Raw genomic sequence first — 144,179 nt, forward strand, 5'->3', positions numbered from 1 at the left:
GGTTCTATAATAAATAAGCCTTTTACCATCATAGCCACAATTCTTTCCATCCAACTCACCTTTGTAGGTCCATGCATTCATCAATCACTTTTCTTCCAACACTCTTACCATCGACCATCTTCCTATGAAAGAGAAATGTTGTAATGGTGGAAATGTCCATCCATACTCTTCTTGTTCACCTTAAAATGATTGGTGAGTACATTACCTTTTGCCTGCAGCATGCCTTGCCATAGAGTGTCGAACAATCTTCTTCGTATCCAATTCGCTTTGATTGGAAACAACATTAAGACGCACTAGTGGCGGAAGAGGCGAAATTCCAAGACGCCCATTTTCCTTCTGTTCTTTCCATTTTAGCTCACTCCTCTCCTATGACATTCATCAACTTCCTCACAAAAGTTGGAATACGTTAGCCCTTGAGTAAACTTTATCAACTTGAGTCATAGGATAACGCCACAAAATTGAATATTCCTCCACCACGGGTACCATATAGGCTTTTCCAAACGTAAAGCAATCAGATACAAGATTCCAATCTTGAGTGATGGCCGAAACAAATTCTCGTCTATTCCCAAGTCAAGCAAGTCTGCAAGTCCCCATGGTTGTTGTAGAACAACCGCTGGCTTCGCTACCCCATTGATCCCATATTTCCTTTAACTCATGCTGATTATCCTGTGATACGAATGTAGTCGGCGACTCGACACATATCCCATGGCTAGACTATTTTCTTTTACTAAGCGAGTTTGCTCTGACCATATATGGACGTTAGTGTTGTCTTCCACTCTATCAAGAAGTCCGTTCTCCATAATAAAACTCTCTAACTTAAAAACTGACCGAAAATCGATACCTTTTAAATGCGAAATGATATGCAACAAAAGAAAGGAGATAGTTAGTATCACATGATAACAATAAACTCAAAGATAACCTGCAAAGGTAATAATTACGGTATAATTCTATCTAGGTTGAGCTCTTACGGTCCTTCTATATGTGGTTTAGTTCTAAAGTTGAGGTACTGAACCAGTGATTCCTCGATCCTCACCCATTATAGGCTCATTTGAATCGAGTTCGATTCGGGGACACATTTCCTATGGCTACAGAGATGAAAATCTCACGAAACCATAGGTACGGATGTATCCGAAAGTGATCCACTATCCTGCACGGAGGCGAAAACCTCACGAAGGCATAGCTTCTCACTCCCACTTAAGGGTGTGACCACAACGGTCATGCAAATGCAATGCGTATTAGAATATAGCAACACATGCAATAGCACAAACACATGTAATGCAAAGAAGATTAAATTTTAAAATTTTTAATTTTCGACATTAAGACAAGAGATAATCAATTACACGGCTTGACTCTCTTATTAGTCCCCAGTGGAGTCGCCAAGCTGTCGAAACCATTTTCAAATCGAGTTTTGGAAAATGGGAATCGACTTTAAGAAAAATGAAAACGGGAGTCGCCACTAATCTTTTTAGGTGTGATTGGATCACCTTATAAAATGTTTTGTTTTAAAATCATTAGTTTTGGTCTACGAAAATCAGAAAATGGGTTCGGGAGCCGGTTACGTACGAGGAAGGGTTAGCACCCTCGTAACGCCCAAAAATTGGTACCTAATTGATTATCAAGTGTCTTTAATGTCGGAAATTCAAAAATTTTAAGATGCAATCCTCTTTAGAATATTTTGATTTTGAAAATTGAGATTCACTCGTATCAAAATATTGACACTAAGTTAGCCCCCCTTTTTGAAATCCCTATCTCGAAACGACAAAATGCCACATCCAATAAGTTAGGACACAACGCTTTGAAATTCCAAGATAGTTGCTCGTATTTTGAAAACCTTAAAAAAAAATTAGAAGGGTACTTGACTATTCGAACTCAACGAGAAAAGTTGCAACCTAATAAGTTAGGGCACTACTTTTTGAAGCTTCAAACACCTAGCATTGCCTTTTATTTTGAAAACTTTGAAGTCTCGTTTTTAAAAGCGATGCATGAAGGAGCACATTAACATAATAAAACATAACATACAAGATAACATATTATAGAAATAGGTAAATAAAAGCATAATAACAATAACATAAATGCCATACATTAATTAATATATATATATATATAAGAAATACAAAATATGGCAAATTTTAAATAAGTAAAATATACATAAAAAACAACATATATTAAAGAAGAATAGATAAAATATATAAACATGTAATTCAACATATATTTAAACATATTAATAAACGAGAAAATGATGCATGATGTATGATTGTATAAAAACAAAACAAGACAAACAAATACAATAATATATAAAAATAATAATAATAATAATAATAATAATATAGTAACATATGTTATCAAGCAATCAACACTTTATAAAATCATGAAAATAGCATTTAATACATGGACAATTTATAATATAAAAAATATAAAAGGTTTAATAAAATAAAGTGATTAATTTGGATATATACGTGTATATAATTAAAATACAATTTAGAAATGGGTGATAATAATATATTATAGATAAACTTTAATTTTAAGATAAAATAATAAAAAATATGTTATTGTATTATATCTAATAATATAAACATTTAATAATACATAAAAATATAATATTTAATAGTGAATTTTAAAATAGATAATATATGATAGTATATAAAATAATAATAAATGAAATAATTTATAATATATAATATAAAAATGTAAGTTTTAAAATAATGTATAATATAAATAAATAAATATATAAGATATATAAGTTAAAATATAATATATAATAATAATTTACAAATTTTGAAAATATAAATAATATAATAAATAATATATATAATAAATTAAAAATAAGTTTAAAAGTATATAAAAAGGGTGAAATTAAAAAGGTTGAAAAACTAAGATAGACGAAGAATAAAATAAGAACAAACCAGAGAGAGTAAGAACGCAAGAGGGAGAGAAATTTGAGTGAATGCTCTCAAGAATTCTTATTGCTTCCCAAAACTCAAGTTTCTTTACAATGAAGGGAGAGGCCTCTATTTATAGTTGAGCCTCCCCAAATCCAACGGTACAGATCAATTACATCAACGGTTAAGATTAAAGGATATCTACAAATTAAATCTCCAAGATTACAAAATCATATCTTCTAAGATTGTATATCATATCTAAGATTGCAATCATATCTAAGATTGTATCATATCTAAGATTGCATATCATTGAAGATTATATTTCCATATGAGTCAAGCTTGTAGATGGACCTTAAATCTTTTCAAGTAATGGGTCATTCTGATCGGGCCAAATTATATTTGTAATTCTGGGCTGAACTTGGACTTCGTTTTTTTTTTGGGGTTTTTTAAATACTGAAATGGGCCGGGCAAAATTGAGTGTCTACATGAACATGTTGGACTGCTTGTTACTGATTCTGATTTGTAATCATGCATGTGACCTCATGGAAAATCTGATATGGTCTTGAGGTTTGACACGTCTGTTTTACAAAACATGCACTCCCATACTTATTGATTCTGTTATTGAGAGATGGAATAACTTACATGCTCATTACTCTGATTCTGTATAAGCATGTCATGACACATTGCATGGGACTTGGGTTGATGTAAAGGAGTAAGTTTCTAGTAGTTTAATAATCTACATTATCTGGTGGTTTATCCAAACTTCTATTCCGACAGTTCGACTGGACTAAAATGGCTTGACCACATTCGATTTGGAAGTTTTAACTGCGAAATACTGGTGGCACTATCCACTATTACCTGTTGGTGCGATCTAGCTGGATGATTTTTGGGTAACGCTATTTCTGTGTGTAGCGGAGTTAGGTAGGATGTTTTGATAAATATGCATTCTGATCTGATTGAAAAATTCTACATTTACATAAACATTTGTGTTTTATTTTACTCCATCTCGTTTTGTTTTGTTCAGCATTGCTCTGCTCTATTCCATTTTGTTCTGTTCTGCTCTATTCGGTTTTGTTCTGTTTGAATTGTGTTGTTTTGCACCTTTCTATTTTTCTTTTTTCTACTGTACTACCTCCGTTGAAATCTCTGTTATACTTTAGATCTGTTTTGTACTGTTTAGACAACTGTTATCAAATGCTTGCATTACTACGATTTATATATTACACTCTGCTTATTTATATTTGATTCTGGTTATGCGCGATGCTTGGTGACTCACCCTTTTATCTTACTTTTATCTATCAGGAAAACATCCTATTTAGGATCGGATGGCGGGCAGTAGCTCAGATTGTTTTACACTGAGATAACTACAATTTAATCCTTTGGATTTGTCATATGTTTTGGACTTGTCTTATTTTTCTTTTTATAATCTTGTCAGTATCTACTAAGTTTAAAACGAAACTACAAAATTGTCTAAATCAACTAAAATAAATTTATGGTTTTTAAAGTTAAAACTCTGAAAAGAAGTACATTTTTACTACGTTGGTGTAACTCATCCTGATTCAGCTTAAACTTCTAGGTCAGATTTGGGGTGTTACATGTCGCAACCCTCACAACAATTGACATCTTCTTTGATGTTTGACCTGAGGCATCTCTTTACACAAACTCAAATCAATCATTAGACTCCCAACGATATAGTTTTTCCAGTTTGGGTAAACTATCATTAACACTAAAACATAAAAATCGATAAAAAGCATTAGAAACTCGTAAACTACTTAGGAACAAGCTCATTAAATAGTCCAGAAAGCCTCATTTGACATATCAAATTACAACTTATAATGTTGCAACTTTGTCCTCAGACAACTCAATTTATTCAGCTTTGGGGATGTGGCCGATGTTGCGACATTCCTAGTTCAATGTTACAACCACGAAGTTTGGTGTCACGATCTTGAGTAAATGCACACAAAGTGTTTGAGTAAATGCTCTCAAACATATTTTTAACTCAAGAATCTAATACAATGAGATAATTACAAATGAGATGGGAATAACTTTATTTATAGTTGTGCTCCTTCAGATCCAATGGTACAGATCGAATTACTTCACCGGTTAAGATTAATTCCCATCTACAATAAGAGAATCATAAGGGATTTAAATTTTATACAACTTTATCTTTTAGGGTTTACAATAATTATCCTAGTAAAAATACAATTTACTGAGTGTTTACAATTTAATCAAAACTCAAGTAGATGGGCCATCAGTCTTTTCCAAGCAATGGATCAATCATGCAATGCCAAATGAGCCCAATAAATAAGAGGGATTAAAGTGTGCTTTGATTCCACAGCCTCCGACACAAGGAACAACTTGATGCCCACACATTTATTGTAATCAACAATCTAAAAACACCGAGATATCCCAACTAAATAGGTAATATGTTCATCTTCGACACTTTTTTTTTTAGGCCTTACTATCACAATATTTGTCATTAACATTCATCACTCCCTTTAACTCGGACCATTCTCAAAAACTACCTTCAACCTCTTATTCTCAAAAATCATCATTAACATTTGCACTGCCGACAGAATGAGGAAAGAGATATGGATGTTTCCATTAAAACTAACCTGATTATACTAAAACCAACCTCCCTAATTTTGAAATAACCCTCCCAACACTGAAGCCGATCTTCCTAGCAAATATTGTGATATTCATGGCACTTAAATTAACCTTACACTCTAATCCCAATTCACTTAGCCGAAGATGACAACCATTAGACCCCATTCTCTTCAACATTTTGTAACGCACCAATAACTTTGGTGTTACTAAATATATAAAATGTTGTTAATATGAAGACAAAATTTTCTGAGAGAATAAATTAATATTGCTCATGAAGGTTAGTGAAATTAATTAGACACCAAAAAAAGGCATTAAAAGTAATCAAAATTATAAATTGCAAATTTTGGGTATGGATTAAATTAAAATTGGATAAGCAATTTAAAAGATTAGATGGGTAAATTATCCAAATTAGCAAGTTAGGCAAGACCATAAGAGAATAAAATATATGAGAAACTCAAGGGATATTAAACCATGGGAAATGAAAATTTACCTTACTAGGAATAGTCCCGCACGATGTGCAAGTTATTTTTTAAATATAAAAAATTATTTAATGTTGTAAATTTAATTTAATTCAATAAAATTAGAGTTATATTTTTATATTTTTCTTTGATTGTAATTAAATAAATTAATATTTGATAAAAATAAATTTATATTTAATTAATAAAAATGAAGAATTCTTTAAATGTAGCACAAAGTGCATTATAATTATTAACTACTAGTTATTATTAAATGATCATTGTTTGAACAAGAAATTATTTTAGCCCTCCATTTAATTTATCGTCTTTTGAGCCCTTAAAATTATGTTGTTTAACAAATCACCCCAAAATAGATGAAAAAGTTAAATCGATGTGGCATCTGCGTGAATTGCCATGTAGATGCCACTTAAGCAATTAATTAATTTTAAAATGAAAAAATATTTTAAAAATGAAATTTATTAAAATTATTTAGAAAATATAATATTTTAAGAAAATATTTTTTAAATTTTTAAAAAATTAATTAATTACTAATGTGGCATACATGTGGCAATCCACACGTATGACACGCCACTAAAGTTAACGAACGTTAATTATAACATAAATTCTATTGATTTATCACATTATATCCAATAACATGATCATTTCATCATTATTTTATAATATAATATCCTATCTAGGGTTTATACGAGCTTGCGGAAGCTCTTTTTATGACCTAGGTTATTGGAGTATTAAACTGAAAAGTTTCAAAACATTTCGAGTTGGAGTCCCAACTTCAGGGGTGTGATGTCACAACCTTCAATGTAATACCCCTAACCCATATCCGTTGCCAGAATAGGGTTACGGAGTTTTACCGAAATTTACAATTCAAAACTATATATATAAAAAAATAATTCAAAATTCATTCATAACAAAACAAATCAATGACATACATATTGTCCCTTAACAACCCTCAAGGCCCTAAAAACACATTAGAAACGAATCGGGACTAAATTGGAAACATATGGGTTTTTTAGGAGAAATATGTAAATTTTCAAACTACAGGGGTCACACGGCCATGTGACCAAGTAGTATGACTCACACGGTTGAGACACACACCCGTGTAACAACCTAAACCTAGCCTAAAAGTTTAGACCGAATCCCGGATGTCACATTGATCAGCGAAGTGATCGTAGGTAAATTTTTACAAAGCAAGTTGTCACGTCAAATCGAAACATTTAATTGTTTAAAATTCAGTCAGTAAAATTACAGTTAAGTTTAATATATATAGCCGGAATAAAAAAATGAATAAAAACTTAAAACGAAACTTGTACCATAGTTTTATAAAACCTTACAGTTCAAAAACCGAATAACAAAGTAGCAACTGAAAACACAAACTGGTAATTTATTTTCCACTGAGACTGTCTGAGACCTTCGCATACCAAGTGTAGTGTCAGAATTCGGAAATGTACCTGAAAGGAGAAAAACTAAGGGGGTGAGCTACTAGTCCAAACGAACAACAACAAACTTACAGAAAAGGACTTCAAATGACAAATCAGTAGCATATTATATTTACAGGTATATGCAGAAAAAGATAGAGCACACCAATCTCACACAGAACACTTAACACAAGTGTTGTTCAGACAAACAGAATACAAACAAATCATCTTACACCCAGAACTCTCAAACAGATGCGCATACAATGCAGTCGAGTAATGAAACCCATCCAACCAACACACCTCTCTGTCCTTCGATCACACCCTACAAGAGCTGTTTAAGCTCATCCAACCAAAACACACCACATAGGACCTCGTAGGCCCATCCAACCCTACACACCATATATGTGGTCTAAGCCATTCAGATATTAATATGCAGTAGAGTTGGCGTGTGAGCTGTACAGTGTAATGCGGTAGTCCGCTGTACAGACATGTGTAGTTTAAACTGCTAGATCAGATAATAATATACAGCAAAGCTGACGCACATGCAGTATAGTGCGATAAATCACTGTACGAATAAGTTGCAGTAAAACTGCCAGATCAAGTTAGAATCAGTCTCCTTTCTCTTCGCAATCCCACCCAAAACTTTACTTTATGCAAGTGCATGTATGCATACAACCACACAAAACAGTGACATTTTATCAGACAGTCAGACAGAGCAGATATGCACACACACCTAATTACTTGGGTTCGAAATCAGATTCAATCACAAACAACACATGATCAAAGCACATGGTCACAGATAATGAGACTTAAACACCCTCTCTAAAGCTTAGCCAAGGGCCGGAATACACAGACACATTTTCAGATAAAAAACACACACAAGCTAAAATTTGGTGTCTTAGGACCATACGGCCATGTGCTCTAGCCGTGTGGAAATGCCTAGGCCGTGTGGGAGGTCAAAGGCCCATATGAGGAAGGGCACATGGCCGTGTGGATGAGGCACACGCCAGTGTGAAGAGAGGCACACGTCCGCGTGGACCAGGAACATGGCCGTAGGGACAGGCCGTGTAACTCACTGTCCAATTGAACTAAAATAGAGTACAGGGCATACACGACCGTGTAAGGATCTCACACGCTCATGTGCCTGCCAGACACGGCCGTGTGTGCAAAATACACGCCCGTGTGGAATCACTAAATCCCCAGATTAGCCACACGGCCATGTGGCATCAAATCACTCAAACCATAATTCCCAAACACACACGCTCGTGTATCCAGGGGACACAACTGTGTGAAAAATGACAAAAATTCCCAAATCAGCCACACGACCGTGTGACACCAAATTTTGCCTGAAAACCCTAATTCCTAAAAGCACATGGCACATGCCCGTGTGGCCACCCGTGTAGTCATGAAACCACCCCAAAATTGGCTGGAAACTCAATTTTACAACCTTAAAATGAACCCCAAACCTTGACAACCCAAAAGTATATCAATATTACACCCAAATTTCATCTCACTTGACTCTGATTCGAAAAAAATTTCAAATTGAGTTAGGATTATAAAATAATACTCGTGAACTCAAAATTTTTTTCACTCGATCGAACATTGAGTTAATTAATAATTAATTATAGATATATACAAGTCATGTTAATAATTCTTATATATATATTTGCAACGTGTTCATATAATTTATTGCTTCAGGTTGAGTTTAATTATTTTATTGAGTTTTTTATCTCAGTTCGTCTCATTTTATTTATTTAAGATATTAAAATTTAATAAAGTAATTAAATAATTTTAATGGAGATTTAATTTTTTTAAAATTTACTTAATAAATATGATTTTTAAAAGATGCATTTAAAGTTATTGTTTTGCTTGCTGACTTAATTTACAATCCACATTCAAAAGTTAAAATATAAAATATTTAAATAATTATTAAGTAATAAATTTTTTAAAATTAAATCTCTATTAGTTTTAAATTATGTTAGTAAATTTTTTTATTTATTTATGGTGTGTTTGAAAATTTTGATTCATATGATTGATTTAACAATTAGTTTAAAACAATTAATCCAAATAATTGTGAATCAATTTAAGTACAATAAATTTAATTTTCATTACTAATAAAAATTGATTAATTAATTATTATTTAATAAAAATTGAATTTTAAATTATTTTTACTATTAATCAAATAATTAAAAAAATGAGAGGGAATACCTCTATTTATAGTTGAGCTCCTTCAGATCTAACAGTACAGATTGAATTACCTCAACGGTTAATATTAAACTCATCTACAAGAGACTCATAAGAGATTTAAACTCTATACATTTTTATCCTTTAGGGTTTACAATAACTATCCTAATAAAAATACAATTTACCAAGTGTTTACATTTTACTCAGAATTCAAGTAGATGAGCCTTCAGTTTCTTCTAAGCAATGTGTCAATCATACCGTGCCAAATGACCCCAGTAAATAAGAGAGATTAAAGTGTGCCTTGATTCCGCACCTTGTGACACAAGGAGCAACTTGATGTCCACACATTTATTGTAATTAACAACCTTAAAATCCGGAGATATTCCAACTAAATAAGTAATATGTTCATCTTCGAGCCATTCTCAAAAACTAACCTCAACCTCTTATTCTAAAATATCATCATTATCATTTGCACTGCCCACAGAATGAGGAAAGAGCTATGGATCTCGCCATTAAAACTAACTTGATTCCCAAATTTGAAATAACCCTCCTAACAGTGAAACCAATCTTCCTAGCAAATATTGTGATAGCATGGCACTTAAATTAACCCTACACTCCAATCCCAATTCAGTTAGCCCTTCAGCTATCACACCTACTCCACTGGAGTTGGTCTTACTATGACAACCATTAGACTCCATTCTCTTTCACATCTTGTAACACACCAATAATTTCGCTGTTATTAAATATATAAAATATTAGTAATATAAATATAAAACTTTCTGTAAGAATAAATTAATATTGCTCATTAAGGCATTAAAAAGTGATAAAATTATAAATTGCAAATTTCGGGTATGGATTAAATTGAAATTCGATAAGTAATTGAAAAGATTAGACGGGTAAAATTTTCAAACTAGCAAGTTAGGCAATACCATAAGGGAATAAAACATATGAGGACCTCAAGGGATATTAAACCATGAGAAATGGAAATTTTTCTTACTAGGAATACTCCCGCACGATGTGCGATTTATTTATTTTTTTAAAATGTAAAAATTTTATTTAATGTTTGTAAATTTAATTTAATTCAATAAAATTAGAATTATATTTTATATTTTCTTTGATTGTAATTAAATGAATCATATATTTGATAAAAAATAAATTTATATTTAATTAACAAAAACGTGGAATTCTTTAAACGTAGCATAAAGTGCATTATAATTATTAACTACTAATTATTATTAAATGATCGGTATTTAAAAATAAATATTTTAGCCCTCAGTTTAATTTATCACTTTTTGAGCCTTTAAAATTATGTTATTTGTCAAATTATCTAAAATAGACGAAAAATTAAATTTTATTAACTTTTATTAACTTTGCTCATGTGGCATACGCGTTAATTGCCATGTAGATGCCGCTTAAGCAATTAATTAATTTAAAAAAAATTAAAATGATAAAAAATATTTTAAAAATAAAAATTATTAAAACTATTTTAAAAATATAATATTAAAAGGATTTTTAAAAAGATTAATTAATTGCTAAGATGTGCTACACGCTGCCATCCACATGTATGACATGCCGTCAAAGTTAACGTTTGTTAACTTTTCCATCTATTTTTGTGGTGAATTGACAAAAAATGTGTAACACCCCATTCTCGACCCGATCACTGGGTCTAAGCTACAGGATATCACATTCATTGCTGGAGTAACTACAATTAATCTTAACTTAATTTCTATTGATTTATCACATTATATCCACTGACATGATCATTACATCTTTATTTTATAATATAATATCCTATCTGGGGTTTATATGAGCTTACGAAAACTCTTTTCATAACCTAGGTTATTGGAGTACTAAACTGCAAAGTTTCAAAACATTTCGAGTTGGAGTCACAACTTCAGGGGTGCGATGTCACAACCTTCAAAATAGGTTGGCTTCACAACTTAAGGACTAAAATGTGAAGTTTCCAAACTTTATCGAATTGGCGTCGTGAATCAACAAGGGATGTTGCAATGTTGAAAGCTAGTCTCATGACATCCATAGGGTGGTGTCGCAACTCTGTAGGTAGAGTATAACAATTCTAATCCTATTTGGTTTCAATCTATCATTTAACAAAATAAGCATAACCCCATGACATCAACAATATATATGTTCAATTTCATGATTCAACCCAAATAGGCCTTAGCTATGCATAAACTATTACATTATCATTCATCCATTACTCCAGTACACAAAATGGACCATTTGCAACCTAGTAATTGGTTCAACCCTAGGTACATCTCATTTATCCAAAAACAAAGAACTATACAAACTTTATAGAGTCGAGGATTGCTGATTGGATGCTGAATCAAGTCTTGGGACTTAGAGATCCACCTAAACTTGTGCATGGAAAAAACAAACCATATGCTGAGCGATAAAGCTCAGTGATACTTTCATGATTCAAGTCAATGAAACATTAACAAGTGAACACAATCAATTCAAGTCTATTTTAACTAATTCACATACTATTTAGGTTCCATGAACACAAGACGTGAACATATATAGCAAATTTGCACACCAGTTCACTAAACATTTGCGCTTAAACTTACCATATCATACCATTCAAGATTAGGATACCAACATTTTCATTTTATAGCATACCAAATTAAAGCATAATCTAATACACCAATTCATATGATTATTCCATACCATGCTTTCTAATACTTATATAATCACTTTCCATTTCGTTCAAATCTTACTTATTGATTTCATATCATCATCAATGTGCATATACATAGATATAAATATTCATCAATTTAAATGCTCAATTTCATTCATCATTTCAATCACTCTCGGGCCTATTGGCTCGTTCATATTCAAATCAGCCCCTAAGGCTCGTTTAAATTGAATCACATGGTCTTTCACATGCTGTCATTTTTCAACATATCAAATGTATACACGCATATTATTTCAATCACATTTACCTCATTTATCATGTTACCATTTCATGTTTTTATAACCCTATTAACCAAACATGGAATTAGAAAAAAATACATGGTTCTAATACTTTGTCACCTTGGGTTGCCCAACAACGATGACTCTAAAACATGTACATACTATCACCATGGGTTGCCAAACAAAGTTGGTTTACATAATCTGATTATTCTGTCATCTCGGGTTGCTCGAAAACGATGACTATATATGTACATTCTACTACCCCAAGTTGCCCGGCAACGATGGTCTCAAATAATTAAACGTGACCTTATGGCATGCCAACTATATCTGACCCTGTCCTTACAACTAAGAGGGTAATCACTATTTCGTTTACATTATATAACCAATTTGTATATCATCATTACCAGTTCACATATAAAACCAATACCACATAGCATAGTTTAAACCATTTTCATTTAACATATTATGTTCCAATTGAATTCTGCTACTTTTTATTTTGTTCAATTCAGTCCATTATCTCGATATTCAATATCAATTACAACAAATCAATTCATATGACCATTATATACTCACCTCGGTACTCAATCATGCAATTAACATGAATACACAAACAATTAAATTGATCTCAAATCATAAAAGTACAAATCGAAATCTCACGTCACTCGTCGACAACTCTCACTTTTCGTTTCCCCCTCGACTGCTCGATCTCATCTTTAGCTTCGTACGATAATACGATCAATAAACAATATTAATTTTTATCCAATTCACATTTAAATACAAAGTCAAACATATTTTGTATTTTATTCAATTTAGTCTCTAAACTCGGGATATGCATATCTTTTGGTATTTAGCATTGGATTAAAATCTGATTTTGCATTCTTTCATTAGCACAATTTCATAAAAACCTTTTAATTTATTCAATTTGGCCTCTAATATTACAAAATTAACAACCAAACTTATTAATATTTACACATAATCTAAACTTAATTCCTATCAATTTCAAGCTTAATTCATCAATTTCTCAATAATGAAAACTTGCTAAAATTTCAACAATTGAACAAATTGAGACATGGGTTAGCTAAATCAAGTTCCCATAATCATAAATATATAACAAAACAAAAAAAAAAATGACTTAGGGGCTTACATGCAATAATGGTCGAATGCACAAAAAGGATTTAAAGCTTTCTCCATTGTCTAGAAATGGTGGATCGTGAGAATTTAAAGAAGAATTTGTTTTTTCTTGTAACACCCCTAACCCATATCCGTCGCTGAAAAAGGGTTACGAAATGTTCCTGTAAAATCGAAACTAAAAACATTCAATTGCAAACATTTCATAATTCATAGCAATTTCTTTCAAACAGATGCATATTATCCTTATTCGAGCTCTCAGGGCCAAAGAAACACATTAGAATCAATTTGGGGCTAATTCAGAAACATTTGGAACCTTAAGGAAAAAGATGAAATTTTTTATAGTGCAAGGGTCACATGGCTGTATGGACATTCGAAGTAGGGACACATGGTTGTATCCCAGCTTGTGTTCATGCCCGTATAACTCTTTGACTTGGGTCACACGGCCAAGCCACACACCCGTGTGCCAGGCTGTGTGCCAGGCCGTGTAACTGCCTGACTTGGATGCCTTACAAACCTACAGGGAACACATGGCCGAGACACACGCCCGTGTCTTAGGCCATGTGGACATTAAATTGGCCAAATTTAAGCCATTTCCATGCCCAACTCCAATATGTACCTAAAAGCATTTTGTTCCCACATTATAAACCTTAAAACAAACTAATTCATTCATGAAATAATCCATTCAATGTACCAAAAATTCATCCAACCAATATGCCCACAAGGCACTTCAATTTCAAACAACCAACAATTCATTTAAACATGCCAAAGACTTATCAAAATTAAACATCATAAATTATTATAAACTAAGCTAATTCATATAACATACTTGAAGTATTCAAGCATCATCATTTGGCATTAAAATATTTATACATTTTCTACTTATATATGTTCCAAAAGGTTTACCTAATTATGCACACCAATTCAACTATCTTTTACTAGCAACAAGCATAACATATTAACTTTCAATATTTACATCCATACAAAATAACTAAGTACTAAAGACCCTTCCTAATACATATCATTTAAACCAACTAGCAAGAACCAAAGTGACTACCGAGATGTTGATGATAGTTCCAATCAAAGCAACAATTCCAAAGGTCCTACAAGAATAAATCAAACTAATAAGCATAAAAAAGCTTAGTAAGTTCGGTAATAGCTTCGTTTACTAATTAACCAAAAGCGATTAAATTGATGTAAATTTTCAATACATCAGCACAAAGCCTACTAGGCTTGGAGCCTGAATAACACTGGCACAAAGCCTGCTAGGCCCGAAGCCTGAATAATACCGGCACAAGGCCCGAATATCACCGACACATAGCCTGTTAGGCATATAGCTCGAATATCACCAGAAAAAGGCTGCTAGGCACATAGCTCGAATATCACTGGCACACAGCCTACTAGGCACATAGCCCGAATATCATCGACACAAAGCCTGCTAGGTACATAGCTCGAATATCATTACATTTCTATTTCTTTAAACATAACTAAGTGAAATTCATGATTTAACCAATAATGAAAAAGCATGAAATATTTAATAAAATTAATAGTAACCATATAACGAACTTACCTGGACTGAATCATAGAAATTGCAGAAGTCCAGGGACTATTCTACTAGTTTTCCTTTTCCATGACTATCTACAGAATCTTGATCTATAATGTAAAATTCTTCAATTATTAGTATATATTTTATTTCAAATCCATTTTATAATTAATACCCTTTTATTTTTTGAATTTACACAATTACCCAAACTTTTACAATTTTTGCAATTTAGTCCCTTAACTCGAAATTTATCAAATTAACCTATTTTCTCAAGGAAATATTTTATTCAAATATAATAGGCCCTCAAACAGCCCCTAATAAACATCAAATTCACTATCAAACCCTAATATTTTGACATTTTCACAAGTTAATCCTAAAAATCTAAATTTAACAAGAATCTCTTTACATCAAATAGCATAACCAAAGCTCCAAATACATGGTATTCATCAAAGAAAAAATTCAATATTCATCAATGGAAACTTCCAAAACTTTTAACTGAATAAAAAGTAAAGGTATGGGCTTGCTGGACCTAGTTGCAGCGATATCAAAAACATAAAAATTATAAGAAATGGGTGAGAATTGAACTCACTTGCATAAAGATGAAGAAGAAGAACTTAAAGCTTCCTCCTATGGTGGTTTCAACCAATGTTGAAGAAAAATGAATAGGAAAACTTTAAATTTTCAATTTGTTTTGTTTTAATTTCAACTAATTTATAATTTTGCCATTATAATTACATTATTTTGCCCTCTCACTATATTATTTAGGGCTTAATTATCACTTAAGTCGTTCCTCAACTATTAATTAAACCATTTCATCACCTAATTGCTTTAATTTGCAAGTTTTGCACCTTTTACAATTTAGTTCTTTTTCTTTAATTAACTAACTAAACATTAGTATTTCTTAACCAAATTTTAATACGACTCTAATGACTCTATAAATATTCTAAAAATAATATTTACAGTCAATACAATGAAATATATGTGGTCCCAAAACCACTGTATCGTCACCACTGAAAATCGAGCTGTTACATTTCTCATCCTTTTCCACTAAGTTTAGGATTTATACTATGATTAATATTGTTTAATCTTAATTAATTAATTTAATCATAGTTGACTTTATTTTAATTATCTATTAATTAAGCTTAATGACATCCACCATCATCATCCACTATTTAATATTTAATATTACTTTATTTATCATTTTGGTCCCTTAGATAATTGTTAACTAGGTCCCTAGCCTTTTCTTAATTAAAATTCTATAGTGATTAAACTTTTGCAATTTAGTTTTGAGCCTTAATTAACTACTTTTTAACTAAATTACTTAACCAAAATTCAATATATTTTTATATTAGCTTCAGAATATTCCTATTTTATATTTACAAACTCAATTTTCGAAAATGGGATTCCGAAACCGTATTTTTTGATATCACTAGAATTTGGGTTGTTACATAATGCAAGTTCAAAGGTTAAAAGAGGAGAAAAAATAAATTGAGGTTTAAAATTACTTTTTTGTGAAGTTAAAAGCCCAAAAACGTCATTATACCTTTAATCTAATTTGCTTCATTTCTTCTTCGGGATAAATCCCAAAACTATACATAAACTAATGTTTAATGTGAAATTATATACATAAACTTTGATTTTATGCAATTTTATACATAGAATTTTGATTTGATTTTATTATTGTAAATTATTAACATAATTATTGATATAACATCATTTTATACTTATATATTGCATAATAAATAATTATATTTATCCAATATAAAAATAAATTGATGTATAGATTTCTTTAAATGTTTATGATTAAATCAAAATTAATTATTCAAGTATACATTTAAACCACAATTAGAGTTTCACGTGTATAATTACACTAAGTTAAAGTTCATGTATACAATTGCACATTAAATCAAAGTTCATGTATAATTTTGAGATTCATCCTTTTTTTCTTCTTTCTATGATTTAATTACCTCTAATTTTTGAAGTTTCGAGCATTAACTACACACATGATCTCATTAACTTAGCATCTAAGTTGATCTGAAAATTGGTGCTCACATTTCATGTTTGCGTATTTGTTATGTTTAAATCTCCAACGAATCGAAATTCAACAATAAAGGGTGGAAAAAAGCTTTAGGTGCTGCAATTTATAAAAGGTATATTTAAATGGAAAGATTTTGGTTGGAAGAGCATGAAAAATAATTAAAACATAAAAAACTTTCTTCTGATTTCCAAAATTGAGTATGAAAATTCACCTTTGCAAAATATATTTCAATAAACACAATTAACATAAGAATGGTTAGAGAATAGTCAAAGGATATTTGAAGAATTGCAGTGTACAAGGGATGAAAAGTTGAAATGTGCAGTGTCTTTGTTAAAAGGTGAGGCTTACCAATGGTGGACCAGTGTCATGAATATTCATCTAGCAGAGAAAATTAATTGGAATTTCTTTGTGTCTGAGTTTAGAGAGAAATATGTGAGTCAACTTTATCTTGAGAAGAAGAAAAGATAATTTATGGATTTGAAATAGAAAAACATGTCTGTTGATGAATACGAACGTGAATTTATCAGATTGAGTAAATATGCCAAGGAATTAGTAGCAAATGAAATGGATATATGCAGGAGATTTGAGTAGAGATTGAAAGATGAAATTTATGTTCCTCTTATACTATTACATCTACAAGGTTGGTGTAGACTAAGGCAGCGTTGTAGAACGATACAGGGGATCAACATTTCCCTTCTATCATTCAAGTCTATATCAATGGTTAGCTCCCTCAAATTCATAAATAGATTGAGGTCTTCCATTGGATCATTAGCTTTATAATTAATGGGTGTCTGCACGGGCCAACCAAAATAATTTATTAAGTCATCCTGTTCGTTTTATAGTTCATAGAGACTATTTTTTTTAGGATTCATGATTGTCGCTGTCAGTAATATCATCTTCAATGTTCGAATTTGAATTGTCCCCTTAAAAATATGAGAAAGGATTGTATGAAACAGTGACGCCACGTCATCTGCATCCCTTTCCAATAGTTTTATGCCACGTCAGTATTCTTATCCTGAATTTCAGGATTTTATCCTGAAAAAAATTAAATCCAAATTAAAATACTGAAATTTAGGATAAACTCCTAAAATTCAGGATAAGAATATTGATGTGGCATAAAACTATTGGAAAGGAATACAAATGACGTGGCGTCACTGTTTCATACAATCCTTTCCCTAAAAATATAATGTATTTTGCAATTACATCCAACATTTTTTGGTTATCTATATCTAGCTATTCATCTCTTTAACACCCAAACATTTATATATAACACTGTAAAGCACAACTATAGATTTCCTTAAAAGAACCAGTTTACCTAATAGCACAAGAACAAATCAAGCATTTATAGAGTAGGAAATTATATAATTTGATAACTAATTTACATATTAAAAACAAAACATGCATGAATATATACACGATAAAATATAAATTTGGGTGTCAATAAAATTTGTATAATTTAAAACTACTAATGCATTAATAGAGCAATCATTTATACAAGAGGATAATATAAAAATTTAAATAAAAGGTGTATAATTCAAAAGTTACTTATTAACATAAATTACATGCATGGTAAAAGATATATAATTTGAAAACCAATTTACATATTAAAATGAATACAAAATAAGTATTTATAATAAAATACAAATTTAGGTATAGCAAAAGGTGTATGATTTCAATAACCAAAGAAAAATAAGCATTTATAAAACACGATGGAGTATAAATTTAGGCATCGCTAAAAGATATATAATTTGAAAACCAATTTACATATTAAAATGAATACAAAATAAGTATTTATAATAAAATACAAATTTAGGTATAGCAAAAGGTGTATGATTTCAATAACCAAAGAAAAATAAGCATTTATAAAACACGATGGAGTATAAATTTAGGCATCGCTAAAAGATATATAATTCAAAAACCATTTTAATTAATAATAAAAAAATAACCATTTATAATAAAATATAGGTTTAAATATAATAAAAGATGTATGATTCGATAACGAAGAAATCTCAATAAGTTATGTTACTTCAGGAAAAAGATGAAACCGAAAAAATATAACTATTGACAACAATTTTACTTATAATGTTGCTATTGAAATAGCAAAAGAAAATGAGGATCCTGAGTCTAAATCTATTGAGGAATGTAGAAATAGAAAAGATTGGCCAAAATGGAAAGACGCAATTCAAACAGAATTAAATTCACTTTCTAAACGTGAGGTTTCTGGACCTATAGTCCAAACACCTAAATATGTAAAGCCGGTAGGATATAAATGGATATTTGTACGAAAACGAAATGAGAAAAATGAAGTCGCAACATATAAATCACGACTTGTAGCACAAGGATTTTCACAAAGGCCCGACATTGATTATGAAGAGACATATTCTCCTGTGGTGGATGCAATCACGTTTAGATGCCTTATTAGTCTGGTACTATGTGAAAAACTTGACATGCGACTAATGGATGTTGTTACAGCCTATTTGTATGGTACACTTGATAGTGAAATTTATATGAAAATCCCTGAAGGATTTAAAATCCCTAAAGGATATAGAGTTTCCCGGGAAAATTGCTCAATCAGATTAAAGAAAAGTTTATATGGATTAAAACAATCTGGGCGTATGTGGTACAATTGTCTTAGTGAATATTTGTTAAAAGAAGGTTATAAAAACGATCCAATCTACCCATGTGTTTTAATAAAAAGGTCTGAATCAAAATTTGTGATAATTGATATTTATGTTGATAATTTAAATATTATTGGAACTCCTGAAGAGCTTCAAAATGCAGTAAATTATTTAAAGAAAGAATTTAAGATGAAAGATCTTGGAAAAACAAAGTTTTGCCTTGGCCTGTAGATCGAGCATTTAAAAGATGGAATTAATGTCCATCAGTCAACTTATATGAAAAAGATCTTAAATATATTTTATATGGATAAAGCACATCCATTGAGTACCCAGATGGTTGTACAATCGTTAGATGTGAATAAAGATCAATTTCGTCCTTGTGAGAATGATGAAGAGTTTCTTAGTCCTGAAGTACCATATCTAAGTGCCATAGGAGCATTGATGTATCTTGCAAACAACATAAGACCTGATATAGCTTTTACTGTAAACTTGTTAGCAAGATTTAGTTCTTCTCCAACACGTAGACTTTAAAATGTAATTAAACATGTATTTAGATATCTTAGAGGGACCATTGATAGGGGGTTATTTTATTCAAGTGATTCAAAATCCCTATTAGTTCGTTATGCTGATGCTGGATATTTATCGGATCCACATAAAGGTCAATCTCAAATGGGATATTTATTTACATATGGAGGTACTACCATATCATGGCGTTCGACAAAGCAAACATTAGCGGCTACCTCTTAAAATCATGCTGAAATAATTGCAATGCATGAGGCAAGCCGAGAGTATGTTTGGCTAAGGTTATTAACCCAACATATCTAGAAGATATATAATTTGCCTTTATAGGAAAATATGCCAACTATCATATACGAAGATAATGTAGGATGTATAGCTCAATTAAAGGGTGGTTATATCAAAGGTGATAGATCGAAATATATTTCACCAAAATTATTCTTCACTCATGATCTTGAGAAGAAAGCTGACATAGAAGTTCAAAAAATTCGTTCTAGTGATAATTTAGCAGATCTTTTTACTAAGGCATTACCAACTTCAACATTTTAAAGACTACGAAACAAGATTGGAATGCGTCGACTCAAAGATATAATGTGATGTCGCCATTAGAGGGAGTCCAAAACATGTTGTACTCTTTTCCTTTAACCAAGGTTTTGTCCCACTGGGTTTTCTTGGTAAAGATTTTTAACGAGACAACTTGTAATAGGAGATTGTGTACTCTTTTTCCTTCATTAGGTTTTAATCCCATAGGGTTTTTCCTAATAAAGGTTTTTAATGAGGCACAGTTGTCTCTAATGAACATCCAAGGGTGAGTGTTATAAATATTACTTTATTATGGATGTCCATGTAACGCCCCAATTTTGGGAATTCTGTGAATGTTGGCAAAATTTCATGCTTTAATTTTGTCATTTGTGAGTGAAATTATGAAATAGGACCTATGTGAAAATGTTTGAAAATGCTATAGGCTAAATTGAAGTGGCCAAATAAATAGGAGTGCAAAATAGGAGGATTTGCATGACAAACCTCTCATTTTACATGAAGTGGTCAGCCATCATGTTGTTGTAGACAAAATATACACTTGATATCCATAATTTATGGTACAAATTGATACAAATTGATAATAGGTTAGGTAAATGTTCCATGATAATGGGTTAGGTAAATGTTTCATGATAATGGGTTAGGTAAATGTTTCATGATAAGAATTTCATGTCTTTTGTATTAAAGAATTAAATGGATGAAATATGAAGTTTTATTAAAAGAAAAAGGGGTGAAAAGAACAAAGCTTTGTCCATCTTTGTTCATCACAGCTGAAAGTTAGAGAAGAGAAAGGAGAGGAGAAAGCTCTTGAGTATTCGGTCATTAGGAGGAGGAAAATTGAAGGTAAGTTCTTGGTACCTTGCTTCTATCTTGATGTTCATGAGTTCTTCTTGATTCTACCTTAACTCTTGAAGCATATTTTGGTTTTTAGTTGTGTTGTGAGCATTTAGTCATGAATTAAAATGAAGGAAATGGTTGTTGTTTCATGTTCTTTTGATGAAAAAAATGGAAGATATGTGAAGTTGAGCCAAACAAATGAGCATGCATGTGCCTTAGATGTTAAAGGGAAAAATCAGCTAACATGTTGTGCTTTAAAATGATGAAATGGAGATTATTCTTAAGTAAAATCATAGATATGTGATGATTGATTGGTGATATACATGTTTAAATAACATGCATGCAAGGTATGTGTGAAAGAGTGATTTGGTAATAAATCTGCTTGGGACAGCAGCAGTAACGTGACTTTGGAAAATCACCATAAATTGTGGGAGATGAATTAGAAGTTGAATAAATTATGTAATTAAATCTTATTGAGTCTAGTTTCTAATGAAATAAACAAGAACATATTTTGAATTCTGTACAATGAGAAATTTGATTCGTAATGAAGAGTGGTCAGATTAGTCAAATAGTGAAACATGGGAAACTTTGAGAAAAATATGGTATTGATTGGCTAAACCAAAAATTCTGAAAATTTTATGGATAGAATATATATGAGTCTATTTTCAGGAAAATTAACGGAACTTGATTTGGAGTTTCGTAGCTCCAGTTATAAATAATTTAGTGACTGTTGCTCAGGAAGACAGCTTGCAGTGAAATTATGATTATGTGGTAAACATTGACAAAAATTTGTTAATGAGTTGCTTATTGATTTCTTATAAGCTTACTATGATCTGTAGGTGTGGTTGGCGAATATTGTAAGGGGTTAATACGTAGTTTGTATTTGAATAGTTAGATTAACGTGTTAGTAATCCAATTGTAGGCGGTTCGTGTGTGGATCTCACAAGATATCGTCGCAAATGTGTGTAACTAACACCCTCTTTCTTAGTCTAGATCGGCAAAAGTCGAAAATTCAAATGCCGAAAACACGTATTTTGTAGATTTGCGAGTGTGCGAATGCTCGTGAGGTAAATCGATTAATGTTTTGGTAAACCGCAAAATTTGACCGCAAAGTGCATGATTTACGTGCCCTCGATATTTTTGGGCTTAATGGGCCAAAATTGGAATGATGGGCCAACGCCCAATTCAGTAAGAACCCTCAGAGTGATTACATTAGTACGTGAAAGGTAGGAATATGCATGAAAAACCCTAAAATAGATAAATTACTGAAATACCTTTAAAAGTGGAAAATTTACGCTTTTACCCCTAGTAGATAAATTACCAAAATACCCTAGGGTTAAATTGACCTAAATGCATGTTTGATTTGTTGTTATTTATGCATGCTATGTTGTTATTATCGATGCATGGGATTGGGATATTGACGGAGGAAGTACTGAAAGTGGCTTGTCCACGTCTTGGAGGCTTTGCCTCAATTTATCGATAACTGAGCAAAGAAGGTCAAGAATGTGGAGTGTTAAATGGGTGGGTTGAGCTATTCCCCACATGGAGTGTATGGTGGTATGGGTGGAGTGTAGTGGTTGGTGGTTGAGTAGTCTCCCAAATGGGCTTGCATATGTTATTGATGTTGCATGTATTTTGAAATGGGCCTATGGGCCATCATGTTATCTATATAAGGGCTAAGGCCCGCTTTATTGTAAATCGAAAGGGCTCGCCCAAGACCATGTTACTGAATGGGCTTAGGCCCAATAGGCTTGAGCTGACTTGGGCTTTAAATGAGTTTTCCTTACACACTGAGTTTCCCAAACTCACCCTTTTATTTTCATCCACGCAGAAATCCCCAACCATAGTGGGCTTGGAGTCGTGAGGGAATTGGAGTGGCCACCGCTTCGAAAGTTTGATTTTCTTCGGTGAACTGGACATCCTTTTATTTACGTTTAAAGTTTTGGGCTTTTAAATGTAATAAGGCCGCTTAATTATTTTTGATGGTTTTAATATGTATTACTAAGATAGGTAATACTTATTTTAACTGTTGAAATTGGATAGCTTTAGGCGCTTTTCAAAAATAACAATTGATTTCAAAATAACACGACAACAAGCAAAGCTTCCGCAATGAAAGTATTTTCCAAAATTAATCACTTTTCCTAAAAATGACTTAATCAAATCGGTTTCCTAGAAATATCCATGACGTTAAGGTGTGGCAATGGCGGTATGCATGTCTAGGATTGGATCCGAAGGGAGCTTGGTACTTAAGCAGTCCGATGGACTCACCACCTCTTTTCCGGTTTCCTACCTGGTGCACAGCTTCCATTCACTTTAACCTTTAATGAATTAATCTTTTGAACATCAAGTACGGTTTTCTGGACTTAGAATGGAAATTTTTTTTTTACGTTTTTGATGTGGCATGCCGGATCCGGCCATAACTTCTGGGCCGGGTTTGGGGTGCTACAGTCCATAACTCTCAAAGTTGTAACCTTCATTGTAGCAACCCCCAATGGATTTATGAGGGTTTTATATAGTAATTAAACCTCTATTTATTCTTTGTAACTTAAGGGATTGTATTATGTTAGAAGGTCTATAAATAGAGGCATGTACAAGGCTTGTAAAGATGCACAATAAATGAAATAAAAAGTTCTCTTGTTTATCTTCTATTGTATTACTTCTTTGTATTGATATTTTCTCTTTAGTTTGTTCTTTTCTTTCATTATTTCATTACAGTTTATAATTTTTTTCATGTATTAATATTTTTAATTTAATTAAAAATACTTTTTGTTAAAAGATATATTTTAATAAAATTGCATGTATATTTATTTGATTTTTAAATGATTTTGAAGTTAAAAAAGAAAGGAGAAAATTTTCAAAAAATCTTTAAATTCTATTCATTTAACATTTAATCCTGATCAGTGTGCCATATGACACTCTATCATGGGTCAATATGTGTCAAAATTTAACGCTGTTAAATCATAGTACCAAAATGTTTAATAAAATAAAAATAACAAATCAAACAAATCAAAAGTACAAATACCACATTGACAATTTCGTTAAAGTACAAGAGTAAAGGTTGCCATTATCCCATTAAAACTAACTTTCAAATTGGAGTATCTCATTCTAGCAAAAAAAGAAACATGAAATCACACCAAAAATCATCTTTGAGAAACCAATGATAAATTCCCCATCCTGTTCAAAATCCTTAACTAATCCAAAAATCCTTGACATAAAGAAAAACAAAACAAAAAACTAGTTTAGGGTTGAGACCCATCTTCCAAAACTACCATCAAATTGGGGTGGCGGTTTAAGAAGAATGGAGACATCAATGGAGGATCTAGGCAGTGAAAGTAAACCAAGAGTTGCCTCACCTCCTTCTCTAGAGCAGTCATGGTTACACCAAATCTCTATTCTCTTCAACTTGGCACCTTTCGTAATCAGATGCCTTGGGAATTCCATTTCCCCATCTTTCCCTTTGAATCCCTTAATGGATACTTGTTTTAGTGTGAATGTAATACAATCGCACAACCCTCTTTTCTCCCATAGCTTTGTCTCTGGATATGGCAGTCGGTTGTTTACACTACTGTAATCCCTTGTTGCTTCCTCTATTTCACTTCTACTTTCCTGAATATAATGCATAAATCAAGGATCATCACCTGTTCATATCATTTCCACCAATACAGGATGATCTAAATCTAAATATATATATATATATATATATATATATATATATATATTTATTACCTCTATGTTGATTTCAAGTTGGTGTAGACTAAGGCAGCGTTGTAGAACGATACAGAGGATCAACATTTCCTTCTATCGTTCAAGTCCAAATCAATGGTAAGCTCCTCAAATTCATAAACAGATTCAGGTCTTCCATTGGATCATTAGCTTTATAATTAACAGGTGTCTGCACGGCCAACCAAAATAATTTATCAAGTCATCATGTTTGTTTTGCAGTTTATAGAGACTAATTTTTCAAGATTCATGATTGTTACTCTCAAAATATCATCTTCAAGGTTCAATTTGAATTCTCCCTTAAAAATATAATACATTTTACAATTACATCCAACATTTTCGATTATTTATATCTAACTATTCATCTCTTTAACACCCAAACATTTATATATAACACTGTAAAGTACCACTATAGATTTCCTTAAAAGAAACCAATTTATCTAATAGCACAAAAACAAATCAAGCATTATAGAGGACGAAAAATTATATCATTTAATAACCAATTTACGTATTAAAAACAAAACATGCATGAATATAAACATGATAAAATATAAATTTAAGTATCGCAAAATATGTATAATTTAAAAACTACTAATGCATTAATAGAACAATCATTTATACAACACTAAAAATAAAAATTAAATAAAAGGTGTAGAATTCAAAAGTTACTTATTGACATAAATTACATGTTATGATTCCGATAACGAAAGCAAAATAAGTATTTATAAAACACGATGAAATATAAACTTTAAGTATCGTTAAAAGATATATAATTTGAAAATTGTTTTACTTATTAAAACGAAATGAATAAGCATTTATAATAAAATAGAGGTTTAGGTATAGCGGAAGGTGTATGGTTCCGATAACCAAAGAAAAATAAGTATTTATATAACACTCTCAAAAATATCATCTCCAAGGTTCGAATTTGAATTCCCCCCTTAAAAATATAATGCGTTTTACAATTACATCCAACATTTTTCGGTTATTTATATCTAGTTATTCATCTCTTTAACATCAAACATTTATATATAACACTGTGAAGTACAACTATAGATTTCCTTAAAAGAACCAATTTACCTGATAGCACAAGAACAAATCAAGCATTTATAGAGTAAGAAATTACATAATTTGATAAGCAATTTACGTATTAAAAACAAAACATGCATGAATATGTACACGATAAAATATAAATTTAGATATCAATAAAATATGTATAATTTAAAAACTACTAATGCATTAATAGAGCAATCATTTATACAACACGATAAAAAAAATTTAAATAAAAGGTGTATAATTCAAAAGTTACTTATTAACATAAATTACATGTATAGTAAAAGATATATAATTTGAAAACCAATTTACATATTAAAATAAATACAAAATAAGTTTCTATAATAAAATACTGATTTAGGTATGGCAAAAAGTGTATGATTTCAATAACCAAAGAAACATAAGCATTTATAAAACATGATGGAGTGTAAATTTAGGCATCGCTAAAAGGTATATAATTCGAAACCATTTTACTTAATAATAAAGACAAAATAATCATTTATAATAAAATATAGGTTTAAGTATAATAAAAGATGTATGATTCCGATAACGAAAGTAAAATAAGTATTTATAAAACACGATGGAATATAAACTTTAAGTATCGATCGTTAAAAGATATATATAATTCGAAAACCGTTTTACTTATTAAAATAGAAACAAAATAAGCATTTATAATAAAATAGAGGTTTAGGTATGGCGGAAGGTGTATGATTCCGATAACCAAAGAAAAATAAGTATTTATATAACACTCATAGAATATAAACTTTAAGTATCGTTAAGAGATATCTAATTTGAAAACCTATTTACTTATTAAAACAAAAACAAAATATATAGAGGTTTAGGTATAGTGAAGGTGTACGAATATTCCGATAACCAAAGAAAAATAAGCATTTATATAACATCCATGAAACATATCGTTAAAAGATATATAATTCAAAAATTGTTTGTACTTATTAAAACAAAAATAAATTACGCATTTATAATAAAATAGAGGTATAGGTATGGTGAAAGGCATATGGTTCTGATAACCAAAGCAAAATAAACATTTATAGTACACAATGAAATATAAACTTTAAGTATTGTTAAAAGATTTATAATTCAAAACCATTTTACTTACTAAAACAAAAACAAAATAAGCATTTATAATAAAATAGAGGTTTAGATATAGTAAAAGGCATATGATTCGGATAATCGAAGCAAAATAAACAATTATATAACACTAATAAAATATAAACTTTAAGCATAGTTGAAAGATGGATAATTTGAAAACCAATTTAGGTATTAAAACAAAAACAAAATGCTTACTTTGTATCTAACCATAAACAAAATAAGCATATGTAAGTATAATGAAAGGTGTATAATTATGAAAATAAGTATTTATGTAAACTTTAAGCATCGCATAATTCGAAAACTTATCTACTTATTAAAACAAAACAAAATGCTTACTTTGTATCTAACCAGAAAATAAAAGAGGTAGTGAAATTAAATGCTTACCAAGAGATGAGTGCAATACTCTAGAATTTCAGCAATCTTGGTGATATTGTCTGAATTTTTAGTTATGGGCTTGCGAGTTGCAGTAAAAACCCTAAGATTTGGAGCATGGATAACCAAATTTTTGGCTTGAAATTTCATAGAATGAAGCACCAAAACACCAAGAGATTGGGTAGATAAATAAATGCCCTGCGAACGCAATGATACCAGCTCCACAGTCTTAACCGTTTGGCTAAAGATCCGAACCTGTTTTAACCTGAAGGGGGAATAACAAACGCTCAAATATTCCAAAAGATCACAGCTAGAAACGATTGCTTCAAGGGTTTCAGTGCTAATAGCGCAGTGATAAAGTTTCAAGGTTTTGAGGTTATGGCAATGGTGAAAAGGGGAATCGGATCGGATACTGTAATGTGTGAACTCAAGTGATTGCAGAGTTTCACATGAAAAAATCCCAGACGGTAAATTCAGACCCCGTCCAGAATGGCTTCTTCTATAAAACTCTTGTTGAAAATCATCGCAACGGAAAGCCAATTCTTGCACTTTCTTCTCGGATGTAAGATATTTAATCCACTTCTCAAGATCACCGTTTCTGCAACTACTTAAAAGATGAACGATTCTGCAACTAATCAAGTTACGCTTATGAGATAACAATACATTTTCGATATTCTTAACAACTCGGAAATCTCTTCCTCGGATCATCAACATCATCACCATATAATTTCCTCACTCCTTTTGGATCGAAATCTAAACGGGAAGCATACCTCCATAAATCCTTCCATCGTTTTGATAAAATAGTTGTTCTTATTGCTTCAATGGCTGGTAAGTCTGATATAATCCTAGCCAAAACTTCGTTGTGAAGGTTGCTGATGAAATCATTCGTCGCCATTGTTTCACAATTTGATTTCTTGCAAGAGCTCTAATGAAAAAAATACTCCACAATGGAACCTACATATATCCTCTTTTTAAACCTAAATTTTGATAATGGCTTGTTTTATATGGAAAGGGTATTTTAGAGTCGACCAAAGAAAAAGTAACTCGACTTCATGTTTATCTCGTGTTCCATTCTTGTCTTTTACTTAGTTTTATAAAATATATATTTTATTAAATGATTTCAACCTTAAAAAAAGAACAGAAAAATTCTTAAATTCTATTTATTTAATTTTTTTTCTTGGTCCACATGGCACTCTTTCAATAGTGCATATGGCAATATTCAACACTCTTAAATTGGAGTACCAAAATATTTGACAAAACAAAAATACAAGTCTCAAACCGAGCAAATTAAAAGTTCAAGTACAAGAGTAAAGCTTGCTATCATCCCATTAAAACTAACTTTCAAACTGGAGCTTCTCATTCTGATACCATGATAGAAGGTAATCTAAACTAAACACTTTATGAATGAACAAAATTGAATTGCTTTTGTAAATTCAATCCTTAACTATTCTGTATATCAAGACTATTATTTATAGAAGAGAGCTTAGTAACTGCTCTGCTGAACTGACTAACCACTTGGATAACAAACCACAACTACTGATATTAATCAAATACTCTATCACATTCCAACGATATATAAACATAAAATCACACCTAAAGTCATCTTCGAAAACCAATGATAAATTCCCCATCCCATGCAAAATCCTTGGCAAAAGAAAAAAAAAAAAAAAACTATTCTAGGGTTGAGACCCATCTTCCAAAACTACCAACAAATTGGGTGGCGGTTTAAGAAGAATGGAGACATCAATGGAGGATCTAGGCAGTGAAAGTAAACCAAGAGTTGCCTTACCTCCTTCACTGGACCAGTCATGGTTGCACCAAATCTCTAATCTCTCCAACTTGGCACATTTCGTAATCAGATGCCTTGGGAATTCCATTTCCCCATCTTTCCCGTTGAATCCCTTAATGGATACATGTCTTAGTGTGAATGTAATACAATCGCACAGCTCCCTTTGCTCCCATAGCTTTGTCTCTGGATATGGCAGTCGGTTGTTTACACTACTGTAATTCCTTGTTGCTTCCTCTATTTCACTTCTGCTTTCCTGAATATAATGCATAAATCAAGGATCATCACATGTTCATAACATTTCCACCACTACAGGATGATCTATATTACCTTTATGTTGATTTCAAGTTGGTGTAGACTAAGGCAGCGTTGTAGAACGATACAGAGGATCAACATTTCCCTTCTATCGTTCAAGTCTAAATCAATGGTTAGCTCCCTCAAATTCTTAAACAGATTTGGGTCTTCCATTGGATCATTAGCTTTATAATTTACAGGTGTCTGCACAGGCTAACCAAAATAATTTTAACCATCACGTTAATTTTGTAATTCATAGAAACTAATTTTTTCAATTCATGAATCTAATTTCTCTCATTAAAATATAATGTATTTTACAGTTACACCCAACACTTATCCTAATAGCACAAAAATAAACCAAACATTTATTTAATACAATATTATATAACTTGATAACCAATTTACGTATTAAAAACAAAACATACATGGATATATAAATTATTTAGGTATCGATAAAAGATGTATGATTCAAAAATTGCTTATTAACATAAATGTATAGTAAAAGATCAAAACTATTTTATAGATTAAAATAAAAATAAAATAAGCCTTTATAATAAAATACAGATTTAGATCGAAGTAAAGGTGTATAATTCTAATAACCAATGTAAAATAAGCATTTATATAACACTCATCAAATATAAACTTTATAAAAAAAATAGAAAATAAAAGAGGTAGTGAAATTAAATGCTTACCAAGAGATGAGTGCAATACTCTAGAATTTCAGCAATCTTGGTCTGTTTTGAAGGACGGGTGAAATTGTATGGATTTTTAGTTATGGGCTTGCGAGTGGCAGTAAAAACCCTAAGATTTGGAGCATGGATAACCATACTTTTGGCTGGAAATTTCATAGAATGAAGAACCAAAGCACCAAGAGATTGGGTAGATAAATAAATCCCCTCCAAATCCAATGATTCCAGCTCCACAGTCTTAACCGTTTGGCTAAAGATCCGAACCTGTTTTAAACTGGAGGTGGAAGAACAAACGCTCAAATGTTCCATAAAACCACAGCTAGAAACGATTGCTTCAAGGGTTTCAGTGCTAATATCACAGTGATAGAGTTTCAAGGTTTTGAGGTTATGGCAATGGTGAAAAGGGCGATGGAATCTGATATCGTAATTTGTGAACTCAAGTGATTGCAGAGTTCTACATGAAAAAATCCCAGACGGTAAATTCAGACCCAATCCGAATAGGCTTTTTGGATGAAACTCATGTTGATAATCATCGCAAAGGAAAGCCAATTCTTGCACTTCCTTCTCGGATGTAAGATATTTAATCCACTTCTCAAGATCACCGTTTCTGTAACTATTGGAGAGATGAACGATTCTGCAACTAATCAAGTTACGTTCATGAGATAACAATACATTATCGATATTCTTAACAACTCGGGCAATCTCTTCCCTCTTATCAGTATCATCAAAATCATCACCATCGTCATGGCAAACATTGGATCCAAATTGTATTACTGGAACCGTAGATCTGCGTTGATTTGGAGCAGGAACAGCCTGTTTTCTTGGTGATAATTTCTTCACTCCTTTTGGATCGAAATCTAAACGGAAAACATTCCTCCATACATCCTTCAATCGTTTTGATAAAATAGTTGTTCTTATTGCTTCAATGGCTGGTAAGCCTGATATAATCCTAGCCAAAACTTCGTCGGGAAGGTTACTGATGAAATCATCCGTCGCCATTGTTTCGCAATTTGATTCCTTGCAAGAGCTTTGATGAATAATCGATGGAACTTAGATATATGGCTTTTTCAACCCTAAATAATATATAGAAAGAATAATTTAAGCTTTTTGAAATCTTGATGATGAAGAGTTTTATATGGAAAGGATATCTAGGGTCGGCTAAAGAAAAATATTATATTTTTTAATATTATATTATAATATTATAAGGCTCTTGTTAATTTTTTGAAAATATTATAAATACTAATTTTATAAAGTTATATGGATGAAAATATTTTATATTGAAATTATATTTGTAAAATTATGTTAACAAATGACTATTGATGAAGTAGTAAGATATTTCTATTTTCATATCATCTTTGATTTTATTATCAATTATAATTTATTTTTTAACATCAAACAATTTAGTATTATACAAATCAAGAAATTTAAAGAATAGTTGACGTTAGATACGATAAGGGAAGAACGAGGTACATGTAAGTGTATTTCAAGGTCTTATTCTTTATTTTCCTTCTTTTGATGATTGAAAACTTTATTATTTTGATTGTTTTGTTAAGGAAATGAAAATATTGATAACTAGGAGCGAAGTCAGAAACTTCTTTTTAAGGGGTATAAATTAAATTATAGTTGTTACGATAGTAAAAATGTAATTTTATCATTTTAATACTCTATATCTTTATAATTTTTTATTATTTTTAATGAAGGTAAAGTGTAATTTTACCTTTATTAATTTAAAATTTTAAAGGGTCTAAATAAAAGTTTTTCATTTTGAGAGGGGCCAGCCCCTTATCAACGCCCTAGTTGATAAAGAACAATGTGATTATTATATCTCTTTCAAAATTTGATTTTCTTATGTTGATTGTATTTATCGAAATATATTTTGCAAAGAAAGTTTTTTATGTTTTAATTATTGTTCATGCTCTTCCAACTAAAATCTTTCCATTTAAATATACCTTTTATAGACTAAACCACCTAAAGCTTTTTGCCATCCTTTATTGTTGAATTTCCATTCATTGGAGATTTTAACATAATAAACACACAAACTTGAAATATGAACACCAATTTTCAGATCAACTTAGATGCTAAATTAATGAGATTATGTGTGTAGTTAATGCTCTAAACTTCAAAAATTAGGGCAATTAAATCATAGAAGTAAGAAAAAGGGATAAATTTTAAAATTATACATGAACTTTGATTTAATATGCAATTGTATACATGAACTTTAATTTGGTGCAATTATACACGTGAAACTCTAGTTGTGGTTCAAATGTATACTTGAAACTTTAATTTTGATTTAATCATATACATTTAAATAAATAAATACATTGTTGACTAATATTTTCTTGTTTGTTATTGATAAGATTGCTCAGGTATCTATACATGCTGTAACAAATGCTATTAGAGCTCTTGATATGGCCCCATTATTTTGTCTTGACTCTGCTGCCTCTAGTACTGACATTTTCTATTCCTCGTACAGACATTCTTTGAGAATTTTAGGTTTGTTGGGCATGTGTCTACGGTGCATGCTGTCCTTTCTGTCTTGGGATTGACATTCTGGGCGGGCTCCATACCTATTAGATACATGTCTGGGTGGCCTGTGGAGTACGCAGTCCCTTTCTGCGAGTTCCTTGGGTGTATGCGAGCTAAGACAGTGGCCTTCCCTTGGTCTCTGCAAACGGGGTCTGTGGCCTTGCATTACAAGCTGAGCCTGTGAGCTCGCTCTGTGAGCAGGGTCTGCGAATTTGCCTTGTTGTCCTCTCGTGGCTCGCTTAAAACTCAATATTCTTGTGGGACTTATCTGGGTCACGGGTCGAAGAATCGAATCCCTCGTATGGGTCGAGTTAGTAATTACTGATGTACAACAATCTACTGCACCCTTGGTGGGCCTAAAGGGTGCTGTAAAGTGGCACGCCTTAGGTCCATCTTGTCAAGTTTTAATGTAGCTTGCTGGGTACGTTCATAACGATTGTTTTGTCGCGTGTGCGGTTGGGTTTCGAGCATGTGTATCTAACCATTGAAAGTTGAACCATTTGCATCTGCTTGCTTATGATCATTGATTTTCCTCGGTTATACGAGTCATTAAAGAGCAAGAAGAGAAATCCTTCTTTAAAATGGAGAGCCTTCGAAACCCTAAATCTTTTACCCTTAGCATTTCCAGCAACCTGAAAAAAGGTAATTTCAAACTCTTTTACTTTTTAAATTTTGTCTTTCTTCTTTTACTCGAGTTATGTGAGGATGAGAGGAATCAGTAACCTGATAGTCCTAGCCATCCACTGCGAGAACGACTGTCTCTGATTCTGGTGATAGACAATCTTTATCCTTGCACCACTAAGTAGGAGGAACTGCAAAGAGTTTTAGTCGTTCGGAGAATAAAACTTCTCAATTTTGCGTACGAGCTCTCCATCTCAGAGGGGTCGCATCGACTGTGCGAAACCATCGAAGATAAATTCTTTCTTCCAACTCACGTGCTTAAGGTTAGGTTCCACTTGCCACTGCACCCTTTCTTTGTAGTCCGCTCAAGGATTACAAGATTGCACCGAAAACTCTCGGGCTATTCTAGGTGGATTGTCATGGCGTAATTCATCGAATGTTCTCGGCGTGGTGAAGACGATTATTGTGAACCAATGCTCTAACCTTCATCGGAACCGAAAGAAGTATGTCCAAGTTCGCAGTAGATTTGGCGAGGGCTTTGGGTTCCCAATAAAGTTGTTTTCACTAAGCTAGGACCTGTGTTCGTTTCAACGGACTCTCCCTACAAGCAAAGCCATGGCCCAGTTTCGCAGGCTTCGCACTGGGCATCTGTTGGTTTTGGAGGATATTATCACGCGAGGCATGTTTTTCAGTATTGCTTGGAGGGTTACAGCCCCAACAGGTAGAGGCCTGGTGATAACATGAAGGTCGCCTAGTCTTTTGGTGCACTGCCTGAGAGCTGTACGTGGCCTCAAGGCTCTTACCAGCCCCCTAGCTACGCTATTGTTGATAAAGAACAATGTGATTACTATATCTATTTCAAAAATATAATTTTCTTATGTTAATTGTGTTTATTGAAATAGATTTTGCAAAGGTGAATTTTCATACTCATTTTTGGAAATTAGAAGAAAGTTTTTTATGTTTTAATTAGTTTTCATGCTCTTCCAACAAAAATCTTTCCATTTAAATATACCTTTTATAGACTGCATCATTTAAAGCTTTTTGCCATCTTTTATTATTGAATTTCCATTCATTGGAGATTTTAACATGATAAATACACAAACTTGAAATGTGAGCACCAATTTTCAGATCAACTCAGATGCTAAATTAATGAGATTATGTGTGTAGTTAATGCTCGAAACTTAAAAAATTAAAGGCAATTAAATCGTAAAAAGAAGAAAAAAGGGATGAATCTCAAAATTATACATGAACTTTGATTTAATGTGCAATTGTAAACATGAACTTTAACTTGGTGCAATTATAAATGTGACACTCTAATTGTGGTTTAAATATATACCGAATCTTTAATTTTGATTTAATCATAAATATTTAAAGAAACATATACATCAATTTATTTTTATATTGGATAAATATAATTATTTATTATGCAATATATAAGCATAAAACGATGTTATATCAATAATTGTGTTAATTATTTACAAGAATTGGATCAAATCAAAATTTTATGTATAAAATTGCATAAAATCAAAGTTTATGTATATAATTTCACATTAAACCGTAGTACACGTATAGTTTTGGGATTTATCCCGAAGAAAAAATGAAGTAAATTAGATTAAAGGTATAATGACGTTTCTGGCCTTTTAACTTTACAATCAATTTATTTTTTTTTCTTTTCTTTTAACCTTTGAGCTTGCGATGTTTAACAATCCAAATTCTAGTGGTGTTAAAAAATGCAGTTTCGGAACCCTATTTCCTTAAATTGAGTCTGTAAATATAAAATAGAAATATTTACGGAGTTAATATAAAAATATATTGAATTTTGGTTAAGTAATTTAGTCAAAAAAGTAGTTAATTAAAGCTCAGGATTGAATTTTAAAAATTTAACCACTATAGAATTTTAATTAAGAAAAGGCTTAGGGACCTAGACAACAATTATCTAAGGGACCAAAATGGTAAATAAATCAATATTAAATATTAAATAGTGGATGATGGTGGTGGATGCCATTAAGTTTAATTAATAGATAACTAAAATAAAGTCAACTATGATTAAATTAATTAATTAAGATTAAACAATATAAATCATAGTATAAATACTAAACTTAGTGGAAAAGGATGAGAAACATCATCGTCTTCCTTAAGCTCTCACCATCCACCATTGCTAAACAAGGGAGAAAGCTTCAAACCCTTTTTGTGCATTTGACTATTATTGCATGTAAGTCCCTAAGTCATTTTTCTTTTCTTTTTTTTTTTTTACAGATTTATGATTATGGGAACTTGATTTAGCTAGGCCATGTGTCAATTTGTTCAATTGCTGAAATTTTAGAAAGTTTTCATTGTTGAGAAATTGATGAATTGAGCTTGAAATTGATAGGAATTAAGCTTAGATTATGATAAGGACTAAATTGTAGAGCTTAATAAGTTTGATTGTTAATTTTGTAATATTAGGGACTAAATTGAATAAATTAAAAATCTATTATGAAATTATGTTAGGAATAGAAAGTATGGGGTCCGTAATGAAAGAATGTAAAATCGAATTTTAATCCGATGCCAAATATCAAAAGACATGCATATCCCGAGTTTAGAGACTAAATAGAATAAAATTCAAAATATGTTTGACTTTGTATTTAGATGTGAATTGGATGAAAATTGTCGTTGTTTATTTTTCGTATTATCGTACGTAGCTAAAGATGACACCGAGCAGTCGAGGGGAAACGAAAAGTGAGTTGTCGACGAGTGACATGAGATTCCGATTTGTACTTTTATGATTTGAGATCAATTTAATTGTTTGTGCATTCATGTTAATTGCATGATTGAGTATCGAGGTGAGTATCTAATGGTCGTATGAATTGATTTGTTGTAATTGATTTTGAATATCGAGATAGTGGACTAAATTGAACAAAATAAAAAGTAGCAAGATTATATTGAAACTAATATGTTAAATGAAAATGGTTTGAACTATGCTATCTGGCATTGGTTTTATATGTGAATTGATAATGATGATATACAAATTGGTTATATAATGTAAACGAAACATTGATTACCCTATTAGTTGTTCGGATAGGGTTGGATATAGTTAGCATGCCATAAGGTCACATTTACTGATTTGAGACTATCGTTGTCGGGCAACCTGGGGTGGTAGAATGTACATATATAGTCATTGTTTTTGGGCAACTCGAGATGATAGAATAATCAGATTATGAAAACCATCTTTGTCGGGTAATCCAAGGTGGTAGTATGTACACATTTTAGAGTCATCGTTGTCGGGCAACCCAATGTGACAAAGTATTAGATCCATGTATCTGTTCTAATTCTATGTTTGGTTAATAGGGTTATAAAAACATGAAATGGTAACATGATAAGTGAGGTGAATGTGATTGAAATAATATATGTGTGTACATTTGATATGTGGAAAAAAAACAGCATGTGAAAGACCATGTGATTCAATTTAAACGAGCTTTAGGGGTTGATTTGAGTATGAACGAGCCAATAAGCCCGAGAGTGATTGGGATGATGAAATGAAATTGAGCATTTAAATTGATGAATATTTATATCTATGTATATGCATATTGATGATGATATGAAATGAATAAGTAAGATTTGAGATAAATGGAAAATGATTATGTAAGTATTAGAAAGCATGGTATGAAACAATCATATGAATTGGTGGATTAGATTATGCTTTAATTAGGTGTGCTATAAAATGAAAATGTTGGTATCCTAATGTTGAATGGTATGATATGGTACATTTAAGTGCAAATGTTTAGTGAATTGGTGTGCAAATTTGCTATATATGCTCACGTCATGTGTTCATGGAAACTATTGACATAAATGGTATGTGAATTAGTTAACATTAGACTTGAATTGATTGTGTTCACTTGTTAATGTTTCATTGACTTGAATCATGAAAGTATCACTAAGCTTTATCACTCAGCGTACGGTTTGTTTATTCTGTACACAAGTTTAGGTGGATGTCAAAGTCCCAAGACTTGATTCAGCATCCAATCAGAAATCCTTGACTCTACAAAGTTTGTATAGTTCTTTATATTTTGATAAATGACATGTACCTAGGGTTGAACTGATTATTAGGTTGCAAATAGTCCATTTTGTGTACTGGAGTAATGGATGAATGATAATGTAATAGTTTATGCATAGGTAAAGCCTATTTGAGTTGAATCATGAAATTGAACATATATATTGTTGATGCCATGGGGTTATGCTTATTTTGGTAAATGATAGGTTGAGACAAAATAAGATTGGAATTGTTGTATTCTACCTATAGAGTTGCGACACCACCCATAGATGTCACGAGACTAGCTTTCGGCATCGTAACATCACTTGTTATTCACGACACCAATTCGATAAAGTTTGGAAATTTCAAATTTTAGTCCTTAAGTTATGAGGCCAACCTATTTTGGAGGTTGTGACGTCGCACTCTCAAGTTATGAAAAGAGTTTTCGTAAGTTCGTATAAACCCTAGATAGGATATTATATTATAAAATAATGATGTAATGATCATGTGAGTGGATATAATGTGACAAATCAATAGAAATTAAGTTAAGATTAATTGTAGTTACTCCAGCAATGAATGTGACATCCTATAGCTCAGACCTAGTGATCGGGTCGAGAATCGGGTTTTACACATTGTTTGTCAATTCACCCCAAAAAATAGATGGAAAAGTTAATGTTTGTTAACTTCGGTGGCGTATTATACATGTGGATGGTCACGTGTATGCCATGTTAGTAATTAATTAATTTTTTAAAAGTAAAAAATTCTTTTAATATTATATTTTCTAAATAAATTTAATAATTGTTATTTTGAAAATATTTTTTATCATTTTAATTTTTTTAAAATTAATTAATTGCTTAAGTGGCATCTATATGGCAATGAACGTGTATCCCACATCAGCAAAATTAATAAAAATTAACTTTTCCATCTATTTTGAAATAATTTGACAAACAACCCAATTACTCAAACAAGTGATAAATTAAATTGAGGGCTAAAATATTAATTTTAAGCATCCATCATTTAATAATAATTAGTAGTTAATAATTATAATGCACTTTGTGCTACGTTTAAAGAATTCCTCGTTATTTGTTAATTAAATATAAATTTATTTTTATCAAATATATGATTATTTAATTACAATCAAAGAAAAATATAAAAATATAATTCTAATTTTATTGAATTAAATTAAATTTACAAACATTAAATAAAATTTTTACATTTAAAAAAAATAACTCGCACATCATGCGGGAGTATTCCTAGTAAGGTAAATTGCCATTTCTCATGGTTTAATATCCCTAGAGGTCCTCATATATTTTATTCCCTTATGGTATTGCCTAACTTGCTAATTTGAAAATTTTACCCGTCTAATCTTTTCAATTACTTATCCAATTTCAATTTAATCCATACCCAAAATTTGTAATTTACAATTTTATCTCTTTTTAATGCCTTATTGAGCAATATTAATTTATTCTCACAGAAAATTTTGTATTTCTATTTCCAACATTTTATATATTTAATAACATCGAAATTATTGGTGCGTTACAAGATGTGTAAAAGAATGGGGTCTAATGGTATGTGCTGGGAGGTCGGCATGGGCCTCGGCCCCCTAAAATGGAAAATTTTATTTTAGGCACTTAAAATTTTTAAAAATTTTAAATTAGTAAAGGTAAAATTGTACTTTGGCCCCTAAAATTATAAAAATTAAATTTAATCCTTTACAAATTATAAAAATATAAACTATAACAAAGGTAAATGTTCCATGATAATGGGTTAGGTAAATGTTTCATGATAATGGGTTAGGTAAATGTTTCATGATAAGAATTTCATGTCTTTTGTATTAAAGAATTAAATGGATGAAATATGAAGTTCTATTAAAAGAAAAAGGGGTGAAAAGAACAAAGTTTTGTCCATCTTTGTTCATCATAGCTGAAAGTTAGAGAAGAGAAAGGAGAGGAGAAAGCTTTTGAGTATTCGATCATTAGGAGGAGGAAAATTGAAGGTAAGTTCTTGGTACCTTGCTTCTATTTTGAGGTTCATGAGTTCTTCTTGATTCTACCTTAACTCTTGAAGTATATTTTGATTTTAGTTGTGTTGTGAGCATTTAGTCATGAATTAAAATGAAGGAAATGGTTGTTGTTTCATGTTCTTTTGATGAAAAATGGAAGATAGGTGAAGTTGAGCCAAACAAATGAGCATGCATGTGCCTTAGATGTTAAAGGGAAAAATTAGCTAACATGTTGTGCTTTAAAATGATGAAATGGAGATTATACTTAAGTAAAATCATAGATATGTGATGATTGATTGGTGATATACATGTTTAAATAACATGCATGCAAGGTATGTGTGAAAGAGTGATTTGGTAATAAATCTGCTTGGGACAGCAGCAGTAACGTGACTTTGGAAAATCACCATAAATTGTGGGAGAAGAATTAGAAGCTGAATAAATTATGTAATTAAAGCTTAATGAGTCTAGTTTCAAATGGAATAAACGAGAACATATTTTGAATTCTGTACAATGAGAAATTTGATTCGTAATGAAGAGTGGTCAGATTAGTCAAACAGTGAAACATGGGAAACTTTAAGAAAAATCTGGTATTGATTGGCCATAGAAAAAATTCTGAAAATTTTATGGATAGAATATATATGAGTCTATTTTCAGGGAAAATTAACGGCACTTGATTTGGAGTTTCGTAGCTCCAGTTATAAATGATTTAGTGACTGTTGCTCAGGAAGACAGCTTGCAGTGAAATTATGATTATGTGGTGAACATTGACAAAAATTTGTTAATGAGTTGCTTATTGATTTCTTATAAGCTTACTATGATATGTAGGTGTGGTTGGCCGAATATTGTAAGGGGTTAATATGTAGTTTGTATTTGAATAGTTAGATTAACGTGTTAGTAATCCAATTGTAGGCGATTCGTGTGTGGATCTCGTCGGCATATCTCGCAAAAGTGTGTAACTAACACCCTCTTTCTTAGTCTAGATCGGCAAAAGCCGAAAAGTCAAATGCCGAAAACCGGTATTTTGTAGATTTGCGAAAAGTGTGCGAATGCTCGTGAGGTAAATCGATTAATGTTTTTGGTAAGCTGCAATGTTTGGACCGCAAAGTGCATGATTTACGTGCCCTCGATATTTTTGGGCTTAATGGGCCAAAATTGGAATGATGGGCCAACGGCCCAATTCGTAAGAACTCTCGATATGTGATTCATTAGTACGTGAAAAGTAGGAATATGCATGAAAAACCCTAAAATAGATAAATTACTGAAATACCTTTAAAAGTGGAAAATTTACGCTTTACCCCTAGTAGATAAATTACCAAATACCCCTAGGGTTAAATTGACCTAAATGCATGTTTGACTGTTGTTATTTACTGCATGCCATGTTGTTATTATCTGATACATGGGATTGGGATATTGACGGAGGAAGTACTGAAAGTGGCTTGTCCACGTACTGGAGGCTTTGCCTCAATTTACTGTTAACTGAGAAGCAATGTTGCAACTGTGGAGTGTTGGGCTGGGTGGGTTGAGCTATCCCCACATGGAGTGTATGGCTGGTACGGGTGGAGTGTAGTGGTTGGTGGGTTGAGTAGTCTCCCCAAATGGGCTTGCGTATGTTATTGATGTTGCATGTATTTTGAAATGGGCCTATGGGCCATCTTTATTATCTGAATAAGGGCTAAGGCCCGCTTTATTGTAATCTGAAAAGGGCTCGTCCAAGACCACTGCTACTGAATGGGCTTAGCCCAATAGGCTTGAGTGGCTTGGGCTTTGAATGGGTTTTCCTTACGTCTTGAGTTTCCCAAACTCACCCCTTTTATTTTCATCCACGCAGTAATCCCCAACCATAGTGGGCTTGGAGTCGTGAGGGAATTCGGAGTGGCCACCCGCTCGAAAGTTTGATTTTCTTCGTGAATGGACATCCTTTTATTTACGTTTGAAGTTTTGGGTGTTTAAATGTAATAAGGCCGCTTAATTATTTTTGATGGTTTTAATATGTATTACTAAGATAGGTAATACTTATTTTAACTGTTGAAATTGGATAGCTTTAGGGCACGTTTTCAAAAACAACAGTTGATTTCAAAATAACACGACAACAAGCAAAGCTTCCGCAATGAAAGTATTTTCCAAAATTAATCACTTTTACTAAAAATGACTTAATCAAATCGGTTTCCTAGAAATATCCATGACGTTAAGGTGTGGCAATGGCGGTATGCATGTCTAGGATTGGATCCGAAGGAGCTTGGTACTTAAGCGATCCGATGGACTCACCACCTCTTTCCGGTTTCCTACCGGTGCATGACTTCCATTCACTTTAACCCTTAATGAATTAATCTTTTGAACATCAAGTACGATTTTCTGGACTTAGAATGGAAAATTTTTTTAACGTTTTTGATGTGGCATGCAGGATCCGGCCATAACTTCTGGGCCGGGTTTGGGGTGCTACAACCTCAATCATTAGTAGGACATTAAAGACCAGCTCCCGAAAAATGAAATCCCTAATGACATGTCATTTGTATCCTAAGAATTCCTAAGGTTCAACTGGGACTTAATAGCCATCAATTCATCATAGCATTGGTACTTTTATGAACTAATTCAATTACATTAATATAACATAACAGACATTCAATTTATATAACATTAGTATGATTACAATTCATACGAACGTACCTTGATAACTAGGGGCATAGAAATTAGGTCAAACTAATCTGAAGCTTTTACTTTGCCTCGATCTTGGTCCGTATGTGATTTACTTTGATCAAAATAGATAATTTCAATCAATTAAAGACTTCTAGAATTCCACTTAATCAAATATTTATTTTTATGCAAAATTACCAATTTACCCTTAATATTTTAACTTTTCACAATTTAATCCTTAAGGTCATTTCTTGCAATTTAACCATTTTAACTTAAATCCAACTTAACCACAACCACAAGGAACCTTGGAACAACTCATATTTACCATCATTTCATAATAAAACCTATATTTTTGCATCTTTAGCAATTTAATCCCTGATTCCAAATTTCATCAAAAAACATTTAACAAAACATGTTCATTTTTCAACAAGGAATCATAATCTATCAACCAGCATCAACACCTATACAAAAATATTCATGGCAAGTCCCTCAACATTTAATATTTTTGCAAATTGACCTCTTGCCTAGCTAGATTAAGCTAAAATGAATTCAAAAATACAAAAATCTTTAAAAATAGGAACGAAATCACTTACCATGCAAGCACCATAGCTAGCCGAACCTTCAACCTTAAAATGGCTATTTCTTTGACCTCAAAATTGGTGGAGAAGACAACCATAAGGATGATACCGTGTTTTGATTTCTTTTGTTTTAACTTATTTGTTAAATTACCATTTTAACCTTAATTAATAACTATACAAAACATTAAATTCATGTCCATATTTGCTTATTAATTCCTTAAATGGTTTATTTACCATTTAAGTCCATTTACTTTCATTTCCATAGTCATTTAACCCTTTTAACTAATAGAACTCAACTATTACACTTTTTGCAATTTAGTCCTATTTACTTAATTAACCTGTAACACCCCTAAACCGAGTTCGTCACCAAAATAGGGTTACAGTGCATTACTAAAGTTTACAGAACAAATATATAAAAATTTCAAAGATTTCACATAATATATTATACATGTCAGAAACCAATCGAAATCAAACATATTGTCCTTTATATGAGCTCTCGAGGCCCAAAATACACGTTAGAAACAAATCGGGACTAAACTGGATACTCAAAATTTTTTTCAAAAATCATTGAAATTTTTCTAAGTTGCAAGGGATACACGGTCGTGTGGCCAGGCCATGTGACTTACACAGTCAGGAGACACACCCGCGTTCCAGGCCATGTGGACATTCGAAATAGGGATACACGGTCGTGTCTCAGCTTGTGTTCGTGCCCGTGTGAATATACTAACTTAGGACACATAGCTAAGCTGCAGGCCCCCGTGTAGCACCCCAAACCTGGCCCAGACATTATGGCCAGATCCGACATGCCACATCGAAACGTTCAAAACATTTTATATTGTTGATCCAGAAAAAACCTACTTAGTGTTTTAAAAGATAATTTCATTATAAGTTAAAGTGAATGGAAGCTGTGCACCAGGTAGGAAATCGGAAAAGAGGAGGTGAGTCTATTGGACTACTTAAGTACCAAGCTCCCTTCGGATCCAATCCTAGACATGCACACCGCCATTGCAACACCCTAACGTCATGTATATTTTTAGAAAACCGATTTGATTAAGTCATTTTTAGGAAAACTGATTAATTTTGGAAAATACTTTCATTGCGGAAGCTTTGCTTGTTGTCGTGTTATTTTGAAATCAATTGTTGTTTTTTTTTTTTGAAACCGCACCCTAAAGCTATCCAATTTCAACAGTTAAAATAAGTAATACCTATCTTAGTAAAACATATCAAAACCATCAAAAATAAATAAGCGGCCTTATTACATTTAAAAGCCCAAAACCTCAAACGTAATTAAAAGGATGTCCAGTTCACCAGAAGAAAATCAAACTTTCAGAACGGGTGGCCACTTCGAATTCCCTCACAACTCCAAGCCCACTATGGTTGGGGATTTCCTGCGTGGATGAAAATAAAAGGGGTGAGTTTGGGGAAACTCAGTGTGTAAGGAAAACCCATTTAAAGCCCAAGTCAGCTCAAGCCTATTGGGCCTAAGCCCATTCAGGTAACAGTGGTACTGAACCAGAGCCCTTTTCAGATTACAATAAACGGGCCTTAGCCCTTATTCAGATAATGATGGCCCATAGGCCCATTTCAAAATACATGCAACATCAATAACATATGCAAGCCCATTTGGGAGACTACTCAACCCACCAACCACTACACTCCACCGCACCAGCCTTACACTCCATGTGGGGAATAGCTCAACCCACCCAAATTTCACTCCACATTCTTGCGGCTTGCTTTGCTCGATTAACAAAGAATTGAGGCAAAGCCTCCAAGACGTGGACAAGCCACTTTCAGACTTCCTCATCAATATCCCAATCCCATGCATCGAGATAATAACAACATGGCATGCAAGAAATAACAACGATCAAACATGCATTTAGGTCAATTTAACCCTAGGGTATTTTTGGTAATTTATCTACTAGGGTAAACCGTAAATTTTCCACTTTTAAAGGTATTTCAGTAATTTATCTATTTTAGGGTTTTTCATGCATATTCCTACTTTTCACGTACTAACGTAATCACGCATCGAGGGTTCTTACGAATTGGGCCGTTGGCCCATCATTCCAATTTTGGCCCATTAAGCCCAAAAATATCGAGGGCACAGAAATCATGCACTTTGCAGTCCAAATTTTGCAGCTTACCAAAAACATTAATCGATTTACCTCACGAGCATTCGCACACTCGCAAATCTACAAAATATCGGTTTTCGGCATTTCGGCTTTTCGACTTTTGCCGATCCAAACTAAGAAAGAGGGTGTTAGTTACACACCTGTTTGCGACGATATGCTGACAAGATCCACACACGAACCGCCTACAATTGGATTACTAACACGTTAATCTAACTATTCAAATACAAACTACGTATTAAGCCCTTACAATATTCGGCCAACCACACCTACAGATCATAGTAAGCTTATAAGAAATCAATAAGCAACTCATTAACAAATTTTTGTCAATGTTTACCACATAATCATAATTTCACTGCAAGCTGTCTTCCTGAGCAACAGTCACTAAATCATTTATAACTGGAGCTACGAAACTCCAAATCAAGTACCGTTAATTTTCCCTGAAAGTAGACTCATATATCTTATATTCATAAAATTTTCAGAATTTTTGGTTTGGTCAATCAATACCAGATTTTTCTCAAAGTTTCGCATGTTTCACTGTTTGACTAATCTGACCACTCTTCATTACGAATCAAATTTCTCATTGTACAGAATTCAAAATATGTTCTCGTTTATTTCATTTGAAACTAGACTCAACAAGATTTAATTACATAATTTATTCAGCTTTAAATTCATCTCCCACAATTTATGGTGATTTTCCAAAGTCACGTTACTGCTGCTGTCCCAAGCAGATTTATTACCAAATTCACCCTTTCACACATAACTTGCATGCATGTTATTTAAACATGTATATCACCAATCAATCATCACATATCTATGATTTTACTTAAGTATAATTTCCATTTCATCATTTTAAAGCACAACATGTTAGCCGATTTTTCCCCTTAGCATTAAGGCACATGGATGCTCATTTGTTTGGCTCAACTTCACCCATCTTCCATTTTTCATCAAAAGAACATGAAACAACAACCATTTCCTTCATTTTAATTCATGACTAAATGCTCACAACACAACTAAAAACCAAAATATGCTTCAAGAGTTAAGGTAGAATCAAGAAGAACTCATGAACATCAAGATAGAAGCAAACTACCATGAACTTACCTTCAATTTTCTTCCCCAAGTGACCGAACATTCAAGAGCTTTCTCCTCTCCTTTCTCTTCTCTAACTTTCGCTATGATGAACAAAGATGGACAAAACTTTGTTCTTTTCACCCTTTTCTTTTAATAAAATTTCATATTTCATCCATTTAATTCTTTAATACAAAAGACATGAAATTCCCATCATGGAACATTTACCTAACCCATTATCATGGAACATTTACCTAACCCATTATCATGGAATATTTACCTAATCTATTATCATGGAACATTTACCTAACCCATTATCAATTTGTACCATGAATTATGGATATCAAGTGCTCATATTGTCTACAACAACATAATGGCTGGCCACTTCATGTAAAATGGGAGGTTTGTCATGCAAATCCTCCTATTTTGCACTCCTATTTATTTGGCCACTTCAATTTAGCCTATAGCATTTTCAAACATTTTCACATAGGTCCTATTTCATAATTTCACTCCCTTTTTCTTATGGAACAAAAATTAACTAAAATTGCCAGGTTCTATCTTAAGCTTGGGCCTTCTAGAGGCCCACTAACATAATTAAGCCTATGCCAACATTCACAGAATTCCCGAAAATTGGGGCGTTACACCCCGTGTGCTAGACTCTGTGAGTATACTGACTTAGGTCTCACGGCCAAACCACACGCCCGTGTGCTAGGTCGTATGAGAAATTTGAACATACTGACTTTGTAAATTAAAAGATACAAGGGACACATGGCCGTATCACAGGGCCGTGTGTCACACATGGCTGAGATACATGCTCGTGTCTCTACCCTTGTGGACAAAAAAAGGTAATTTCCAAGCCATATTTCTCACCCATTTTGGTATCAACCTAAGCACAACAATTTGAATATCTACAAGCCATAAAAAGACATTCAAACAAGCCAAAATCAAGTCTTAAACATGTATTATCACAACATAAAACTAATATGCCCATAGGCACTGCAATTGACAACTTAAAGGCATGTCAACCAAGTATCTCAATCTATCTATTTGACCAAGTTCATATATGCATGTTCAAACCACATTTTGCTTTCCTTCATTGTACCATATCAAACACACAATAATCACACATCAAAATATACCAAACACAAGCCATTCAAATGTCTAGTTTCAACAAAACATTTATATGCCATAATTGGCCAAAATAACCTATACATGCCATTATAACCAAGATTTATTTACTAAAGGTACCAAAATAGCCGATGGATAGTGTGAAATAGCTCCAACTAGCTTCCAATCCAAACAAGCTTCCAGATTACAATAAAACATGGAAAATAACACAGAGTAATTATTTAAGCTTAGTAAGTTTGTATAATACAAAGTTTAACTTACCATATTTCCATAAAATATGTAAGTAAACATAGTATAACTTTAACTTACCATATTTCCATAACATATGTAAGTAAACATAGTATAACTCAATTAATTTGGCCAAAAGCCTAAATACATGATCACAATATTTTAGCCATGAAAATCACATATAAAATCCAACACACATGGTTGAATTCATCAAATAATCATATTTCATGTACTTCATGTATATACTGATAATAGTTCATATCAAACTCATATAGTATTTCATAACACAACTATGTCCGATGAACCATTTAAAATATCGTTGGATACACGGGTAGTACACACGAAGTGTACTAAACTGTAATCCGTCAGTTCATATTCAAATATGCTCATACGAGCAGTAAACGAGAAGCTCCTCCGAGCTGAATAACGGGAAGCTCATGCAAGCTATATAATGGGAAGCTACTCCGAGCTATATAATGAGAAGCTCATGCAAGCTGTGGTGTGTCTGCAACACATGCAGGACATCAACCATATCGGTAACCCTAATGACATTGTCATTTGTATCCTACGAATTTCTTAAGGTTGAAATCGGGCTCTGTAATCATCGGATATGCGATTGATATTTATACATGGAAATTGTACAATTCACAAACCATAAATCAATTTAAGACATATTAATATACAATTTAATTACACGAACTTATCTCGACAAGTATAAGTAGATACGAAGATGACTAATCAGATATTTTCTCTTTGCCTCAATCTAACTCTTTACGGGGTCTAACCGGATATATACAAATGAATTTATCTCAATTCAATTGATATTCAATTTTTTCCAGCACATATATTTGGAAAAATTACTATTTTGCCCCTATATTTTTAATTCACTGCAATTTAGTCCTAAGGCTCGAAAAATGACTTTCATGCAATTTAATCCTTACTCAAACCTAGTCAAATTTTATACATATTAATAGCAGCCCACATAATTCCCAATTCACAATTTTACCATAAATTTATCATCTTTTTCAATTTAATCCCTAATTGATAATTTCATTAAAATTCTCTTTACAAAAGTTGTTTATCTAACAACAACATTTCATTTTCTATCATGAAACTTCAAAACTCAAGTATGCTCATCATTGGAAAAAACCTAATATTTTAATGGTTTTTCAAATTAATCCCTGAGATAACTAGATTAAGCTATTATGATCTCGAAAACATAGAAATCATTAAAAACGGGACAAGAATACATACCAAATTGAGCAAAATAAGCTTGCTAATATCTCAAGCTTCCATGGCTAGTTTTTTTTATTTTTTTTTATGTTTGGTGGATGATGATGGTAATAGATTATTTTATTTTATTTATTTTAACTTTAATCACCAATTTCCAAAATTAACCTTATTAATTCAATTAATTTCCATGATGACTATTCATGCTTATCCACTAAGCATTTTAATAGTCTATTTACTATATAAGGACATCCAATTTAAAATTATATAGCTATTTAATACCTTTAGCTATTAGAACTCTACTTTTTCACTTAATGCAATTTAGTCCTTTTCATCAAATTAGACATGTAAACAATAAAATTTCTTAACGAAATTTTTATACTATATTTCTATCATACAATAGACCATAAAATAATGATAAAATAAAATTTTCTCCGACTTTGGATTTGCAGTCCCAAAACCGTTATTCTGATTTCACTGAAAACGGGCTGTTACATAACCATTTAAACCTCAAAATTTCTTAACAAAACATTAATAAAACCTTAATAACACTCCATAAGTATTTCTTAATTCTTTCACCAATAAAAAGGTTCGGATATTGCTTTTGCATAGTTTCCTTAGGTTGCCAAGTAGCTTCTTCTATTCCATGTCGCTGCTAGAGAACTTTTGCTAAAGCTACTATTTTATTTCTCAATTCTTTCACCTCTCATGCCAAAATTATGATCGATTCTTCACTGTATGTCATGTCAGGCTGGATCTCGATATCCATCGGGGAGATAACATGTGAAGGGTCAAATTGATACCTTCATAACATAGACACGTGGAAAACATTGTGAATTCTTTCAAGTTTTGACAGTAGAGATAACTGGTACGGAATAGGTCTGATTCTTTCAGTAATCTCATACAACCCAATAAATCGCAGACTCAGCTCTCCTTTACGACCGAACTGAAGAATTTTTTTCCAGGGTGAAACTTTCAAAAATACATTGTCAGCAAATTAAAATTCTATATCTTTACATTTAAGATCCATATAAGATATCTGATGATCTGAAGCTGCTTTTAAGCAATCTTGGATCACTTTCACTTTTTCTTCAGTCTCACGAATTAAATAAACTCCATGTATCTTTTTCTCACTAAGCTCAGTCCAATATAATGAAGTTTGTCATTTTCGACTATATAGAGCCTCGTACAGTGCCATCTTTATACTTGACAAAAAACTATTATTATACATGAATTTGATTAATGGAAAATATTTCTCCCAATTGCCTTTGAACTCTAAAAGACAACACCGAAGCATATCTTCAAGAATCTGAATCACACGCTCGAACTGACCATCAGTCTGAGAGTGAAATGCAGTGCTAAAATGCAACCGCGTACCTAGAGCTTCCTGTAACTTTTTCCAGAATTGTGATGTGAACCGCGAATATCTATCTGATATAATAGAGACTGGCACTCCATACAGCCTGATAATCTCTAGAACATATAACTCAGCTAATCTGTCAAGTGAGAAATTCGTATGTACCGGAATAAAATGTGAAGACTTTGTCAAATGATCGACAATAATCCAAATGACATCTTTCTTTTTTGGAGATAAGGGTAACCCTGAGACAAAATCTATAGTAACCCTATCCCATTTCCATTCTAGTATCATTACTGGCTGTAATAGTCCTGAAGGTACCTGATGTTCAGCTTTAACTTGTTGACATATTAAACATCTAGATACAAAATTAGAAATATCATGTTTCATTCCTAGCCACTAGTACATTTGTTTCAAATCATTGTACATTTCATTACCCCCCGAATGAACGACACACTATCACTATGAGCTTTGTGCAAAATTTTCTGTATAAGCTTTTGATTCTTCGGTATACAAACTCTACCTCTGAATAAAAATAATTACCGGGTCCTATTTGAAATTCTAAATCAGAAGTCGACTCACACTTTACCTGTTTAGCTAAAATCTCATTATCACATTTCTAAGCTTCGCAGATCTATTGTAAAAATATCAATTTAGCTTTTAGCTCAGCTCCAAAAAAGGCTGACAACCTTGAATTTTTGGTGGTATTGATAGTGGTACAAGATCAGTAAGAGAATTAGTCGATAGATCTGAATCCAAGAGACCTCAGACTTATGCTATTAGAACATAAGAAGAGGGAACGTTTCTAATGTGATTACTGGTAAATTCTCTTTATTTGATTCTTCTATAATTGCACTAATTGGTCTTGGCTCTACGCATTCATACATATGCATTATATTAGTGAAAGAGAGAGTTATCAGTAGAATCTATAGAATACGAAGTAGTAGTTACTAACCCTTTTGGGCAAAGTGAGAAAGTTAATAAAATGTGTAGAAAATGTCCCTTAAAAATTTAGAATTATAAGTTTCCAGCGGACCTTATGGGACTTACATTTCATGAGTTTGATTTGATATTGGGTATGGACTGGTTTTCAGAACACGGTGTTATAGTTGATTGCAGAAGAAAAAAATTTCCTTGAAAACTTCAGATGGAAAGGAAGTGATTGTAGTTGGTGAAAAATATAGTGCACTGACGAATGTGGTGTCTGTAATGAAGGCTTTTAAGATGATGAGAAAGGGACACATTACTTTGCTTACTTACATTTTGGATACTCATGCAACGAATTCTAATATTGAAAAGATACCAGTAGTTCGAGATTTTATCGATGTGTTTCTAAAGGAATTATCAGGTTTGCCTCCAAAAAGAGTAGTAGAGTTTGGGATTGAGTTAATTCCAGGCAATACATCGATATCTATAGCACCTTACCAGATGACACCCACTGAGTTGAAAGAATTGAAAACACAGCTACAAGAGTTATTGGACAAGAGATTCGTACATCCTAGTGTATCCCCATGGGGAGCACCAGTATTGTTCGTGAAGAAGAAAAATGGGTCTTTGAGGTTTTGTATAGATTACCGTTAGCTAAATAAAATGATTGTAAAGCCTAGGATTGATGATTTGTTTGACCAATTAAAAGGAGCTAGTGTATTTTTTAAGATTGATATTAAATTAGGGTATTATCAGTTACGGGTGAAGGAATTTGATGTGTCGAAAACTACCTTTAAGACTTGATATGGTCATTATGAGTTCTTAGTTATGCCATTTGGATTGACTCATACTCCATCCGCCTTCATGGATCTTATGAATAGAATTTTTTAACCTTATTTAAATCAATTTTTTGTTGTATTTATAGGTGATATTCTAGTGTATTCAAAGAAGAAGAATATTATAGACATCTCTGTAAATTGCTATAGATTTTGAGAGAAAAACAATTGTATGTTAAATTGAGTAAGTGTGAATTTTGGTTAAAAGAAGTCACTTTTCTATGACACATTGTATTATTATACGGTATTCGAGTAAATCTAAAAAGGTAGAAGCTATACTTGAATGGAAACCACCAAAGAAGGTGACAAAAGTAAGGAGTTTTCTCGAGATGGCTGGTTACTATAGAAGATTATTTGAGAGGATTCTATATGATTGCGTCACCCTTGACAAAATTATTTTACAAAAGTGTGAAATTTGAATGGATAGAAAGATGTCAGCAAAGTTTTGAAAGATTAAAAGCAGCATTGATAGAAGCTCCTGTACTGATTCAACCAAAATCTGGTAAAGAGTACGTGATTTTTAGTGATGCTTCGTACAGTGGTTTGGGTTACGTGCTAATTCAAGGAGGAAATGTAGTAGCATATGCTTCTAGACAATTGAAGCCACATGAAAAGAACTACCCGACGCATGATCTTGGATTGGCTATAGTGGTTTTTTCATTAAAAACATGAAGACATTATCTATATGAGGAAAAATGCTATATCTCAATAACCATAAGAGTTTGAAGTATTTGCTAACTCAAAAATAGTTGAGTTGAGACAGAGAAGATAGGTTGAATTGCTAAAGAACTATGATTGTATCATTGATTATCACCCCCAAAAGCGAATGTGGTAGCAGATGCTTTAAGAAGAAAATCATTGGCAGCTTTGAAAACAATGAACACATTAAGAGATGAAACAAAACGGTGAGTTATTTGTTGAGTTAAGGGTGAAACCAACTTTGTTATAGGAGGTGAAAGATGCTCAAAAAGAATATGAAGAATTATCGGTGATTAAGAAACAACTTAAGGAAGGGAAAATAGTGAATTTGAGATTAATAGTGAGGAGAGCTTGAGATTTCATGGTCGGATATGTGTACTTAATCAAGAAGTTTTGAGGCAAAGTATTTTGAATGAAGCACATCACAGTTCGTTCGGTTTACATTTGGGGAGTAATAAGATGTATCACAACTTGAAACCATTTTACTAATGGAAAAGGATAAAGAAAGACATAGTTGAATACATTTCTAAATGTTTGACATGTCAACAAGTGAAGGCAGAACATCAAGTTCCATCTTGTTTGCTACAATCAATAGCTATACCAAAGTGGAAATGGGAAATAATTACTATGGATTTTGTAACTAGATTGCCACTCTTATTGTAGAAGAAGGACGCTATTTGGGAAATTTTGGATCGATTGATGAAGTCTGCCTATTTTCTACTAGTACAAACTAATTTGTCTATATACAAGTACGCACAGTTGTATATAGATGAAATAGTAAGGCTTCACGGAGTGCTAGTATCCATCATTTCTAATCAAAATTCGAGATTTACATTGAATTTTAGGGAGAAACTATATGAAGCTTTAGGTACACGATTAAATTTTAGTACGACATATCACCTTCAGACTAATGGGCAACCAAAATGGTAATTTAGACATTGGAAGACATGTTAAGTAGGTGCATCATTGAATTTTAAGGCAGCTGGGAAAGGTATCTAACATTGGTTGAATTTACCTATAATAATAGTTACCAATCTAGTATTCAAATGGCATCGCATGAAGCACTGTATGGAAGAAAATGTAGAACTCCTATGTACTGGATAGAATTGAGTGAAAAATAAATCAGTGGGTCCTAACTTGATTAAAGAAACAGAAGAGAAAGTGAAATTGATCAGAGACCAGTTAAAAGTAGCCTTAGATAGATAGAAATATTATGTCTATCTCAAAAGGAAAGATATTGAATACAATGTGGGTGAGAAAATATTTTTAAAAGTGTCGCCATGAAAAAACGTTCTTCGATTTGGGAAGAAAGGAAAGCTGAGTACAAGATTCATTGGGCTATATGAGATTTTAGAACGAGTTGGTCTACTTGCTTATTGGTTAGCTTTACCACCGGATTTGGATAGAATTCACAATGTTTTTCATGTTTAAATGCTATGAAGATATCGGTCTGACCCATCTCATGTGATTACTCCTAAAGTAATAAAAGTCCAATCGAATTTGACTTATGAAGAGGAGCCAATAAATATACTTGCTCAGGAAGTAAATGAATTGAAAAACAAATAGGTTTCATTGGTAAAAGTCTTGTGGAGACATCATAATTCAAAAGAAGCAACATGGGAAAGAGAGGAAACGATGAGACAACAATATTTGCAGTTGTTTACATTAGGTAAATTTCGAGGACAAAATTTATTAAGGGGGAGAGAATTGTAACATTGACGTTTTAACTCGGGGTTAGGTACAATGATAGATCGGGTGAAGAATTAGTGCAAATTTTTGAAATATAATAAATAGGAATTTTGAGTATTAAATGAGGAAGTTTTTAGAGCCAATAACAAAATAGAAAATACTCCTTAGGTAGGAAAATTTTAAATAGATACATTGGCTTAATTGAAAGAATAGAGAATTTGTTATGGCCAGAGTAGGAAAAATAATAAGTTAGAAGCTACATAGTAGTAGAGGAAAGGGATGAAGGATAAAGAAGAAATTTAACTAAAGTGTTGTATGAGTTATCTTAGGAAATATGAAAGATGAGGAAGGACAAAGTGGTAATTAGCCAAGTAGATATTTATTAGGTGTAATGATGATGGGTAAAAGCGTAAAGATGGATGGCTTAAGGATTTATTAGCAATTTGACCATTTTAATTAAAAATGTGAGATATTTTAGTAGAATGGTGTAGAAAAGTGGAGAAAAAAATATGAAAGTTATCATTTTTTACCAACCACCAAACCGTCACTTTTTCCCCTAGTTTCCATCTAACTTCTCTTTTATTTCCTATCATGTCCTTCCTCCATTGTTGAACCATTCAAGCTTCAAACATTCCTTTTTCTTTGAAATTTATTTAGTAAAAACTAAAAAGAAGACTAGTGAACAAATTTATTTTATGAGAAAACTTTCATAGATGGGTTAAAAGAGAGAAAATTATGAGTTAGAGTTTTGGGCTTTGAAAGAGCTAAGGTAAGAGATGATGAAATTATCATACCATACATGTTTATTTATATTAAATAGTATAGCAAAGTCGCTTGATTGTGGTTTTTAACATATAAATATTATATGTTTGTTATGAAAATTGAAGAGAAAGAAAAGAAAGGAGGGAACCTAATTGAAGGAAAAGGGAAACAGAAGACTAAAAAGTGAAGGAAGAAGAGGATATTTCATCTCAACTTTTTTTGTAAGTACTACAAGATTTTTAAATTATTTTTATTTAAATGCTTATATTGTAATGTGAAATTATCTAGAATAAAAATGTAAAAAATATATTTATAGTTGTAAATAGATAATAAAAAGGGGATTAGATTATGAAATTATGAAATTTGTAAAGAAAATTATAGGTGGGAGAATATGAAATGGTATATTTGTTTGAACACTAAGTAATGATGTTGTGGTAAAAGTATGTGTGAAAAATGTGTGATATTTGTGATTTGTGAAATGGGGACTAAATTGTAGATGATGGAGAATTGTGAAATCTTTTCTGAAATACTTATGTAAAGTATTTAAATGTTTGAAATTTAGAACTATTCGATATTAGTGGCATGCCATGAAGGGACCTTAGTGCACTTTCCTATTATTAACACATTAATACTCTTTGTTTAGCACATTCGTGCTCTTTGTATAGCACCTTGTGCTTTCTGTTGATTAGTGCATAATAATGCACCTCTGTAATTGTTTTGTATCTTTGGTATGTTCTATAAAAGTCTACTATGGGCTAAAGATATGAAATGTAAACAAAGGTGAATCATCAAAGTGTTAAGGTAAGTTTAGTGACTTTCAAAGGTAAGTTAAATTTTCTTAAAGCAAGGTATAGTTGTATGAATTTAGTATATGTGTAACCATGTATTAAATTGAATAATTTTAAAACAATATGTTACGATTCATTTACCTATTTATTCTTGTAGTGCTTACTAAGCCTTCACCAGCTTAATGTGTTTATTTTAATGTGTAGATACAGTTAGACTCAAAGAGATCGAGTTGGGGTAGGAGATCTCTCATCTCATCACATCCCCAAGAGCTCCAAGAGTAGGTACTATATTTTGAGTTAAAATGGCATGTACATAGGTAGACCAAATGTGTTCCTATGTGTTAAGGACTAAAATGCAAACTCTTGAAACTCTATCTATTTTGGTTTTACATGAAGTATTTTGGTTCTATATGAAATAAATTATTGAAACCATAAGTTTGTTTGCAAATATGGCTTGCTAATATGACGGTTATGGCTTATTTGGAATTTTAATACATTTTGAATTGGTCTTAAGTGTTGAGAAGAATCTAATATATATTGCAGGGGGTTTAGTGAATTTTTAAATTGATTTTTGCCCAAATTTTACCCAAGGTATCGATACATTGGCTTTGAAATACAAAATTGTCAAAACAGAATGTGATTATGGCATCATTTTTGTCATTGGTATCGATATCGGAGGCTAGGTATGATACTAGGCCTAAGGTATCGCTACCTTCATCAAAATTTGAATTTCTGGAGTTCCAAAATGCTATTTTGGTATTGATTTTGTGCAGTGGTATAGTAACTATTTTAAAAGCTATCGATACCTTTTGTTTTGGTATCGATACTTTTTCCCTATTTTGAGTAAAAACAATGTTAAAGTCATTTCCAAACATAATCTAACATCCAATAATGACCCCACACGTTTATATTAATAATTTTTGGGTTAAATAAGTTAAAATACTATGTATAGATGTCTAAATTAATCAATGTCTAGCCAAAATTGTTTTGGTACCAAATGTAATAGTCTTATACCGGGTCTATACGATTGGACCGGGTATAGAGGTGTCACAGTTTCGCACAGCCGATGTGACCCTTCTGGGATGGAGAGCTCATATGTGAAATTGGGAAGTTTTATTCCCTGAATGACCATAACTCTTTGAAGTTCCTCTTGCTTAATGGTACAAAGATAAAGTTTGTTTGTCACTAGAATCGGAGACAGTCGTTCTTGCGGTGGATGGGCTGGGACTAACCGGTTACCGATTTCTCTCATCCTCTCCATAACTCGAGTAAAAGAAGAAGGCAAAAATTTAAAAAGCAAAAATGTTTGAAAATAACTTTGTTTCAAGTTGTTGGAAATGCTAAGTGTGAAAGATTTAGGGTTTGAAAGGCTTCCCCTTTTAATGATTTGTATAACCAAGGAAAATCAATGACCTAGAAGTAAGCAGATGAAAACGGTTCAACTTTCAATGGTCAGATACGCAATCTCGAAACCCACTCGCACACGCGACAGAACAATCGTTATGCATCACAGCTCGCAAACGTACCTAGCAAGCTACATTAAAACTTGACATTATGTGTAACACCTTATGACCCTCATCTGTCGTCGGAATAGATTCACAAGGTATTACCTATCAGAAGACAGATTAGACTAACCATTCATAATCAATCATGCATAAAATATAGTTTCTTTGATCTTTCAACCATGAACAAATTTTAACCAAATTAAAATAACTAATAAATTTCAAAATAATCAACACATAAGTCCATTGAACCATATACTCATGTTTAGAAATTAAGCAAGCCATTTTCGCATGGCTAGAATATTTACAATTTCAAAATATAACTTGTTTCAAAAGAGAGCTAAGCCTATACATGCCATCTTTTAAAATATAAAATATCAAAAAGCACCAAAACAGTGATGATAGTGAGGAAGACTTTGGACTTGAATCCCCGAGCTCGTAGCTTTCAAACAATATCTATAAAATAGGACAAACACAAAAACATTCATAGTAAGCAATTAAGCTTAGTAAGTCTTAAGTATTTTAAACAACAAAACTTATTTATGCACATTATTCACATATAACATATTCGAAATGCAACACTAATTAGCCGAATATGCATAGCCACATTAAATCCATTTCATTGACTTATCATTTCTTCAAAGTTCGAATTACATAATCACACCATCTAAATGATTAGAAGTAATTCTTTGATTCGACTTTATAGAGTTAATTCAGAGCACTGCATTCACATATAATTTCAATGATCATAATCACATATATAACATATACTTTCATGTACTAAATTCAAAATGGCCGAATATAAATATACACAACCACATTTCATATACTTCTTGTTTCACTTCGTAATTTAATTCACATTATCCTCATATGCATAAACAATTTATATGTACCTGGACAATTTAATCTATCGAACGAATCTAGATGCCGTATAGCATAAATCTCATATTCATAGTCTTTTATTATTTCACCGACAATTAGCCTGCTAGGTATAAACCTGAACTTATCACCGGCACAAGGCCTACTAGACATTAAGTCCGAAACTCATTCATCGGCATTATGCCTGCTAGGCTCATGGCCCGAAACAATTTCACCAACTAAAAGCTTGCTGAGCCATAGGCCCGAATAATAATTCGAATATAAATTTCACAAAATCATAATATATGCACTTCTTGTATTTATGCATTTCACACAAGTTAATCACATTAGTCCACTTAGACTTCATTCACGTATAATCACTTAATAACTATCACACTATTGCTTCTTAATTTACAATTACATATCTTCCATCTCATGAATATAACTTACGGCAATATGATCATAACAATTTCCTTATTTCACTTTCATGCATACCATTGGGCTTTATGCATGTATATATATGTATATATACTAAAAGTATGGCTAAATTCTCGTGACATATCATGATTCATTCACAAATAACTTATATTTAAATACTTAAAACTTACCTCGAGTATTTCTGAACAACTACGGGTCGGCTATTCAACTACTTTAGCTTTCCCCTTATCCGAATTTTCCCCTCTATGCTCTTGAGCTTAAATTCAACAATTTTAAACTAGTTATTATTCGACTATTCAAGCATTACTTCAAAAATATAATATATATATATATATGTATATATCTATTCGACTTTCAGACATATAGATCATAGTAAACAAAAGTCATATACATTATAGGTCATCTTTGACCTTTCTATTTTCATCAATTTAAACCATTCCTTGACCAAATATTACATTCGGCATTTTTTTTATGAAATACAATTAATTAATTCATCCTTTAACCTTAAACACATTCGGCCTTAGAATACAAACAATTTAACATTTCCTTTGTACACACCCTTAAGACCAAATGCATAATTCATTATTCTTAACATATTTATACCTCATAACTATACTTATTTCCCACCTATCAATCATCATCCGAACATGTATATGTAAGATACATATTAATACTTAGTCAACTACCATTCGTCACTTAACATGATTAATTTCCATTTTCAATATCATAGAAACCTAGGTTAGCCGAATATACAATTTCACCAATGCATAAACATAACTCACATTCCATTAAGCTTACATTATTCAAAATCATATCATTAATGCATAAAGCCGAACCTTTAGACATTCAAACATCCTTTTCTCAAATCACTTAAACGGAAAATATTCTTTTTCTAACATTTTAATACTCAACATTTGCTCAAATCATTATTCAAGTTCAAATTTGGCTAACACACATATAAATACTAGCAACTAAATATTAACTTTGCATTTCACCATAATAGCCAATTGCCATTAAACAATTAAGCCACAATTATTCAATTTTACCAAGCTCAACTCATCTATTATCAACCCTTAATACACAAAAGCATCAAAAACAACATCAAAGAAATACAAACATCCAAGACCGAATGTCATCTTCATCAATTCACAATTTTTTTTCCATGAGCTAGCTTCTATACTTGATGACCACTCCAAATATACAAAGATTTTCAATGAAAGAGAATTAAACATACCTTAATCAACTTAAAGGTGACTGAATGCCTTGACTTCAATTTCTTCTTTTCTTTCTTTAGGTACGGCAATGGAAGAAGAAAAAGATGAATAAACTTTGTTTTTATCACCCTTTTCTTTTAATAAAAATTCATATTTCATATTATTTATCCATTAAACATTTAATTAATTAATATAAAAGACATAAAATGTCAATCATCCACTAACCTTGCCGTCCACTAACTTAAGGAAGGGGGTATTTGACATGCAAGTCCCCATATTTTAAGCCATACAATATTTGGCCACTGCAAATTAACCTATCACATTTTCAAGTTTCTCACATAAGTCCTTTTTAATAATTTCACATTCAAATGAAAAAATTAAGACATGATACTTTCACACATGAAACTTCACATATAATAAACATAGAAAAGAACATTTAAATAATTTTGTGACTCGGTTTTGTGGTCCCAAAACCACTTTTCGACTAGGGTCAAATTAGGGCTGTCACAACTCTCCCCTCTTAGGAATTTTCGTCCCCGAAAATCTTACCAGCAAATAAATTAGAGTATTGTTCTTTCATGGAGTCTTCTAGCTCCCAAGTGGCTTCTTTAACCCCATGTTTGACCCATAGTACTTTTACAAACGAAATTTTATTTTTTCGCAGTTCTTTCACCTCGTGAGCCACAATACGAATCGGTTCCTCTTCGTAACTCAAGTCAGATTGGTTTCCACTTCCGATGGGTTAATCGCATGCGAGGGATCAGATCTATATCGCCGAAGCATCGAAACATGAAAAACATTATGAATCTTTTCAAGTTCAAGGGGCAAAATTAATTTGTACGTTACCGGCCCAATTTGTTTCGAAACTTCATACGGTCCGATAAACCCCGGGCTCAACTTGCACTTACGACCGAATCTGAGTACCTTTTTCCACGGTGATACTTTTAAAAGAACTTTATCTCCAACCTGATACTTAATATTTTTACGTTTCAAATCCGCATACGATTTCTGACGGTCTGACATTGCTTTCAAACTTTCGCGAATCACTTTGACTTTCTGTTCAACTTCTTCAATCAAATAAACTTTGTAAATCTTACTTTCACAGAGCTCGGTCCAAAACAACGGTGTGCGACATTTACGACCGTACAAAGCCTCGTACGGTGTCATCTTGATGCTCGATTGAAAACTATTGTTGTATGCGAATTCAATCAAAGGTAAGAACTTTTCCCACAAACCGCTAAACTCAAGGATGCAACATCTTAACATATCCTCGAGTATCTGTTACCCGCTCCAATTGACCATCAGTATGGAGATGAAAAGTGGTGCTAAAATGCAACTTGGTACCCAACGCATCTTGTAATTTCTTCCAAAATCGTGATGTGAATTTCGGATCTCTATCTGACACAATAGAAGTAGGTACCCCGTGTAATCTTACAATCTAAGAAACATACAATTCGGCTAACTTATCAAGTGAATAATCCATACGAACGGGAATAAAATGAGCCGACTTTTCCAATTTATCAACCACAACCCAGATCGCATCTTTCTTGCTCAGTGACAATGGCAACCCAGATACAAAATCCATCGTGACTCGATCCCACTTCCATTCAGGTATCATGATCGGCTGAAGTAATCCCGAAGGCACTGATGTTTCGCTTTCACTTGTTGACATATCAAACACTTCGAAACAAAGTAAAAAATGTCTCGTTTCATACTGTGCCACCAGTATTGTTGTTTCAGATCATTGTACATTTTCGTACTACCCGGGTGAACTGACATTCGGCTACTATGAGCCTCGCTCAAAATTATCGAAATAAGCTCTGAATTTCTCGAAACACATAATCAATTTCTGAACCTCAAACAATCATTGCTATCAATAAAAAATTTTGAATCCTCTTTTGAAACACATAGTGCTCATTTTGCAACTAATTCATCATCAAATTTTTAAGCTTCACGGATTTGTTGCATCAATAACGGTTTTGCTTTTAACTCTGCTACTAACACATCATTTGCAGACACAAACAGGTGCACATTCATTGCTCGCAAAATAAACAGTGATTTATGGCTTAAAGCATCAGCAACCACGTTAGCCTTTCCCGGATGGTAATCAATGACAAGCTCGTAATCTTTCAATAATTCTAGCCAACGTCTTTGTCTCAAATTAGAATCTCTCTGAGTCATCATGTATTTGAGGCTTTTGTGATCAGAATACATATGGCATTTTTCCCCGAACAAGTAGTGGCGCCAAATTTTCAAAGCGAAAACAATAGCAGCTAACTTGAGATCATGAGTCGGATAGTTTTTCTCATGTGGCTTCAATTGTCTCGAAGCGTACGCTACTACTCTACCCTCTTGCATCAACACACAGCCCAAACCATTCAGAGACGCATCACTGTAGATCACAAATTCTTTACCAGATTCTGGCTGAACTAACACTAGAGCTTCGGTTAAAAGGGTTTTCAATTGATCAAAACTTTTTTGGCACTTTTCTGACCATTCAAATTTGACATTTTTCTGTAGCAACTTAGTCATCGGTATTGCTATCATCGAGAAGCCTTTCACAAACCGTATGCAATATCCAGCAAGTCCCAAAAAGCTTTGAACTTCCAAAACATTTCTCGAAGGCTTCCAATCAAGTATAGCTGAAACTTTACTCGGATTGACTTGGATACCCGATGCGGATACAACAAGCCCCAAAAAGCTGACTTCCCTCAACCAAAATTCACATTTACTGAATTTCGCATATAACTGATTGTCTCGTAAAATTTGCACTACCAACCTCAAGTGTTCGGTATGCTCGGTTTTGTCTCGTGAATAGATCAGGATGTCATCTATAAACATGACAACAAACTGATCCAAATACAGTCTGAAAATCCGATTCCGTCTTTCTTTTTCACAAACAGCACTAGTGCACCCAAGGAGAAAAACTCGGTCGAGCAAAACCTCTATCTGTCAACTCTTGCAATTGAGATTTCAATTCTTTTAGTTCGGTTGGTGCCATACGATACGGAGCTATCGAAATAGGTGTAGTCCCTGCTACTAGTTCAATACCAAACTCTACCTCCCGAACAAGTGGTAATCCAGGTAATTCCTCTGGGAATACATCCGGAAACTCACAAACTATTGGCACTGTCTCAAGTTTCTTTTCTGACTCCTTACTATCCAGTACATACGCAAGATAAGCTTCACACCCCTTTTTCACATAGTTCTGAGCTAACATCGAAGATATTACTGTCGGTAATCCATTTAAATCAGTAGACTCAACACGGATTATCCCATTATTCGAACATCTGAAGTCAATTGTCTTTCGCTTGCAATTCACTATCGCATCATGCATAGTTAACCAATCCATACTGACAATGATATCAAACTCGTGAAATGGTAATAGCATTAGATCAGTCGAAAGGCAAGAATCTTGGATCATCAGGGGACATTTCTTACACACTTTATCAACTAGCACATAACGGCCCAAATGATTTGACACTCAAATCACAAACTCAGTAGACTCAACAGGTAGAGTCTTATTGGATGCCAAAGTTTCACACACATACGAATGAGTAGAACCGGGGTCAATCAAAGTAATAACATCAGTATCAAAAAGAGTGAAAGTACCCGTAATAACATCTAGCAAAGAAGCGTCCTTGTAACACCCCTATCCCGTATCCGTCGCCAGAATAGGTGAAGGGGCATTACCAGACTTGAAACTCATATCGTAACAAAGAATTTTTTTTTAGAACATTCCTTTAGATAAATACTAAAGACAATCGGGGATACAAATTTAAACTTCTATAAGTACACATTCAAAATATGCCATTTTCGCATGGCTTATATACATTAACCAAAATATTCTTCTACCCTTTGGTCTATTCTATACATGCCATAAAATAATTCAAAACATAACAAGAATAAGCAAAGGATAGTGATAGTGTGACTAGTTTTGACGATCCCCAGTCCGTAGCTTCCAAATGAGATCTATAAAACAAAGGAAACAAAGTAAACAGAGTAAGCATTACAATGCTTAGTAAGTTTTAAGCAGTGTCAACAGATAACAATCAAATTATAACATAGTTGTTCGTATTTTTATTTCACTCTTCCTTCGGGCATACCATCCCTTTACCGAATATACACATCTCATCATATACAATAGGCAGATAATCTTTCACATAAAAGTGAGCTCATGTGACATAGATATATTGTATAATTTCACATAACCTCTCACACTGATCCAATGTCACATAATCATAGGAATAGTCTCATAGATTGCTCACGATGCATCACATAACTACCTTATGATTTAGTTCAAATCAAGCTCACATATAAACTTGGAGTACATACTGCTTAACCTTTCAGATTAAATATATGTATAAGTAATTCTTACTCCGAAGTCTTATAGCTTTAAACTCTACTCGGATTATCAGTGAGACCTTTAGCTCAAATGAAATCTCCACACGAGTCATCGGGTCTTAACCCAGACATAGTCACCACATATGGTCATCTGGTCTTTAATCCCGGGTTTACATCATAGAGTTTCATGCATATTTATTCACATGTTACAACATTCACATCGACTATCATATTTGTAATTTCATTTACCTCATCAACTATCTAAAAACACACCTTCCGCCGTTTGTCATTTGGCCACAATATATATATATATATACACATCTCATACATATCTCACATTAGCCATTTGGCTTTACCACATGTCCATCTCATACACGTTTCGCATTAGCCGTTCGGCTTTATCACATATATACACTTCCACGTTTATCACATTGGCCATTCTGCCTTGTCACATATATGCATGTTCACATTCATCACATTGGCCATTCGGCCTTATCACATATATGCATGTTCACATTCATCACATTGGCCATTCGGCCTTATCACACATATGCATGTTCACATTCATCACATTGGCCATTCGGCCTTATCACATATATGCATGTTCACATTCATCACATTGGCCATTCGGCCTTATCTCATATATACACATTCACATTCATCACATAAAATCCTAAATCAAAATATAAATTTTCATGTATTCACATCACAATTATCCAAATATACTTCACATACCACATATACTTTCATGTATACACTTTGTCTTGGCTGAATCTACATCTATCATTTTCCGATGAATAATTCAATTTCAAGCCATACTATCATTTCATATTCGAATACTTATAAACTTACAATTTCACAAATTTTAATATCAAAGATCCATCTAACACTCATAAATCATTTTATAATATCACAATTTAGAATTCACGTATGGGTTTAATCAATAGCTTATGAGCAACTAAAACAAGTTTTATCCATGTTTACAACATAACCACAAATTCTCTACAAGCTATTTTCCTGAGCAACAGTCGTTAAATTATTTGTAACTGGGGCTACGAAATTCCAGATTATGTGCCGTTAATTTTCCATGAAAATAGACTCGTATATCCTCTATCCACAAAATTTTCAGAATTTTTAGTTTGGCCAATCAATACCAAATTTTTCTTAAAGTTTCCCCTATTTTACTGCTTGACTACTCTGACTACTCTTCACTAATAATTTAATTTCTCATTGTACAGAATTCAAAATATGTTTTCGTTTGTTTTGATTGAAACTAGACTCATTAAGGAGTCTAAGCATATAATTTTATCTTATAATCATTTTTGTACGATTTATGATGATTTTCCAAATACTAAACAGGGGATTTCAGAGCCATTCTGACTCTGTCTCACACAACTTTGAAAATCTCATTATCAGCAACCCCTTTACTTACACGATTTCTTTTATACGAAACTAGACGCGTCAGCTTTAATTACATAATTTATTCAGCCTTTAACTCAACTCCCACAATTTATGGTAATTTTTCCAAAACACGCCATCGCTGTCTGTCCCTAGCAGATTTATACAATTTACTCAGAAAGTTCTCATTCACATATTTAAAACATAATATCATATATGCCGTCATTTGGAAAAGTCATTGACTTTAACGTATATACATAATTCATATTCATCCCGTTTTAAAACTTAAAACTTACAAAGGAATCAAACTCAAATACTTAAGAACTTACCTAGTATCTTTCTGCGTCACTTTAGCTTTCACCTTATCCGAAGTTGTCCCTATGTGCTCTTAAGCTTAATTGAGTAAATTAAGTATATCAACTTCATATACTTCACTTAATCAAAGCAAGAAATACAATTATCCTCACTATCTCACACATATACGTTCAGTCAATCATTACTATGTTACAAGTCAAGCCTAGCTAAGGCTAGATCGAACATATATAATCTTTTAACTCAATTTACGAATCAAGACATATTAGTTATCAAGGGTTGACCATGATACACATAGTGAGCTCCATTTTTTTTATTTTTTTTAACTCACATTCGGCACATAAAAACATACACAAAATTTTCCACACAAGCTAGTATTTTTGTAATTAATATGATACAAGTTAAACCAAAAGTTTACAATAAAATTACAAGGTACATACATAGGGCCCATATACATGTTTATTTTAAAACACCACCCTTTAAACCCTCTAGCTCTACTTACAAAAGACTCTCATAACTAAAATCCATAAGTAAGTCATCCAATTCCACCATTTCAATAAGTATTTTATACCAAATCTAATAACTAAATGTTATTAATGAGATTCATACCAAGACTGAAAATTCATTAACAACCAAAGCATATATTCAACAATTTAACAATGTATTTAACCTCCATGGCCGAATAGATCCTTTCTATTCCATTTAAATACCATAATTTAAAGTATTTAAATCAAGTTCATGAGTTTCTAATTTCATTACTTCAACCATTCAAAGCCTATCTAATTTCTCAAATAGATTTCTAATACAAGAATTAAGCCAACCTACTAACCTTAACACCCACTACTTATGTACAAAAATTTATCCACCCTAGCCTATAGTTCATTCGGCCATTCTTCACTCAACCAAACAAAATTTCATAGCAAACGCCTATGACCGAGCACACACATATACTTACATCCCAATACTCATAATATTCAAAATTCATATTTTAATAAATTATCTTAAACAATGCCGAATCCTTAAGTGATTAAACATCAAATTTTACTCAATTCAAAACATATAAACAACATTTATTCATGACATCAAGCATCTTTATTTCGGCTATTACTAGTATAAGCATTAACCATTCATGTTTTTAGAAAGACCAATTTCTTTCCTCAACACATTCATCATCAAAATTCAAATAAAACAATCAAAATTCCTTCCTTTATAACCATAACCGAATGCTCCATTCACCCATCATTATTGAAAATTTTAGCATAGGCTAAGCAAGAACCATGATAATTTATCTAAAACAAGTAAACATTTCACAAATTTAACACAATATACTAACCTCCCTAAAGATTCAAGTGACCGAAATTCCTCCCCTCCTTTCTTTCTTCTATTCGGCCAAGTTGAACAAAGAGAGAACTTTTTTTTCATCACCAAATTTCTTTATTTTATTTAAAATATAAAACCATTTAACTAAAATTAATACATATTTTAATATGAGTCCATCATCTTGGCCGGCCACTACTAGCAAAAGGGGTTATTTGACATGCAAGTCCAAGCATTCTTATAACATGCATTAATAAGTTACTTCAACATTTGCCTAACACATTTCTAAATTTTCTCACATAAGTCCTATTTAATAATTTCGCATACAAATGATAAAATTAAAGTATGAAACTTCCACACATTCATATTCACATATAATAAGCATCGAATATGACTGTTAATTATTTTTATGACTCGGTTTCGTGGTCCCGAAACCACTTTCCGACTAGGGTCAGATTAGGGGTGTCACAGTCCTCGCGCACTCATATAGCATAGGCTCTGGCAGGAGCATGAGCCTTAGAACGTACAACAGTATCTTTGGTCCCTCTCTGATTTCCACTAGCATTACCCGCATGTCTAGGTGGTCTACCTCATGTTGCAGTGTTTCTAGGTCTCCCACTCAGATCAGTATTCTGTTCAGCTAATTTCGGACAGTCTCAGATAAAATGATTAGCTGATCCACACTTGAAACAGGAGCGGTCACGAAATCTACAGCTTCCTGAATGCCCTTTTCAACAATGCTTGCACTCAGATTTGTCCTGACGATCATTGCCAACACTGGCAACAGAGGTGGCTCGTGTACTCACAAGAGGTCGATCGCGGTCTTGTCTGAAAAAACCCGAAGTATTCTTGGATCAACCTGAATCATCTCGAAATTTCTTTGATAACTGATGAAATGATTTTCCCGAAGATCTTTTACAGAACTCTCTAGTTCCATCATCAACTTTTCTTTTCTCTCTACCGAGCTCTTCGGCTTTACAAGCTCGCTCGACAAGCACTACAAACTCTCTGATTTCCAGAATACCTTCATTCAACCCGTCCTCAAAGCGTTTACAAATGATAGCTTCAGACGAAACACATTCCTGAGCATATCTACTAAGTCTAACAAACTTTCGCTCGTAATCAGTAACTGTCATAGAGCCCTGTTTGAGCTCAAGAAATTCCTTCCGTTTCTGATCGATGAATCTTTGACTGATTTATTTCTTGCGGAACTCGGTTTGAAAGAATTCCCAAGTAACCCATTCTCTCGGCACAACTGAAATCAAGGTATTCCACCAATAGTAGGCAGAATCACGCAACAGAGATATAGCACATTTTAAGCACTCATCGGTGTGTGCGATAATTCATCAAACACGCGAATGGTATTATCGAGCCAAAACTCACCGCTTCGGCATCATCACCGCCAAGAGCCTTGAACTCGTGAGTCTGCTTTCAATTCTATCAACCGGGGGCTTGCTCAATCTCAATGGCTCGACTACCGAAGGTACCACAGGTGCAGGTTTTGTAGTAGTCGGGGGTGGGGGTTGTGTAACAGCCGGATTAGTTCGCACATATTGGGTAAACCAATCGTTCATCATAGCATAGAAGGCTTGTTTAGCCTCATCATTTTGATTACTTGCATTCAGTTGAGAGTCAATCGGTGCTGTCCCGTGCGGAGGAGCAGGCGCTACACTCTCGACATCTTTAGCTACCGCTCGATCGGGATCAGAATTCATTACCATACGAAAAACACATTTCAACTGTTAGAAATCATCACACTATCGTATTAACACTTTATGGCATGCATAGCTAGACTCACACACGCTACTTTAGTCTTAGAATCGACTAACCGTAGCTCTGATACCAATAAAATGTAACACCCTATGACCCTCATCCGTCGCCGGAATAGATTCACAAGGTATTACCTATCAGAAAACAGATCAGACTAACCATTCATAATCAATCATACATAAAATATTGTTTCTTTGATCTTTCAACCATGAACAAATTTTAACCAAATTAAAATAACTAATAAATTTCAAAATAATCGACACATAAGTCCATTGAACCATATACTCATGTTTAGGAATTAAGCAAGCCATTTTCGCATGGCTAGAATATTTACAATTTCAAAATATAACTTGTTTCAAAAGAGAACTAAGCCCATACATGCCACCTTTTAAAATATAAACTATAAAAAAGTACCAAAATAGTGACGATAGTGTGGATGATTTTGGACTTGAATCCCCGAGCTCGTAGCTTTCAAACAAGATCTATAAAATAGGACAAATACAAAAACATTCACAGTAAGCAATTAAGCATAGTAAGTCTTAAGTATTTTAAACAACAAAACTTATTTATGCACATTATTCACATATAACATATTCGAAATGCAACACTAATCTATTTCATTAACTTATCATTTCTTCAAAGTTCGAATTACATAATCACACCATCTAAATGACTAGAAGTAATTCTTTGATTCGACTTTATAGAGTTAATTCAGAGCACTACATTCACATATAATTTCAATGATCATAATCACATATATAACATATACTTTCATGTACTAAATTCAAAATGGCCGAATATAAATATACACAACCACATTTCATATACTTTTCATTTCACTTCGTAATTTAATTCACATTATCCTCATATGCATAAACAATTTATACGTACCTGGACAATTTAATCTATCGAACGAATCTAGATGCCGTATAGCATAAATCTCATATACATAGACTATTATTATTTCACCGGCAATTAGCCTGCTAGGTATAAACTTGAACTTATCATCGGCACGAGGCCTGCTAGGTATAAACCTGAACTTATCAGCGGAACGAGGCCTTCTAGACATTAAGTCTGAAACTCATTCATCGGCATTATGCTTGCTAGGCTCATGGCCCGAAACAATTTCACCAGCTAAAAGCTTGCTGAGCCATAGGCCCGAATAATAATTCGAATATAAATTTCAAAAATCATAATATATACACTTCTTGTATTTATGCATTTCACACAAGTTAATCACATTAGTCCACTTAGACTTCATTCATGTATAATCACTTAATAACTATCACACTATTGCTTTTAATTTACCATTACATATCTTCCATCTCATGAATATAACTTACAGCAATATGATCATAACAATTTCCTTATTTCACTTTCATGCATACCATTCGGCTTTATGCATGTATATATATGTATATATACTAAAAGTATGGCAAAATTCTCGTGACATATCATTATTCATTCACAAATAACTTATATTTAAATATTTAAAACTTACCTCGAGTATTTCCGAACAACTACGGGTCGGCTATTCAACTATTTTAGCTTTCCCCTTATTCAAATTTGCCCCTCTATGCTCTTGAGCTTAAATTCAACAATTTTAAACTAGTCATTATTCGACTATTCAAGCATTACTTCAAAAATATAATATATATATATATATATATTCGACTTTCACACATATAGATCATAGTAAACAAAAGTCATATACATTATAGGTCATCTTTGATCTTTCTATTTTCATCAATTTGAACCATTCCTTGACCAAATATTACATTCGGCATTTTTTTTTATGTCCATTCATCCCAAATACAATTAATTAATTCATCCTTTAACCTTAAACACATTCAGCCTTAAAATACAAACAATTTAACATTTTCTTTGTACACACCCTTAAGACCAAATGCATAATTCATTCTTCTTAACATATTTATACCTCATAACTATACTTATTTCCCACCTATCAATCATCATCTGAACATGTATATGTAAGATACATATTAATCCTTAGTCAACTACCATTCGTCACTTAACATGATTAATTTCCATTTTTAATATTATAGAAACCTATGTTGGCCGAATATACAATTTCACTTATGGATAAACATAACTCACATTCCATTAAGCTTACATTATTCAAAATCATATCATTAATGCATAAAGCCGAACCTTTAGACATTCAAACATTCTTTTCTCAAATCACTTAAACGGAAAATATTCTTTTTCTAACATTTTAATACTCAACATTTGCTCAAATATTTATTCAAGTTCAAATTCGGCTAACACACATATAAACACTAGCAACTAAATATTAACTTTGCATTTCACCTTAATAGCCAATTGCCATTAAATAATTAAGCCACAGTTATTCAATTTTACCAAGCTCAACTCATCTATTATCAACCCTCAATACACAAAAGCATCAAAAACAACATCAAAGAAATACAAACATCCAAGACCGAATGTCATCTTCATCAATTTACAAAAAAATTTTGCCATGAGCTAGCTTCTATACTTGATGACCACTCCAAATATACAAAGATTTTCAATGAAAGAGAATTAAACATACCTTAATCAACTTAAAGGTGACCGAATGCCTTAACTTCAATTTCTTCTTTTCTTTCTTTAGGTACGACAATGGAAGAAGAAAAAGATGAACCAACTTTGTTTTTATCACCCTTTTCTTTTAATAAAAATTTATATTTCATATTATTAATCCATTAAACATTTAATTAATTAATATAAAAGACATAAAATGTCAATCATCCACTAACCTTGCCATCCACTAACTTAAGGAAGGGGGTATTTGACATGCAAGTCCCCATATTTTAAACCATACAATATTTGGCCACTACAAATTAACCTATCACATTTTGAAGTTTCTTACATAAGTCCTTTTTAATAATTTCACATTCAAATGACAAAATTAAGACACAATACTTTCACACATGAAACTTCACATATAATAAACATAGAAAAGAGCATTTAAATAATTTTGTGACTCGGTTTTGTGGTCCCGAAACCACTTTTCGACTGGGGTCAAATTAGGGCTGTCACAACTTTTCCCCCCTTAAGAATTTTCGTCCATGAAAATCTTACCAGCGAATAAATTAGGGTATTGTTCTTTCATGGAGTCTTCTAGCTCCCAAGTGGCTTCTTCAACCCCGTGTGTGACCCACAGTACTTTTACTAATGAAATTTTCTTTTTCCACTGTTCTTTCATATAGTGAGCCATAATATGAATCGTTCCTCTTCGTAACTCAAGTCAGATTGGATTTCCACTTCCGACGGGTTAATCACATGCGAGGGATTAAATCTACATCGTCGAAGCATTGAAACATGAAAAACATTATGAATCTTTTCAAGTTCAGGGGGCAAAATCAATCTGTACGCTACCAGCTCAATTCGTTCTGAAACTTCATACGGTCCGATAAACCTCGGGCTCAACTTGCACTTACGATCGAATCAGAGTACCTTTTTCCACGGTGATAATTTTAATAACACTTTATCTCCAACCTGATACTCAATATTTTTACATTTCAAATCCGCATACGATTTCTGACGGTCTGACGCTGCTTTCAAACTTTCACGAATCACTTTAACTTTCTGTTCAACTTCTTTAATCAAATCAACTCCGTAAATCTTACTTTCACAGAGCTCGGACCAAAACAATAGTGTGCGACATTTACAACCATACAAAGCCTCGTAAGGTGCCATCTTGATGCTCGATTGAAAACTATTGTTGTATGCGAATTCAATCGAAGGTAAAAACTTTTCCCACGAACCGCTAAACTCAAGGATGCAACATCTTAACATATCCTCGAGTATCTGAATTACCCGCTCCGATTGACCATCAGTCTGGGGATGAAAAGCGGTGCTAAAATACAACTTGGTACCCAACGCATCTTGTAATTTCTTTCAAAACCCCGATGTGAATCTCGGATCTCTATCCGACACAATAGAAGTAGGTACCCCGTGTAATCTTACAATCTGAGAAACATACAATTCGGCTAACTTATCAAGTGAATAATTCATACGAACAGGAATAAAATGAGCCGAATTTGTCAATCTATCAACCACAACCCAGATCGCATCTTTCTTGCTCGGTGACAATGGCAACCCAGATACAAAATCCATCGTGATTTGATCCCACTTCCATTCAGGTATCATGATCGGCTGAAGTAATCCCGAAGGCACTTGATGTTCCGCTTTCACCTGTTGACATATCAAACACTTCGAAACAAGGTCAGCAATGTCTCGTTTCATACCGTGCCACCAGTATTGTTGTTTCAGATCGTTGTACATTTTCGAACTGTAGCACCCCAAACCCAGCCCAGAAGTTATGGCGAGATCCGATATGCCACATCGAAGCGTTCAAAACATTTTATATTGTTGATCCAGAAAAACTTACTTAGTGTTTTAAAAGATAATTTCATTATAAGTTAAAGTGAATGGAAGCTGTGCACCAGGTAGGAAATCGGAAAAGAGGAGGTGAGTCTATCGGACTACTTAAGTACCAAGCTCCCTTCGGATCCAATCCTAGACATGCACACCGCCATTGCCACACCTTAACGTCATGTATATTTCTAGGAAACCGATTTGATTAAGTCATTTTTAGGAAAAGTGATTAATTTTGGAAAATACTTTCATTGCGGAAGCATTGCTTGTTTTCGTGTTATTTTGAAATCAATTACTGTTTTTGAAAACGCACCCTAAAGCTATCCAATTTCAACAGTTAAATATAAATATTACCTATCTTAATAAAACATATAAAAACCATCAAAAAAATTTAAGCGGACTTATTACATTTAAAAACCCAAAACTTCAAACGTAAATAAAAGGATGTCCAGTTCACCAGAAGAAAACCAAACTTTCAGAATCGGTGGCCACTCAATTCCCTCACGCTCCAAGCCCACTATGGTTGGGGATTTCTGCGGAAGAAAATAAAAGGGTGAGTTTGGGAAACTCATTGTGTAAGGAAAACCCATTCAAAGCCCAAGTCACCAAGCCTATTGGGCCTAAACCCATTCAGTAATAAAGGATATCGGGCCGAGCCCTTTTCAGATTACAAAACGGGCCTTAGCCCCTTATTCAGATAATAAGATGGCCCATAGGCCCATTTCAACATACAAGCAACATCAATAAACATATGCAAACCCATTTGGGGAGACTACTTAACCCACCAACCACTACACTCCACCCGCATTACAACCATACACTCCATGTGCGAATAGCTCAACCCACCCAAATTTAACACTCCACAGCTTGCACTTTTGCAGCTCAGCTATCAAAGAATTGAGGCAAAGCCTCCAAGACGTGGACATGCCACTTTCAAGATTCCTCCGTCAATATCCCAATCCCATGCATCGATAATAACAACATGGCATGCAAGAAATAACAACAATCAAACATGCATTTAGGTCAATTTAACCCTAGGGGTATTTCGAACTTATCTCCTAAACGTAAATTTTTCACTTTTAAAGGTATTTTAAATTTATCTATTTTAGGGTTTTTCATGCATATTCCTACTTTTCACGCACTAACAGAATCACGTCTCGAGGGTTCTTATCAATTGGGCCCGTTGGCCTATCATTCCAATTTTGGCCCATTAAGCCCAAAATATCGAGGGCACAAAAATCATGCACTTTGCAGTCCAAATTTTTGCAGCTTACCAAAAACATTAATCGATTTACCTCACGAGCATTCGCACACTCAAAAATCTACAAAATACCGATTTTCGGCATTTCGCTTTTCGACTTTTGCCAATCCGCACTAAGAAAGAGGGTGTTAGTTACACACTGCTTGTGACGATATCTTGATTTAGATCCACACACGAACCGCCTACAATTGGATTACTAACACATTAATCTAACTATTCAAATACGAACTACGATTAACCCCTTACAATATTCGGCCAACCACACCTACAGATCATAGTAAGCTTATAAGAAATCAATAAGCATGTGACATCCCTAAATTGACCCTAGTCGGAAAGTGGTTTCGGGACCACTAAACCGAGTCATAATAATAATTAACCATCATAATTGATGCTCATTATATGTATATATGCATGTGTGAAAATTTCATGTTTGGATTTTGTTAATTGTAAGTGAATTTTTATCAAATAGGACTTATGTGAGAAAATTTAGAAATGTGCTAGGCAAATGTAAGGTGGCCTATTAATACATGTGGGAAAGTGTTGTCCTTGCATGTCAAATTAGCCAAAATGAAGCATGATGGCGGCCATGCTATGGGTGGAAACATGTCTCCAACATGTTAGACTAGTGATGCATGTAGGAAACAATAAAATAAGAAAGTTAGCATTAAAGAAATGGAAAAAGAAAATGATGATAACAAAAAAAAAAAGAGTGTGGATGCTTTCCCCTTGCCGTACATGAGAGAAACAAAAGCAAAGAAAGAAAGAAAAAAAGGGTGTTCATTCTCTCATTTTCTCCTTGCTTGGCCGAATATACTAAGAAGAAATGGGGAAAAAGCTTGAGAAAATCAGCCATGGAGCTTACTAGACTAAGGTGTTTTGATACAAGAAGGTATGTTTTATGCCACTCTTGAAAATGCATGCATGATTTGGAGGATTGGTTCAAAATTTTCCTTGAATCTCAAATCGAAACTAAGTTGTTAAGTGAGTTAAAATTCGCCATGCATGTTGTTTTCCTTGGTGAGTGTTTTGATGTTGTTGTGATGAAAGCATGGAAATGAGTAAGTTCGAATGTTTAACAAAAGGAAATTTTGTGCCATTGAGTTCTTGTTGTTATGTGTGTGTGCATGAGTATTCGCCATGCTATAGAATTTATGTTGCAACATGATTAATGCTTAATGAGATGTATAATAGTACTTGTGAATGAGCTTGAGAGTATTTAAACAATTAGACATGAAAAGGGTGGTAATGAGGCTGAAAAATTGTTGGATGGTTAATTGGGTAAGGAATGAAGCATTCGCCATATGGGGTACAAATGGGCATAGGTGTTAAATACCTTGTATTGGAAACTTTGATAAATAAGTAGCAATAAATTAAGATGAGATTGAGTAAATTTTCAGCTTAGTTGTGTTAAGTATTCGCAATAACCATAATAATGCATGTGAATGCCGATGTTTGTGTTTGATGGAGAGGTAAATTGTTTGATTTAGCTCAAGAGCAAAGGGGAACTAGATTGGACAAAGGAAAGGAGAAAGCAAACGAGTAGCCGATTTGGAACCGTTCTACCCCAAACAAGGTAAGTCATTACACGATTTGATATTGCTTAAATGATTGTAAAATTTATACAATTGTGTTTAATGGGATGACATATATATATATGAATGAAAATGTATGTGTATGGAGTGATGACATTTGTTGAATGTAAGAGAAATAGTGAAATGTGTAGAAAGTTTGCTTTCGGCACTAAGTGTGCGGGCAATACGTGTGTACGGTGATTTAGATCGGCACTAAGTGTGCGTGCTGGAAATATATGGCACTAAGTGTGCGTGTGGAAATATATGGCACTAAGTGTGCGTGTTGGAAAAAAATACGACCCGGGTGTGCGAGCTCGGAGGGTATGGCAATCGTAAAAGGGCTTAAATTACGTGGCACTAAGTGTGCGAATCGAGTAGTAAGCAATCGTGTGTGCGGCATTTTAAATATATGGAGGTGTGTCTCCATTGAATTGAGTATGGACAGCGGATCGGTAAGTACCTCGAGCTCATGACGAATAAAGAATACGCTCATGCTTGGGGTTGAAATTGGTAAGCCTTAAATCTATGTGATGATTGAAATTGTATGGTTGTGCTGGAAAATGAGTTAATGTGTAAAAATGCTTCGATTATCTTGTTGTGTAGAATATGAAATGTGGATGTATGAATTGGTATTTAGATTGGACCGAAAGGTCCGAGGTATTATGGTATAGATTCGATATGGACGAGTACCTAGCCTCATTTGTTGTACATGTAGTAGTAACTTTATCGTGGATTGATGAATGCTTATGACTTACTGAGTTGTAAACTCACTCGGTGTTTTTCTTGTCACCCATTTTCGGTCTCTCGGACTCGTATTGTTTGCGTGATCGGGACCGTCGTTGAAGTCATCACACCGGCTGAAATCTTGTGGTATTGTTTTTGTTGTTGAAGAACATTTGGCATGTATAGGCTATTATATTTTGTCGAATTGTGGGTTGTAAACTTTAAGCCATGTGAAAATGGCCTATGTGGTCGCCGAGTGGGATGCTAGAACCTATAGCCACGAGTCTTAGAAACTCAAATTTTGATAAGGTGGCCATAATTTGTGTCATGTATGATGGATGATTAAGGCCAAGGAAAAATTCATGAAATTGGCATAGTTCATCTGCAGTAACTGTTGCAGACAGCAGCAGTGAGATGAGATTGAAAAATCACTAAAAATAGTATAAGTAGAACTAAATAGTGAGTAAATTATGGAACTGAACCTTGATGAATCTATTTTTATATGGACGAAACGAAACGACCATATGAGCAGTATACTGAGAAATATTAAGGTTCTCGTGAGATAGGGCCAGAACGGTTTCTGGGTCCCCTGTCGCGACTTTGAAAATTTACCATAAATTATCCAGAAAGAATTAGGATCATGCCTTATATGTACAGATTCCATTTTGAGTCTAGTTTCATTAGAAACAAACGGCACCAGTATTAAAGCCCTGTACAGAGAGATATTCAAGTTGTAACGCGCGAAGGTCAGAGCAGTCGGTCCCTGTAACATGGGTGACTTTAACTAATAAACTGTACCAATTGGCCCAACCAAAAATTCTAAAAATAAATCCATGGATGGGTATATGAGTCTAAATTCAGGTAAAATTTACGAAACCAGTTTCCGAGTTTTGAAACTTGATATATGATTTTTAAGGCGACGGTGACGCAGTTTTCCAGCCTGACTGGTAATGTCAAATTGGTTGGCATCTTGAGAGGGTTTGGCCGTTAACCCCTCGTGTCCGACACCGGCGTCGGTCACGAGTTAGGGGTGTTACAAAGCAACTCATTAACAAATTTTTGTCAGTGTTTACCACATAATCATAATTTCACTGCAAGCTGTCTTCCTGAGCAACAGTCAATAAATCATTTATAACTAGAGCCACAAAACTCCAAATCAAGTTACGTTAATTTTCCCTGAAAATAGACTCATATATATTCTATCCATAAAATTTTCAGCATTTTTTGTATGGCCAATTAATACCATATTTTTCTTAAAGTTTCCCATGTTTCACTGTTTGACTAATCTGACCACTCTTCATTACGAATCAAATTTCTCATTGTACAGAATTCAAAATATGTTCTCGTTTATTCCATTTGAAACTCAACTCATTAATCTTTAATTAAATAATTTATGCAGCTTCTAATTCGTCTCCCACAATTAATGGTGATTTTCCAAAGTCACGTTACTGCTGCTGTCCCAAGCAGATTTATTACAAATCACTCTTTCACACATACCTTGCATGCCTGTTATTTAAACATGTATATCACCACTCAATCATCACATATCTATGATTTTACTTAAGTATAATCTCCATTTCGTCATTTTAAAGCACAACATGTTAGCCGATTTTTCCCTTTAGCATCTAAGGCACATGCATGCTCATTTGTTGGCTCAACTTCACCTATCTTCCATTTTTCATCAAAAGAACATGAAACAACAACCATTTCCTTCATTTTAATTCATGACTAAATGCTCACAACACAACTAAGAACCAAAATATGCTTCAAGAGTTAAGGTAGAATCAAGAAGCACTCATGAACATCATGATAGAAGCAAACTACCATGAACTTACCTTCAATTTTCTTCCCCAAGTGACTGAACATTCAAGAGCTTTCTCATCTCCTTTCTCTTCTCTAACTTTAGGCTATGATGAACAAAGATGGACAAAACTTTGTTCTTTTCACCCCTTTTTCTTTTAATAAAATTTCATATTTCATCCATTTAATTCTTTAATACAAAAGACATGAAATTCCCATCATGGAACATTTACCTAAACCATTATCATGGAACATTTACCTAACCCATTATCATGGAATATTTACCTAATCCATTATCATGGAACATTTACCTAACCCATTATCAATTTTTATCAATTTGTACCATAAATTATGGATATCAAGTGCTCATATTGTCTACAACAACATGATGGCTGGCCACTTCATGTAAAATGGGAGGTTTGTCATGCAAATCCTCCTATTTTGCACTCCTATTTATTTGGCCACTTCAATTTAGCCTATAGCATTTTCAAACATTTTCACATAGGTTCTATTTCATAATTTCACCCCCTTTTTCTTATGGAACAAAAATTAACTAAAATTGCCGAGTTCTATCTTAAGCTTGGGCCTTCTAGAGGCTCACTAACATAATTAAACCTGTGCCAACATTCACAAAATTTCCGAAAATTAGGGCGTTACACGTACTACCTGGGTGAACTGACATTCGACTGCTATGAGCCTTGCTCAAAATTATCGGAATAAGCTCTGAATTTCTCAGAACACAATCAATTTCTGAACCTCAAACAATCATTGCTATCAATCAAAAATTCTGAATCCTCTTTCGAAACACATAGTGCTCGTTTTGCAACTAATTCATCAACAACTTTTTGAGCTTCACGGATTTGTTGCATCAATAACAGTTTTACTTTTAACTCCGCTACTAACACATCATCAGCGGACACAGACAGGTGCACATTCATTGCTCGCAAAACAAACAGTGATTTACGGCTGAAAGCATCAGCAACCACGTTAGCCTTTCTCGGATGGTAATCAATGACAAGCTTGTAATCTTTCAATAATTCTAGCCAACATCTTTGTCTCAAATTCGAATCTCTCTGATTCATCAAGTATTTGAGGCTTTTGTGATCGGAATACACATGGCATTTTTCCCCGAACAAGTAGTGGCGCCAAATTTTCAAAGTGAAAACAATAGCAGCTAACTCGAGATCATAAGTTAGATAGTTTTTCTCATGTAGCTTCAATTGTCTCGAAGCGTACGCTACTACTCTACCCTCTTGCATCAACATACAGGCCAAACCATTCAGAGACGCATCACTATAGATCACAAATTCTTTACTGGATTCTAGCTGAACTAACACTGGAGCTTCGGTCAAAAGGGTTTTCAATTGATGAAAACTTTTCTGGCACTTTTCTGACCATTCAAATTTGACATTTTTCTGTAGCAACTTAGTCATCGGTGTTGCTATCATCGAGAAGCCTTTCACAAACCGTCTGTAATATCCGGCAAGTCCCAAAAAGCTTTGAACTTCCAAAACATTTCTCGAAGGCTTCCAATCAAGTATAGCTGAAATTTTACTCGGATCGACTCGGATACCCGATGCGGATACAACATGCCTCAAAAAGTTGACTTCCCTCAACCAAAATTCACATTTACTGAATTTCGCATATAACTGCTTGTCTCACAAAATTTTCAATAACAACCTCAAGTGTTCGATATGCTCAGTTTCGTCTCGTGAATAGATCAGGATGTCATCTATAAACACGACTACAAACTGATCCAAATACAGTCTGAAAATCTGATTCATTAAATCCTTGAAAATCGCAGGGGCATTAGTGAGCCCAAACAGCATCACTAGGAACTCATAATGTCCGTATCTTGTTCTGAAAGCAGTTTTAGGCAAATCAGAGTCTCTAACTCGCAACTGATAATAACCCGATCTCAAGTCTATCTTCGAAAATACTGAGGCTCCTTTCAGTTGATTAAACACATCGTCAATACGCGACAACGGATATTTATTATTTATCGTTGCCTTATTAAGCTGACAATAATCAATGCACATTCTCATGGTTCCATCTTTCTTTTTCACAAACTGCACTGGTGCACCACAGGGAGAAAAACTCGATCGAGCAAAACCTCTATCTGTCAACTCTTGCAACTGAGATTTCAATTCTTTTAGTTCAGTTGGTGCCATACGATACGGAGCTATCGAAATAGGTGTAGTGCTTGCTACTAGTTCAATACCAAACTCTACCTCCCGAACAGGTGGTAATCCAGGTAATTCCTCGAGGAATACATCTGGAAACTCACAAACCACTACCACTGTCTCAAGTTTCTTTTTTGACTCCTTACTATCCAGTACATATGCAAGATAAGCTTCACATCTCTTTTTCACATATTTCTGAGCTAACATCGAAAATATTACTGCCGGTAATCCATTTAAATCAGTAGGCTCAACTCGGATTATCTCATCATTCGAACATCCCAAGTCAATTATCTTTCGCTTGCAATTCACTACCACATCATGCATAGTTAACCAATCCATACCGAGAATGATATCAAACTCGTGAAAAGATAATAGCATTAGATCAGAAGAAAAGAAAAAATCTTAGATCATCAGGGGACATTTCTTACACACTTTATCAACTAGCACATAACGGCCCAAAGGATTCGACACTCGAATCACAAACTCAGTAGACTCAACAAGTAGAGTCTTACTGGATGCCAAAGTTTCACACACATACGAATGAGTAGAACTGGGGTCAATCAAAGCAATAAAGTCAGTATCAAAAAGAGTGAAAGTACCGTTAATAACATCTGGCGAAGAAGCGTCCTTGTGCACTCGTATAGCATAGGCTCTAGCAGGAGCACGAGCCTTAGAACGTACAACAGTATCTTTGGTCCCTCTCTGATTTCCACAAGCTTTATCCGCATGTCTAGGTGGTCTACCTCGTGTTGCAGTGTTACTAGGTCTCCCACTTGGATCAGTATTCTGTTCAGCTAATTTCGGACAGTCTCGGATAAAATGATCAGCTGATCCACACTTGAAACAGGAGCGGTCACGAAATCTACAGCTTCCTAAATGCCATTTTCCACAATTCTTGCACTCAGATCTGTCCTGACGATCATTGCCAACATTGGCAACAGAGGTGGCTCATGTATTCACAGGAGGTCAATCATGGTCTCGTCTGAAAAAACGCAAAGTATTCTTGGATTGACCTGAATCATCTCGAAATTTCTTCGATGACTGATGAAATGATTTTTCCGAAGATCTTTTACGGAACTCTCTAGTTTCATCATCAACTTTTCTTTTCTCTCTACCGAGCTCTTCGGTTTTACAAACTCGCTCGACAAGCACTACAAACTCTTTGATTTCCAGAATACCTACTAACAGTTTGATATCTTCATTCAACCCGTTCTCAAAGTGTTTACACATGTTAGCTTCAGACGAAACACATTCCCGAGCATATCTACTAAGTCTGACAAACTTTCGCCAGAATTCCAGAATCGCCATAGAGCCCTGTTTGAGCTCGAGAAATTCCTTCCGTTTCTGATTGAAGAATCTTTGACTGATATATTTCTTGCGAAACTCAGTTTGAAAGAATTCCCAAGTAACCCGTTCTCTTGGCACAACTGAAATCAAGGTATTCCACCAATAGTAGGCAGAATCACGCAACAGAGATATAGCACATTTTAAGCACTCATCGGGTGTGCTCAATAATTCATCAAACACGCGAATGGTATTATCGAGCCAAAACTCAGCCTCCTCGGCATCATCACTATCAGTAGCCTTGAACTCAGTAGCCCCATGCTTTCGAATTCTATCAACCGAGGGCTTGCTCAATCTCAACGGGTCGACTACAAGAGGTACCACAAGTGCAGGGTTTGTATTAGTTGGGGGCGGGGGTTGTGTAACAGCCGGATTAGTTCGAACATATTGGGTAAACCAATCGTTCATCATAGCATAGAAGGCTTGTTTAGCCTCATCATTTTGATTACTTGCATTTAGTTGAGAGTCAATCGGTGCTGTCCCGTGCGCGGGAGCAGGCACTACACTCTCGACATTGTCAGCTACCGCTCGATTGGGATCAGAATTCATTACTATACGAAAAATACATTTCAACTGTCAGAAATCATCACACTATCGTATTAGCACTTTATGGCATGTATAGCTAGACTCACACACGCTACTTTAGTCCTAGAATCGACTAAACCGTAGGTCTGATACCAATAAAATGTAACACCTATGACCCTCATCCGTCGCCGGAATAGATTCACAAGGTATTACCTATCAGAAGACAGATCAGACTAACCATTCATAATCAATCATGCATAAAATATAGTTTCTTTGATCTTTTAACCACGAACAAATTTTAACCAAATTAAAATAACTAATAAATTTCAAAATAATCGACACATAAGTCCATTGAGCCATATACTCATGCTTAAGAATTAAGCAAGCCATTTTCACATGGCTAGAATATTTACAATTTCAAAATATAACTTGTTTCAAAAGAGAGCTAAGCCTATACATGCCATCTTTCAAAATATAAACTATCAAAAATTACCAAAACAGTGAAGGATTTATAGTGTGGATGACTTTGGACTTGAATCCCCGAGCTCGTAGCTTTCAAACAAGATCTATAAAATAGGACAAAGACAAAAACATTCACAGTAAGCAATTAAGCATATTAAGTCTTAAGTATTTTAAACAAAAAAACTTATTTATGCACATTATTCACATATAACATATTCGAAATGCAACACTAATTAGCCGAATATGCATAGCCATATTAAATCCATTTCATTGACTTATCATTTCTTCAAATTTTGAATTACATAATCACACCATCTAAATGACTAGAAGTAATTCTTTGATTCGAGTTTATAGAGTTAATTCAAAGCACTGCTTTCACATATAATTTCAATGATCATAATCACATATATAACATATACTTTCATGTACTAAATTCAAAATGGCCGAATATAAATATACAAAATCACATTTCATATACTTCTCGTTTCACTTCGTAATTTAATTCACATTATCCTCATATGCATAAACAATTTATACGTACCTGGACAATTTAATCTATCGAACGAATCTAGATGCCGTATAGCATAAATCTCATATTCATAGACGTTTATTATTTCACCAGCAATTAGCCTGCTAGGTATAAACCTGAACTTATCACCAGCACGAGGCCTGCTAGACATTAAGTTCGAAACTCATTCATCGGCATTATGCCTGCTAGGCTTATGGCTCGAAACAATTTCACCAGCTAAAAGCTTTCTGAGCCATAGGCCCGAATAATAATTCGAATATAAATTTCACAAAATCATAATATATGCACTTCTTGTATTTATGCATTTCACACAAGTTAATCACATTAGTCCACTTAGACTTCATTCACGTATAATAACTTAATAACTATCACACTATTGCTTCTTAATTTACCATTACATATCTTCCATCTCATGAATATAACTTACAGCAATATGATCATAACAATTTCCTTATTTCACATTCATGCATACCATTCGGCTTTATGCATGTATATATATGTATATATACTAAAAGTATGGCTAAATTCTCGTGACATATCATGATTCATTCACAAATAACTTATATTTAAATACTTAAAACTTACCTCGAGTATTTCGAAACAACTACGGGTCGGCTATTCAACTACTTTAGCTTTCCCCTTATCCGAATTTGCCCCTCTATGCTCTTGAGCTTAAATTCAACAATTTTAAACTAGTCATTATTCGACTATTTAAGCATTACTTCAAAAATATAATATATATATTCGAATTTCACACATATAGATCATAGTAAACAAAAGTCATATACATTATAGGTTATCTTTGACCTTTCTATTTTCATCAATTTGAACTATTCCTTGACCAAATATTAAATTCGGCATTTTTTTTATGTCTATTCATCCCAAATACAATTAATTAATTCATCCTTTAACCTTAAACACAATCGGCCTTAAAATACAAACAATTTAACATTTCCTTTGTACACACCCTTAAGACCAAATGCATAATTCATTCTTCTTAACATATTTATACCTCATAACTATACTTATTTCCCACCTCTCAATCATCATCCGAACATGTATATGTAAGATACATATTAATCCTTAGTCAACTACCATTGGTCACTTAACATGATTAATTTCCGTTTTCAATATCATAGAAACCTAGGTTGGCCGAATATACAATTTCACCTATGCATAAACATAACCCACATTCCATTAAGCTTACATTATTCAAAATCATGTCATTAATGCATAAAGCCAAACCTTTAGACATTCAAATATCATTTTCTCAAATCACTTAAACGGCGAATATTCTTTTTCTAACATTTTAATACTCAACATTTGCTCAAATCATTATTCAAGTTCAATTTCGGCTAACACACATATAAATACTAGGAACTAAATATTAACTTTGCATTTCACCATAATAGCCAATTTCCATTAAACAATTAAGCCATAATTATTCAATTTTACCAAGCTCAACTCATCTATTATCAATCCTCAATACACAAAAGCATCAAAAACAACATCAAAGAAATACAAACATCCATGACTGAATGTCATCTTCATCAATTTACAAAAAAAATTTACCATGAGCTAGCTTCTATACTTGATGACCACTCCAAATATACAAAGATTTTCAATGAAAGAGCATTAAACATACCTTAATCAACTTAAAGTTGACTTTATGCCTTAACTTCAATTTCTTCTTTTCTTTCTTTTGGTACGGCAATGGAAGAAGAAAAAGATGAACCAACTTCGTTTTTATCACCCTTTTCTTTTAATAAAAATTCATATTTCATATTATTTATCCATTAAACATTTAATTAATTAATATAAAAGACATAAAATGTCAATCATCCACTAACCTTGCCGTCCACTAACTTAAGGAAAGGGGTATTTGACATGCAAGTCCGCATATTTTAAACCATACAATATTTGGCCACTACAAATTAACCTATCACATTTTCAAGTTTCTCACGTAAGTCTTTTTTAATAATTCCACATTCAAATGACAAAATTAAGACACGATACTTTCACACATGAAACTTCACATATAATAAACATAGAAAAGAGCATTTAAATAATTTTGTGACTCGGTTTTGTGATCCCAAAACCACTTTTCGACTAGGGTCAAATTAGGGCTGTCACATTATCAACCTAAGGCGTACCACTTTATAGTAGCCCTTAGGCCACTAAGGGGGTGAGTGGATTGTTGTACATTAGTAATCACCAACCCGAGCCCTGCTAGGGATCTGAGACTCTGACCCGTGACTCAGATAAGTTCCACTAGAATATTGAGTGTAAAGCAAGCCATGAGAGGACAGTAAGGCGAGATATATAAATATTTGGGTGTTAAAAACATGAATAGCTAGATATAAATAATCGAAAAATGTTGGATGTAATTATAAAACAAATTATATTTTTAGGGGGATAATTCAAATTCGAACCTTGAAAATGATATTATTGAGAGCGACAATCATGAATCCCAATAAAATCGGTCTCTATGAACTACAAAACAAACATTATGACTTCATAAATTATTTTGGTTGGCCTATACAGACATTTGTTAATTATAAAGCTAATGATCCAATGGAAGAATTGAATCTATTTATGTATTTGAGGGAGCTAACTATTGATTTAGACTTGAACAGTAGAAGGGAAATGTTGATCCTCAGTATCGTTCTACCCAACTTGAAATCAACATAGAGGTAATTTATATATATATTTAGATCATCCTATAGTGGTGGAAATGTTATGAACATATGATTATCCTTGATTTATGCATTATATTCAGGAAAGTAGAAGTGAAATAGAGAAAGCAACAAGGGATTACAGTTGTGTAAACAACTAACTGCCATATCTAGAGACAAAGTTGTGGGAGAAAAGGAAGCTATGCGATGTATTGCATTCACACTAAGACAAGTATCCATTAAGGGATTCAAAGGGAAAGATGGGGAAATGGAATTCCCAAGGCATCTAATTAGGAAAGGTGCCAAGTTGAAGAGAATAGAGATTTGGTGCAACCATTGCTGCTCAAGAGAAGGAGGTGAGGCAACTCTTGGTTTACTTTCACTGCCTAGATCCTCTATTGATGTATCCATTCTTCTTAAACTGCCACCCCAATTTGATGGTAGTTTTGGAAGAGGGTCTCAACCCTAAACTAGTTATTATTATTTTTATTTTTTTTACTTTATGTCATGGATTTTCAAATTAGTTAAGAATTTTGAATAGAATAGGGAATTTATCATTGGTTTTTCAAAGATGATTTTGGGTGTGATTTTATGTTTCTATTTTTCTAGAATGACATACTCCAGTTTGAAAGTTAGTTTTAATGGGATAATGGCAAGTTTTACTCTTGTATTTTAACGAAACTGTCAATGTGGTATTTTTACTTTTAATTTGTTTAATTTGTTATTTTTATTTTTATTTTATCGAATATTTTTGTACCCTGATCTAACAGTGCTAAATTTTGTCACATATTTACACTTCGACTATTGATAGAGTGTGATATGGCATAGTGATCAGGGTAAAATACTGAATGAATAGAATTTAAGGATTTGCTGATAATTTTCTCCTTTCATCAGGGTAAAATATACATGCAATTTTATTAAAATATATCTTTTAACAAAAAATTATTTTTTAATTAAATTAAAATATTAAATTAAAAAATTATAAACCCTTTTATTTTCTATTCTTTTTTTTTTTAATCTTTTTCTCTCCACTTTCATTTTCTTCATTTCTTTCTCCACAATGAACCCTAGCCACCGTCATCGCTGTCACTGCTGTTCCTATTGGTAGCATCTCTACACTGTCTACTGGTCTTGATTCTCACTCTAAAATGAAGCTCATCCTTCCCCTTTCTCTTTCTTGCTTTTGATCTCCCCATAACCAACAAAATGTTCAACCAAAATTTCAAAAAAAAAAAACCTTGATCCATCTTCATCCACAAGGCTCTAGCAATATTGAGCTAAGAAAATGTTTATTAATAGATAAAAATATGATAGAGCACGAGAGTTTAATCCATCTACATCCATAATATTTTAGCAAAAATGAAGAATCAAAAATACTATAACAAAATAAAAGAAAAAGAAAAGAAGAGAAAAGATAAATGAAAACCTAAGCTAAGAAAATAAGAGTAAAAATTATACAATGTCTAACATAATTTTCTACACTAGCCTAGTCACCCAAATAGTTGATATAAGGTGGTATTTATGGGAAAAAAATATTTAATGTAACATTGAAAATTATGTCCTGAAATAAAAAGTGACTTAAGCTTGTTTGGCCAAAAAATTACCCTTACAATTTTTCTTCACCTGTCAGACTTTAGTGCTGCAACACCTAGGCTTTTGGTGTTGAGACATTCGTGGCAATGGGCACAACCTTGGCTTGGGGCACCTGGTGTCGTGACTTCGACAACAATGGCATCAGGTTCCTTCACTTGAACAATTGGCTTAGAATCATAACTTATAGGGTTTGAAGTTGCAACTTTAAGGCTTGGCGTTGCGACCCCACATGATTACTGTCGTGACTTCAATGGAAGATTACTCCAAGTTGAGTTTTCATTGAAGCTTGCTTCCTCAAGGTAATGGGGAGTCTGTGTCGCGAAACATGCACCTGTCATGACCCCCACAACAATTAAGGTCCTCTTTGATGTTTGGCCTGAGTCATCTCCTTACACAAACTTAAATCAATCATTAGACTCTCAACCATATAGTTTTTCCAGTTTTGGTAAACTATCATTAGCACTAAAACATAAAAATCGATAAATACTCGAGAAAGCCTAATTTGACATATCAAATTACAATATATAATGTTGCGACTTTGTCCTCAAGTAGATCAATTTATTCAACTTTAGGGATGTGGTCGATGTTGTGACATTACTAGTTCAATGTTGTGACCATGAATGTTGGTGTCACAATCTTGAGTAAATGCACACAAAGTGTTTGAGTAAATTCTCTCAAACATATTTTTTAACTCAAGAATCTAATACAATGAGATGATTACAAATGAGAGGGGAAGACCTCAATTTATTGTTGAGCTCCTTTAGATCCAACGGTACAGATCGAATTACCTCAACAGTTAAAATTAGTTTCCATCTACAATAAGAGACCTATAATAGATATAAGCTCTATAAATCTTTATCCTTTAGGGTTGTAATTATCCTAGTACAAATACAATTTACTGAGTGTTTACAATTTAATTAAAATTCAAGTAGATGGCCCTTCAGTCTTTTCCAAGCAATGAATCAATCATGCAACGCCAAATGACCCCCAATAAATAAGAGGGATTAAAGTGTGCCTTGATTCCACAGCTTGTGACACAAGGAACAACTCGATGCCCACACATTTATTGTAACCAACAACCTTCAAATCTGGAGATATTCCAACTAAATAGGTAATATGTTCATCTTCAACATTTTTAGGCCTTACTATTATAATATTTGTTATTAACATTCATCCCTCCCTTTAACTTAAGAATCTAAAAGCATACTAAAGCACAAACTCAGGCCATTCTCGAAAACTATCCTTAACCTCTTATTCTCAAAAATCATCATTATCATTTGCACTGCCAACAGAATGAGGAAAGAGCTATAGATTTCGCCATTAAAACTAACTTGATTCCTAAATTTGAAATAACCCTCCCACCAGTGAAACCAATCTTCCTAATAAATATTGTGATAGTCATGGCACTTAAATTAACCCTACACTCCAATCCTAATTCACTTAGCCCTTCAGCTATCACATCTACTCCACTAGAGTTGGTCTTACTATGACAACCATTAGACAGGGGCGAAGCCAGAAAAATTTTTAGGGGAGGCAGATGAAATTTTAATTTTTTAGAGTTTATATTTTTATAATTTGTAAAGGATTAAATTTAATTTTTGTTAAATGAACATGTTTTGTTAAATGTTTTTTGATGAAATTTTGAATCAGGGATTAAATTGCTAAAGATGTAAAAATATAGGTTTTATTATGAAATGATGGTAAATATGAGTTGTTCCAAGGTTCCTTGTGGTTGTGGTTAAGTTGGATTTAAGTTAAAATGGTTAAATTGCAAGATATGACCTTAAGGATTAAATTGTGAAAAGTTAAAATATTAAGGGTAAATTGGTAATTTTGCATAAAAATGAAATATGGATTAAGTGGAATTCTAGAAGTCTTTAATTGATTGAAATTATCTATTTTGATCAAAGTAAATCACGTACGGACCAAGATCGAGGCAAAGTAAAAGCTTCAGATTAGTTTGACCTAATTTCTATGCCCCTAGTTATCAAGGTACGTTCGTATGAATTGTAATCATACTAATGTTATATAAATTGAATGTCTGTTATGTTATATTAATGTAATTGAATTAGTTCATAAAAGTACCAATGCTATGATGAATTGATGGCTATTAAGTCCCAGTTGAACCTTAGGAATTCTTAGGATACAAATGACATGTCATTAGGGATTTCATTTTTCTAGAGTCGGTCTTTAATGTCCTACTAATGATCGAGGTTGTAGCACCCCAAACCCGCCCGAAGTTATGGCAGATCCTGCATGCCACATCAAAATGTTAAAAAATTTTCATTCTAAGTCCGTAAAATCGTACTTGATGTTCAAAAGATTAATTCATTAAGGGTTAAAGTGAATGGAAGTCACACCGTAGGAAACCTAAAAGAGGTGGTGAGTCCATCTGACCGCTTATACCAAGCTCCTTCGGATCCAATCCTAGACATGCATACCGCCATTGCCACACCTTAACGTCATGGATATTTCTAGGAAACCGATTTGATTAAGTCATTTTAGGAAAAGTGATTAATTTTGGAAAATACTTTCATTGCGGAAGCTTTGCTTGTTGTCGTGTTATTTTGAAATCAACTGTTGTTTTTGAAAACGTGCCTCTAAAGCTATCCAATTTCAATAGTTAAAATAAGTATTACCTATCTTAGTAATACATATTAAAACCATCAAAAATAATTAAGCGGCCTTATTACATTTAAAAACCCAAAACTTCAAACGTAAATAAAAGGATGTCCAGTTCACCAGAAGAAAATCAAACTTTCAAAACGGTGGCCACTCCAATTCCCTCACGACTCCAAGCCCACTATGGTTGGGGATTACTGCGTGGATGAAAATAAAAGGGTGAGTTTGGGGAAACTCAGTGCATAAGGAAAACCCATTCAAAGCCCAAGTCACTCAAGCCTATTGGGCCTAAGCCCATTCAGTAATAATGGTAATGGACCGAGCCCTTTTCATTATAATAAACCGGGCCTTAGCCCTTATTCAGATAATGATGGCCCATAGGCCCATTTCAAAATACATGCAACATCAATAACATATGCAAGCCCATTTGGGAGACTACTCAACTCACCAACCACTACACTCCACCGCATTCAGCCATACACTCCATGTGGGATAGCTCAACCCACCCAAATTTAACACTCCACAGCTTGCAAAGATTGTCGCTCAGCTATCAAAGAATTGAGGCAAAGCCTCCAGTACGTGGACAAGCCACTTTCAGTACTTCCTTCGTCAATATCCCAATCCCATGCATCACATAATAACAACATGGCATGCAGTAAATAACAACAGTCAAACATGCATTTAGGTCAATTTAACCCTAAGGGTATTTCGGTAATTTATCTACTAGGGTAAACTGTAAATTTTCCACTTTTAAAGGTATTTCAGTAATTTATCTATTTTAGGGTTTTTCATGCATATTCCCACTTTTCACGTACTAACAGAATCACGTATCGAGAGTTCTTACCGAATTGGGCCCGTTGGCCCATCATTCCAATTTTGGCCCATTAAGCCCAAAAATATCGAGGGCACAGAAATCATGCACTTTGCAGTCCAAACATTGCAGCTTACTAAAAACATTAATCGATTTACCTCACGAGCATTCGCACACTCGCAAATCTACAAAATACCGGTTTTCGACATTTCGCTTTTCGCTTTTGCCGATCTAGACTAAGAAAGAGGGTGTTAGTTACACACTGCTTATAGATATGCCGACGAGATCCACACACGAACCGCCTACAATTGGATTACTAACACGTTAATCTAACTATTCAAATACAAACTACGATTAACCCCTTACAATATTCGCCAACCACACCTACAGATCATAGTAAGCTTATAAGAAATCAATAAGCAACTCATTAACAAATTTTTGTCAATGTTTACCACATAATCATAATTTCACTGCAAGCTGTCTTCCTGAGCAACAGTCACTAAATCATTTATAACTGGAGCTACGAAACTCCAAATCAAGTGCCGTTAATTTTCCCTGAAAATAGACTCATATATATTCTATCCATAAAATTTTCAGAATTTTTTCTATGGCCAATCAATACCAGATTTTTCTTAAAGTTTCCCATGTTTCACTGTTTGACTAATCTGACCACTCTTCATTACGAATCAAATTTCTCATTGTACAGAATTCAAAATATGTTCTCGTTTATTCCATTTGAAACTAGACTCATTAAGCTTTAATTACATAATTTATTCAGCTTCTAATTCTTCTCCCACAATTTATGGTGATTTTCCAAAGTCACGTTACTGCTGCTGTCCCAAGCAGATTTATTACCAAATCACTCTTTCACACATACCTTGCATGCATGTTATTTAAACATGTATATCACCAATCAATCATCACATATCTATGATTTTACTTAAGTATAATCTCCATTTCATCATTTTAAAGCACAACATGTTAGCTGATTTTTCCCTTTAACATCTAAGGCACATGCATGCTCATTTGTTTGGCTCAACTTCACCCATCTTCCATTTTTCATCAAAGGAACATGAAACAACAACCATTTCCTTCATTTTAATTCATGACTAAATGCTCACAACACAACTAAAAATCAAAATATACTTCAAGAGTTAAGGTAGAATCAAGAAGAACTCATGAACCTCAAAATAGAAGCAAGGTACCAAGAACTTACCTTCAATTTTCCTCCTCCTAATGACTGAATACTCAAAAGCTTTCTCCTCTCCTTTCTCTTCTCTAACTTTCAGCTATGATGAACAAAGATGGACAAAACTTTGTTCTTTTCACCCCTTTTTCTTTTAATAAAACTTCATATTTCATCCATTTAAATCTTTAATACAAAAGACATGAAATTCTTATCATGAAACATTTACCTAATCCATTATCATGAAACATTTACCTAACCCATTATCATGGAACATTTACCTTTGTTATAGTTTATATTTTTATAATTTGTAAAGGATTAAATTTAATTTTTATAATTTTAGGGGGGCCAAAGTACAATTTTACCTTTACTAATTTAAAATTTTTTAAAAATTTTAAGTGCCTAAAATAAAATTTTCCATTTTAGGGGGGCCGAGGCCCATGCCAGCCTCCCCTGGCTACGCCCTGCCATTAGACCCCATTCTTTTACACATCTTGTAACGCTTCAATAATTTCGATGTTATTAGATATATAAAATGTTGGAAATAGAAATACAAAATTTTCTGTGAGAATAAATTAATATTGCTCAATAAGGCATTAAAAAGAGATAAAATTGTAAATTACAAATTTTGGGTATGGATTAAATTGAAATTGGATAAGTAATTGAAAAGATTAGACGGGTAAAATTTTCAAATTAGCAAGTTAGGCAATACCATAAGGGAATAAAATATATGAGGACCTCTAGGGATATTAAACCATGAGAAATGGCAATTTACCTTACTAGGAATACTCCCGCATGATGTGCGAGTTATTTTTTTTTAAATGTAAAAATTTTATTTAATGTTTGTAAATTTAATTTAATTCAATAAAATTAGAACTATATTTTTATATTTTTCTTTGATTGTAATTAAATAAATCATATATTTGATAAAAATAAATTTATATTTAATTAACAAATAACGAGGAATTCTTTAAACGTAGCACAAAGTGCATTATAATTATTAACTACTAATTATTATTAAATGACGGATGCTTAAAATTAATATTTTAGCCCTCAATTTAATTTATCACTTGTTTGAGTAATTGGGTTGTTTGTCAAATTATTTCAAAATAGATGGAAAAGTTATTTTTATTAATTTTGTTGATGTGGGATACACGTTCATTGCCATATAGATGCCACTTAAGCAATTAATTAATTTTAAAAAATTAAAATGATAAAAATATTTTCAAAATAACAATTATTAAATTTATTTAGAAAATATAATATTAAAAGAATTTTTAATTTTAAAAATTAATTAATTACTAACATGGCATACACGTGACCGTCCACATGTATAATACGCCACCGAAGTTAACAAACATTAACTTTTCCATCTATTTTTTGGGGTGAATTGACAAACAATGTATAAAACCCGATTCTCAACCCGATCACTAGGTCTGAGCTATAGGATGTCACATTCATTGCTGGAGTAACTACAATTAATCTTAACTTAATTTCTATTGATTTGTCACATTATATCCACTCACATGATCATTACATCATCATTTTATAACATAATATCCTATCTAGGGTTTATACGAACTTACGAAAACTCTTTTCATAACTTCAGGGGTACGACGTCACAACCTCCAAAATAGGTTGGCCTCATAACTTAAGGACTAAAATTTGAAATTTCCAAACTTTATCGAATTGGTGTCGTGAATAACAAGTGATGTTACGATGCCGAAAGCTAGTCTCGTGACATCCATGGGTGGTGTCGCAACTCTGTAGGTAGAATACAACAATTCCAATCTTATTTTGTCTCAACCTATCATTTACCAAAATAAGCATAACCCCATGGCATCAACAATATATATGTTCAATTTCATGATTCAACTCAAATAGGCTTTACCTATGCATAAACTATTACATTATCATTCATCCATTACTCCAGTACACAAAATGGACTATTTGCAACCTAATAATCAGTTCAACCCTAGGTACATGTCATTTATCAAAATATAAAGAACTATACAAACTTTGTAGAGTCAAGGATTTCTGATTGGATGCTGAATCAAGTCTTGGGACTTTGACATCCACCTAAACTTGTGTACAGAATAAACAAACCGTACGCTGAGCGATAAAGCTTAGTGATACTTTCATGATTCAAGTCAATGAAACATTAACAAGTGAACACAATCAATTCAAGTCTAATGTTAACTAATTCACATACCATTTATGTCAATAGTTTCCATGAACACATGACGTGAGCATATATAGCAAATTTGCACACCAATTCACTAAACATTTGCACTTAAATGTACCATATCATACCATTCAACATTAGGATACCAACATTTTCATTTTATAGCACACCTAATTAAAGCATAATCTAATCCACCAATTCATATGATTGTTTCATACCATGCTTTCTAATACTTACATAATCATTTTCCATTTATCTCAAATCTTACTTATTCATTTCATATCATCATCAATGTGCATATACATAGATATAAATATTCATCAATTTAAATGCTCAATTTCATTTCATCATCCCAATCACTCTCGGGCCTATTGGCTCGTTCATACTCAAATCAACCCCTAAAGCTCGTTTAAATTGAATCACATGGTCTTTCACATGCTGTTTTTTTTCCACATATCAAATGTACACACATATATTATTTCAATCACATTCACCTCACTTATCATGTTACCATTTCATGTTTTTATAACCTTATTAACCAAACATAGAATTAGAACAGATACATGGATCTAATACTTTGTCACATTGGGTTGCCCGACAACGATGACTCTAAAATGTGTACATACTACCACCTTGGATTACCCAACAAAGATGGTTTTCATAATCTGATTATTCTATCATCTCGAGTTGCCCAAAAACAATGACTATATATGTACATTCTACCACCCCAGGTTGCCGACAACGATAGTCTCAAATCAGTAAACGTGACCTTATGGCATGCTAACTATATCCAACCCTATCCGAACAACTAATAGGGTAATCAATGTTTCGTTTACATTATATAACCAATTTGTATATCATCATTATCAATTCAGATATAAAACCAATGCCAGATAGCATAGTTCAAACCATTTTCATTTAACATATTAGTTTCAATATAATCTTACTACTTTTTATTTTGTTCAATTTAGTCCACTATCTCGATATTCAAAATCAATGTGACATCCCTAATTTGACCCTAGTCGGAAAGTGGTTTCGGGACCACTAAACCGAGTCTTATAAGTAATTAAAAGTTATATTCTATGTTTATGATGTTAGTAAATGCATGTGTGAAAGTTTCATGCATTAATTTGATCATTTCTATGTGAATTTATTTAAAATGGACTTGTATGAAACATTGTTGAAAGGTGATAGGCTAATCTTACAATGGTCTAATAGTACATGCATGCAAAAGAGTGGTTTTGCATGTCAATTTGCCCAAAAAAGGGAAGAGTGGCCGCCATGACAAGTTATGGGCAAGGGAAACATGTTTCAAACATGTCTAGTTAATGGATTATGTAAGGAGGAATAAAAAAAAAAAGGAAGCATGGGAAATAAACTAATGAAAAATTAAAGGAAGAAAACAAAGAAAAAAATGTGTCCATCATTCTCATACATGACCGAAAGAAAAAAAGGAGAAGGAAAAGGCTTCATACTTTGGTTCTTCTTAGCCGTGTAGAAGAGGGAAAAGAGGAAGAAATTTAGCCACTTTGAGCTGGAAATTAAGGTAAGAATTCAAGTTAGCTCTTTAAATCTTAGCATGGTTTTAAGCTAGATTCTAAGCCCTTATTTAACCATGCCAAATCTTTGAAAATTATGGTGATATGAACGTTCGCCATGGTAGATGTTAAAGAAGATGGTGGAAATGTTGTACACATTTGATTAGTAAGTTAGATGGATGAGATTTGAACTAGTTACCAAGTTCTTTAGGTAACCCATGTTGAAATCTTGGTTTTTGAATAAGTGAGGTTTTCGCTAGGGTGACTAACAAGGGTGATGATTGTTGTTTCATGCTGAATCTAGATGAACAATAGTTTAAGAGGAGCACTCGCCATGATATGAGATTGTGATGTTAGTGCCGAATATGAAGATGATGAACTTGAATAAGAAATATTCGCTAACATGATAAGTATGAATTATCAAGTAGTTGTGATAATTGATGAGTGAAGTGGCTAATGGGGACTCTTAATGAAATTATGCTAAGGCCGAATGTATCAAATGCTAAATGTGCTTATATGTGTGTGTGTCGTTAGTAGCTAATGGCATTCGGCATTGTTTAACTAAAATTAGAAATGAATGCTTGAAAGTTAAATATGGTCGCCTAGTGACCAAATGCGTTAAAAGCTAATATATGAACAAATGATACGAATAAATTGACCTTTGAAATGTATATGGTTGCCGTGTGTTTGTGTCTGATTGAGAAGTAAATTTGTTTGATTTAGCTCAAGATCTTAAAGGAGAGGCGTCTAACAAGGGGAAATCAAGGTCATCGAGTAGCCGACTTGGAACTATTTTACCTAACACAAGGTAAGTCATAAGCACATATGTTTGATATTGCTTAAATGATTGTAAAATCTATGCAATTGTGTTTAATGGGATGCTATATATATATAAATGAAATTGTATGTGTATGGAGTGATGACAATTGTTGAATGTAAAAGAAATAGTGAAATGTGTAGAAAGTTTGCTTTCGGCACTAAGTGTGCGGGCAATACGTGTATACGGTGATTTAGATTGGCACTAAGTGTGCGTGTTGGAAATATATGGCACTAAGTGTGCATGCTGGAAATATATGGCACTAAGTGTGCGAGCTCAAGGGTATGGCACTATGTGTGCGGGCTTAAATCGCATGGCACTAAGTGTGCGAAATCGAGTATTAAGCACTATGTGTGCGCACTCTATATATATATATATAAATATCTCCGATCGAACAATTATATGGAGGGTGTGTCTCCACCGAGTTGAGTATGGACAGCGGATCGGGTAAGTACCTTGAGCTCATGACGACTAGGTAATATGTTCATGCTCGGGTTGAGCTTGGTAAGCTTTAAATCTATGTGATGATTGCAATTGTATGATTGTGGTGAAAATGAGTTGGTGTGTAAAATGCCTCAAATATCTTATTGTATAGAATATGAAATGTGGATGTATGACTTGGTATGAGATTGAACCGAAGGTCCAAGGAACTATGATATAGTTCGATATGGATGGAGTACTTAGCCTCGTTCATTATTTCATGTTGTAATAATTTTGTTAATGGATGGTTGTGGAATGCTTATGACTTACTGAGTTGTAAACTCACTCGGTGTTTTCTTGTCACCCATTTTAGGTCTCTTGGACTCGTATTGTTGCGTGCTCGAACCGTCGTTGAAGTCATCACACCGGCTGAAATCTTGTGGTATTGTTTTTGTTGTTGAAGAACATTTGGCATGTATAGGCTATTATATTTTGTCGAATTGTGGGTTGTAAACTTTAAGCCATGTGAAAATGGCCTATGTGGTCGCCGAGTGGGATGCTAGAACCTATAGCCACGAGTCTTAGAAACTCAAATTTTGATAAGGTGGCCATAATTTGTGTCATGTATGATGGATGATTAAGGCCAAGGAAAACTTCATGATATTGGCATAGTCTACTGCAGTAACTGTTGCGGATAGCAGCAGTGGGATGAGATTGAAAAATCACTAAAAATAGTAGAAGTAGAACTAAATAGTGAGTAAATTATGGAACTGAACCTTGATGAATCTATTTTTATATGGATGAAACGAAACTACCATATGAGCAGTATACTGAGAAATATTAAAGTTCTCGTGAGATAGGGCCAGAACTGTTTCTGGGTCCCCTGTCGCGACTTTGAAAATTTACCATAAATTATCCAGAAAGAATTAGGAGTCATGCCTTATATGTACAGATTCCATTTTGAGTTTAATTTCATTAGAAACAAACGGCACCAGTATTAAAGCCCTGTACAGAGAGATATTCAAGTTGTAACGCACGAAGGTCAGAGCAGTCGATCCCTGTAACATGGGTGACTTTAACTAATAAACTGTACCAATTGGCCCAACCAAAAATTCTAAAAATAAATCCATGGATGGGTATATGAGTCTAAATTCAGGGAAAATTTACGAAACCAGTTTCCGAGTTTTGAAACTCGAGATATGATTTTTAAGACGACGGTGACGCAGTTTTCTAGCCTGTCCAGAAATGCCAAATTGGTCGGTACTTTAAGAGGATTTGTCTCGTTAACCCCTCGTGTCCGACACCGGCGATGGTCTCGGGTTTGGGGTGTTACAATCAATTACAACAAATCAATTCATACGACCATTAGATACTCACCTCGATACTCAATCATGCAATTAACATGAATACACAAACAATTAAATTGATCTCAAATCATAAAAGTACAAATCAGAATCTCATGTCACTCGTCGACACTCACTTTTCGTTTCCCCTCGACTGCTCGGTGTCATCTTTAGCTACGTACGATAATACGAAAAATAAACAACGACAATTTTCTTCCAATTCACATCTAAATACAAAGTCAAACATATTTTGAATTTTATTCTATTTAGTCTCTAAACTCGGGATATGCATGTCTTTTGATATTTGGCATCGGATTAAAATTCGATTTTACATTCTTTCATTACGGACCCCATACTTTCTATTCCTAACATAATTTCATAATAGATTTTTAATTTATTCAATTTAGTCCCTAATATTACAAAATTAACAATCAAACTTATTAAGCTCTACAATTTAGTCCTTATCATAATCTAAGCTTAATTCCTATCAATTTCAAGCTCAATTCATCAATTTCTCAACAATGAAAACTTTCTAAAATTTTAGCAATTGAACAAATTGACACATGGCCTAGCTAAATCAAATTCCCATAATCATAAATCTGTAAAAAAAAAAAGAAAAGAAAAATGACTTAGGGACTTACATGCAATAATAGTCAAATGCACAAAAAGGGTTTGAAGCTTTCTCCCTTGTTTAGCAATGGTGGATGGTGAGAGCTTAAGGAAGACAATGATGTTTCTCATCCTTTTCCACTAAGTTTAGTATTTATACTATGATTTATATTGTTTAATCTTAATTAATTAATTTAATCATAGTTGACTTTATTTTAGTTATCTATTAATTAAACTTAATGGCATCCACCACCATCATCCACTATTTAATATTTAATATTGATTTATTTACCATTTTGGTCCCTTAGATAATTGTTGTCTAGGTCCCTAAGCCTTTTCTTAATTAAAATTCTATAGTGGTTAGATTTTTAAAATTCAATCTGAGCTTTAATTAACTACTTTTTGACTAAATTACTTAACCAAAATTCAATATATTTTATATTAACTCCGTAAATATTTTTATTTTATATTTACAAACTCAATTTAAGGAAATAGGGTTCAAACGCATTTTTAACACCACTAGAATTTGATTGTTAAACATCGCAAGCTCAAAGGTTAAAAGAAAAGAAAAAATAAATTGATTGTAAAGTTAAAAGGCCGTAAACGTCATTATACCTTTAATCTAATTTACTTCATTTTTCTTGGGATAAATCCCAAAACTATACATGTACTATGGTTTAATGTGAAATTATATACATAAACTTTGATTTTATGCAATTTTATACATAAAATTTTGATTTGATCCAATTCTTGTAAATAATTAACACAATTATTGATATAACATCGTTTTATGCTTATATATTGCATAATAAATAATTATATTTATCCAATATAAAAATAAATTGATGTATATGTTTCTTTAAATATTTATGATTAAATCAAAATTAAAGATTCAGTATATATTTAAACCACAATTAGAGTGTCACGTTTATAATTGCACCAAGTTAAAGTTCATGTTTACAATTGCACATTAAATCAAAGTTCATGTATAATTTTGAGATTCATCCCTTTTTTCTTCTTTCTACGATTTAATTGCCTTTAATTTTTTAAGTTTCGAGCATTAACTACACACATAATCTCATTAATTTAGCATCTGAGTTGATCTGAAAATTGGTGCTCACATTTCAAGTTTGTGTATTTATCATGTTAAAATCTCCAATGAATGGAAATTCAACAATAAAAGATGGCAAAAAGCTTTAAATGATGCAGTCTATAAAAGGTATATTTAAATGGAATGATTTTTGTTGGAAGAGCATGAAAACTAATTAAAACATAAAAAACTTTCTTCTAATTTCCAAAAATGAGTATGAAAATTCACCTTTGCAAAATCTATTTCAATAAACACAATTAACATAAGAAAATTATATTTTTGAAATAGATATAGTAATCACATTGTTCTTTATCAACAATAGCGTGGCTAGGGGGCTGGTAAGAGCCTTGAGGCCACGTACAGCTCTCAGGCAGTGCACCAAAAGACTAGGCGACCTTCATGTTATCACCAGGCCTCTACCTGTTGGGGCTGTAACCCTCCAAGCAATACTGAAAAACATGCCTTGCGTGATAATATCCTCCAAAATCAACAGATGCCCAGTGCGAAGCCTGCGAAACTGGGCCATGGCTTTGCTTGTAGGGAGAGTCCGTTGAAACGAACACAGGTCCTAGCTTAGTGAAAACAACTTTATTGGGAACCCAAAGCCCTTGCCAAATCTACTGCGAACTTGGACATACTTCCCTTGGTTCCGATGAAGGTTAGAGCATTGGTTCACAATAATCGTCTTCACCACGCCGAGAACATTCGATGAATTACGCCATGACAATCCACCTAGAATAGCCCGAGAGTTTTCCAGGTGCAATCTTGTAATCCTTGAGCAGACTACAAAAGAAAGGGTGCAGCGGCAAGTGGAACCTAACCTTAAGCACGTGAGTTGGAAGAAAGAATCTATCTTCGATGGTTTCGCACAGTCGATGCGACCCCTCTGGGATGGAGAGCTCGTACGCAAAATTGAGAAGTTTTATTCTCCGAACGACTAAAACTCTTTGCAGTTCCTCCTACTTAGTGGTGCAAGGATAAAGATTGTCTGTCTCCAGAATCAGAGACAGTCGTTCTTGCAGTGGATGGCTAGGACTATCAGGTTACTGATTCCTCTCATCCTCACCATAACTCGAGTAAAAGAAGAAAGACAAAATTTAAAAAGTAAAAGAGTTTGAAATTACCTTTTTTCAGGTTGCTGGAAATGCTAAGGGTGAAAGATTTAGGGTTTCGAAGGCTCTCCATTTTAAAGAAGGATTTCTCTTCTTACTCTTTAATGACTCGTATAACCGAGGAAAATCAATGACCATAAGCAAGCAGATGCAAATGGTTCAACTTTCAATGGTTAGATACACATGCTCGAAACCCAACCGCACACGCAACAAAACAATCGTTATGAACGTACTGTAACGCCCCAATTTTCGGGAATCCTGTGAATGTTGGCATAGGTTTAATTATGTTAGTGGGCCTCTAGAAAGCCCAAACTTAAGATAGAACCCGAAAATTTTAGTTAATTTTTGTTCCATAAGAAAAAGGGGGTGAAATTATGAAATAGGACCTAGGTGAAAATGTTTGAAAATGCTATAGGCTAAATTGAAGTGGCCAAATAAATAAAAGTGCACAATAGGAGGATTTGCATGACAAACCTCCCATTTTACATGAAGTGGCCAATGTACACTTGATATCCATAATTTATGGTACAAATTGATACAAATTGATAATAGGTTAGGTAAATGTTCCATGATAATGGGTTAGGTAAATGTTTCATAATAAGAATTTCATGTCTTTTGTATTAAAGAATTAAATGGATGAAATATGAAGTTTTATTAAAAGAAAAAGGGGTGAAAAGAACAAAGTTTTGTCCATCTTTGTTCAACATAGCTGAAAGTTAGAGAAGAGAAAGGAGAGGAGAAAGCTCTTGAGTATTCGGTCATTAGGAGGAGGAAAATTGAAGGTAAGTTCTTGGTACCTTGCTTCTATTTTGAGGTTCATGAGTTCTTCTTGATTCTACCTTAACTCTTGAAGTATATTTTGATTTTTAGTTGTGTTGTGAGCATTTAGTCATGAATTAAAATGAAGGAAATGGTTGTTGTTTCATGTTCTTTTGATGAAAAATGGAAGATAGGTGAAGTTGAGCCAAACAAATGAGCATGCATGTGCCTTAGATGTTAAAGGGAAAAATCAGCTAACATGTTGTGCTTTAAAATGATGAAATAGAGATTATACTTAAGTAAAATCATAGATATATGATGATTGATTGGCGATATACATGTTTAAATAACATGCATGCAAGGTATGTGTGAAAGAGTGATTTGGTAATAAATCTGCTTGGGACAGCAGCAGTAACGTGACTTTGGAAAATCACCATAAATTGTGGGAGAAGAATTAGAAGCTGAATAAATTATGTAATTAAAGCTTATTGAGTCTAGTTTCTAATGAAATAAACAAGAACATATTTTGAATTCTGTACAATGAGAAATTTGATTCGTAATGAAGGGTGGTCAGATTAGTTAAACAGTGAAACATGGGAAACTTTGAGAAAATTCTGGTATTGATTGGCTAAACCAAAAATTCTGAAAATTTTATGGATAGAAGATATATGAGTCTATTTTCAGGGAAAATTAACGACACTTGATTTAGAGTTTCGTAGCTCCAGGTATAAATGATTTAGTGACTGTTGCTCAGAAAGACAGCTTGCAGTGAAATTATGATTATGTGGTAAACATTGACAAAAATTTGTTAATGAGTTGCTTATTGATTTCTTATAAGCTTACTATGATCTGTAGGTGTGGTTGACTGAATATTGTAAGGGGTTAATACGTAGTTCGTATTTGAATAGTTAGATTAACGTGTTAGTAATCCAATTGTAGGCAGTTCGTGTGTGGATCTCGTCAGCATATCGTCGCAAACAGGTGTGTAACTGACACCCTCTCATAGACTAGATTGGCAAAAGCCGAAATGCCGAAAGGTCAGTATTTTGGGAATTTGCGAGTGTGCGAATGCTCGTAAGATAGTTGGGTTTGTATATTTGGTAATCTAAAGTAATAAACTGCAGTACGCGCGATTTCGTACATTTTGATAATTTGGGCTTAATGGGCCAAAGATCGGGTTCATGGGCCAACGAGCCCAATTCAGTAAGTATGTGCGGTAAGTGTTCTGATAGAACGTAAATAGTTAGGATATGCATGAAAACCCTAAAAGTAGCTAAATTACTATAATACCCTATGTATGGAAAATTATCGTTATACCTCTAGGTGCAAAATTACCGTTATACCCCTAGGGTTAATTTTGACCAAAAGCATGACGATCCGATTACGTATGATGTATGCCATGATTATATATCTGCTGCATGGGGACATGGGTTATATTATGGAGGAAGCGTTCGGTGGCTATGCCACAAATATCGACCGTGGCTCGCCACAAATATCTGATCCGTGGCTCGCCACATATATCTGCTCGTGGCTCGCCATGATTATTCAGATCTGGTGACTTCGTCACAATATCCGCACCTCGCTGCAATTTCGTGGTGTGTAGCGGTTGGGTGGGTCGAGTAGTCTCCCCACATGGTGTAACGCTGCATGCGGGGTGTTATGGATGAATCTGGGTTGGGTTTCGCATAAACATGTAATATCTGCTCGTTCATTATGGGCCTATGGGCTTTATTCAAATTCTTTTCGGGCTAAGGCCAACTTATTCATTTACGTGGGTTGAGCTGATTTAGACTATGGTTGGGTTATTTTACACCGAGTTTCCTAAACTCACCCTTTTATTTTCATCCACGCAAGAAATCCCCAACTATAGTGGGCTTGGAGTCGTGAGGGAATTCGAGTGGCCACTGCTCGAAAGTTTGATTTTCTTCGGTGAACTGGACATCCTTTTATTTACGTTTGAAGTTTTTGGGCTTTTAAATGTAATAAGGCCACTTAATTATTTTGATGGTTTTAATATGTATTACTAAGATAGGTAATACTTATTTTAACTGTTGAAATTGGATAGCTTTAGGCGCGTTTTCAAAAACAACAATTGATTTCAAAATAACACGACAACAAGCAAAGCTTCCGCAATGAAAGTATTTTCCAAAATTAATCACTTTTCCTAAAATGACTTAATCAAATCGGTTTCCTAGAAATATCCATGACGTTAAGGTGTGGCAATGGCGGTATGCATGTCTAGGATTGGATCCGAAGGAGCTTGGTACTTAAGCGATCGATGGACTCACCACCTCTTTTCCGGTTTCCTACCGGTGCATGACTTCCATTCACCTTAACCCTTAATGAATTAATCTTTTGAACATCAAGTACGATTTTCTGGACTTAGAAATTTTTTTTTTACGTTTTTGATGTGGCATGCCAGATCCGGCCATAACTTCTGGGCCGGGTTTGGGGTGCTACACGTACCCATCAAGCTACATTAAAACTTGACAAGATGGACCTAAGGCGTGCCACTTTACAGCACCCTTTAGGCCCACCAAGGGTGCAGTAGATTGTTGTACATCAGTAATTACTAACTCGACCCATACGAGGGATTCGATTCTTCGACCCGTGACCCAGATAAGTCCCACAAGAATATTGAGTTTTAAGCGAGCCACGAGAGGACAACAAGGCAAATTCGCAGACCCTGCTCACAGAGCGAGCTCACAGGCTCAGCTTGTAATGCAAGGCCACAGACCCCGTTTGCAGAGACCAAGGGAAGGCCACTGTCTTAGCTCGCATACACCCAAGGAACTCGCAGAAAGGGACTGCGTACTCCACAGGCCACCAGACATGTATCTAATAGGTATAGAGCCCGCCTAGAATGTCAATCCCAAGACAGAAAGGACAGCATGCACCGTAGACACATGCCCAACAAACCTAAAATTCTCAAAGAATGTCTGTACGAGGAATAGAAAATGTCAGTACTAGAGGCAGCAGAGTCAAGACAAAATAATGGGGCCATATCAAGAGCTCTAATAGCATTTGTTACAGCATGTATAGATACCTGAGCAATCTTATCAATAACAAACAAGAAAATATTAGTCAACAATGTATTTATTTATTTAAATGTGTATGATTAAATCAAAATTAAAGTTTCAAGTATACATTTGAACCACAACTAGAGTTTCACGTGTATAATTGCACCAAATTAAAGTTCATGTATACAATTGCATATTAAATCAAAGTTCATGTATAATTTTAAAATTTATCCCTTTTTTCTTACTTCTATGATTTAATTGCCCCTAATTTTTGAAGTTTAGAGCATTAACTACACACATAATCTCATTAATTTAGCATCTAAGTTGATCTGAAAATTGGTGTTCATATTTCAAGTTTGTGTGTTTATTATGTTAAAATCTCCAATGAATGGAAATTCAACAATAAAGGATGGCAAAAAGCTTTAGGTGGTTTAGTCTATAAAAGGTATATTTAAATGGAAAGATTTTAGTTGGAAGAGCATGAACAATAATTAAAACATAAAAAACTTTCTTTGCAAAATATATTTCGATAAATACAATCAACATAAGAAAATCAAATTTTGAAAGAGATATAATAATCACATTGTTCTTTATCAACTAGGGCGTTGATAAGGGGCAGGCCCTCTCAAAATGAAAAACTTTTATTTAGACCCTTTAAAATTTTAAATTAATAAAGGTAAAATTACACTTTACCTTCATTAAAAATAATAAAAATTATAAAGATATAGAGTATTAAAATGATAAAATTACATTTTTACTATCGTAACAACTATAATTTAATTTATACCCCTTAAAAAGAAGTTTCTGACTTCGCTCCTAGTTATCAATATTTTCATTTCCTTAACAAAACAATCAAAATAATAAAGTTTTCAATCATCAAAAGAAGGGAAAATAAAGAATAAGACCTTGAAATACACTTACATGTACCTCGTTCTTCCCCTTATCGTATCTAACGTCAACTATTCTTTAAATTTCTTGATTTGTATAATACTAAATTGTTTGATGTTAAAAAATAAATTATAATTGATAATAAAATCAAAGATGATATGAAAATAGAAATATCTTACTACTTCATCAATAGTCATTTGTTAACATAATTTTACAAATATAATTTCAATATAAAATATTTTCATCCATATAACTTTATAAAATTAGTATTTATAATATTTTCAAAAAATTAACAAGAGCCTTATAATATTATAATATAATATTAAAAATATAATATTTTTCTTTAGCCGACCCTAGATATCCTTTCCATATAAAACTCTTCATCATCAAGATTTCAAAAGCTTAAATTATTCTTTCTATATATTATTTAGGGTTGAAAAAGCCATATATCTAAGTTCCATCGATTATTCATCAAAGCTCTTGCAAGGAATCAAATTGCGAAACAATGGCGACGGATGATTTCATCAGTAACCTTCCTGACGAAGTTTTGGCTAGGATTATATCAGGCTTACCAGCCATTGAAGCAATAAGAACAACTATTTTATCAAAACGATTGAAGGATGTATGGAGGAATGTTTTCCGTTTAGATTTCGATCCAAAAGGAGTGAAGAAATTATCACCAAGAAAACAGGCTGTTCCTGCTCCAAATCAACGCAGATCTACGGTTCCAGTAATACAATTTGGATCCAATGTTTGCCATGACGATGGTGATGATTTTGATGATACTGATAAGAGGAAGAGATTGCCCGAGTTGTTAAGAATATCGATAATGTATTGTTATCTCATGAACGTAACTTGATTAGTTGCAGAATCGTTCATCTCTCAATAGTTACAGAAACGGTGATCTTGAGAAGTGGATTAAATATCTTACATCCGAGAAGGAAGTGCAAGAATTGGCTTTCCTTTGCGATGATTATCAACATGAGTTTCATCCAAAAGCCTATTCGGATTGGGTCTGAATTTACCGTCTGGGATTTTTCATGTAGAACTCTGCAATCACTTGAGTTCACAAATTACGATATCAGATTCCATCGCCCTTTTCACCATTGCCATAACCTCAAAACCTTGAAACTCTATCACTGTGATATTAGCACTGAAACCCTTGAAGCAATCGTTTCTAGCTGTGGTTTTATGGAACATTTGAGCGTTTGTTCTTCCACCTCCAGTTTAAAACAGGTTCGGATCTTTAGCCAAACGGTTAAGACTGTGGAGCTGGAATCATTGGATTTGGAGGGGATTTATTTATCTACCCAATCTCTTGGTGCTTTGGTTCTTCATTCTATGAAATTTCCAGCCAAAAGTATGGTTATCCATGCTCCAAATCTTAGGGTTTTTACTGCCACTCGCAAGCCCATAACTAAAAATCCATACAATTTCACCCGTCCTTCAAAACAGACCAAGATTGCTGAAATTCTAGAGTATTGCACTCATCTCTTGGTAAGCATTTAATTTCACTACCTCTTTTATTTTCTATTTTTTTATAAAGTTTATATTTGATGAGTGTTATATAAATGCTTATTTTACATTGGTTATTAGAATTATACACCTTTACTTGATCTAAATCTGTATTTTATTATAAAGGCTTATTTTATTTTTATTTTAATCTATAAAATAGTTTTGATCTTTTACTATACATTTATGTTAATAAGCAATTTTGAATCATACATCTTTTATCGATACCTAAATAATTTATATATCCATGTATGTTTTGTTTTTAATACGTAAATTGGTTATCAAGTTATATAATATTGTATTAAATAAATGTTTGGTTTATTTTTGTGCTATTAGGATAAGTGTTGGGTGTAACTGTAAAATACATTATATTTTTAATGAGAGAAATTAGATTCATGAATTCGAAAAAAATTAGTTTCTATGAATTACAAAATTAACGTGATGGTTAAAATTATTTTGGTTAGCCTGTGCAGACACCTGTAAATTATAAAGCTAATGATCCAATGGAAGACCCAAATCTGTTTAAGAATTTGAGGGAGCTAACCATTGATTTAGACTTGAACGATAGAAGGGAAATGTTGATCCTCTGTATCGTTCTACAACGCTGCCTTAGTCTACACCAACTTGAAATCAACATAAAGGTAATATAGATCATCCTGTAGTGGTGGAAATGTTATGAACATGTGATGATCCTTGATTTATGCATTATATTCAGGAAAGCAGAAGTGAAATAGAGGAAGCAACAAGGAATTACAGTAGTGTAAACAACCGACTGCCATATCCAGAGACAAAGCTATGGGAGCAAAGGGAGCTGTGCGATTGTATTACATTCACACTAAGACATGTATCCATTAAGGGATTCAACGGGAAAGATGGGGAAATGGAATTCCCAAGGCATCTGATTACGAAATGTGCCAAGTTGGAGAGATTAGAGATTTGGTGCAACCATGACTGGTCCAGTGAAGGAGGTAAGGCAACTCTTGGTTTACTTTCACTGCCTAGATCCTCCATTGATGTCTCCATTCTTCTTAAACCGCCACCCAATTTGTTGGTAGTTTTGGAAGATGGGTCTCAACCCTAGAATAGTTTTTTTTTTTTTTTTTTTCTTTTTGCCAAGGATTTTGCATGGGATGGGGAATTTATCATTGGTTTTTCGAAGATGACTTTAGGTGTGATTTTATGTTTATATATCGTTGGAATGTGATAGAGTATTTGATTAATATCAGTAGTTGTGGTTTGTTATCCAAGTGGTTAGTCAGTTCAGCAGAGCAGTTACTAAGCTCTCTTCTATAAATAATAGTCTTGATATACAGAATAGTTAAGGATTGAATTTACAAAAGCAATTCAATTTTGTTCATTCATAAAGTGTTTAGTTTAGATTACCTTCTATCATGGTATCAGAATGAGAAGCTCCAGTTTGAAAGTTAGTTTTAATGGGATGATAGCAAGCTTTACTCTTGTACTTGAACTTTTAATTTGCTCGGTTTGAGACTTGTATTTTTGTTTTGTCAAATATTTTGGTACTCCAATTTAAGAGTGTTGAATATTGCCATATGCACTATTGAAAGAGTGCCATGTGGACCAAGAAAAAAAATTAAATAAATAGAATTTAAGAATTTTTTCTGTTCTTTTTTTTTAAGGTTGAAATCATTTAATAAAATATATATTTTTATAAAACTAAGTAAAAGACAAGAATGGAACACGAGATAAACATGAAGTCGAGTTACTTTTTCTTTGGTCGACTCTAAAATACCCTTTCCATATAAAACAAGCCATTATCAAAATTTAGGTTTAAAAAGAGGATATATGTAGGTTCCATTGTGGAGTATTTTTTTCATTAGAGCTCTTGCAAGAAATCAAATTGTGAAACAATGGCGACGAATGATTTCATCAGCAACCTTCACAACGAAGTTTTGGCTAGGATTATATCAGACTTACCAGCCATTGAAGCAATAAGAACAACTATTTTATCAAAACGATGGAAGGATTTATGGAGGTATGCTTCCCGTTTAGATTTCGATCCAAAAGGAGTGAGGAAATTATATGGTGATGATGTTGATGATCCGAGGGAAGAGATTTCCCGAGTTGTTAAGAATATCGAAAATGTATTGTTATCTCATAAGCGTAACTTGATTAGTTGCAGAATCGTTCATCTTTTAAGTAGTTGCAGAAACGGTGATCTTGAGAAGTGGATTAAATATCTTACATCCGAGAAGAAAGTGCAAGAATTGGCTTTCCGTTGCGATGATTTTCAACAAGAGTTTTATAGAAGAAGCCATTCTGGACGGGGTCTGAATTTACCGTCTGGGATTTTTTCATGTGAAACTCTGCAATCACTTGAGTTCACACATTACAGTATCCGATCCGATTCCCTTTTCACCATTGCCATAACCTCAAAACCTTGAAACTTTATCACTGCGCTATTAGCACTGAAACCCTTGAAGCAATCGTTTCTAGCTGTGATCTTTTGGAATATTTGAGCGTTTGTTATTCCCCCTTCAGGTTAAAACAGGTTCGGATCTTTAGCCAAACGGTTAAGACTGTGGAGCTGGTATCATTGCGTTCGCAGGGCATTTATTTATCTACCCAATCTCTTGGTGTTTTGGTGCTTCATTCTATGAAATTTCAAGCCAAAAATTTGGTTATCCATGCTCCAAATCTTAGGGTTTTTACTGCAACTCGCAAGCCCATAACTAAAAATTCAGACAATATCACCAAGATTGCTGAAATTCTAGAGTATTGCACTCATCTCTTGGTAAGCATTTAATTTCACTACCTCTTTTATTTTCTGGTTAGATACAAAGTAAGCATTTTGTTTTTGTTTTAATAAGTAGATAAGTTTTCGAATTATGCGATGCTTAAAGTTTACATAAATACTTATTTTCATAATTATACACCTTTCATTATACTTACATATGCTTATTTTGTTTATGGTTAGATACAAAGTAAGCATTTTGTTTTTGTTTTAATACCTAAATTGGTTTTCAAATTATCCATCTTTCAACTATGCTTAAAGTTTATATTTTATTAGTGTTATATAATTGTTTATTTTGCTTCGATTATCCGAATCATATGCCTTTTACTATATCTAAACCTCTATTTTATTATAAATGCTTATTTTGTTTTTGTTTTAGTAAGTAAAATGGTTTTCGAATTATAAATCTTTTAACAATACTTAAAGTTTATATTTCATTGTGTACTATAAATGTTTATTTTGCTTTGGTTATCGAACCATATGCCTTTCACCATACCTATACCTCTATTTTATTATAAATGCGTAATTTATTTTTGTTTTAATAAGTACAAACAATTTTTGAATTATATATCTTTTAACGATATGTTTCATGGATGTTATATAAATGCTTATTTTTCTTTGGTTATCGGAATATTCGTACACCTTCACTATACCTAAACCTCTATATATTTTGTTTTTGTTTTAATAAGTAAATAGGTTTTCAAATTAGATATCTCTTAACGATACTTAAAGTTTATATTCTATGAGTGTTATATAAATACTTATTTTTCTTTGGTTATCGGAATCATACACCTTCCGCCATACCTAAACCTCTATTTTATTATAAATGCTTATTTTGTTTCTATTTTAATAAGTAAAACGGTTTTCGAATTATATATATCTTTTAACGATCGATACTTAAAGTTTATATTCCATCGTGTTTTATAAATACTTATTTTACTTTCGTTATCGGAATCATACATCTTTTATTATACTTAAACCTATATTTTATTATAAATGATTATTTTGTCTTTATTATTAAGTAAAATGGTTTCGAATTATATACCTTTTAGCGATGCCTAAATTTACACTCCATCATGTTTTATAAATGCTTATGTTTCTTTGGTTATTGAAATCATACACTTTTTGCCATACCTAAATCAGTATTTTATTATAGAAACTTATTTTGTATTTATTTTAATATGTAAATTGGTTTTCAAATTATATATCTTTTACTATACATGTAATTTATGTTAATAAGTAACTTTTGAATTATACACCTTTTATTTAAATTTTTTTATCGTGTTGTATAAATGATTGCTCTATTAATGCATTAGTAGTTTTAAATTATACATATTTTATTGATATCTAAATTTATATTTTATCGTGTACATATTCATGCATGTTTTGTTTTTAATACGTAAATTGCTTATCAAATTATGTAATTTCTTACTCTATAAATGCTTGATTTGTTCTTGTGCTATCAGGTAAATTGGTTCTTTTAAGGAAATCTATAGTTGTACTTCACAGTGTTATATATAAATGTTTGATGTTAAAGAGATGAATAACTAGATATAAATAACCGAAAAATGTTGGATGTAATTGTAAAACGCATTATATTTTTAAGGGGGGAATTCAAATTCGAACCTTGGAGATGATATTTTTGAGAGTGTTATATAAATACTTATTTTTCTTTGGTTATCGGAACCATACACCTTCCGCTATACCTAAACCTCTATTTTATTATAAATGCTTATTCTGTTTCTGTTTTAATAAGTAAAACAATTTTCAAATTATATATCTTTTAACGATACTTAAAGTTTATATTTCATCGTGTTTTATAAATACTTATTTTGCTTTCGTTATCGGAATCATAACATGTAATTTATGTCAATAAGTAACTTTTGAATTCTACACCTTTTATTTAATTTTTATTTTTAGTGTTGTATAAATGATTGTTCTATTAATGCATTAGTAGTTTTTAAATTATACATATTTTGCCGATACTTAAATTTATATTTTATCATGTTTATATTCATGCATGTTTTGTTTTTAATACGTAAATTGGTTATTAAATGATATAATTTTTCGTCCTCTATAATGCTTGATTTGTTTTTGTGCTATTAGGTAAATTGGTTTCTTTTAAGGAAATCTATAGTGGTACTTTACAGTGTTATATATAAATGTTTGGGTGTTAAAGAGATGAATAGTTAGATATAAATAATCGAAAATGTTGGATGTAATTGTAAAATGTATTATATTTTTAAGGGGAGAATTCAAATTCAAACCTTGAAGATGATATTTTTGAGAGTAACAATCATGAATCTTGAAAAAATTAGTCTCTATAAACTGCAAAACAAACATGATGACTTGATAAATTATTTTGGTTGGCCGTGCAGACACCTGTTAATTATAAAGCTAATGATCCAATGGAAGACCTGAATCTGTTTATGAATTTGAGGGAGCTTACCATTGATTTGGACTTGAACGATAGAAGGGAAATGTTGATCCTCTGTATCGTTCTACAACGCTGCCTTAGTCTACACCAACTTGAAATCAACATAGAGGTAATAAATATATACATATATATATATATATATATATATATATATATATAGATTTAGATCATCCTGTATTGGTGGAAATGATATGAACAGGTGATGATCCTTGATTTATGCATTATATTCAGGAAAGTAGAAGTGAAATAGAGGAAGCAACAAGGGATTACAGTAGTGTAAACAACCGACTGCCATATCCAGAGACAAAGCTATGGGAGAAAAGAGGGTTGTGCGATTGTATTACATTCACACTAAAACAAGTATCCATTAAGGGATTCAAAGGGAAAGATGGGGAAATGGAATTCCCAAGGCATCTGATTACGAAAGGTGCCAAGTTGAAGAGAATAGAGATTTGGTGTAACCATGACTGCTCTAGAGAAGGAGGTGAGGCAACTCTTGGTTTACTTTCACTGCCTAGATCCTCCATTGATGTCTCCATTCTTCTTAAACCGCCACCCCAATTTGATGGTAGTTTTGGAAGATGGGTCTCAACCCTAAACTAGTTTTTGTTTTGTTTTTCTTTATGTCAAGGATTTTGGATTAGTTAAGGATTTTGAACAGGATGGGGAATTTATCATTGGTTTCTCAAAGATGATTTTGGTGTGATTTCATGTTTCTTTTTTGCTAGAATGAGATACTCCAATTTGAAAGTTAGTTTTAATGGGATAATGGCAACCTTTACTCTTGTACTTTAACGAAATTGTCAATGTGGTATTTGTACTTTTGATTTGTTTGATTTGTTATTTTATTTTATTAAACATTTTGGTACTATGATTTAACAAATTAAATTTTGACACATATTGACCCATGATAGAGTGTCATATGGCACATCGATCAGATTAAATGTTAAATGAATAGAATTTAAAGATTTTTGAAAATTTTCTCCTTTCTTTTTTAACTTCAAAATCATTTAAAAATCAAATAAATATACATGCAATTTTATTAAAATATATCTTTTAACAAAAAGTATTTTTAATTAAATTAAAAATATTAATACATGAAAAAATTATAAACTGTTATGAAATAATGAAAGGAAAGAACAAACTAAAGAGAAAATATCAATACAAAGAAGTAATACAATAGAAGATAAACAAGAGAACTTTTTATTTCATTTATTGTGCATCTTTACAAGCCTTGTACATGCCTCTATTTATAGACCTTCTAACATAATACAATCCCTTAAGTTACAAAGAATAAATAGAGGTTTAATTACTATATAAAACCCTCATAAATCCATTGGGGGTTGCTACAATGAAGGTTACAACTTTGAGAGTTATGGATCAGAGCACCCCAAACCCGCCCGAAGTTATGGCGGATCCGCATGCCACATCAAAACGTAAAAAAAATTTCCATTCTAAGTCCGAAAACCGTACTTGATGTTCAAAAGATTAATTCATTAAAGGTTAAAGTGAATGGAAGTCATGCACCGTAGGAAACCGGAAAAGAGGTGGTGAGTCCATCGGATCGCTAAGTACCAAGCTCCTTCGGATCCAATCCTAGACATGCATACCGCCATTGCCACACCTTAACGTCATGGATATTTCTAGGAAACCGATTTGATTAAGTCATTTTTAGGAAAAGTGATTAATTTTGGAAAATACTTTCATTGCGGAAGCTTTGCTTGTTGTCGTGTTATTTTGAAATCGATTGTTATTTTTGAAAACGCGCCCTAAAGCTATCCAATTTCAACAGTTAAAATAAGTATTACCTATCTTAGTAATACATATTAAAACCATCAAAAATAATTAAGCGGCCTTATTACATTTAAAAGCCCAAAAACTTTAAACGTAAATAAAAGGATGTCCAGTTCACCAGAAGAAAATCAAACTTTCAGAACGGGTGGCCACTCCGAATTCCCTCACAGCTCCAAGCCCACTATGGTTGGGGATTTCCTGCGTGGATGAAAATAAAAGGGGTGAGTTTGGGGAAACTCAGTGTGTAAGGAAAACTCATTTAAAGCCCAAGTCAGCTCAAGCCTATTGGGCCTAAGCCCATTCAGTAATAGTGGTATCGGGGCGAGCCCTTTTCGATTTACAATAAACCGGGCCTTAGCCCTTATATAGATAACAAAGATGGCCCATAGGCCCATTTCAAAATACATGCAACATCAATAACATATGCAAGCCCATTTGGGAGACTACTCAACCACCAACCACTACACTCCACCGTACCACCATACACTCCATGTGGGAATAGCTCAACCCACCCAAATTTAACACTCCACAGCTTGCACCTTTGTCGCTCGGTTATCAAGAATTGAGGCAAAGCCTCCAAGACGTGGACAAGCCACTTTCAGTACTTCCTCCGTCAATATCCCAATCCCATGCATCGATAATAACAACATGGCATGCAAGAAATAACAACAATCAAACATGCATTTAGGTCAATTTAACCCTAGGGTATTTCGTAATTTATCTACTAGGGGTAAACGTAAATTTTCCACTTTTAAAGGTATTTCAGTAATTTATCTATTTTAGGGTTTTTCATGCATATTCCTACCTTTCACGTACTAATGTAATCACTACCGAGGGTTCTTACCGAATTGGGCCATTGGCCCATCATTCCAATTTTGGCCCATTAAGCCCAAAAATATCGAGGCACGTAAATCATGCACTTTGCGGTCAAATTTTGCAGCTTACCAAAAACATTAATCGATTTACCTCACGAGCATTCGCACACTCGCAAATCTACAAAATACGTGTTTTGGCATTTCAATTTTTGACTTTTGCCGATCTAGACTAAGAAAGAGGGTGTTAGTTACACACATTTTGCTTACGATATCTTGATTTAGATCCACACACGAACCGCCTACAATTGGATTACTAACACGTTAATCTAACTATTCAAATACAAACTACGATTAACCCCTTACAATATTCGCCAACCACACCTACAGATCATAGTAAGCTTATAAGAAATCAATAAGCAACTCATTAACAAATTTTTGTCAATGTTTACCACATAATCATAATTTCACTGCAAGCTGTCTTCCTGAGCAACAGTCACTAAATTATTTATAACTGGAGCTACGAAACTCCAAATCAAGTTCCGTTAATTTTCCCTGAAAATAGACTCATATATATTCTATCCATAAAATTTTCAGAATTTTTGGTTTAGCCAATCAATACCATATTTTTCTCAAAGTTTCCCATGTTTCACTATTTGACTAATCTGACCACTCTTCATTACGAATCAAATTTCTCATTGTACAGAATTCAAAATATGTTCTTGTTTATTTCATTAGAAACTAGACTCAATAAGATTTAATTACATAATTTATTCAGCTTCTAATTCATCTCCCACAATTTATGGTGATTTTCCAAAGTCACGTTACTGCTGCTGTCCCAAGCAGATTTATTACCAAATCACTCTTTCACACATACCTTGCATGCATGTTATTTAAACATGTATATCACCAATCAATCATCACATATCTATGATTTTACTTAAGAATAATCTCCATTTCATCATTTTAAAGCACAACATGTTAGCTGATTTTTCCCTTTAACATCTAAGGCACATGCATGCTCATTTGTTTGGCTCAACTTCACCTATCTTCCATTTTTTTCATCAAAAGAACATGAAACAACAACCATTTCCTTCATTTTAATTCATGACTAAATGCTCACAACACAACTAAAAACCAAAATATGCTTCAAGAGTTAAGGTAGAATCAAGAAGAACTCATGAACATCAAGATAGAAGCAAGGTACCAAGAACTTACCTTCAATTTTCCTCCTCCTAATGACCGAATACTCAAGAGCTTTCTCCTCTCCTTTCTCTTCTCTAACTTTCAGTGTGATGAACAAAGATGGACAAAACTTTGTTCTTTTCACCCTTTTCTTTTAATAAAACTTCATATTTCATCCATTTAATTCTTTAATACAAAAGACATGAATTTCTTATCATGAAACATTTACCTAACCCATTATCATGAAACATTTACCTAACCCATTATCATGGAACATTTACCTAACCTATTATCAATTTGTATCAATTTGTACCATAAATTATGGATATCAAGTGTACATTTTGTCTACAACAACATGATGGCTGACCACTTCATGTAAAATGGGAGGTTTGTCATGCAAATCCTCCTATTTTGCACTCCTATTTATTTGGCCACTTCAATTTAGCCTATAGCATTTTCAAACATTTTCACATAGGTCCTATTTCATAATTTCACTCACAAATGAAAAAATTAAAGCATGAAATTTTTCCAACATTCACAGAATTCCCGAAAATTGGGGCGTTACATGGACATCCATAATAAAGTAATATTTATAACATTCACCCTTGGATGTTCATTAGAGACAACTGTGCCTCATTAAAAACCTTTATTAGGAAAAACCCTATGGGATTAAAACCTAATGAAGGAAAAAGAGTACACAATCTCCTATTACAAGTTGTCTCGTTAAAAATCTTTACCAAGAAAACCCAGTGGGACAAAACCTTGGTTAAAGGAAAAGAGTACAACATGTTTTGGACTTCCTCTAATGGCGACATCACATTATATCTTTGAGTCGACGCATTCCAATCTTGTTTCGTAGTCTTTAAAATGTTGAAGTTGGTAATGCCTTGGTAAAAAGATCTGCTAAATTATCACTAGAACGAATTTTTTGAACTTCTATGTCAGCTTTCTTCTCAAGATCATGAGTGAAGAATAATTTTGGTGAAATATATTTCGATCTATCACCTTTGATATAACCACCCTTTAATTGAGCTATACATCCTACATTATCTTCGTATATGATAGTTGGCATATTTTCCTATAAAGGCAAATTATATATCTTCTGGATATGTTGGGTTAATAACCTTAGCCAAACATACTCTCGACTTGCCTCATGCATTGCAATTATTTCAGCATGATTTGAAGAGGTAGCCGCTAATGTTTGCTTTGTCGAACGCCATGATATGGTAGTACCTCCATATGTAAATAAATATCCCATTTGAGATTGACCTTTATGTGGATCCGATAAATATCCAGCATCAGCATAACGAACTAATAGGGATTTTGAATCACTTGAATAAAATAACCCCCTATCAATGGTCCCTCTAAGATATCTAAATACATGTTTAATTACATTTTAATGTCTACGGGTTGGAGAAGAACTAAATCTTGCTAACAAGTTTACAGTAAAAGCTATATCAGGTCTTGTGTTGTTTGCAAGATACATCAATGCTCCTATGGCACTTAGATATGGTACTTCAGGACCAAGAAACTCTTCACCATTCTCACAAGGACGAAATTGATCTTTATTCACATCTAACGATCGTACAACCATCGGGGTACTTAATGGATGTGCTTTATTCATATAAAATATATTTAAGATCTTTTTCGTAGTTGACTAATGGACATGAATTCCATCTTTTAAATGCTCGATCTGCAAGCCAAGACAATACTTTGTTTTTCCAAGATCTTTCATCTCAAATTCTTTTTTAAATAATTTACTGCATTTTGAAGCACTTCAGGAGTTCCAATAATATTTAGATAATCAACATAAATAGCAATTATCACAAATTTTGCTTCAGACCTTTTTATAAAAACACATGGGCAGATTGGATCATTTTTATAACCTTCTTTTAGCTAATATTCACTAAGACGATTGTACCACATACGTTCAGATTGTTTTAATCCATATAAACTTTTCTTTAATTTGATTGAACAATTTTCCCGGGAAACTCTATATCCTTCAAGGATTTTAAATCCTTCTAGGATTTTCATATAAATCTCACTATCAAGTGTACCATACAAATAGGCTGTAACAACATCCATTAGACGCATGTCAAGTTTTTCACATACTACCAGAATAATAAGGTATCTAAACATGATTGCATCCACCACAGGAGAATATGTCTCTTCATAATCAATGTCTGTGAAAATCCTTGTCCTATAAGTCGTGATTTATATGTTACGACTTCATTTTTCTCATTTCGTTTTCACACAAATATCTAGTTATATCCTACAGGCTTTATATATTTAAGTGTTTGGACTATAGGTCTAAAAACCTCATGTTTAGAAAGTGAATTTAATTCTGCTTGAATTGCGTCTTTCCATTTTGGCCAATCTTTTCTATTTCTACATTCCTCAATAGATTTAGGCTCAGGATCTTCATTTTCTTTTGCTATTTCAATAGCAACATTATAAGCAAAATTGTTGTCGAAAACTATCTTTTTTCAGTTCTATCTTTTTCTTAAAGTAACATAACTTATTGAGATTTATTTGTTATCACCATTTTCATGTACCTGAACCTCTTCTGGGGTTTTTTGATTAGTTATATCTTTGGCATCTTCTTGGGCACTTGCCTCTACAATATTATCATTTTGAATAATTGCTCATTTCCTTTTACAAGGATTTTTATCTTTGGAACTGATTGGCCTTCTACGCTTCAAGCGTGGATTACTTTTTTTCCACTAACAATTTGCCCTATTGGGATATCAATTCGTATTGGAGCATTTTCAGCTAGTATGTGAGATTTTGTAATTCTCTTTAGGTCAGTAAATGAATCCGGCAATTGATTGGTAATGTTTTGCAAATGTATGATCCTTTGAACTTCTTGTTCACATTAACTTGTGCGATTATCTAATTGAGATAATAATGATCCATTCCATGTAATTTCTTTTACCAATTGTATTTTCTCTCCCTCTAATGTTGGGAATGTTGTTTCATCAGAATGACAATCAATGAATCGTGTAGTAAATAAATCTCCAGTTAATGGTTCAACATATTTAATTATAGAAGGAGATTCCTAACCAACATATATTCCCAACCTCCTTTTGAGGACCTATCTTTGTGCGTTATGGTGAAGCAATTGGAACATATACTGCACATCCAAAAGTTCTAAGATGGGAAATATTTGGCTCCTGACCAAAAGCCAATTGTAATGGGGAGCACTTATTATAACTTATTGGCCTTAAGCGCACAAGTGTTGTGCATGCAAAATAGCATATCCCCAAGCTGTAACAGGGAGTTTTATTCTCATAAGAAATGGTCGAGCTATTAGTTGAAGACGTTTGATAAATGATTCAAGTAAACTATTTTGTGTATGAACATGAGCTACAGGATGTTCAACTTTTATCTCAACTGACATACAATAATCATTAAAAGCTTGGGATGTAAACTCACCAGCATTATCTGGAAATTGTGCTCTTAATAAAATTATTTGAGCAAGTTGTGTAACAACCCGGTTTTAGCTAAATCAGAACAGTGGTTTCGGAACCACAAATCCAAGGTCCAAAACTATTTTAATATTATTTTTGGTGTTTATAGCAATATATGTGTGAAAATTTCGTGAAATAATTTCATTGTTTAAGTGGTTAATTTGAGAAAAGGACTAAATCGTGTAAAATGCAAAAGTTTCATTCCACTTCTTAAAAGAGCTTAATTGCCATGACTTATTAAATGAAAGGTCCTTATGTTGTAATTAGACCATGGATAGGGGGAATGGACATAAATGGGCATTAAATGAATGTTTTTAAATGGTTTTAATTAAGGTTAAATTAGTAATTTGGTTATTAATGTTATTATTAATAAAAGAAAACAAAATTTGGCTTCATTATCATCATATTTCACCGAAAAGCAAAATAAAATAAAATATTGAAGCTCATTTAGGGTTCAAAATTTGTGTGGCTTAATTGAGGCATGTTTCGAGCTCAGTTTTTAATGATTTCTACGTTTTTGTAATCGTTGCTTTGAGTACTAGCTAGCCTATGTCTTAATTTTTGAATTTTTTTAAAGATTTTGTGAAGCGCCATTGATGAATGCTTGAGCTTTGTGATAGATAATGATGAAAAATGAATTATTGTTGATAGTTTTACATGTTTGGTAAAGGGATTTTTGATGAAAATGTCAAATAATGATTAAATTGTGAAATTTGTAAATTGAAGGGTTAAAGTATGAAATAAATAAAAAATATGGGCTGCTAGGGACTTATAGAGAATTCAGGTAAGCATGGGCCTTATTGAACTTTGTGAATTTTGTGTATTTATGAAATAGTGATTAAATTGTAAAATTGTAAAACTTTAGGGGTTAAAGTGTGAAAATGCCCAAATATGTGTTATGGATTTAATTGAATGTGTTGTTGAATAAAAGAGTTAATTTTGAATGTATATAGATCAAGAACGAAAGAAATCGAATTTAGATCGTGGGAAATCGAAAGTTGTCGAATAGTCGATCTAATCTGTTCATTGCATATACGAGGTAAGTTCATATGCAAATAAATGTCTTTTAATTGAATTATATATGTTTAATTGTCATTGAACTGCTGTAACACCCCATACCCATAACTTACGCCGGAGCTGGATACGAGGTATTACCTAACTCGATCCCATGCACACAAACGTTCACAAGTCCCAAAGACTTGGTCCAATTTAAAACTTTTTCAATTTGTACTTTAAACCTCTTGTTATGCTCCCTAATTGACCATTGGGAACAATTCAGGATCAACCCGGACCCTTAAACCATCTATAGAAAATTCATCTTAAAGACATGGCACACGCCCGTGTAGAAGGGCAACACGCCCGTGTGGCCATTTCAACATGGTCGTGTGGATGGCCCGTGTGGTTCACATGGCCTAAGCAATAAAGGGGTACGCCCGTGTCCTCCACTCGTGTGGAATTTATTCTAAATGTACACTTACAAGGGTTTTCACACGGCCTGGCACACGCCCGTGTGCCCAGCCCATGTCCTTCACACGGCCATGACGCGCCTGTGTCCTAGCCCGTGTGCAAAAATATGGACATTCTGTTTCTGACGTCAGCATCCCCAAAATGACACACAGCCAAGGCACACACCCGTGTGCTAGGCTGTGCCCCTTACACGGTTGAGACACAAGGTCGTGTCTCTGCCTGTGTGTTTACTATCATGCATGCTGACTTGAAATTTTTGCGTGCAGGGGATACACGACCGGACCAAAAGCCCATGGGGCAAACCGTGCGTTACACACGGTCTAGACACACGCCTTTGTGTCTACCCGTGTGGACAATATAAAGCTATTTACCAAGCCTATTTGTCACCCTTACTTACACAACCTGCATAATAGCAACCACAATCAAGATAAGACTATCCGATACAACCAAATCAGCCACTATAAACAACATTCCATGTGTGCATTTTACTTATCTATGAAAATAACATCTTTGCATATAAATCAAAATGAATATTAGTCATCATTCAAGGCTTAATACAAAATGAGAGATTTATCCCAAGCTAACACATTTAGGCTAAACTTATAAAGACACAAAACATAAGTTTAGTTCCCTATATATGCCATATTTAAAAATATAAATCAAACTATACCAAAAGCTTCGATTGATAGTGTGATTGATATCTCTAGCTTCTGTTGATCCTTGAGCTAGATAGGCGGCACTATAAGAAAATGGTAAAGGAGAGGGAGTAAGTATAAAGCTTTGTAAGTTTCTCATAAATAAATATACAACACAACTTTACTATTCATCAATAAGCTCATATCATGCAAGTGGGCATAAGCAAAACTTACTCATCGATATTCAATACACATCATATAGCATATAATAGGGCTCACATTTTGTACATACCAAATAGGTACTTGTACCACTCACAACACAGTTATACTTTCCTCCTTAACTAGAAATCATAACTTTTACCGTTGAACCATTTAGAACACTATCAGATATTCCATAAGCCTCAAACACGGGGTAAGGTGCCGATGCCATATCTTAGACATGATCTTACACTGACACATTTCATAGTCGATGGATGTCCTAGATATGCCTTACACTGGCTTACGTCTCGAGGCCGATGCATGTATACTAGCACTCGTCTCAATGCCGATGCCATGTCCCATACATGGTCTTACACTGGCTCTCATAATGTGGCTGATGCATGTCCCAGACATGTCTTACACTATCTCACTCAAGTGATCCAAATGTCATGGCATGAATATTTGATTTAGTTCCTAAGCTTCAAATGGGAAATCTTCTATTTCATTTATCATTAAACATTCTCAATTCCACAATCAAGCAATTCATGGTATAATAATACAAACACACATAATAACAATGTAGTTGTATTATTTATATACAACTTACCTCGGATTACAAAAAGTAGGTGACTAGTCGGTTTAGTCTAATTGCTTAGCTTTTTCCCGATCTAGGTTCGAATTTGGTAATTCTTGATGTATAATAACAAAATGCACTTATTTAGTCACTTTATCGATCTAAGCATTCAATAATATATACTTGGGCAAAATGACCAATTTGCCCCTAGACTTTGACAAATGACCATTTTACCCCTAGGTTCGAAATTTAATTTTTATCGAATTTCTCCGCTTCTTCAGCTTATCCGAACCCTTTTACTCTTATAACAACTCCAAATTCCTATTATTTCACATATTTAAAATCTATTTTTCAACCTATGCAAAATGGTAATTTTAGGTGATTTCATGAAAAATCCTTTCACAAAAGTTGTTTATAAGACACCCAAGACTCATTTTCTTCTATAAAAACTCAAAAAAAATTACCAATCCTTTCATGACAAAGCCCTAAAATTTTAATCATTTTGCAAAATAGTACCCTCATTTGAAAGCTTATGTTCAAGGGTCTCAAAAATGCAAAAAACATCAACAAAGGGTATGAAAATCACTTACTTGTAAGAGGAATAAGTTGCTGAAATTTTTGAAGCTCAAAACCGTTAACAATGGCTGAAAAATCGGTGGAAGTGAAGAGAGAATGAAAGAAAAAGATGATAGCTAGGCTTAGGGCATTATTATATCATACATTATGTCATCAACTTACCTAACGTTGACTTTTCAACATTTTTGCCTCCCATGGCCAGCCAAGCTATGACAATAGGGTCTAATTGCATTTTAAAGACCTCCAATTTTTATTCTCTAGATATTTGACACCTTTAGCTATCAATTTAGGACTTTTTCATTTTATACGATTTAGTCCTTTCTCACAATTGGACTCGTAAATGTCAAAATTAACCTACCAACTTTTTCATACACTAATATAAACATGAAATCACTCCGAAATAATAATAAAATAATTTATTCAACTTCAGATTTGTGGTCTGAAGACCACTATTCTGACTAGCCCCAAACTCGGGCTGTTACAACTACTATCAATGTTGAACGAGCAAATACGAGCAAGAAACGACGAAGGTACAACATCTGAAAGTCCTGTACGAACCTTAATAATAGTATAGGATACGAATGTCATGAAATTAGGTTATCAAGATGTGATTACATGTAAGACCATGTCTGGGACATTGGCATTGTATTGTGATTACGTGTAAGACCCTATATGGGACATTGGCATCGTATTATGATTTTGTGTAAGACCCTGTCTGGGACAATGGCATCGATATGTGATAACATGTAAGACCATATCTGGGATATTGCATTGTAAGAGCTTATGTGATTTCTGGGTATCCTTAACAATTTTGAATGGTTCAACGGGTAAAGTCAAGTCGAGAAAGAATGTGTCAATGAATTAAATGACTCAGGTACGTACGAGATTCATACGAGTATTGAAAAGTGAAGTAAATGATGAATTTGATTAAGTGAAGTAAATTGATATACAAATGTTCATATGAGGGCTTTATTTGTATATGGCTTACTAAGCTTTTAAAATTTACTTTGTGTGTTCTTTTCATGTTTTGTTCTTTCCATGTTTTATAGATTATCAAAGCTATTTCGGACTAGGGAATCGTCGGAAAATGTTATCACACTATCGATCATCTCATTGGTACTTTTGAAGCTTTGTATATATGGTATATGGCATGTATAGGTTAGTGCCATTGTGATATGTTTGAGACATGATATTAGCCATGAGATTTTACTTGCTTTTGATGTAAATGTTGGTATATATGGCCATTTAAGTTGGCTTAAATTATGTGTTTGATAAGTAATATATGTGATGTATATAAGTTACCTTGTGTTTTGGCATGTTTGCCATGGTTGTTGATATAGCCAAGTGGTTGCTTATTTGGTTAGTTATTAGTTGAGGTATTAATGCTTGAGGAATGGTATATTTTGGTATGATTTATGGATAATGAGTTGGTATGTTTGAGAAGCATGATTTGGTTGATAGAAAGGTGAGAAAATGCATTTAGAAGTTATGTGAGTTTGATGATTGTGGCATATGGATTTGGTATGTTTTGGCTATGGACTTGAGTAGCGAAGAGGATGGTTTCTAAATGGCATAATTTGTATATGAATTGGCATGTTTTGGCTGTTTATAAATGTATTGAAATGGCACCATTTTGGTTGTTAGGTCTGTATCTGAAAAGGATGGCAAATAGGCTTTACAAATGGCCTATTTTTTCCACACGGGCGTGTGTCTCAGTCGAGTGCGACACACGATCACATTACATGGTCGTGTGTCCCTTGGGGTACCCTTTCGAATTAGGTCAGTATACCCTACAGGTTTGGCACGGTCTAGACACACGGTGCATGTCTACTGGCCGTGTGTGTAGCACACGGGCTGGCACATGGGCGTGTGGCCGGCTGTGTGGCCAAGTCAGTAACCCCTCTTGCTTTCTCACAGCCATTGCACGCGGGCGTGTCTCCCGTCGTGTGGTGAAGTTAGTATGTATGCCCTATTTTCACACGGCTTGTGACACGGGCGTGTCTGGTGGCCATTTGAGGAACATGGCCTGTTCACACGGGCGTGTGACCCTTGAATGCAAGAACATTTTCTAAGTTTTCCAAAGTTTGCAAATGTTGTCGGTTTAGTCCCGTGTAACATCCCGAAATAGGGCCTAAACGGAACAATGGTTGCGAAACCACAAATTCGAGGTAGCAAAATTTATTTTATTTTCATTTTAAGGTCTATGACATGATTGCATGATTGTGTGAAATTTTCGTTTAGAAAATTTATCGATAAAGGGTCCAACTTGATATTTAGGACTAAATTGCAAAAGTTGTAAATTGTGTGTTCTAGTTCACAAAGGTACTAAGTACTTGTGAGTAATGGGTTTTTAAAGTGGAGGTCCCTGGATAGCAATTAGACCATTATACTAATTTGGGCAAAAATACCTAAAGGAAGATAAAACACGATAGTTTTTAATTAAGGGCATTTTGGTCATTTAGTTATTAAAATGAATTAAAAACAAAATTAAAAGCCAATTTTTGTCCATCTTCAACCCCTTGGCCGAATTTCACATGAGGAAGACATAGCTAGGGTTTTTCAAGCTTCCAAGCTCAATTGTAAGTCCGTTTTAGCCCTGTTTTTAATGTTCTTTACGTTTTTGGAGTCCTGGTAACTTGATTAAGCTTATTCTAGCAATAATTTAACCTAGGGTTTATATTTGGAAAAATACCCATAGGTGAAAAGTGTTAATTTTGATGCTTTATGGTGGAATATGAAGCTTGAAATTGTGTTAAACAACTTTTGCTAAGCGACTTTACGTGAAAACGAGTAAAACGACATAATTGGTGAAAATACCTAATGTTCATAAGTACATGTTAGAGTGAGAATTTGATGTTGTCATAAAGGGGAAAAATGATCAAAATGTCATAAAACATAAGAAAACAGGATTAAGTTTAATTTTCGAGCCTTGGGGAAAAAGTGTAAATATGTAAAAGTTTAGGGGAAAAAATGTAATTTTACCAAAGTTTGAGTCAATGATTGTTTTAATAAATTTCAGTATTAAATAAGCTAACTTTATTATTATAGATCAAGAAGAACAAAATCCGGAGTTAGATCGAGGAAAGAAAAAGATAGTGGACTAAATCGATATAGTTGATCGTATTTTTTTTTCGAGGTAAGTTTGCGGTAAATAAATGCAATATTCTACTATTTTATATTAATGTTGTTAATTCCAGCATGTGTAAATTTATTTTATGAAAAAATTTATTTTATGAAATTATTCAAAGAAGACTCAAGCATGAATTGACGGAGAAGTAATTTCAGAAAGTCCCAGTTGAACCTTAGGAATGTGTAGGATACAAATGTCATGACATTAAGGTTTAAGAATACCATGTAAGACCATGCCAAGGCATGACAATTGGTAAGGTTTCTAAGGCAAGGAAATCATGTAAGACCATGTCAAGACATCGCATTGATAAGTTACCATAAGGCAAAGGTCCCATGTAAGACCATGCCAAGGCATGGCATTGGTGAGTTCATAAGGCAAGGATACCATGTAAGACCATGTCGAGACATGGCAATGGTAAGTTTCAAAAGGATACCACGTAACACCATGACAAGTCATGGCAATGGTAAGGTACCCGTGTATCCTTACTATTCCAAGTGGTTCAACGGGAAAATTTAAAGAGAATATCAAGGTAAGGTAAGGTAAGACGAGTTATGCTAAAAAGGTAAGACAAGTTCATGCTAGAAGAGCAAAGGTAAATATATAATGTTCATGTATGCTTGATAAGAAAAAAGGTATGTAAAATGTATTAATAAATTTGATTAAGTAAGTAAGTATTTAAGTAAGTGAGTAAGTGAAGAAGTTTAAAATATGTCTATGACAATTAATGAAGTTGCATTAAGTAGTATCATGCCAAGTAGTAAGATAATTCTTATGAATGTTGTTATTTATTTGCATGCAAACTTACTAAGCTTAATGCTTACCCCTTTATTTTCCTTCTTTTATAGTTTTTCAAGCTAACTCGGGATCATAAAGTACGCCGGAGGTCCCGCACACTATCACAAGGATTATTTTGGTATAGCTAAACGTTTCATTTTGAGTATGGCATGTATAGCATCGTAGTCATTTTGTGTGTATGATCTTATGATATGGCTGATGAATGGCATGTAAATGCTTGATAATGATTAGCTGTTGGAATGGCCAATCAAGGACATGTTTGGTGTTATGTATGCCTAAATGCTAGTTATTCCATGGAACTCATGAAAAAGGTGAAATTAGCTTTAAAATAGTATCGGACAGCAATAATGATGTGAATTTGGAAAATCACTAAAAATAGTAGAAATAGATTTAGATAGTGAATGAGATATAGAATTAAATCTTATTGAGTCTATTTCATATGAAAGAAACAGAGTAAATAAAGGAGTTTTATTTTACGAGATATTTAAATTTTGGTGAGACAAGGTCAGAGTGATTTTTGAATCCCCTGTTCTGACTTTATAAATTAACTAAAAATTGTACAAAAATAATTAGAAGTTATATTTATATGTATAGATTCCTTGTTGAGTCTACTTTTAAAGAAAATAAACTGCATGGTTATTTGAATTCTTTACAGGGAGAAAATTAATTCGTAGTGAACAGAGGTCAGAGCAGCCAAACACTAAAACGGGGGAAATTTTTACTAATAAACTGTACTAATTGGCTACACCAAAAATTCTGAAAACAATTTAGTAAGAAGATATATGAGTCTAGTTTTAGAAAAAATTTACAAATTTGGATTTCGAGTTTCGTAACTCGAGTTATGATTTATTTAGTGACTATGATGCAGATGGGCAGTTTATTTACGAAAGATGAAATAAATTGTTATGATTTGTTTAAGTGATCGAAAAATTTTTATTGATTCTGGTTTGTTCCCGAACCACTTCAATTTCATGTTTTAGGGTCTTGAGGACCCTTTTTAAGGACATATTGAATGAACGAAACTAAATTAATTTTAAAAGAAAATTTTTATGCCCCGAATTAGTAAGCTAAATCAGGTAATGCCTCATGCTCGACTCTGGCGACGATCTCGGGTAAGGGGTTTTACATCCCGAACCACTTTTAAACATGTTTTAAGGTCTCGTGGGACCTTATAAGGAATAATATGAATGCGATGAATAGATTTTGAATGTGAATGCATAATGTTTGTGAATGATGTGTATTATTCGGTAATACCTCGTAACCCTATTCTGGTGACAGATATGGGTTAGAGGTCTTACATTTAATTGGTATCAGAGCTACGGTTTAGTCAATTCTAGGACTAATGTAGCGAGTGAGAGTCTAGCTATACATTCCATATATATAAACTGTGATAGTGTGATGATTCCTGACAGCTTAAAATATGTTTTTATATGGTAAATGGATCCCGAACTAGCTTTAGCTGACAATGTAGAAAGTAATATGCCCACTTCAGCTCAAGGAGCAGTGCCGACTGATTTTAGGCTGAATACGAGTAGTCATAAGGGAGAGGCTAAGCAAGTCTTTTATCAAATGATGAGTGAGTGGTTCACAGAGTTCGTTCGAACAAATTTGGCTACTCAATAACCTCTACCCCCATCTATTCCTCAACAAATCTCAGCTGTGCCACAAGTGATAGATCTGATTTGATTGAGTAAGCCTCTAGTGCATAAGATACGTAAATACGGGGCTAAAGAGTTTCGGGCTATAGTTGATGATGATAGTGAGAGAGCAGAATTTTGGCTCGAGAATACGATCTGAGTATTCGATGAATTATCTTGTAATCCTGAAGAATGTATCAAATGTGTGGTATCTTTTCTTAGAGATAATGCATATCATTGGTGGAAATCGTTGACATCTGTGGTTCCTAGCAAATGAGTTACTTGGGAATTCTTCCAATCTGAATTCAGAAATAAGTATATAAGTCAAAGATTTCTCGATCAGAAACATAAAGAATTTCTAGAATTGAAACAAGGTCAGATGACGGTGACAGAATATGAAAAAGAGTTCGCACATTTAAGCAAATATGCTCAAGAATATGTGTCTACTGATCAGATTATGTGTAAACGAATCGTTGACAGGTTGAATGAAGATATAAAACTGTTAGTCGGGATTCTTGAATTGAAGAAATTTGTCATACTAGTTGAAAGGGCTTGTAAAGCCAAGGATCTCAGCAAAGAAAAGAGAAAAGCTGATTTTGAAGCAAAAGATTTAAGAAAGAGATCAACTAGTAAATCTCATCAGTCTTCATCGAAGAAATTCTGAGACTCATTTAATCGTTCAAATACATCAGTGGGGCATTCAATTAGGGATCGTGAAAAGCGACCTGTGAGTTCTAAAGCTCAAGCAACATCTATTGTTAGTGTTGGCGGTGTGAGACAAAACCGACCCGAGTGTAAACACTGTGGAAAATGACATTTTGGTGATTGTAGATCAAATGATCGGTCTTGTTTTAAATGTGGATCATTAGATCATTTTATCAGAAATTGCCCAGAGTTAGCTGAAAAAGATAATGTTCAGAGTACAAGGCCAAGTAACACTACAGTTAGAGGGAGACCATCCCGTAATGTTAGAAATGTAAGTGGTAGTAAAGGTGCAACACGAGACACTACTGCGAGATCTGATGCTAAAGCACCTACAGGAGCCTACGCTATTCGCACTTGCAAAGAAGCGTCATCTCCAGATGTTATTACCGGTACTTTTACTCTTTATGATACTAGAGTTATTGTATTGATAGATCCAGGATCTACTCATTCGTATATATGTGTGAATTTAGTATCTAGTAAGACTTTGCTTGTAGAGTCTACTAAATTTGTAATTAGAGTATCGAACCCTTTAGGCAAGTGTGTGTTGGTTGATGAAGTGTGCAAGAATTGTCCGTTAATGATTTGAGATTTTTGCTTTCTGGCCGATCTGATGTTGTTACATTTGACGAATTTGATATAATTCTGGGTATAGACTGGCTAACGTTGCATGATGCTATTGTGAATTGCAAGCGAAAGACAATTGATCTGAAATGTAAAAATAATGAGATTATCCGGATTGAGTCAGATGATTTGAATGGTTTACCAGCAATGATTTTATTGATGTTAGCTCAAAAATATGTGAGAAAGGGTTGCGAATCTTATTTAGCTTATCTGCTTGATACAAAAGTGACTGAAAAGAAGATAGAATCTGTGTCAGTTGTGTGTGAATATTCGGGTGTGTTTCCTGAAGAGTTACCAGGTTTACCACCAATTTGAGAGGTTGAGTTTGGCATTGAGTTAATGACGGGAACTACGCCGATATCAATAGCTCTGTATCGAATGGCCCTGATAGAGTTAAAAAAAATTAAAAGCTCAATTGCAAAAATTAATCGATAGAGGATTTGCACGACCAAGTTTGTTGCCTTGGGGTGTTCCCATGTTATTTGTGAAAAAGAAAGATGGCACAATGAGAATGTGTATAGACTATCGACAGCTGAGCAAAATGACGATCAAGAACAAATATCCTCTACCGTAGATTGATGATTTTTTTGACCAATTGAAACGGCTATAGTGTTTTCAAAGATAGATTTGAGATTGGGCTATTACCAGTTATAAGTTAGAGACTCTGATGTGCCAAAGACTACTTTTAGAACGAGGTATGGTCACTATGAATTCTTAGTTATGCCTTTTGGACTAATAAATACACCTGCTATCTTTATGGATTTAATGAACTGGATTTTCAGACCATACCTAGATCAATTTTTTGTTGTATTCATTGATGACATTTTGATATATTCACGAGATGAAACTGATCATGCCGAGTATTTGAGAATTGTATTGCAAACTCTTCGTGATAAACAATTATATGCAAAGTTCAGTAAATGTCAATTATGGTTGCACGAGGTTGGTTTTCTGGGCCATATTGTGTCAGCATCAAGTATTCAAGTAAATCTGAGCAAGATTTCAACAGTAATAGATTGGAAGTCTCCGAGAAATGTATCCGAGGTCCGTAGTTTTCTGGGACTAGCTGGCTACTATAGACGATTTGTGAAAGGCTTTTTGATGGTTGCGACTCCGTTGACAAGATTACTTCAGAAAGATGTGAAGTTTGAATGGTCCGAGAAATGTCAGAAAAGTTTTGATCAGTTGGAAGTTCTTTTGAATAAAGCTCCAGTGTTAGTACAACCAAAATCAGATAAAGAATTTGTGATCTATAGTGATGCATCGTTGAATGGTCTGGGTTTTATTTTGATGCAGGAAGGCAAAGTCACAGCTTATGCCTCGAGATAGTTAAAGCCACATGAAAAGAATTACCCGACGCATGATTTAGAGTTAGCAGCCATTGTGTTTGCGTTAAAGATTTGGCGCCATTATCTGTTTGGTGAGAAATGACATGTTTATTCAGATCACAAAATTTTGAAATATCTGATGACTCAAAGAGATTTGAATTTGCTACAGCAGAGATGGCTAGAATTGATAAAAGATTACGAGTTAGTGATTGACTATCATCCAGGAAAGGCTAATGTTGTTGCTGATGCTTTGAGCTGAAAATCCCTATTCACTCTAAGTGCGATGAACACTCAAATAGCTTTGTGTAATGATGGTTCAATTGTCGCTACGATGAAAGAGGGACCATTATTTTTACAGCAGATTTGCAAAGCTCAAAAAATTGATAATGAAATGTTAGCAAAACGAACTCAATGTGATTCTAACCTTGATTCAAAATTTTAGGTTGACGCTGATGATTGCTTAAGATTCAGAGGTCGAATATGTGTTTCGAGAAATTCAGAAATTCGGATGATTTTGAATGAAGCAGATAGTAATTGTTTCTAAGTACATCTGGGAAGTATGAAAATGTATAACAATTTGAAACAGTTTTATTGGTGGCATGGCATGAAATGTGACATTTTGAAATTTGTTTCAAAATGTTTGATTGTCAACAAGTTAAAGCTGAGCATCAGGTACAGTCTGGTTTATTACAGCCGATTATGATTCCAGAGTAGAAATGGGTTAGAGTGACTATGGATTTTGTTTTGGGTTTACCCCTATCTCCGAGTAAGAAAGATGCAATCTGGGTTGCTGTTGACAGGTCGACAAAATTGGCTCATTTCATTCTAGTACAAACGGACTATTCGCTTGAAAAGTTAGCTGAGTTGTATATCTCTGAGGTTGTGAGATTACACGGAGTACCTGTTTCTATTATTTCGAATAGAGATCCGAGATTCACATCGAGGTTTTGGAAAAAGTTGCAAAATATGCTAGGTACAAAGCTACATTTTAGTACTGCATTTCACCCACAAACGGATGGTCAATCCAAGCGAGTTATTCGGATACTCGAGGATATGTTGAGATGTTGCATTCTTGAGTTTGAAAGCATGTGGGAAATGTATTTGTTGTTGATTGTATTTGCGTATAATAACAGTTTTCAATCGAGTATTAAAATGGCAACGTACGAATCTTTATACGGTCGAAAATGTCGAACACCGTTGTATTGGATTGAACTTAGCGAGAATAAGATTCACGAGGTTGATTTGATTAGAGAGACAGAAGAGAAAGTAAAAGTGATTCGCAACAGTTTGAAAGTAGCATCAGATCGACAGAAATCATATGCAGACTTGAAACGGAAAGATATTTTGTTTCAGATCGGGAATAAAGTGTTTTTGAAAATTTCACCGTGAAAGCAAATACTCAAATTTGGTAGTAAAGGCAAGTTGAGTTCAAGATTCATCAGACCTTATGAGATTATATAGTGAGTTAGACCAGTTGTTTATTGGCTAACATTACCGTCTGAGTTAGAAAAGATACATAATGTTATTTCCCTGACCGAAGTTGGGATTCAGTCAAATTTGTCGTACAGTGAAGAACCGATCTAAATTCTAGCCCGTGAGATCAAAGAGCTGATAAATAAGAAAATCGTGTTACTGAAAGTATTATGGCATCGGCACAGGGTTGAAGAAGCTATGTGGGAACCCAATGATGCTATGAGAAAGTAATATCCAAACCTATTCACTGGTAAGATTTTCGGGGACAAAAATCCCTAAGAGAAAGATTTTCGAGGACAAAAATCCCTAAGAGGGGAGAGTTGTAACAACCTAGTTTTAGCTAAATCAAAATAGTGGTTTCAGAACCACAAATCTAAGGTCAAAAAATTATTTCAATATTATTTTTGGTGTTTATAGCATGTAATCATATATGTGTGAAAATTTTGTGAAATAATTTTATCGTTTAAGTGGTTAATTTGAGAAAAGTATTAAATTGTGTAAAATGCAAAGTTGCATTCCACTTCTTAAAAGCGCTTAATTTCCATGGCTTATTAAATGAAAGGCCTTATGTTGTAATTAGACCATAGATAGTGTGATTGGACATAAATGGGCATTAAATGAAAGTTTTTAAATAGTTTTAATTGAAGGTTAATTAGTAATTTGGTTATTAATGTTATTATTAATAAAAGAAAACAAACTTTGGCTTCATTATCATCATCTTCCACCGAAAATCAAAAGAAAATAAAAGATTAAAGCTCATTTAGGGTTCGACATTTGTGTGGCTTAATTAAGTTATGTTTTGAGCTCGATTTTTGATGATTTTTACGTTTTTGTGATCGTTGCTTTAAGTACTAGCTAGCCTATTCTTAATTTTTGAATTTTTTGAAGATTTTGTGAAGTGCCATTGATGAATGCTTGAGCTTTGTGATAGATGATGATGAAAAATGAATAATTGTTGATAGTTTTACATGTTTGGTAAAGGGATTTTTGATGAAAATGTCAAATAAGGATTAAATTGTGAAATTTGTAAATTAAAGGATTAAAGTGTGAAATAAATGAAAAATATGGGTTGTTAGGAACCTATAGAGAATTCGGCTAAGCATGGGCCTTATTGAATTTTGTGAATTTTGTGTATTTATGAAATAGGGATTAAATTGTAAAAATGTAAAACTTTAAGGGCTAAAGTGCAAAAATGCCCAAATATGTGTTGTGGATTAAATTGAATGTGTTGTTGAATAAAAGAGTTAATTTTGAATGTATATAGATCAAGAACGAATGAAATCGAATTTAGATCATAGGAAATTGAAAGTTGTCGAAGAGTCGATCCGATCCGTTCATTGTATATACGAGGTAAGTTCATATGAAAATAAATATCTTTTAATTGAATTATATATGTTTAATTGTCATTGAACTGTTATGAATGTTAAATGAGCAAATACGAGCAAGAAACGACGAAGTTACGACATCTAAAAGTCTCGTAGGAACCTTAGGAATAGTATAGGATACGAATGTCATGACATTAGGTTATCGAGATGTGATTACATGTAAGACCATGTCTGGGACATTGGCATTGTATTGTGATTACGTGTAAGACCCTGTCTGGGACATTGGCATCGTATTATGATTTTGTGTAAGACCCTGTCTAGGACAATGGCATCGATATGTGATAACATGTAAGACCATGTCTGGGATATGGCATTGTAAGAGCTTATGTGATTTCCGAGTATCCTTAACAATTTCGAATGGTTCAACGGGTAAAGTCATGTCGAGAAAGAATGTGTCAATGAATTAAATGACTCAGGTACATACGAGTATTGAAAAGTGAAGTAAATGATGAATTTGATTAAGATGTTGACTATGTGTTCAATGAGAAAGGTTTGTGAACTTGTATGTGATTAGCTATGCTTAGCATATTTGAATTGATATACAAATGTTCATACGAGGGCTTTATTTGTATATGGCTTACTAAGCTTTTAAAGTTTACTTTGTGTGTTCTTTCCATGTTTTGCTCTTTCCATGTTTTATAGATTATCGAAGCTAGTTCGGACTAGGGAATCGTCGGAAAATGTTATCACACTATCGATCATCTCGTTGGTACTTTTGAAGCTTTGTATATATGGTATATGGCATGTATAGGCTAGTGCCGTTGTGATATGTTTGAGACATGATATTAGCCATGAGATTTGGCTTGCTTTTGATGTAAATGTTGGTATATATGGCCATTTAAGTTGGCTTAAATTATGTGTTGGATAAATAACATATGTGATGTATATAAGTTACCTTGTGTTTTGGCTTGTTTGCCATGGTTGTTGATATAGCCAAGTGGTTGCTTATTTGGTTAATTATTAGTGTAAGAGGCCCAATCTGCCTGGGCCCATACCATACCACAACCATAAAAAAATAAAAAAAGTAATAATAAAATCAAACAAAAATAAATAATAAACCAAATTATTTATGGGTCCAATGTCCATTTACAAATTTCCAGGCCTAAACCAAACTAAACCCAAACATTAAACCTAACACAAATCCAAATTTATCCTAAACTTTTAACCCATCTAAAATAAACCTAATTTGGCCCAATCCTAGCCCAAACCCAAAGGGGCCTAATAATCCAAGAATACCAGAAACCCTAGAGATTTTTGGAACATGCTGGCACCGCAGCTAGCCATGGAATCAGGCCTCACGAGTAGTTTCCCATGCACAGCCTCGTCATGGCCACGTCTGCAACCTCCATACAAGGCCAACCTGTGAGAAGATTGAATAATAGATTTACAGTGAATAACAGCAAAGATTAATGAGCAACAGAAAGTAACAATAAACAACAAATTACAGCAAGGAAATTTGTATTTTTCTTTCTCTCTTATTTTTATTTTTTGGCTATAAAGCCTAATAGAATCAAATGTAAGGGGGATCTTTTTTTTTATTTTTTCAGAAAAATAGAATACAGATCTGAATACAAAAAATCAACAAATATACCGAAAAGAATTCAGAGAAATCAAAAAGCAAAGGTTGCATTTATTTTTTCAGATTTCTTTTGCTTCTATTCAGGCTCTCTTTTCATGGGTTTTATTTTGAGTTTTTTAAAATGGACAGTGTTTGAAGTGTTTTTTTTTAAATAAAAAAATAAAAAAATAAGTAAAAAGGGTCGAAGGTACCATGTTGTAGATCCTCCGGCCACCGTTATTCGTGATCGTGGTGGGTTAGCAGCAGGAGCTGATCCATTTTTGCCCTAGTAGAGGAAAAGGGAGAAAACCTTTTTGTTCCTTTTGATTTTGGAACGAATAACTTTGGGGGAAAGTTTTTTTTTTTTTTTGGTTTTTTATGTATAAAGGAAATGGCATCATTTGGAAGGATGTGGGATCCGCGCTTTGACCTGTTTTGTGGCCCAGATCCGTGCCTTTTTACCTTAAAAGGTCAATTTGCGCTCATAGTCCCCTTTCTTTGTTGCGCCATTCAATTGAGCCCTGTATCATTTTCCTTTTCTTTCAATTTGGTCCTGAAATTTTCATAATGTTTTATTTTGACCCACAATAAAATGCAGTGCATAAGGGTAAGGAATATTTTCCCTATCAGTCCCTTATTTTTGCACGTGTTTTAATTTTAGCCCCCGATTCTCTTTTATTTTATGTTTAGAGTTACCCCTTTAATTGTTTTTAATTCTAATATAGTCCAAATTCATTTAGCTTCTTCGTGTATTCATTGTTTTATTTAATCGTTTTCTTTTCAATTGCCTTGTATTTCATTTTCCCAATTTTTGTTTATTGTTTATAGTGTGTGTTTTTTTTTTGTTTTTTATTATTTATTCTATTTATTTACAATTTCGAACACATTTCAAAATTTAGATTCATTTTATTGTTATTATTATTATTCATTTATGTATGTAGTCCCAAATTACATCCATGATTTTATTTTTACTTCAATTTGTTCCTTCATCTTTTTATATATATTGTTTATCTTACATTTTTTGTTATTATTTATTTTAACCTTTTATATAACTTCCATTTCAAATTTATCTACACTATTTACTTTAATATTTTCATACATTATATATTTTAAACTCCTTTTGACACATTATATGTTTTGAATTTGTTTAAAAGTTATTTTAAATGGTTTTATAAATTATTTACTTAAATTTGCTCTATATATTACTTTAAATTAATTTTATTTTAGATTATTTTATATTACTTATTACATTTTACTAATGTAGATATTAAGATAACGTGTGTAGTGATTATTTCCATTGTGTGTATTTAAATTTGTATCTTCGCATTTTGTATACCATTATTATTTACTTGTAGCATATTCATATATTATTACTCCATGCTCGATACTATACTTTTGTTTCTTGTTATCACAAAATGATCCAAATTCCAATATATGTGATCGATATTGGTCATTTCATTTTTATCCCAAACAAATCGAATAAACGTATTTTAAGTCGATTTTATTTGAAATCTTCTCATATACTGGGTATTTGGAATCTTCGGAAAAATTGTGCCCTAACTTACTGGGTTCCAATTTTCCTCGTTGAATCTAAATAACTGAATACCCTTCTTCAATCCAAACATAAAATTTTCAAATAAAAGCTTATTCTCAGGAATTCGAGATGTTGCGTCCTAACTCATTGGATGTGACATTTTGTTATCTTGAGGTAAGGGTTTTAAAAACAAGGCAATATTTCGTGTTTGAAAATTTGAGAAATCGTGCCCTAACGTGCTGGGTTTTGGTTCTTTCGTTTGACCAAATAACTAAATATCCTTTTAATTGCATGTTTTGGAAATCATGAGAGGATCTCGATTTTTGAGAGGCTTAAAATGTCGTTTCCTAATGTAGTGGATATGATATTTTATTCCTTCGGAACGAGTGAATCTTAAATTCCAACTCAAGTTATTCAAACACTCTTTAAAAGGGAGTGTACTTTAAAAGTTTTCAAATTTTTGACATTAGGACATTAGTTAATCAATCTGGTACCAATTTTGGGCGTTACGAGGGTACTAATCCTTCCTCGTACGTAACCGACTCCCGAACCCTTTTTCTTGAATATCGTAGGACAAAATTAATTTTTTTAATAAAAAAATGTTTTATAAGGTGATCCGATCACACCTAAACAAAAAGGATTGGTGGCGGCTCCTTATTTCGTTTCAAAGTTGATCCCTTTTTTTGAAAAAAATAAAAAATGGTTTCGACAATTAGTTAAGGTATTAATGCTTGAGGAATGGTATATTTTGGTATGATTTATGGATGATGAGTTGGTATGTTTGAGAAGCATGATTTGGTTGATAGAAAGGTGAGAAAATGCATTTAGAAGTTATGTGAGTTTGATGATTGTGGCATATGGATTTGGTATGTTTTGGCTATGGACTTGAGTAGCTAAGAGGATAGTTTCTAAATGGCATGAATTGTATATGAATTGGCATGTTTGGGCTGCTTATAAATGTATTGAAATGGTACCATTTTGGTTGTTAGGTGCGCATGTGAAAAGGGTGGCAAATTGGCTTTATAAATGGCCTATTTTTGTCAACAGGGACAGAGACACGTATAAACCACACGGGCAGAGACACGTACCAATTCAACCCATGTCACAACCCGTGGCACAAGCCGTGTGAAAATAGGGCATACGTACTGACTTCACCACACGACCGGAGACACGCCCGTGTGCCATGGCCATGGGAAAACTAGAGGGGTTCCTAACTTGGCCACACGGCCAGCCACACACCCATACATTTATAATGTAATTCTTAACTTTTACACAAACCAACTCAACCCTATACATGCCATATAAATCAAAATGTACATCGTAAAAACTACCGGAAATGAGCTGGATAATGTGACTTGATGTGTTGATTCAATTTGCCGACCTCTCGTTAATCTACAAAGACGTTAAACACACAAGTAAGCTTGATGAAGCTTAGTAAGTTTGATAAGTTAAACTTAAATCTTACCAAACTTAATTTAACAAATTATTTAAATAATCATTCAATGGACATTTCCTGCCAATCACAACTTCAATTGATGAATTCACTTATTTCACATCAATATCAAATAATAACAATAAGTCTTCCAATATTAATTTTATAGGTTTACTTTCCAATCCTTACCGAATCGGAGAATGACTTACAGATAAGAATACATCATACTCAGAAGCCCAAAGGCTGAACAAAAGCACATAACTGCTAAACAGAAACCCATAAGAGTTAAATAGAAGCTCGTATGAGCTGAATGAAAACCCATAAAGGCTAAATTAAAGCTCAAAAGAGTTGAACTGAAACCCATCAGGGTTAAACGGAAACCCATATGAGTTAACAGAAGCTCATGAGAGCTAGACGGAAAGTAAACATGAAAGTTCGCAACAAATGCTGAACCTCAGTTTGCTTGGGTAAATTGCCGTCAATTCTTCCTTTGCCACACAACGATCGTACTCAATCCAGCGTTCCACTTTAGCCGAATATTTATTTCAATTTATAATTTAATAATATTCCATGTTTCAACAATATATATGATTAAATACATATTATCAATCATCAATTTAATAAATAAATATTAAAGTTTAACCATACGAACTTACCTGGGTTAAATTGCAAGATTTGTAAAAGCTCAGGGGCTATTTCGCTCATTTTCCCTTATCACGAGTATCTACGGCCTCTTGATCTAAAATATGAAATTACTCATTCATTAGCATGTATCTCAGTTTCAATTCACTTCACAATTACTACCCCTTAATTTTTTGAAATTACACAATTACCCTATTTTTGACAATTTTACAAATTAGTCCCTTACTAATTAGTCCATCAAATAAGCTAAATTTTCTCGGTTGAATATTTATATAAATATTCTAGAATATTATACAACTCTTGATATTCAAAATTTTAACACCAAACCCTAAATTTTTAATCTTCTTACAATTTGGTCCTAAAATCAATATCTATAAAAATAACTTGATAAAATCATCATATAAAAAATTAAAGTTCTAAATCCATGTTAATTCTTAAAAATATTTAGTATTTATCAATGGTAACTTTCAAAATTATAAAAAAAAATCAAAACTAATAGAATAGATAGTTGGACCTAATTATAAAAGTCTTAAAAACACAAAAATTATAAGAAAAAAGGGCAAGAATTAAACTAGAAAAATAATTGACCAGATTTTAAATTGTTCTTCAATGGTGTTTTAGGCTGAGAATTGGGGAAGAAATGCCTAGAAAATCTTCCAACTACTTATTTGTTTTATTTTCCTACTTTTTTCTTTAGTTCACACTAACTTGTTATTTCCTCTCTACTTATGTCGTCTCAGCCATTCTCATGTGTCTGTTTTCCCTTTAAGTCCTCCTTTATTTATCAATTAAGCCATTTAATCACTATTTCTTTAATTAGTAAGTTTTGCACATTTTACAATTTAGTCTTTTTTAATCAATTAACTATCAAAATGTTAAAATTTTCTAACGAAACTTTTATAGCACCTTAATGACACTCCGTAAATATTTATAAAAATATTTATGACTCAATTTATAAAATCAAGGTCTCGATACCTCGTTTTTAAAACCACTTTATCAAATAAATCCTTCTAAAAACAAATCACTAATTCAAAAATCTTTCTAAAATCACACTTGACTGATAAATAATAAATAATAAAAATTTTCAAACTTCGTTGTTGGATTTAGTGGTCTCGAACCACTGTTTCCAACACCACTAAAAATTGGGCTGTTACAACTCTCTACCCCTTTAGGAAATTTCGTCCTCGAAATTTGTTACCTAGGAATAGGTTCAGATACTATGATCTTAGTGATTCTTTTGTTTCTCAGGTAGCCTCCTCCAAACCATGATGATTCCATAATAATTTTACTAACGGTTCCCGTTAACTCTGCAATTCTTTAACTTCTCTAACTAAAATTCTTATCAGTTCTTCTGAATACGTCACGTTTGGTTGCAGCTCAATCTCATTATGAGAAATCACATGTGAAAGATCAAATCTATATCGTCTTAGCATCGACACGTAAAACACATTGTGAATTTTCTCAAGTTCAGGAGGCAAAGCTAACCGATAAGCAACAAGGTCAATTCTTTCAATAATCTCATAGGGTCCGATAAATCTTGGGCTTAGTTTTCCTTTCCTACCAAATCATAACACTTTTTTCTATAGATAGACTTTTAAGAACACTCGACCACGACTGCAAATTCTATATCTCTTCTTTTCAAATCTACATATGATTTCTAATGGTCAGAAGCAGCTTTCAAACCATCTCGGATGATTCAGACTTTTTCTTTAGTTTCTAGGATCAAGTCGACTCCCACTAGCCTGGATTCACTCAATTCTGACCAATATTGGAGTCTTACATTTCCTTTTGTAAAGAGCTTCAAACTATGCTATTTTGATATTGGGTTGATAACTATTGTTATATGCAAATTAAGCCAAAGGTAAATACTTTTCTCAACTACCTTCAAACTTGAGTAGACAACATCTCAACATATCTTCCAAGATCTGAATCATTCGTTCTGATTGCTTGTCAGTCTAAGAATGAAATACGATGTTGAAATCTAGCTTTGTACCCAAAGCTTCTTGCAATTTACTCCAAAATCTTAATGTAAATCATGGATTTTGATCTAAAATAATAGATGTTGGGACCCCATGTAACCTCACAATCTCTGATATATACAATTCTGTTAACTTCTCAAGTGAAAAGTCTATTCTGACCATAATAAAATGTGCTGATTTAGTCAATCTATCAATAATCACCCAGATTGAATCTTTCTTTCTTAGAGTCACAGGTAATCCGGCTACAAAATCCATAGTAACATGCTCCCACTTCTATTCAGGAATCATGACAGGTTGAAATTGTAATGGCCTAAATTCAAGGTTATTGGAACAGTGGTTTCGTAACCACAAATCCAATTTAAAGAGAAATTTATTTAAATATTTTTGCATGAATATTGATATGATAGGAAAATCGTATGAAAATATCGATTGAAAAATTTTACCGATTTAGTGGTTAGTTAGAAAAAGAAATTATTGAAGAAATCAGGTAAAAATAAGGTATCGAGATCTCGATCTCATAAAACTGAGTCAGAGATATTTTTATAAATATTTATGAAATGTTACTGATGTGGTATTAAAATTTCGTTATAAAATTTTAAAGTTCGGTAGTCAATTAAATAAAAAGGACTAAATTGGAAAAAGGTGTAAAAGTTGCTAGAATGATTAAATAGCTTAAGCGTCTAATGAGAAAGGATTTAAAATGAAATTAGACCCAAAATTTGTTTGGACTGGACAGCAAGGGCATGAAATCAGCAGGAAAATTGATGATTTAAGGGCAAAATTAGAATATTGCATAATTAACTAAATAAATATAGGACTAAATATGAAATATCTAGATTTCTCTTCATTTTTCTTCATTATCATCAACCAAAACACCATAGGAGGGGTTCTTTAAGCTGGTATTCCATAATTTTTGAACCAAGTGAGTTAATCCTTGCCTTTTTCTTATAATTTTTGTGTTTTTAAGACTTTTACAACTAGGTCCTACTATTAAATTCATTAGTTTTTGATTTCATGGATGAAATTGAAAGTCACCATGGTTGAGTGCTGTAAGTTTATGATGAAATAGCATGAAATTGAAGCTTTAATTTGTTTCTGAGATTATTTTATTAGGTAATTTCAATAGAAATTGATTTCTAGGACCTAATTGTGAAAATATTTGGAATTAAAATCTAGTGCTGAAATTTTGATTCCCAAAGGTTCTAAAGTTGTTTAAAGTGATAGAATTAAGTGTTAATTGAGAAAAATCAGCTCAATTGAGAGGCTAATTAAGTAGGGACAAAATTATCATTTATTAAAAGCTTAGGGGAAAAATGGTAACAAACACCTTGCACTAAAACAGTTTTGGACAACAGCAGTAGGCTAACTTTGAAAAATCACCATAAATTATGGAAATTGAATTAGAAGATGAAAAAAATGGAATTAAAGGATATTGAGTCTAGTTTCTTATAGAAGAAACAGTGTAAGCAATGGAATTGTAAATCACGAGATATAGTAAATTTTGTGAGACAAGTTCAGAATGAATTTGGGTTCCCCTATTCTGGCTTATAAAAAATCATAAAAAATTGAATAAACATAATTAGGGGCTTAAATTTATATGTTTAGAATCCTGAATGAGTCTATTTTCAATAGAAACAAACAGGAACATTATTTGAATCCTGTATGAAGAGATAATTATTTTTTAGTGAAGAAGGGTCAGAACTATTAGACAGGAGAACAAGGGTGAATTTAAAGAATAAAATGTACTTATTGGCTAAAAAAAATTCTAAAAATTTTATGGTAAGAAGATATGTGAGTCTAATTTCAGGGAAAATTAGTGTATCCTAATTTGGAGTTCTGTAGCTCAAGATAAAAATAATTTGGTGACTATGACTCAAGTAGACAACTTTAAATGAACTATAAATAATAGTGGAATTATAGAGAATGTTGCATATGAACATGAAATGTATTAAATTGATGATTAAATTGATTTATTTAGATCCAGAAAATT

The 144,179-nt window shown here is 33.2% G+C and overlaps 4 protein-coding genes and 2 long non-coding RNA genes across 6 annotated transcripts; 2 read left to right on the top strand and 4 right to left on the bottom strand.

The window, feature by feature from the left end:
* Nucleotides 1–24,943: 24,943 nt before the first annotated feature.
* Nucleotides 24,944–28,856, bottom strand: LOC128292707 (putative F-box protein At1g67390). Its single transcript, XM_053027596.1, has 3 exons — nucleotides 28,732–28,856; nucleotides 27,974–28,586; nucleotides 24,944–25,315 (listed from the first exon to the last, which is right to left on the bottom strand). Exons 1-3 carry the CDS (start codon nucleotides 28,854–28,856, stop codon nucleotides 24,944–24,946), a joined length of 1,110 nt encoding a protein of 369 aa, XP_052883556.1.
* A 781-nt stretch (nucleotides 28,857–29,637) lies between these two features.
* Nucleotides 29,638–31,729, bottom strand: LOC108450852 (putative F-box protein At1g67390). Its single transcript, XM_017748622.1, has 3 exons — nucleotides 30,734–31,729; nucleotides 30,078–30,245; nucleotides 29,638–30,003 (listed from the first exon to the last, which is right to left on the bottom strand). The coding sequence occupies exons 1-3, from the start codon at nucleotides 31,727–31,729 to the stop codon at nucleotides 29,638–29,640; spliced, it is 1,530 nt and encodes a 509-aa protein (XP_017604111.1).
* A 12,620-nt stretch (nucleotides 31,730–44,349) lies between these two features.
* Nucleotides 44,350–92,928, bottom strand: LOC128293287 (uncharacterized). Its single transcript, XR_008283458.1, has 3 exons — nucleotides 92,805–92,928; nucleotides 45,367–45,408; nucleotides 44,350–44,485 (listed from the first exon to the last, which is right to left on the bottom strand). It is a non-coding gene; the product is annotated as an uncharacterized LOC128293287 (long non-coding RNA).
* Nucleotides 92,929–107,060: 14,132 nt separating this feature from the next.
* Nucleotides 107,061–109,148, top strand: LOC128292708 (putative F-box protein At1g67390). The gene is made up of 4 exons (XM_053027597.1): nucleotides 107,061–107,386; nucleotides 107,602–108,052; nucleotides 108,541–108,708; nucleotides 108,783–109,148. Exons 1-4 carry the CDS (start codon nucleotides 107,061–107,063, stop codon nucleotides 109,146–109,148), a joined length of 1,311 nt encoding a protein of 436 aa, XP_052883557.1.
* A 790-nt stretch (nucleotides 109,149–109,938) lies between these two features.
* On the top strand, nucleotides 109,939–113,862 carry LOC108452439 (putative F-box/FBD/LRR-repeat protein At4g13965). The gene is made up of 4 exons (XM_053027598.1): nucleotides 109,939–110,369; nucleotides 110,570–110,822; nucleotides 113,201–113,368; nucleotides 113,491–113,862. The coding sequence occupies exons 1-4, from the start codon at nucleotides 109,939–109,941 to the stop codon at nucleotides 113,860–113,862; spliced, it is 1,224 nt and encodes a 407-aa protein (XP_052883558.1).
* A 1,144-nt stretch (nucleotides 113,863–115,006) lies between these two features.
* Nucleotides 115,007–117,173, bottom strand: LOC128293288 (uncharacterized). Its single transcript, XR_008283459.1, has 2 exons — nucleotides 117,084–117,173; nucleotides 115,007–115,251 (listed from the first exon to the last, which is right to left on the bottom strand). It is a non-coding gene; the product is annotated as an uncharacterized LOC128293288 (long non-coding RNA).
* Nucleotides 117,174–144,179: the final 27,006 nt, after the last annotated feature.

Source organism: Gossypium arboreum, chromosome 5 (genome assembly GCF_025698485.1).
Source record: "Gossypium arboreum isolate Shixiya-1 chromosome 5, ASM2569848v2, whole genome shotgun sequence".
Classification (NCBI taxonomy): Eukaryota; Viridiplantae; Streptophyta; class Magnoliopsida; order Malvales; family Malvaceae; genus Gossypium; species Gossypium arboreum.

What these genes read in the sequence shown, in the direction of transcription:
- LOC128292707 (XM_053027596.1), bottom strand. Translation starts at nt 28,856, where the DNA reads ATGGCGACGAATGATTTCATCAGCAACCTTCACAACGAAGTTTTGGCT. An exon ending in CGATGGAAGGATTTATGGAG is followed by an intron (nt 28,587 to 28,731) that starts GTATGCTTCCCG and finishes GATTAGTTGCAG; the next exon opens with AATCGTTCATCTTTTAAGTA. An exon ending in AGTATTGCACTCATCTCTTG is followed by an intron (nt 25,316 to 27,973) that starts GTAAGCATTTAA and finishes CATTATATTCAG; the next exon opens with GAAAGTAGAAGTGAAATAGA.
- LOC108450852 (XM_017748622.1), bottom strand. Translation starts at nt 31,729, where the DNA reads ATGGCGACGGATGATTTCATCAGTAACCTTCCCGACGAAGTTTTGGCT. An exon ending in AGTATTGCACTCATCTCTTG is followed by an intron (nt 30,246 to 30,733) that starts GTAAGCATTTAA and finishes TAGCCTGTGCAG; the next exon opens with ACACCTGTAAATTATAAAGC. An exon ending in AACTTGAAATCAACATAAAG is followed by an intron (nt 30,004 to 30,077) that starts GTAATATAGATC and finishes CATTATATTCAG; the next exon opens with GAAAGCAGAAGTGAAATAGA.
- LOC128292708 (XM_053027597.1), top strand. Translation starts at nt 107,061, where the DNA reads ATGGCGACGGATGATTTCATCAGTAACCTTCCTGACGAAGTTTTGGCT. An exon ending in TTGTTAAGAATATCGATAAT is followed by an intron (nt 107,387 to 107,601) that starts GTATTGTTATCT and finishes TTTTTCATGTAG; the next exon opens with AACTCTGCAATCACTTGAGT. An exon ending in AACTTGAAATCAACATAAAG is followed by an intron (nt 108,709 to 108,782) that starts GTAATATAGATC and finishes CATTATATTCAG; the next exon opens with GAAAGCAGAAGTGAAATAGA.
- LOC108452439 (XM_053027598.1), top strand. Translation starts at nt 109,939, where the DNA reads ATGGCGACGAATGATTTCATCAGCAACCTTCACAACGAAGTTTTGGCT. An exon ending in AGTATTGCACTCATCTCTTG is followed by an intron (nt 110,823 to 113,200) that starts GTAAGCATTTAA and finishes TTGGCCGTGCAG; the next exon opens with ACACCTGTTAATTATAAAGC. An exon ending in AACTTGAAATCAACATAGAG is followed by an intron (nt 113,369 to 113,490) that starts GTAATAAATATA and finishes CATTATATTCAG; the next exon opens with GAAAGTAGAAGTGAAATAGA.